The 144,179-nt window shown below is 40.7% G+C and overlaps 2 protein-coding genes across 2 annotated transcripts; both read left to right on the top strand.

Annotated features, from left to right (window-relative positions):
- Positions 1-30,647: 30,647 nt before the first annotated feature.
- Positions 30,648-65,289, top strand: LOC120518420 (E3 ubiquitin-protein ligase RBBP6-like). Its single transcript, XM_039741202.1, has 5 exons — positions 30,648-30,779; positions 36,418-36,557; positions 36,708-36,856; positions 46,159-46,262; positions 65,182-65,289. Exons 1-5 carry the CDS (start codon positions 30,648-30,650, stop codon positions 65,287-65,289), a joined length of 633 nt encoding a protein of 210 aa, XP_039597136.1.
- Positions 51,443-139,530, top strand: LOC120518418 (WD repeat-containing protein 47-like). Its single transcript, XM_039741201.1, has 12 exons — positions 51,443-51,520; positions 81,126-81,303; positions 89,354-89,437; positions 97,913-97,994; positions 99,342-100,144; positions 102,131-102,272; positions 109,895-110,052; positions 117,749-117,918; positions 125,398-125,568; positions 132,189-132,320; positions 132,827-133,045; positions 139,376-139,530. Exons 2-12 carry the CDS (start codon positions 81,146-81,148, stop codon positions 139,528-139,530), a joined length of 2,274 nt encoding a protein of 757 aa, XP_039597135.1. The 5' UTR covers positions 51,443-51,520; positions 81,126-81,145.
- Positions 139,531-144,179: the final 4,649 nt, after the last annotated feature.

The raw sequence follows: 144,179 nt of genomic DNA, 5'->3' as shown, positions 1-144,179 counted from the left end.
CAGGCTGACTCAGCTGAAAAGCAGCCAGTCTTAAAAAATCAGACTGGGCCATTGACCAATTTGTAAACTGAATGAGGCAGCGCACCATTGAAGGAGTCACTCTCTTTACAGGGCTGCAGGCTGTTGAGTTTATAAATGTGAATTTTTTGTTGTGAGTGACTCATTTGGAGAAAGGGGTTCAAATGGTGAATATCCACTTTTCCCCTCAGGTTCTGGAAGCTGCTGGGTGCTGTACATTGCCACCACACATAAACTTCCAGTCTTTGTAATGTTTAAGTGAAGTACACCTCTGGCCTTCATTCAGGCCAGCACACTTCCAACTTTATTATCAGGACGATGAAAGGCAGCTCCAGAAAACCAACAGGAGTTTGTTTAAATCAGCAGACATGCTGCCATCTTGTGGCAAGAAGTGGTAAATATTTTTGATTAACTAAATGCATAAAACTCCTCCATCCATTTTCAATCCTGTTTAATCTAAGTATGAAGAGCAAAACTACACCGAAAGAATTGAATTCTGCTAATAATTTGATAATTCTATTCAATGTAATTTTGAATGGTTTACTTTCCTACATCATCGCTTGTATTTTAAATTAACATTCTTAAACCTGCTTAATCCATCTCCTGGTTGGATCTCAGTAGCACTGAGCACCAGTTCTGGAATGACTCTCTCTCACACACACACATGTATGCTCACACCTACGCAGTGTTAATTGGGAATCATCCCTTAACACACAGTTTTTAGGATTTCAGAGGAAAACTGGAGTACTGTATACCAGCATGGGAGGAACGTGTGAACTCTACACAGACAACCACAGGGCAAATGATTTAAAGCTGGGATGCTGTAACTGTGAGGCAGCAGGACTGCTGTCGGGGCCACTGTGCCACGCTATTGCCATTATTATTATTATTTTTGTCATTATTATTATTATTTTTGTAATTATTATTATTATCACTGTCGGTGTTGGACTCCATCAACACTGCGTCTTGTCACTGCTCCCATTTGTGGTTTATATGGACAGGATATCAAGATGCAGCCAAAGATGTAAGGGTATCCAGTTGGGGAGGCTAAGAGTAGCTTTGTTGCTTTATGATGTTGTCCTCTTTGCCTCTTCTGACTGTGACCTTCAGCACACGCATGATCGATTCACTGCTGACTGTGAAGTGGCTGGGATGAGGATCTGCAATTTGAAGTCTAAGTTCAGTTATCTCTCATAAAAGAGTGGATCGCTCTCTCCAGGTGAGAATGGAACATCAGCCCTTAGTGGTCAAGTTCAAGTACCCTGTTCATAAGTGACAGGAAACGGGAATGTGAGATTGACAAGCGGACTGGAGATACGGCAGCTGTTTTGCAGGAGCTGTACAGGTTTGTGGTGATGAAGCAGAAGCTGAGCCTAAAGACGAAGCCCTAGGTTTACCAGTTGATCTACATTACTGTCCTCACCTATGTTCATAAGCTGTAGGTAATGACCAAAAGAATGAAATTGTGAGTACAAGCAGCAGAAATGAGGTTTCGTCACAGGGAGGCTGGGCTGGGATTCCATGAAAGCAGCAGAAGTTCAGCAATTCAGGAAAGCATCAGAATAGAGCTGCTGCTCCTCTGGATCAAGAAGAGCCAGTTGAGGTGATTTGGACATGTCACAAGGAAGCTTACCTCATGGCTCACCTTTGTCCTGCACCAGGCACTTCCAACTGCATGGAGACCCTGTGGTTGACCTAGTACATGCTGGAGGGATTATATGTCTCAGTTGGCTTGGGAATACCTAGGAATTCTCTTGAAAGAGCTGGAATCTATGCCTGGGAACAGAGAACCCGCTTGGTCTATTGCCACCATGAACCTCACCAAGAAAAGAGGATGGAAAGATGAGATGTGGATGAGGACATCAAGATGCAGCTGAGGATGTAAGGGTGGGAGGCTAGTTATAGCATTGTTGCTTTATACAAATGATGTCTGTCCTCTTTGCCTCATCTGACTGTGACCTTTGGTATGCACTTGAGTAATTCACTGTGTGAGTGAGTGTATAGCAGATGAAGATCAGCATCTCCAAGTCTGAGGCCATAGTTCTCTCTCAGAAAAGAGTGGAGCAAATGTCCTTGGTGGAGGGGTTCAAGTATCTTGTGATTTTGTTCAGAGGTGATTGAAGATGGGAATGTGGGATCAATAAGTGGTTTGAAACCACCAATCAGTGGTGTTAGAGTGGGAGCAAAGCCCAAAGACAACACTCTCGGTTTATTGTCCTCACCTATGGTCATGGGTTCAGGTTAATGACAGAAAGAATAAGATCATGAGCAATGTAATCCAAGTAGAGTTGCTGCATCTCTGGAACAACCAGATGAAGTTGATTAGGATGTCATAAGGATGGTGTTGGAACTACTCTGGGCACATCCTACTGGGTGAAAGACACAGGACAAGTTGAAGAGATTATAACTCTCAGATGGCTTATGAACACCTGGAAATTCTGCAGGAAGTCATGGAATGTGTTGCTCGAGACAGCAAAGTCTAGGCTGAGCTGCCCGGCCTGCTGCCCTCACAAGGAAAAGCAGTTTCAGAAGACAAGATGAGATGAGATTATTATTACTAAATACTCGTTCTGTCCATATTTGGTTCCAGCCTTGGGCTCATTAACTTTGGAATAGACTTAAGGGCCTTGCAACCCTACAACTGGACTAAGTGTGCTCAGAATATGGATGTACAGAGAACAATATCTGTTCCCTCATTTCCAGTTCAGAACTTAACCTGTTAGCAATGGACACATCACCAGGACCTGCTTAGGACAGGATGTCAGTCACCAGAAAACCAGCTGGCTTCAGAGTTAAGCTGCCAGACATACTTGTAATGTGATCTCCCCACTTTGCAAATTATGATGATAATCTTATAGATCAGGATACTACTGATCCATCAGAGGCAGAAAAGAAACTCAAAGCTTCAAAATGCTTGGACCCTGCATACCATCAATCTTTGCTGCAGTAATCAAGAAACAAAAGGGTGGTTGCTAGGTTGTATGAGATGAAGGGCTACCTGTGTAATGAGTTTTTCTGAGGAGAAAACAGAGTGATGTGCATTTTAATAATTCTTTGCATTTATATAGCGCTTTTCTCACTACTCAAAGCGCTTAGCAATTTCAGGTTAAGGGCCTTGCCCAAGGGCCCAGCAGAGCAGAGTCCCTATTGGCATTTACGGGATTCGAACTGGCAACCTTCCGAATGCCAGTGCAGGTCCCTAGCCTCAGAGCCACCACTCCGCCCAATAGAAAATAAACAGCGATTACGTTTTTAAACACATACTGCTCTTCTCTGTGGTGAACTGAATGAGAAGCATAAATATAATTCATTTTACAAGTTTGCAACAGATTGCATGCATTATGCAGCTGTGGAAAAAGCACAGGGAAACATGGGAGTATGAGCGAGGCCTTAGGCAGTGTTCGTTGTTTTCCACCTCAATACAACTTTAAAACCACCATAACAGTGACTTTCTCATTAAACAATTTTGAAATTGGCTGTCAGTCTCACAAAACTTTAATATTTCTCTGATTACTACTTATTACACATTCATGTTTAAGTATTTCAAGCATGCTGTAGTTATTTCAATACTTTTAAAAAGTATTAAATATGACCTGCTCAGTATGTCATGAAAATGTAATCTTAAGTAATTAAAATACTGATATTAACTATGTGAGGGCTGAATATTCTTTCCAAAAATCTCAGTTTTATGAAAAGCACACAAAGCAATAGTTTCACACTGAAATCAACATAAAACGTCTGTTGCTGTGTGCCGTGGCCAACAGTTCGCAGTCTCTAGCAGCTCAAGCCACTCACGGGCGGCACGACGTCTGGCAGGAATGCCACAGGGTCGGGGGTGTCAGCGGCAGTGGCGGTCACAGTCTTGTCATTGTAAGTGGAGGTCTTCCCAGGTGAACGTTGCTCCACCAGCTACATGAAAGGGTTCAGCACCCCAATGAGCTGGGAACGATGAGCTGATGTGGTACCTCCAACAAGTCAGAGTCCAATTCAATGATTATACGCAAAACATCACCCATGAAGTATTTTGCTTTATACATTCGCTTCAGTCTCTTGCCAGATATTGATGCCATTTTTGCCATTGTTTCCCCTTCGATACTCACGCAAGTGCAGGTTGACTAGGTCAAACCATTGAAGCTAACTTTCCTTCTAGCAAAGAGAGTCCAGCTTAAACATAGCGGCGAGTTTGGTCACCTTTTACAGTTGAGTACCACCGTCAACCCCTCCTTTGGACAAAAGAGTTAAAGAGGTTAGAAGCTGTAGAAAAGAAATGACACATAACTGAATCATTGGGACTAGCAATGAAAGGAGCTGGTGCAGAGTGGGCGAGAGGGGGGCTTCTCCATGGAAACATTCCAATGTCTTTAAGGATCCTGGGTTGTTTTCAACTCACAGAGATGGACAAAGTGAAAGAGATGATGTGGCCTCTGACCACAAATGAACAGACGTGATTGTGAATGTGCATGCAGTGCACAAGACTGATGAAAGCACATGGAGCCAAATGGAAGGAGCTGTGGAATATCACAGTGGCATTGCAGGCAATACCACAAGTATTTACAGTAAATGTCCTTCTATTATACCTCTGATTGTAAAGTTTCTTATATTGAACTAAAGTCCTGGAACACGTCTAGTTCTTAAAAGGCGCTTTTCCACTGCATAGTACGGCACAGCATGGTTCAGTACAGCTCACCTTGGTTCGGCTCAGTTCGGCTCGGTTTGCATTTCAACTGCAGTTTAGTACTGCTTTAGAGTGGGCGGGATTATTCACGTGTCGTTATAGTTGCGCCGCCTCTACTGCCGTGACACCGTGGAACTTTTACAACAACACGCAGACAACGACAACACTTTAGCTCGACGACGCGCAAGGATAAGCATCTAAAAAAAGCACGTCACTAGCTAACTTTTATCACTGTTGCAAAGCATAAAATGAACTTAACTGCCAGTGTAACATTAAAATGCTGATTCTGTATATTACAGATCTTCCACATTTTGCAAAAAAGTCGCCGCAACAGACCATCTGTTTGGACATTTAACCGTGCTTCAGAGTGGTGGGATGTGATTGTTCCCGGTTTTACAAACACTCAGTGGCTGGAGAACTTTCGAATGTCTGAAGAAACATTCATCTACTTATGCAACAAACTGCGTCCAGCGATGGAGAGACGGGACACAAACTTCCGCGTGTATAAAGAAAAGAATAGCCAGTGACGCAGTAATGACGATTTTCTTCGGCCAATCAGTGACCAGCAGTTTACACGTCACGTTTTGGTAACGGTTCGGCGACTTGGAACCTCGGCTGAGGTGGTACTAAAAAAAGGACCAGGTACCAGGTACTGTTCCCAGTGGAAAACCCCCCAAAAGTGAGCTGAACTGAACCGTGTCGTGCCGTACTATGCAGTGGAAAAGCGCCATAAGTGTGGTATAACTATACTGTAACTCTACACTAGAACCATCACAATTTGTTTTCAGTACTAAACCTGCCAAGTTACACCAAGTGGTATCTGAATCCTTTTGTTCTCACTGATGGCATCCTGACAACGCATCCCTACTATCCTATCCCCAAAACAACAGATTACCTAATAATGAAATACCAAAAATTTGACTGTACATAAACAATAATTTCTTGGCCATATCTTGCTTGTATAAAGTTTCTGTTATAATGTTAGCATACCTTTGCAATTGAAAAAAAATTGTTTTGTGGGTCAGACTACTGCCTGGCAAAAAAACATTTTAGTATTGATTCCTCAAAAGCAAATTAGTATTTTTCAATCGACCGGGCATATAAAAAAAATGCTGCCTTTGTGGATCTCCCACCTTCTTCAGACATAGAGTAATTACAGATGTTTTTTGGGCTGGATGGATGGCTCCCGAAATTCATAACAAGACTGGCTAATCAGGAAGGGGGTCTCAAGGCAGTGGACGGTGAATTGACTTATGAGCAATGTTCCCTCTAAGGAGTAGCATATAGTGAGCAAAAAACATTGTTTATGAGCGACATTTTGTTTAAGCCAAAAATTTATGAGCACCAATTTTCGCGATAAGTCTGAGCGATGCCGTCGGAATGAGCGATCGTGCGGGAAGTATGAGCGACGCTCAGAATTCGTGTGAGTGATCGCTCATGCGCTCAGCTTAGAGGGCACATTGCTTATGAGGTTTTCATATCAGTTACTGTCCACTTCCAATGAACCTTTTTACTTTTTCTGTGGAATGGTTTTAAAATTTACAATTATTCTAACAATTTTCCATGGTTTATTTTAATGTAAGCATCAGTGAACTGGCAGGTCAGGTGAGTACAAAGCACATCAGCAGTCAACACAATTCTTGGTGAATTCTTTGAGCAGCTCCCACTCACAAAAGGGTGGCACTTTACAACAGTTTTTCTTTCATTTTATTACATTCACATCTTCTAACCAAGCACTGCATTGTTCTAGCAGCAGTAGGAAGGAGCCAGGTGGATGCTGTGGTGCGACCAGACTTCCCATTTGATGCTGCATTGTCAACCGTCATGTGGAATTTTGCGAGGCTGCCATATCATGTCCATAACAAATTGCTTTATGCTGCCCTTCTTACCCATACAATGTGAAAACAAAATATGACCATTGATTGCAGCCAAGTGTAGCAGGATGTAAAACACAGTGATATGCCACCTGTGGCTCTCATCTTTCACTGTGTAGAGCCTTCCTGTCTGCTCGAGCACATTCACACCTACATGTACAAGTGATAAAAAATAGAAATTAGTTTTTGTTCTTACCACCACCAAAGTGAACTGTTTAGGTAAAAATAAGAAATATAGCAAGTAGCGAACTACTTACCTTGATGTGATTGTAGTTAGTCACTGTGTCCGACTTCTTTTTTCAAGCTGATGGTGGCACGCTACTTGTTAACTTATTCCTAATGGTTGTGTGAAGTTTGCCCTTAACAAGTTTCCAACTCTGTCCCTGAGGTCTTAATGAACTAATTTTAAAATAACAGTCTCGATCCACTGTACTCATTCCCTTCAGTCATGTCTTCCCTTAATCTTCTTTTGATTAACTCTTTTAGGGCAGATGTCAAGTTTTGTCGACAGGAGGGGTTGAGGGCGCATGACGACTAAAGTCGACATCCAGGGATAGAGGGTGATAATCAGCTGTTAATGGCGACAAATCTCACTGTCACGTCATAGGCATTCCCTCTGTGCTTGGAGGAATGCTAGACTCGTTGACTCGACAATTAATCCTTGTGTGTGCGTGAGTTGCGAAATGTAAACAATAGCAAGATGGCATTGACATGTGACAAGGGAGTGAAGCGAGTGCAGTGAAGAAAACACTCGGCAGACAATGTTTTGCACATTATCGCGGAGTCAGACTCCGATTTTTCAGAATCGGATTTTATTGACAGTGATCAGGAGATCGAGCAAAAGAGTGAGAAGCCGGCATCCGCTGATCAAACACCATTTAAGAAATCAAACATTTTTAAGTAATGTTAGTTTTTGGAAAAATATTCAGCCCTGGGAGATAAGAAACAAACAAAAAAAATAAACTGAAAAGTTTCAACTCTTTTAATCTTTCCTTATCACTCATCCCCTGTAGCACTGGGATCAGTCTAGTCGCTCTTCTGTGGACCTTTTCTAGCTCTGCTACGTCCTTTTTGTAGCCTGGAGACCAAAACTATACACAGGACTCCAGATGAGGCCTCACCAGTGTGTTATAGAGGTTGAGCAGAACCTCCTGTGACTTGTACTCCACACATCGTGCTATATAACCTGACATTCTGTTAGCCATCTTAATGGCTTCTGAACACTGACTGGAAGTTGATAGAGCAAAGTTCACTACGACTCCTAAATCCTTCTCATAAGGTGTTCTTTTGATTTTCAGACCTCCCATTGTGTTTTCATACCTAACATTTTCACTTCCTACATGTCATACTTTACATTTAGTATGTCGGAGTTGGCTGGGGTGGCGACCCGGCCGGGACACCTAGAAAGACCAGAGGAGGGCTTACACCTTTCCCAGACCATGTGGGGGCGACCACCCTAGTTCCTTTGGGGGCCACGGGTACAGAGCTTTGAAGCTCCACCCAGTAGGGGCCCATGGTCACCGCCAGGCCTTTGGAGCCCTGGACCTCAGCACTTTCGCCACACGCTGGGGGGAAGAAGAGAGGGGACACCCGGGATGCAGCCGGCACTTCCTCCACACGGGGGCATGTCCGTGGAAGATTTCCGGAACCCACCTGGAGCACATCCGGATGCTCCCTTCAGACAATGGCGAGAGTTGGGAGCGGAGTGGACTGAGCTGGAGAGGAGAGAAGGAGGCGGTCTGAAGCAAGGCATTGTTGTGGCCAGGATCTTGGGGACTTGTGGGATTTGTGGTGCACTTGTGACTGTAAATAGCTGTAAATAAACGTGTGGTGGGTAAAATGAACGTGTCTGCCTGTCTGTGTCCAGGCCAGTCTCCACAAGTGTTGTCAAATTTCATGTGCCACAAATCTGCCCTAAAATGCATACTGTATAAGTCCCTCTGTAATGATTCAACGGATTCCAGATTACAGGATTCCAGTTTCTAGTGTAAAGTAATAGTAACTTTATTTATATTGGCCAGGAAAAATGAAAGATCACTAAACAACCAGGAGAGGAAGACTTATCAAGAAAGGCGCATGCAATAGACTAGTCAAGAGATCAGAGCAGGTGGTTAGAAGGCAAGAAACTGCAAGTCAAACAAAAAATAAAAGTAAAAAATAATTTCAAATAAAAATCACGAAATCACTAGTAAATCACTAACTACATCTGAGTTTTTTTATTTGTTTTTACCTAAAACGTTCAATTGTCTGCACCTCATGACTTCACATTTGAGTTGATGTCTGGTCTAAATTCAAATCCAGATTTATTTATAAAGCACATTTGAAACAAACAATGACTGATCAAAGCGGCATACAAAGTAAAACGCAAGATTAAAAATTAATATGAACAATAAACCACAATAGAAACATCACAATATACAAAACTAGACTAATTCCCATCTCAGGACAAACAGAATAAGAAAATAGATTATGTTAAACCCCCAAAGTCCAGAGTAAGAAGGTGGGATTTTAGGCAGGAATTAATTAAACTTGGAACAGTGGAAGCAACTCTGACATCACAGTTTTGTGGGGCAGCCACTTAAAATGGTTGATCACCACTCTGAATGTGGCTAAAGCACAGTACCCACAGAAGAGGATGAGGAGAAGATCCGAACACGTGTCCTGGTACCAGCCTCCATAAAGGTAAAAAGAGTTTTCTCCTATTATTAGAGTAATCAAACAATTCCATTTCTTCAGTAACACTACCATCTTAGATGTAATGCAGCTCCACAGGTGGTCCTTTTGAAATCCGGCAAAAGTCAGAGAAATATAAGTCCTTAGGCTTCGACCAGCAAACATTCTCAGAAACCATTCCTTGGTTCTAGCGATGAATGCCACGTTCTTCATTCTGCTTTCATTCTACTTCTTCAAGGCTCAGTGGTTTTCGGGGTTGGCTTTCAGGCCAGTAGTTGAAGACCATTCTTCAGCAATAAACCTGAGACCCACCTTGGAATAGTGAAGAGACAGCATACACATGACACCTACGTGTCACCGCCCCCTCACCTCTGCTTTTTCTTAACGGTTTCCACAGCAGGACATCCATAGTGAAGGATACACAACCTTTCATTTATTTTTCAGCATTGGAGTAATTTTCACCTTTTTGATTCTATTTTGCAAGCATACATCAATTTCTGAATGGAGTTAGTCATAATTGGCTGACCAGCTTCATGAACTAGGCTTTGGAATCAAGAAATAAGGCGGCACTTATTTTTAAATATGACCGGGTGTGGGACTTGTAGATAGTGTCGGTAGACCCAGAGCTCTTTGCCTCTCCTCTTCTTTTCTTTTCTTTTGCTGTGCTGTTGTGTGATACATTTACATTTTTAATATATTTCTCACAATTCAAATGATACTTTTAAAACATTCTCAGTTTCCATTGGCTGCCACGTGCCAAACATTCTTCCCCACAGAGCAGCATGAGATGGTTCATCCGACCGGGATTAATCAGCCATGGGTGGAGTTAACCGTCCAAATCAGACTGCTAGATGGTTAATGGTGTAGATGTAGGTTTTTCTCTATAGAGATGTCTTCCTCCATTCTTCTTATTTCTGCTGGTTTTTAGAATTTTATAAAATTGTGCAGCCTTTGAGTACTTGATTGCTGTTCATTCTGTTTTAGTTGTATAAACTTAATAGGTTTGCAACTTTGACTGGAAAATTCCTTGCCTGTTTTCATCCTTCACTTCAGTTGTCTTGGTGTAAGACTGCGCACTTTGTGCCCTTTTAATGCCATGTCTGCTGTGCATTACAAATTTGCCTCTTCTCTTGTCCACTCAACTGTCACCTTTACTGGGCTGGGCATCTCTGTCGCTGACTTGAAGGAAGAGATCATGAAGAAGCAGGGACTAACATCAGCTCACAGTGTCCTGGTTATCATCAACGCAGAAACCAATGAAGGTTTGTCTTTGAAAATGAGGTGGTAGTGGTAGTAATAGCAGTAGTGTTGCCATGTGTAGATGTTGTAAATGAGTGTGAGCTCATGAAGCCAAGATCAGATTACTTCATTGAAGTAAGTAGGCCTAATACTTGGGATTAATAAAGTATCTATCTATCTATCTATCTATTTATCTATCTATCTATCTATCTATCTATCTATCTATCTATCTATCTATCTATCTATCTATCTATCTATTTATCTATCTATCTATCTATCTATCTATCTATCTACAGTATCTATCAGTGACTCAGGCAGTCCAGCTCTAGACCTCTCACTCGCATTCTTGATAGTCTCATATCTGTGATCTGACATATAACCTACACCAACATCATTGTGCCTGATTTTAGGAGTATCCATTTTTAATCGTAAGCCTCTCTTCACAGAAAGTGTCCAAGACCTAACTCATCCTATAAGTACATGGTCATCCACTGTCACACGACCTTTTAACGCTTGTCACTGGGTCACTCCCATCTCTTCTGATGTGCCTAATCTATATAAATAAAATCATAATACCTTCTTTCAGGCTTTTGATTTGAATTTGTCAGCCTCGTTTGATGTTATTAAATCAGTGTTGGATTCTAAAGCCCTAATTTCAACCTTCAAATCACATTTTGTCTGATTGTTTGTCTGTTGCTTTTTTTACCAAAATGGCTGAACCGATTTTCATGAAATTCTGCATGTAGGGTTGCTGTTGGTCTAACTTAAAATAAAGGCTATATGGCATTATCAGAAACACTCATTGGTTCAAAACAGCTAAGTTGAACGAAATGAAAGTTTGCACGTACTGTATAATAAAGCTGAACCAGCTTAAAATTAGGGGCTACATCGGACAGGATAGTAGTAGGGAACCAATGCATCATTCTACAATTGCTGAGATGAAGTTTATTAAATTTTGCATGCATATTGCTGTTGAGAAAAGATACAATCTAGACCTGAAGGCCTTTCAAAAGTTCCATTGAGAAATGTGGGATATAAGGGGGGAGAGGGGATTTCAAAGCCAAAACTGCATTATCACGCCAACACGGTTCAACCAATGTAATGAATTTGGTCCCACTTGCAGTGATGGCTCAATTCCGCATCAGAATTAGAACTTTATTAATCCTGAGGGAAATTATTTGTGTTACAACTGTGCAAATAGGCAAAGGCACAAGTGACACTGAGCAAGTATAACAAAAATAAACATCTAAAATAAAAGTAGAATATAAATATCAAAATAAAGTACAATAAATCCTCATTCACTATGCTTTACAGGTACAAGGTGAGTGAAATACAAAAAATACTATGCATATGAGAATCTTACAAAATTCCCAGTGTACTAAACAATAATAGCAAAAATATTCATGTAAGAAGAACAGATAAGTTATTATTCATAATGAAGGCTAAGAGCATGGAAGCTAAAGTTTGATCCCGAATGGTGGAAGTTTTGCTAAGGACAAGTCTAATCCCTGTTTCAGTGGTATCAGCAACAGGATGCTGTTCACCAAGGATGGCAAACCTAAGAGTGGTTAGCAGTGATTAACAGTCCGTAGTGGAGCTGTGAGTGCCAAAGCTGTGCTTCATTCTTGACTATCCATTTAGCAAGCATCTGGACACGTCGGCGTGTTTCAGTACATATTCAAGACTAGCTGTCCCCTGTGGCTCCGTCCGTGTAGTAGCGAAACAGGACAAACTTTAAAAATCAATTAAAAAAAAAGTTGTATCGAGAAGAATTTATATTGATAGCTTTCATATCCAAGGGCCTATACTGCTATACAATATGTTTGGTTTTGTCAACAGGGGAGAGAATGTAGCTGTAATCTCTTTGCCAAAAATGTAAAAGGTTAGCAAGGTATCTCTGGCCAAGTGGAAGGTAGGTACGCTCGAACGTCAAACGTTGTCACTGTATATAATCGTGTTCGGCTCTGACGGGAGAGCGTCCCCCACATATGGAGAAAAGCATGAGGCCATGATATCTCTGGCAACCTTCTAAAACACATGTAGCTGTGATCTCCCTGGCAAAAACGTCAAACGTTACTCTAACAATCTCTAGATGATAATGTCTAAAGAACAAACAGGTATTGCTAGCTAAGTGGAGGCAAGGTACACTCCAACACATGGCGAGAGATACAGCAACTTGAATGGAAGCTGGCATGTGAGGGAGGATGGTGCCACCCGGCTCCCTACTTCTGAGGTCCTGCCTCCCCCTCCCCTCAGCCCGTAGTCTGTCTCTCAGATTTGCACGAATAAATCGCTGCCACAACCGAACTATAATACTTAGCACAATGAGAGAAGTCACACAATCAACCGGAATCTTCAAACAAATTATAGAAATAATCCTGATGTAAATCCGTTAAGTAGTTCTCTCATGAAAAGTGGACAGACAGACAGATAGACGTTGGATTATATATATATATACTAGGCTGAACCGCCTTTTAAGGCGACCGACTTTTAAGTTGACCACTTCTTAAGGCAATTCAATATGTAGATCAATTTGATATTTTATACAAACTCATTAATTTGGTTATATTGCATTTGAGCGGTATTACTTTAATACTCGTAGTTTCTGTTATTTTTGTGATGAAATTTAAACTTTTTTTCTATATTGAGGTCGCCCTTTTGAACCCCCCTGATATTTATTACGCGGTGAGGCATTTGTACTCCATCAACATTAATTATTTCCAGAGACATAATTTTGTCTATTTTTCCAGCGCATCCGCACAAAAGCAAGGGAACGATGGGAGCACCAGAACTCTGCTCACATCATGTCGCTTCGTACCACAAGCTGCAAGTAGTAAGTCTGTGATAAGCGGAATACCGCTACGCTTTCCACTCACGGGACGGAAGGACAATCTCGACCGCTTTTATATAGAAGGATATATACTGTATATATATATATATATATAGAGAGAGAGAAAGATGAATGGTTGCTCTTTGAGAATCACCAAGTAACTTCTAGCTATCTTGTACTCTTGACTATCAGGAAAGTGAAAATGGGCGTAGATCGAGATGGACTGAAATTCATGACCCAGAAAGCAGGCATTCATTTATACTATAGTATATCTGAAGCTTCTGCATTCCCTTTTTATTAACTCAAGGTTGAAACACCAATATAGCAAAATTTTGCGTTTGTATTTATGTTTAAGATTGTAACTTAATATTTTTATAGAAAAAAAATAGCGCAATACATTTTTCCATGACATTTCCCAAAGTTACTCGCCTACTTAATTAAAAAAAAGTCTTTTTCCCTTTAAGAATACACAGATGATGCTACTCAGATTCCGAGAAATTCCTCAGTGATTGTGCGGATTCCAGGGTCAGGATTCAAAGGAGCTCACAACACACATGTCAAGTAAGCAGAGAGTTTTTCCTACTTTAGGAAGTCCCTTTAGAAGGAAGCAGGGTGATGGACATTCTAATCTTCACTACATAGGGGGTCCGCTCTCTACCATCAGCTTTCTTTTGAAGGCTCAAAGTGAGTCGCCATGAACCCCTGATGGAGTCAAATGCTCGTGTCGTGTGACTCTTTGAACTAAGAAGTTCATTGATCTGAGGAAGTTGCCCAGTTGCTTCTGGTTCAGTGTCCTCTTTATCTACATGGCCGAGTAATTTTTTTAACATTTTTGTTTGTCCTTTTAGTATAGTATCAACAGCAAATATTTGTTTTCTAAAAAATAAAAATTAAGAAATAACAAAAGAGGGAAATATTTGGAATTCTGCTGCCATCTTTTTGATTGCCTTTATGGGGGTGTTATCAGAATCCATGAGGGTTGCCTAGAAAGTTTTGTAATCTTTCTTTGTAATTTATTCTAAGAGTTGGTCCGGTTTAAACACACTTTTTGGATAACGACATGCATTTGCTACACACCTCTTATTCCATTTAATTTGCGTCAATGTCAGGTGTCTTGCATCGGGGATGAACACCATGTATCCCCTTCTTGTCCCAGTCTGAATCCTGTACTTGAAAACATCTCTTCACTTCCTCAGGGACCACTTGGTTTTTCTTTGAACCCTTAGTTCTTGAAGCCTTATGCCTCAAAATGTTTTTGTTAATAGCAGTATCTCCACGTTCATTTTTCAACCACCTGTGAATGCTTGTTGTTTCCTTTATTGTCATAAGAAATGATGCAGCAGCCCATTGTTGAAAACATACACCACTTGGAGCCCCACTGTATATTTACTCAGAAATGAATTAAACTGCCGCACAGCAGTAGTAAGCAGGTCATTTCAAATTAACCCCAGACTTGCCCTGCTCATCCTGACTGAAGTATAGGAGGCATTGCAAAATCTTCTGGTCAACCCTTGGACTTTACCCGACTGAAGTCATTCCCCATTATGGTGATCGCGAAAGTGCTAATCACAAAGTAGAACAATTTAAATTAGGGCATTGCCCATTGCAGTGGATGGGCTTTGGCAAAATATTTAGCCATTTGGCACATATTCTAAAAGAACAGCTGATAGCGTTAACAATGATGCCACTTACAAGCTTTGTGGTTTGTACTATAGCTTCCAAGGATATTATCCAGAAATATTAAGAAACCTTTTCTTTATTTATTCTAGGGATTGTGCAGAACTTTCAAGAGGAACAAACAAAGTGGTATGTGGAGACAAAGCTGTGATGCAAATTTTCTGATAGAAGTTATAAAATATTATAATATGACATATAGACAGGTCCTTTTTGAGCTTTGCTGTAGACTGCCACCTTTGTGGCATCCTCAAGACCACCTCAAGCACTTCCTTTTCCCAACTTCCATATGTCCCTCTCTCTCTCTCTCTCTCTGTACCCTGGCATCTCTCAACAGTTGACCCCTCACCAAAAGTCACCTCTCAACTCCACATACTTTGGCCATGAGGTGGTTTTAAACTCCTTTCTGGAGTCAATTCCAACCAAGCCCAGAATCACATCCAGGTCAGAGGTTGCCCAACTCACGCATACCTGGTTAGAACTCCCTCTCATACCTCCTATTTTCTTGTTGACTTTAAAGGGCAGGATTTCTAAAGCAGTACCCACCCTGCCTGCATTGCTAGAAGAACACTATGGTCCAATGCAATATTACATTTTAGTGGATGGGAGGTGGTACCACCACTGGTGTACTGCCCCTCTGACCTCATTTTATCTTTTGAGCTGTCTACTCTGTAGCACACTGGCTGAGCATTGCACATTTCTGCCAAAGCTTCTCATGCTGGTACCACAGCCTTTACTTCTGCAGAGTGCAGTACACATACAGGCCATACCACTCCCTGGTGGCCAATGTGCTTTCACACCGGCGTACACAGGACGACTCCTGCTGCAAGTGTGGCACACTCTCCCTCTGAAAGGTTCATTGCGGGTCTTCATCCTAGCTTGTGTTATCCTGAAGATGTTCTTTCTCAAATTAGTGGCTAAAGCACCAAATACCATGAGGCCATGAAGGGGACATTCTCTCTATGGCGTGAGGGCCTGCCCAAGGCCAAAAATGCCATGTTCTGGTGGGGCAAGTGTATCCATTTAAAGGTTCCATTTTAAGGGGTGTTCCCTGCAGCTGGATGGTATTGCTGACTAACCGATCACACATTTTGATGACTTCTACTTGTATCCAATTTCTTTCCTCTCCGCTCCAAGCAATTTTTTTGATTAAACAACCATAACCATACTTCTTCTTTATTTATCACTAGGGGGCTCTGCCCCCTGCTCACTTCACTCACCTACCCCCGTGTTTGGTTTACCAGATATACAATTTAAAGAGATTGTTGTTTTCATGGGAATTGTTACGTATGCATTATTTTCACTTTTACTTTTGTAAAAACAATACTTGTCCTTTATTTCCAGCCCTGTGCGTGGTTACATTTGTTTCTCGCAAGACGTATAATGCTGCTTGCGTTGTGAAGGGGAGCAGCTGAACGCGCGCTAAGGAGATGCCGTCAGATCATCTGCTGTCTTTCTGCTGCTGGCGAGCTGAATGTTCTGCTTGTCGCATGTCGTTGTTTTAAGAGCTGGGAGCACATGATGCGTGTCTGCCAAATGCAATCCAACATCTGCTAGGTTAGATGTCTGTGGACTTGTTTTAAATGATGGCTCACTGCCTTGTCTCGCGTGATGTTGTAAAAACAATCCTTGTCCTTTATTTTCATGGTTAAATCTCTTTCTCGCAGGACGTATAACGCTGCTTGTGTTGTGAAGGGGGGGCAGCTGCTGTTGCGCTGCCCATTGATCATTTTAAAGACTGTACAGCCACTGTCCTTTTTGCCACTTCATGTCTCGGCTGCTCGCATTGTGAAGATGGGGGGTTAGGGTGGCTGAACGCATGCAAGGAGAAGTGGTCGGATCATCTGCTGTGTGCTGCGTGTTTTGCTTGTCATTTGTCATTGTTTTAAGAGCTGGGAGCAAGTTAAAGTGTCTTTCGCGGGACTTCAAATTGTTTTCTGAGAAGATCACGTCTCGTCTCCCTAGTCTGCCTCCCCAAGAATTTTTTTTTATAATAGAGAGATAAGTACTAATTCCCATGGGATTATTGTGAGTCCTGAACACAGGGAGACATTTGGACCCCTAAAACAAATTTTCGAATTTTACCCTTTAGTTCAATTTGTAGCCTTTAACTGTGTGGTAGGAAGGACACACCTGCAATCATAATGCTAGCATTTAATAAAATAGTAATACAGTATATACACTAACTCAACCACTGTGGCTCATCCTGCAGCAACTGTGAAAGGACACCCTTAACTCCTCATTGGTTTTTTGGTGCAGTAGACACCTTTGTTTGTTTGTGTAATTTCATGAGATCTCTCTTTACTTTCCATGGCATCGTTGTTATATCCCTTTTGTTGTTTGTTCCTTATCATAGTTTTGACCATCTGTGGTCTTCAGCCTTTTCCAATTGATTTATAAAGAGAAGAAATGACTCTACCTGTTAATCATCCTTTGCGGAATGAATAAGAGAGCTAGATGTGTTCAACTCCCCACATAATATGCTTGGTTTCTCTCAGAATCAGCATCATTTTGTTGTCAGTCCAGTAGCTGCCAGCTCCACCTCTGCCTCTCCTCTTTATTCTCAATTCATACTATATTTTCATTCATCAACAGTGAAAGGATCCTCATTATCTTTGACGAATGGATCTTCATTATCTTTATGTGTTGTCAATGACCAGTTTCACATAGACATAGATTATAAGCCAGAGGCCATCTGCTCTAGCAAATGGTTAATCATCTCGCCTGGGTCAATTAAAAAAAAATCAGACAATCTCTCCCCTCAAAAAGTAGTGGTCTTGATGCCTTCTCTGAAGTGCCAGCCAGCTCATTCCTGCCACCATAGAAACTCTAATAACCACAAACCTGAAAAAAATGTAAAAAGATTGAAAATATGTATGCATTTGAAATAAATAATCCAGTGTTTTAGTACTCGGCATGCTAATGTGACGTTTTTTTTTTTTGTTGCCCATTTTATTACAGGTTGATTACTCTCCCTATGGGTGTGTCGCTAAGCTGACTAAGGTATGTGTATCTTTAAGCTTTTTGCCATTTGCTTTCAGAACTCATTAGCAGTACTTAGATTTTGATGATCATCGATTACCACAATCAAAGACACCAACAGACCTTTATTTTTGATAGTAGGTGCCAAGACTTGCTGACCCTTTTGACCACATATCCAGCACTTTTCTGTAGAGATCACAATTACCAAAAAATCAGCATGGATTAGAGTGGGATTTACACCAGAATTGTAATTAATAAGTCAGCAGATCACAAAAAAGAGTGAAGGAGCTCATACCACAGTGCTAGCTATTTACAGAATTACAACCATAGCCATACTTGTTCCTTTTTATTTATCAAAAGGACTCCTGAACACCAGGAGAAGTAAATGCGATGTCAGTGAACAAATACTGGAATCTCAGGAAGAAAAATCCAAAACCCAAAGTGCAATCTCACTGTCCGATGTTTGCCTGTTTTTTTTGCCATTAATTAGTACATAAGGGTGGTACTTTTGTTTTAAATTATCCACCGATGATACTGATTACGAGCAACATATTTAACCCAGAGGTCATTGGCTTGACCTCCAGGTTGACTCACGGTCAAGAGAATCCTGATCAATCGGAACATGCAGTACCCTGAAGCGCTGCTGAAGCCAATACAAGGAAAATTATCACATGATCAGGCTGTGAAGATTTCATGGTTATGTAAGACATAACGTAATGAAATAGAAACAAAAACCTGGAAATATAAAAGCCTTACTTTCAAAGCAAGACATTTGAAATAATGACCAGGAGTATAGGGGTTTAATTCTGATGCTCCTCTTAAGTTGCCTGGAGCAGATTGCTGATTGCAGATTGCAGATTTTCTCCCTTTTGCATCCAACGATGAGCTAGAAGTTACGTGGAAGTCATAATATTAATAATAATAATTTACATTTACTGTATATAGCACTTTCCTCAATACTCAAAACAGTTCAGTGAGTGGGAAACCACATCAACCACTATTAATGTGTAGCATCCACCTGGATGATGTGATGGCAGCCATTTTTTTACCAGTACGCACACCACACATTAGCTGTTGGGTGATGAAGTGGTGAGAAAAGTAGCGAGTTAAAGATATTGGATAATTAGGGGTCAAATGCCATTTCTTGAGTGGTATGGCAGGAACCCTACTGAGAAGTGTGTCCTGAGAGTTGCTAACAAAGGAGAAAGACAAACAGCCTCTTAATCTTCTTTTGCCTAAACTAAAAAGGTTCAGCTCTTTTAATATTTCTTCATAATTCATCCCTCACAGCCCTGGAATCAGCTTAGTCGCTCTTCTCTGGACATTTTCTAGTGCTGCTATGTCCTTTTATAGCCCAAAACTGTATACTGTACTCCAGTGTGTTGTGAATCTTAAGCTTTAACTCCTGAGACTGTCACACTTCACAACACCTGACTGCTTGTGGAGTAGTTAGGCACTGAATAAGTAAACATGTAGCCTCGGTAGAAGAATTAACTTTGCACTCTTAACGCATAACACAACTTTACGTTTTCTAGGTGAGTAGCCTCTGTGATGTCAGAAAGATGTGGGTAAATAAAATTGAATCAAACATGATTTTTTGCTGGGTTGGGTTGATGAGTCTTCAGTGCACTAGAGTTGTCGGAGGTGCTGCTATTTCCCAGGGGTAGGAAGGCCAGGCAAGCTGTTAAAGCTCTGGTCAGGTGCTGGATCCTTCCTGCTGATCATCCCACAGTTTGGTTACAGAATTAAGAACAAGTAATGTGCATTTACTATCGTGAAACATCTTAGGTTAGCCTACATATTAGGTTTCATATCTAAGTCACAATTTTAACATGATGTCATTTAAGTATACTCTATCAGTTTATAGGTTACAGATCCCTTGCTTGCTAACAGTTCCATCCAATTGTTTTAAAAATGTGTATAAGGGTTCAAACTGAAAAGGCTTCCTTAGTCGCCACTTTTCAAATTCTTAATGAAGTTTCAACCCTTATTTCTCATAAATAGAGCAACCTCATTGAAAGCAGTGCATCTGAAGAGGAAAAGCTGAAAGCCATGATGCACCAGAACAATCAGATGTATGCACCTCACTTGTAAGTATTTGTTGGCAGGTAAGACTTGTTAAGTAGCTCACAAGCTGTTGGCGCACTACTGAGGAGAAAGCAAGCTGCTAGGATGGTGAGCGGTAAGGTGTGGGGAATGGCCGCTAAACTGACCTAAAGGAATTTCGTTCACTGTGATTACTGTATATTTTTCATGGACTTTTCGTTGTCATATGTTTTATATTTTGAGATTTGTCTCACAGAAAGACCACTGGCTAAGTAATTTGTTGGATAGAAAATCTGCAGCCACTGTGCCTCTCCATTCCCAGGGTTAACTACTCCTATTATACACAAGCCCAATGTGATATGCAGGAAGGATTTGTTGGATATGAATGACATTAAGACAATTATTTACTATACCAATGATAATAACCCAATGGAACAAAATGAACACTACATTTACTGTATCTAACTTCCAAATTATTGATTTATTTATTTGATATATAGACGCCTTTCAAGATACTCGAGCTCACCTTACAAAACACATTAACAACAACAGTCACAATGTAAATGAAATTTTGCAGTTACACTAAAACCAGTATTACAGTTTTTCTCGATTGGTTTGGCTCATTTCTTGAAACAGAAATTACATTCTTAAAACTATAAGATCATTTGGCCAAACAGTCTTACAGTTCTGCGCAACATTACAGCTCACTAGCAAAAGGTCATATCTTTCCCAAAACTGTTCATACATGCTTCAAAATAGATTCCTTTCCCATATAAAGAGTCAGTACCATCAAAATGTCAAAGATCTTTCTCAATTGCGTTGGCTCATTTGCATTCACTTAGTGCGTTTTTCCAAAATAACCTGGATGGTTTAGCACAACACCATGGATCACCTGCAAAAGCTCGTATCTCTCCCAAAATAGTTTACCCATGTGTCAAAACTAAATTCCTTTCCCATTTAAATAGTTAGTGCCCCCAAAATGCATCGTCCCTTTGGCATCGTGTAAGCACTGCAAGTCAAAATGCCTAGATGTTTTGTCACTATGGCAGAGGTCTAGCCAACAGAATACAATTATGTATAAAACTGAAAAAAGGATTTTACAGTAAGAGCAGCCTCCAAAGTTTGACATCAGACACACTGCACTCCTACTTCCAAGGAAATTGTAATCATTTTTATTGACACACATAAAGTAACTTCCATACATTAGAGTACATAAAAATGTATACAGTATTCTGTACATGTACGAAATATAAACACAAACAAAAAACAAGAAAAATTATATCTAGCCTACAGTAGGGCTTACAGTAAATAAAGTTTCACAACTAAGGTAACTTTCACTGGTTGTTGTCGTCACCGTCCCTCTCCTGGCCACCATCCTCATCCTCCTGGCCATCCACGCTGCTCTCTGTTTGGCCATAGATTCTCATCCACATCAGCGGATATTTTCCCTTGCGATGCAGCGAGGAAGAAACGGCGCAATGTCTCAACCATCCCCTACACTGATCCCCTGTAATGTCCTCACATGCAGCATCCATTGCATGGAGCAGGGATCTCTGGTCTTGAGCCTGATGTTCATAGACTTTCCACCTCCAAGCGGAAAAAAATTCCTCAATGGGATTAAGGAAAGGAGAGTATGGTGGTAGTAGCTCCATGAGCATCCTTGGATGGGTGGTGAACCAGGCCCTGATGAGCGCCCACGGTGGAAATTTACATTGTCCCACACGATCACATATAGTGTGGTAGGTGAGGCCCTTCGAGACCTCTCTCATTTTCTGGGACCAGATGTGTATAAAGACGGTCCAAGAAAATGAGGAGCTTTGAGTGTTATATGGGCCTAAACTGGGGATGTGTGTGGCCACACCATTCTCAGATATGGCAGCACACATTGTTAAATTGCCCCTCGCTGGCCTGGGACATCCACCGTGGCCGCTGACCAATGATGTTACGCCACGTCTGCGGCCCTTGGCCAGGTTGAAACCAGCCTCATCGACAAATACAAGGATGTGAGATGTTTCATTCCCTTCCAATGCCATTATTCTCTACAATAGAGTAAAAAATCAAATCAGTCATATAGAGGAGTCATACACAACAGAAATAGAAAATTACATGGGATTGTTCTATGTTCTCCTCCACAAGTTCAATATAGCCTGCTACTGGCCACTACTCCAGTGGTTCCAAACCTGGGGTACAGGCCTATGCAGAGGCACTGCAGGGAGTATTTGACACAAAGAGGGAGAAACACTGTTGCAGTTTTAGGCAAAATGCTGTAGTCAGATAAAGCTGGATTCTAAAGGTAAAGAGGATACTGAAAACCAAACAAATTGGGAACCACTGCTTACTGTAATGTTACTATAATAGACAACCAATAACTGACTTACATGCACATACTGGTACCGCAGCTCTTTCACTCTGTCAGAATTCCTCTCAAATGGTACCCTGTAAATCTGCTTCATGGTCATCTGATGCTTCTTCAATACCCGGTCTATTGTGGAGATGCTGATAGAGTTGACATTTTGGAATATGGCATTGTCTTGAAGGATTGCATCACGGATCTGTCTCAAAGTGAGAGCATTATTTGCAATCACCATGTTACAGATCTCTTGTTCTTGTTGTTCATTGAGAAGTTTTCTTCTGCCACCCATGTGAGGTTGTCGTCCAATCCTAGACGTAGAAGTCAAAGGACAACACTGTATGACAATTCGTAATGTATGCCGTATTTGTTACAGAATGAGTTACTGTACTGTAACATCATATTGCAACATCACATTGAGGTAATATATTACAGTACTGTAGGCCTACACACACACACACGGAATGAAGAGTTTATACATGTCTTGCTTTACAGTATGCACAGTACTGTATACTGTAATGACTCCATCATTGACTGAGTACATACCTGTTTTCCCTGCGAAAGGTTTGGATGATGGAGGAGACAGTAGAGCGAGGCACATTAGGCTGCACTCGCGCCCAGCCTCTGCCATTGTCAGGCGATGGTTAACCACATGGTCTACAATTGTGGCCCGAATCTCATCCGGGACAGCATGGTGTCTTCGTGCTCCTCGGCCTCTTCCCCCTATTCCACCACCACGCATCCTCACTCCTCCTCCTCCGCCTCTTCTTCTTCTTCTTCCTCCTCCTCCTCCTCCTCCTCTTCTTCTTCCTCGAGCAGGAGGTTGCCCTTCTTGATTTACTTGGTGAGGTACCTCCATGTTCAAATGGTACTGGCCCTAGCCAAGCTCTATATATACACGTTTGGCAGCATTCACAACAATAGACAGCACCTGTCAGGTAACTAAACAAACTGTTTGGTTGGTCATCTGAGATGTGGGAAACTCCTCCTTCGTTGGTCAAGTTCTAATTTCACCTGATTGTCAATTACTGTCATGAATTTATCAAATGTTCCAAGAAATTCATATATGGTGTTCATGGTATTATGTTCTTGACTAATTTTGACAATTGAACAGACTATTGTGCATATGATGACTTACACGATGAAATCATGCTGACATGTTTTGGAGAGAACAACCATTAGACTGAGAATCAACTAATCAGTTTAGATCAGCAAGATCTATTTATTTGGAAAATGTGCTAAATGTGGGCTTATTGTGCTAACTGCAGGCTACTTGTACTTAACCATTTGCAAAGATGCACTGAGACACTTGAGACATGTACTAAGGCATTTGCAATTTGATGAAATCAATGAGAAATGCCATTCTGTTGTGAACATTTGCAAGGTGGTTTGGAGATCTGTCCATGTTATTTTGAGAATGTCATCTCGGTTTCAAGAAATGAGCCAAACCAATCGAGAAAAACTGTAATACAACATTAGAACTAGATATATCAACTAAAATTATGCCAAACAGAATAAGCAACCTTAACTCTTTAAGGGCCGAATATTTTTTCCAAAAAGCCGAAAAGCACACACACCAATGTTTCCACACATAATTCAACATAAAATGATTGTTGCTACGTGCTGTGGCTGCTTTTGGTGTATGTTTGGCAACTCTTGTGGCAGTGGCTGCGAGGAGGGTGCCTCGATGGCAAGCAGGAATACACAGTGGGCCGGCTGCCTGGTTGTCCTCGCACAGCAGATGGGTGGTGGTGGCAGTCACAGTGTGACACAATATGGTTTGTACCTCTTGTTATCATAAGTGGTGGTCCTCCCAGGTGAACACTGCTGTAGGCGTATCATCTACACAACGTGTTCAACACCGCATTCAACTGGGGACTGATCAGCTGATGCTGGAACCCCATTTTTGTTTTCAATGTCCATCTCCTGATCACTTGCATCAAATTCCAAGTCCAAAAAGTCAGAGTCAGATCCAATGATCATATGTAAAATGTCCATGGGATATTTAGCTCTTCGCTACTCACGCAGGGAATCGAAGGTTAAATCAACAAAGCTGCTTAACTTTCCTTCTAGCAAAGAGAGTCAAACTTAAACGTAAAGGCGAGTTTTGTCGCAGTTTACAGCTGACTACTGTCCCCCAACCCGGAATTTTAACAAAAGTCGACATCAGCCCTGAAAGAGTTAAAGAGGTGTGTTTTAAGACGGGATTTAAAAATAGGAAGAGAGTCAATGTCACAAATGTCTTGTGGGAGAGTGTGCCAGCGACGAGGGGAAGCTCGATTTAAGATTAGTAGAAAGATAGAGCTGGGAGTCATCAGCATAACAGTGGAAAGGAATAGATAGATAGATAGATAGATAGATAGATAGATAGATAGATAGATAGATAGATAGATAGATAGATAGATAGAAAAGGCACTATATGATAGATAGATAGATAGATAGATAGATAGATAGATAGATAGATAGATAGATAGATAGATGGATAGATAGATGGATAGATAGATAGATACTTTATTAATCCCAAGGGGAAATTCACATAATCCAGCAGCAGTAAAGAGTAATAAAAATGCATGTAAAAGCAGACAATAACTTTGAGTAATGTAAGCATTTACTCCCCCGGGTGGAACTGAGGAGTCGCATAGTGTAGGGGAAGAACGATCTCCTCAGTCTGTCAGTGGAGCAGGACAGTGACAGCAGTCTGTTACTGAAGCTGCTCCTCTGCCTGGAGATGATCCTGTTCAGTGGATGCAGTGGATTCTTCATGATTGACAGGAGTTGCTTAATGCCCGTCGCTCTGCCACAGATGTTAAACTGTCCAGCTTCATTCCTACAATAGAGCCTGCCTTCTTAACAAGTTTGTCCAGGCGTGAGGCATCCTTCATCTTTATGCTTCCTCCCCAGCACACCACCGCGTAGAAGAGGGCACTCGCCACAACCGTCTGGTAGAACATCTGCAGCATCTTATTGCAGATGTTGAAGGACGCCAACCTTCTAAGAAAGTATAGTCGGCTCTGACCTTTCTTACACAGAGCATCAGTATTGGCAGTCCAGTCCAATTTGTCATACAGCTGCACTCCAAGGTATTTTTAGGTCTGTATCCTCTGCACACAGTCTCCTCTGATGATCACGGGGTCCATGAGGGGCCTGGTCCTCCTAAAATCCACCACCAGCTCCTTGGTCTTGCTGATGTTCAGGTGTAAGTGGTTTGAGTCGCACCATTTAACAAAGTCTTTGATTAGATTCCTGTACTCCTCCTCCTGTCCACTCCTGATGCAGCCAACAATAGCAGTGTCATCAGCGACCTTTTGCATGTGGCAGGACTCCAAGTCGTATCGGAAGTCTGATGTATATTAGCACCCTGAGGCACTTGTGCTAATCTCTGGAGATTTTAACCATGTGACGCTGGACAAAACATTACCTGCCTTCTCCCAGTATGTGGATTGTAACATCCGGGGAAATAGGACTATCGACCTACTGTATGCAAACGTTAAAGACACATACACATACTGACATTGTGGTCAGCAGCACAGGAGCGCCGCAGGAGACTGTACTTATCCGGTCCTGTTCAATCTATATACATCAGACTTCCAATACGACTCGGAGTCCTGCCACGTGCAAAAGTTCGCTGATGACACTGCTATTGTGGGCTGCATCAGGAGTGGACAGGAGGAGGAGTACAGGAATCTAATCAAAGACTTTGTTAAATGGTGCGACTCAAACCACTTACACCTGAACATCAGCAAGACCAAGGAGCTGGTGGTGGATTTTAGGAGGCCCAGGCCCCTCATGGACCCTGTGATCATCAGAGGTGACTGTGTGGAGAGGGTGCAGACCTATAAATATGTGGGAGTGCAGCTAGATGACAAATTGGACTGGACTGCCAATACTGATGCTCTATGTAAGAAAGGTCAGAGCCGACTATACTTTCTTAGAAGGTTGGCGTCCTTCAACATCTGCAATAAGATGCTGCAGATTTTCTACCAGACGGTTGTGGCGAGTGCCCTCTTCTACGCGGTGGTGTGCTGGGGAGGCAGTATAAAGATGAAAGACACATCACGCCTGTACAAACTTGTTAAGAAGGCAGGCTCTATTGTAGGAGTAAAGTTGGACAGTTTAACATCTGTGGCAGAGCGGCGGGCACTAAGCAAACTCCTGTCAATCATGAAGAATCCACTGCATCCACTGAACAGTGTCATCTCCAGGCAGAGGAGCAGCTTCAGCGACAGACTGAGGAGATCGTTCCTCCCACACACTATGCGACTCTTTAATTCCACCCGGGGGAGTAAATGATAACATTACTCAAATTTATTGTCTGCTTTTACATGCATTTTTATTACTATTTAATTAAATATTTTTTTTTTTGTATCAGTATACTGCTGCTGGATTATGTGAATTTCCCTTTGGGATTAATAAAGTATCTATCTATCTATCTATCTATCTATCTATCTATCTATCTTTCTATCTATCTATCTATCTATCTATCTATCTATCTATCTATCTATCTATCTATCTATCTATCTATCTATCTATCATATAGTGCCTTTCCTATCTATCTATCTATCTATCTATAGGCTGAACAGGACCGGAGAAAGTACAGTCCCCTGTGTTGCTGACCACAATGTCAGACCTGCAGTTCCCAAGATGCACATATTGAGGTCTGTCTGTAAGAATATCAGATTTCCTAAAGATATGACTAAGAGGCAGAAGGTGTAAATAATAAATAGAAGGGGCCTAAGACAGAACTTTTGGGAACACAACTAACAAACGATGCGACAGATTTAAACCAGGCATACAGAGTGCTAGTGACACCAATTGATTCTAATCTCTCTAGGAAGATATTGTGAGAGATTTTGTCAAATTATTCTTACTCCAGGTACTCTTTTCCATTCACTGACATGTTCCGATAACCAATCAAAACACATGATGAAATCAACTCTGAAAATCAGACCACACTTTTTTACCAAGCCAAAAACAAAACCCAGAGAGTCAAAAAATGTTGGTAAAAAGTCATAAGCCAAAGAGTATGAACATTAGATCAAATGTAATTTTATTTGTCACATACAGTTAAACACAATACAATAGGTAGTGAAATGCCTAGCTGCTGAACTGTGCATTAGAGTAAATACTCAACTATGTAAATATCAAAATGTACAATAACAGCATTATAAAATATATAATAAAATAATAATTTAATACAGGACAATTAAGAATAAGGTAGGGCAGCATGGTGGCGCAGTGGTAGCGCTGCTGCCTCGCAGTTAGGAGACCCGGGTTCGCTTCCCGGGTCCTCCCTATGGAGTTTGCATGTTCTCCCGTGTCTCGTGGGTTTCCTCCCACAGTCCAAAGACATGCAGGTTAGGTTGATTGGTGATTCTAAATTGGCCCTAGTGTGTGGGTGTGTTTGTGTGTGTCCTGCGGTGGGTTGGCACCCTGTCCAGGATTGGTTTCTGCCCTGTGCTGGCTGGGATTGGCTGGGAATGTATTCGGATTCAGCGGGTTAGAAAATGGATGGATGGAGAATAAGGTATCACTTAGCGTTAGGCACTGTCCTCATTTGGGATTCATATGGACTGTAGTCAGACCCTCTAAATGGAAGTTCAGGCAGCCATTGTGTCTTCTTGACCAGAGTACAGACAAAAGGCTGTTGTTGGAATGGCTGGTGTCTTTAATAATTTTCTTTGCCCTGGCCTGACATTTTTTGGTGTAGATGTCCTGGATATTCAAGAGTGCACATCCATCTCTGTAGAGCCTTGCATTCTTGTTGAGTGCGCTTTCCAAACCAGGCAGTAATACTTCCTGTCAGGATACTTTCAGTGGTGGATTTATAGAAATTCTTTAGTATCTGGGTGGGCAACCTTAAATCCTTGAGGCATCTGAGGTGGTCAAAACATTATTGTGCCTTCTTTCATCCAGGTGTTGTTATGCTTGGACCAGGTCAGGTCCCCTGTGATGTCCACCCGAGTGCTGTAAATTCTGAAGTGGCAGTAGTGCCTCTGCTGTTTTCTCCCAATGTCCACAATCCGTTCCTTTATCTAGCTGATATTCAAGAATAGAATGTTCTCCCCACACCAGTGTGACAAGACTCTTCACTTCATCCAAGTATGCCTGACAATTGTTAGAGATCAGACCTACCACAGCCGACCACATACCTGCAAAGGGAGCCACATTTTTGAAATGGAATTTGTAAAATTCCAGCTCCAATCAAACTTACAAATATTTAACAAAATAAAATAACTTTTTTGTGCAAAAACAAAACAGGTACCTGGAATCCTCATAGTCAGAAACCCATAATAGACAAAGCTCTAAATGAAGATGAAGAAAAATTAAAATCGAAACAGAACCATACTGGTTATATGCCTTTTGTTTTTGGAGACATGAAAATAAATAGTAGGTTATTATTTAGGGGCCATTTATCATGATTTGTTCACAAATGGAAAAAGCAAAAATCAAAAACCTTCTCCAACATAATAAATACATTAATTCAATTAATGTATTAAGCAAAAAAATAAACAAAGAATTGAATCAAAATACAAGAACTTCAAATAGTAAAATCAAGGATAAAAAGTTTATGAACTGGAAAATTTATTTAAAAGAAAATTTAAAAGAAAACAAGTACTCAAACTCAAGGTGGAACAGAAGATGGAACTTTAAGTAATTTCAGAGATGAACAGCAAACAACAAAGTGAAACTAAAAGAGAATGAAGTTCTAAGACAATAATCCAAAGTTCCAAGTTCATAATCAAAAACCAGATAATCTAAAAAGACCACAACCTTTAAGCCTAAAAAAGGAAGCTCAAAGGGAGAGCCAAAGAGCACAGTTGTCAATGCAGACTAACATGAAACTCCATGACACTCCATGAGTCTCAAGTAGGACTCTCAGGTAACTGCTGGTTTACTTAACCCAACTCCTGAGAGCTCTAATTGTCAAAGATGAAGGTAAAGGATGGGGAAACATTGAAAAAAAAAATGACATAAAGCATACCAAACATACAAATGCATCAAAAACAACAGACTGGAAAATGCTAATTCCACCCCGGCCTCATCTCAATGGGTGACACTGAGCAATTCATTTTACCTGACAAAGCTCCAATCTGAAGCACTCAAGTAGCATACATTTTTCATGTCTCTCTTGTTTTGGATGTAAAGGTCACATTAATAAGGAAAAAAGCAAAGTATCCAATTCAGTAGTTTCCATTACATGTTTACTGTAGTTAATCAACTGAATTTTACCCAAAAGTAGTTTCAGGGCAGTCCAACTCGGCCTACTTTTAGATAACGACATCAGCATATCAGGTTGATATTTTGAAAAGAGACTAATACCAAACAAAGGTGCCCATGTATAGTATAAAGCTGGATTGTTAATACATTTTTTTCCATCAGCTGTTCAGAACTTGTGAATGAGTAAGTATGAATATGAGTAAGTGTGTAGGTGTTGTATGGACTCAAAACAAGGCAGTAAAAGATTTTAAATAAAAAAAAGAATCGGAACATGAGATGTCATTGAGAACACATTCAGGGTTGAAACCTAGAAAAGTGGCCGAATTTAAAACGCTAAACAAAAATCAAAGTCTTTAAACCAGGATGATCTAAATCCAAACAAGCAGCACACATCAACATGGAAATCCTAATATTGGATACTCCAGAATAGAGTGTGCTGGTCTTTATGCTGGCGACCTGGATGATGTGACACATTGTGTACTCCCAGGTGATTATGGGAAAGATCAACGTGGCAGCAGTTGATGCGATCCATAAAAAATGGTAACATACAACAGGGTGGTCCAGATCGTCTGGATGACTTTGATTTATGCGGGGACGATTCCAGTGCCGCACGAAGACGATTCTTCATGTCATCAGTTCGTACACTTCTTGATGGTCCGGGATTTTTCGGGTGATTTTCTATGTAATAAACTTAATAAGTTATAGCGTAATGAAAATTGCATACAGTAATTAGATCTGGACCACCCTATGCTATTAGAATATGGCATCACAATAAGATGTTATCAAAACTCAACTTTGTAAATATTGTACAAGTCAAAGATGAATATGAAAAATGACATTCCTTGTGTTGTGTCAATATCCCATATTCCATTTACAACATATACTCAGACCTCATAGGGATGACAAAAAAAATAAAGGAAAGAGCACATTATGAAAGTGGGTGATGCACAAAGTTCATAAATGATATGTAAGAACGTTTTGCACACTAAGCAACTTGGTAGACCTAGAATAAGTAATGCTAAAATGTTTGCCTGTTATGAAAAACTCAACGTAGGTTCATAAGTCCAGATGTCACTGAATGCCTTCCATCTTTCCATGTGCAGTTATATTAAGAAAATTCCAGAAGTGCCACCTCAGTCGTATATCTGCTTTCGGTGTGGGAAGACGGGACACTTCAGTAAATTTTGTTCAACGACTATGGTAAGTAATGACTGTGAAGAACTCAAATCAATGACTCCTAAAGGTTTGAAAGCAAATATTTGATTAAATGGTGGACCTGAATAATGGCCCTGCGGTGAGCTGGCGCCCTGCCCGGGGTTTGTTCCTGCCTTTCACCCTGTGGTGGCTAGGATTAGCTCCAGCAGACCCCGTGACCCTGTGTTAGGATATAGCGGGTTGGATAACGACTGACTGACTGACCTGAATAATGTATTTACATTAATTTGCCTGTTTAATTTAAACTGTGGCTTAAGACAAACTCTGTGAAAAGCAGCCATCTTGCTGCTCCATCAACGTGACTCCCTCAACTTACAATTCCTAGTTTGTTGTGCTACACACCACAGTAATCTTCATCCTGTAGCCTGCTTTGTACTTACTGTGGGGAGCCCGTGTACAGTCCGCAACACAAAGTGCACGATGGGCATGATGAGCGACCAAAACACACTTGTACTAATTGTGCTAGTTTGATCAGCACATTCATAGTCTTCTAGTCAGTAAATGGCCGTGATTGCTCAGTGTCACATACCTAACAACATCACAGCAGAAGATGTGAGACTTTGCTGATGGAAAAAGAGTTATGCCTGCTATTTCTGACTTAGGAGGATGAAAAGGAGAAGGTGGAGGGTCAAACCCATTAACCAAAAGTGTTGAAGAAAGGGAGAGTAAAAGGAGAGAGTAAAATATTTTTGGGAGTGGGTTACCTACATGATGAGCAAATGTCTTCCTTGCATTTTGTAGACCTCTTGTGTCATATTCAGCAATTTGTTCAACATTCATGCAACCACATAACCAGCCTCTCCTTGAAATTCATCATTTTGGATACAAAGTGACACGTTTGCAGTGCTGCGGAGTTCAAATTTCTGTGCACAACACTTGTGACAAAAACTCCACTTGTGGCTCATGTGTCCATGTCATTTTCGCTGGGTGCCCCTCACGCCCATATGCAGGCGCGTCAAGCATAAACCAGGCTTTAGAGCCCCTGGTACAGCCTTCAGCAATGTCAAAATACATAAAGAACAAACTATCTTTTGCAATGTCTTCTCACCTACTCCTTTCATCTCCTCTGACTTTGTTTCCCTCCTATATATGTTACTCGCTCCTTCCTTTTCAGTTGCACATTTAATGAAGGCTATCCATCCATCCATTTTCCAACCCACTGAATCCAAACACAGGGTCACAGGGGTCTGTTGGAGTTAATCCCAGGCAGGGTTCCAGCCCACCACAGGACACACACAAACACACCAAGGCCAATTTAGAATCGCCAATCCGCCTAGCCTGCATGTCTTTGGGAGGAAACCCACGCAGACAAGGGGAGAACATGCAAACTCCACGCAGTGAGGACCCAGGAAGCGAACCCGTGTCTCCTAACTGCGAGGCAGCAGCGCTACCCACTGCACCACCATGCCGCCTAATGAAGGCTACACATCCAAAATTTAATCTTTTACTTTCTTTCTTTATCAGCATGGAAATAACCTTTAATTATTTTAGATTAGATCTAATTTTAAGTATTAAATAGGTTAAAAGCCCAATATTTTCAACTTTACTTTTCCCATTTTTCTAGTGAAAAACCCCAAAGACAGATTCATTCCTGTGCCCTCACTTAGTTGTTATCTTTGATGAGTATACATGTTCTTCTGATGTCTGAATTGGTTTTCCTGTAAATGTTGGTTTGGTTGATTGGCACTGTGTAACTGTATGGATGGGTATAAGTGGGTGAGCCCTGTGATGGACTGGCACCCTGACCAGTGCTCATTCCGGCATTGAGGATGTTCTGTTGTTTTTTTGGGAGGAGGTATTCACAACCAAGGCTTATTCCATTTTCATGGACTTTCACTTTACCGTATAATGTCAAAGGGAGGACAACCCTTTGCAATTTCATTTAAATGAATAATAATTAAATCCTTTAATAATTTTTTAACACTTTTTGGTGAAACAACAGCCATGACTCTAGTAAGAGGAATTTTTCATGGTTTTGCCTCTGTGGATAATGCAGTTAGACAGTAGAATATTCTTCCATTTTCACATTGACAAGGTCTACCTGGTGTTGCCCAGCATCTGGTTGGCAGTGCAACCCACGCTCACCAGTTGGTGAGCCATCATGGTGGCTCCACACACCTCACTGGGTCTACATGAATCATTAGACCACCAGAATATCAAGACATAGCAAAGATTTAGAGCACTTTGGATCATGTCTAATTTGTAGATGATGTCTTCTTGGCCTTATGTGACCTTCAACAGTTTGCAGGTGTGTATGATGCAGATGGGGTGAGTTTTTGTACTTAAAACCCTCTCCCAGAAAAAAGGGTCTCATTCCTTTTTGGTAAATTGATGAGTTCAAATGCGTTTGGGGGTCACAAATGAGCCCAGTGGTAATTGTGAAAGTGACCAGCAAATTTGTACAGTGGCATCAGTTTTAAAGATGGTGAAGCTGGAGTTAAACCTTCAGCTGAAGCTTTCAGTTTATCAGCCACTTGACATCTCTTGTCATCACCAATGATCTCAAGCTCAATGTGGTGACCAAAACAATGAAATCAAGAGTGCAAGAGGTTTAAATGGAGTTTCTGTGTGCAGTTTCTGAGCTCACCCTTCATAATCAGTTGAGAAGCTTGGCAACATAGTATGAACAAGGTGTCAAATAGCACATCTCTAAGGTTTGCTGAGGCACATGAAATTCTTCATCATGCCAAAATCATAATCATAGGAGGTGGTCAGGCTTTCTTCAAGCTTGCAATATGGACTACAGAGCCGCACAAAACATTAAGATTCACTAACTTTCTATGGTGGTGCAGAGTTCAACATTTCTGCCTTATTGTAATTCATGCACCCTGTCATTGTGAGCTTGGATTTTGCATATTTGTATCATTTCTACATGGGTCTCTGGTCGATCTCCTTTTGTTTTCCATATCTATCTATCTATCTATCTATCTATCTATCTATCTATCTATCTATCTATCTATCTATCTATCTATCTATCTATCTATATTTACTGTTGTGTCTAGGTTTCATTTCTTAATGCCTTTTTGTTTTTTTGTCATGCCAAGAGGTAGACTGACTTGAATGGAGTCTGGTGCGTGAGTGAGAAGGGCCCCCCACCACCCCCCTCTCATCCCAAAGCTTCTCTCTCAGATTTGCGCAAATATATTGGTACCGCAAAGAAACTATGATACTTAGTGCAATGAGAGAATGTTCATGAAAATGATAGAAAAAACCCCAATCTAAATCCATTAACTAGTTCTCTCGTGAAAGGCGGACAGACATACAGACAGATGTATGATTATATATTTATATATATATATTGCTCACTTTACTCGCCCCTGCTCCCATTGTGAAGGGGGGAAGGGGGCTGTATGCCCACTAGGGAGATGCGGTCGGATCAGCTGCTGTCTTGCTGCTGGTGCTACTGAGCTGTGTGTTCTGTTTGTCGCGCTGCGCATTGATCATTTAAAAGGCTGTACAGCAGCTGCCCTTTTGTCTCACTTCCTTGTTTCATGGGACGTTAAAGTGTCTTCTGAGAAGATCACATCTCATCTCCTTCCAGGCCTTCCAATATTAATATATATATATATATATATATATATATATATATACAGGGAGTGCAGAATTATTAGGCAAGTTGTATTTTTGAGGATTAATTTTAATATGGAACAAACACAGTGCTATCAGTCAATCCAAAATGTTAATAAACCTGAAACCTGAATGTTTCACAACGGAAATGTGAGTGTGAACATCATCAGGGGAATACATATGTGTGCACAATTATTAGGCAACTATTAGTGTGCAGATTTATTATGCAACTAAAGGAAAAATGAAAATTTTCCCATCTCACTTGTTTATTTTCATCTGTTATAGTGAGAATAATAAACAAACACCTCAAAATTTACAAATAAACATCTCTGACATTTCAAAAAAAATAAATCAATCAATCAATGACCAATATAGCCACCCTTCTTTCCAATAACAGTCATAAGCCTTTCCATTCATGGAGTCTGTCAGTTTCTTGATCTGTTGACGATCAGCTTTTGTGGAGCAGTGACTACAGCCTCCCAGACACTCTTCAGAGAGGTGTATTGTTTTTCTCCCCGTAAATCTAGCGTTTAAGAAGTGCCCACAAGTTCTCGATAGGGTTTAGGTCAGATGAGGAAGGGGGGCCATGTCATTATTCCTTCATCTTTAAGGCCTTTACTGGCTGGCCACACAGTGGAGAACTTCGATGCAAGTGATGGAGCATTGGCCTGCATAACAATCATGGTCTTTTCCTGTATCACTGTTTGAAGAAAGTGTCTTGAAAAACTGGCAGTAGGTTTGGGAGTTGATTTTGAGTTCATCTTCAATGCAAAAGGTCCAACTAGCTCATCTTTAAAAATACCAGCTCATACCAGTACCCCACCTCCACGTTGGAGTGGAGCTCTGTGCCCATTACTGATCCACAGGTCCATCCATCTGGTCCATCAAGAGTCACTCTCATCTCATCGGTCCATAAAACCTTTGAAAAAATCTGTCTTCAGATATTTCTTGGCCCAGTTTTGACGTTTCAACTTATGTTTCTTGTTCAGTGGTGGTTGGGTTTCAGCCCTCCTTACCTTGGCCATGTCTTTGAGCACTGAACACCTTGTACTTCTGGGCACTCCAGGTAGGTTGCAGCTCTGGAATATGAAAGTACTGGAGGATAATGGGTTCCTGGTAGCTTCACGTTTGATTCTTCTCAAATCTTTGGCAGCTAATTTGCGTCTTTTGTTCTCAACACGTTTCTTGCGACCCTGTTGACTATTTGCAACAAAATGTTTGATGGTTCTGTGATCACACACCAATATCTTAGCAATTCCAAAAGTGCTGCATCCCTCTGAAAGACTTTTTACAATTTTTGACTTTTCAGAGTCAGTTAAATCTCTTTTGGCCCATTTTGCCTGAGGAAAACTAGCTGCCTAATAATTCTGCACACCTTGATATAGGGTGTTGATCTCCTTAGGCCACACCCTCCCTCATTACACAAATACACATCACCTGACGTGCTTAAATCCAATAAGCATTCAAGTTAATACAGCTTGGAGTTGGAATATACGCATAAAAATGATGATATGGTCAAAATACTCACTTGCCTAATAATTGTGCACACAGTGTATATTGAGAGAGAGAGAGATGACCGGTTGCTCTTTGAGAATCACCAAGTTACTTCTAGCTCTCTTGTACTCTTGACTATCAGAAAATCTCTCTATCAAGAGAGATTACGTAACAAAGGTTAGTAAAAAAATTCCATCTAATCTTTCTGGTGACCGTCCCGTGGTGAATAAAAATTTAAGTCATTTCTGAGATTAAGTGTGTGTTTGCAGACATCTGACAGCTGCAGGAAAAGAATAAAGACATTAGGAATTAATTTAATTCCAAAAAGATAAGTATTCTTATTTTGTTGAAATATGCACATTATAGGTGTTATTCATTAAAAAGCAATACTGAAACAAGAAGCTGCAGCTTCATAATCCTCCTTTTGGTCTCCATGACCAGATACTTTGTCTCAATTGTAGGATGTTTTAGTTTGGTAACCCACGGCTTCTTTCTACTTTTCTATCTTTGAGACTAAACCTAATTAATCAGATTTCTAACAGTGTGTTGTTTCTCTCCAAAGGATCCAAACTTTAAATCATTTCAACGGATCAGTAAAAGCTCGGGTATCCCTACAAGCTTTATGGTCGAGGTGAACGATCCAACTATGAAAGGTGTGATGCTTAGCAACACTGGCGCCCTGGTTATCCCAGTCATTAATGCGTAAGTTGAGCTGCGTTGTATTGAACAATTCCTCTCGAAAATGGTATTTTGCCTTAGTTTATTTTTTTATCTTTGTGTCTTTAATCTGCATTTGGAATTGTTTATTTTACCATATTTTTACACATATAAAATTTGATTTTATTCATTTAGGGAGGCTTATAAAAATGCAAAGAAAGAAGAGCCTGTGTTCATAGAGAAGAAAGAGCCAGTGCCTTCTGAGCTCTTGTGTTTGATCTGTGGAGATATCATGGTGGATGCAGTGGTGATTCCCTGCTGTGGAAGTAGCTACTGTGATGACTGTGAGTTTGGTTCCAGTATAGGGTGTTATAGGATGTTTGCCATTCTTAAATATACTGTAATAGAAGATTGATAGTCATGTGAAGCAAATGCGAAGTTCTGTATACAGTATATAGAAATGAATAGACAGCATATAGCAAGATAATAGAACACATATTGTGGTTGGTGGTATTTTAAATGAAGTGTGATATGGGATAATGTGCCAATACAGTGGACCCTCGTTTATCACGGTTAATCCGTTCCAGACTCTACCGTGATAAATTAATTGTCGCGAAGTAGGATTCTTTATTTATAAATTGAATATTTTCACAGTTAGAGTATAGAAAACCTATTTATGACCTTCTAAATATGTTTTTTAACATTATTAGAGCCCTCTAGACATGAAATAACACCCTTTAGTCACCATTACACTTGTATTACGCAATATATTAGACAAAATAAGAGAAAACAAGACATATTGGACGTTACAAATATCATATTACTAGGCGCACTCGCCTTTTAAGGCGACCATCTTTTATCCTCAATTTTTGTGCGCTCCATGTGTACATCAGGCATGTAAGTGTAGGGAATGAGAACATCAAAGTGCCCATTCATAACATCTCCCGAAAACCTAAGTTTTTTTTTATCCCCTCAAGTGCCTGTCCAAAGTCGTACAATGTCAGCCCGAATCTGTACCGCTAAAGATGGAGTTTCATGCACTAAATAAGCTATAGATAGATAGATAGATGAGAATAAGCAAGCACCATCTCCCCTGATATTTACTACGCGGTGAGGCATTTGTACTCCATCAACATTAATTATTTCCAGAGACATAATTTTGTCTATTTTTCCAGCGCATTGCGCACAAAAGCAAGGGAACGATGAGAACACCAGAACTCTGCTCACATCGCGTAAACGTACCTCAAGCCGCAAGTAGTAAGTCTGTAATAAGCGGAATACCGCTACGCTTTGCACTCATGGGACGGAAGGACAATCCCGAACGCTTTTTTATAGTAGATTATTGTACTGTACATTTAATTGCACACACCACAACCACTAACCTATGAAGGCACGACCTCAGTAGGAGAGTCTTCAGAGGTGGTGCAGTATCTTCAGCAGGTGCGTTGTCTTCTTCTGCTGAAGGAGTACTAGGAGTAGGCAGTGGGTGTCTGGGTGCGCGGCTGAAAAACATCTTGATAGGCAGTTGCTGGCGCTGTCTTTTCATATGCGTGAGGAGGCTTTTGTAGGGTATTGCCATCTTTAATCATATCCAAGAGTTTCACCTTCTCCTGGATAGTAAGCATCTTCCTCCGGCGCTTAGTTTTATTGTCAGAAGGCTTAGAAAAAGCAGCACATTTAGGAGCCATCGTAGGGCTTAGATAAAAGTTCTCAGAAAGTGCATGCGTAGTGACGTAAGCGTGTATGAGAAAAAAATTGCGATAGAGTGAAGCCGCGAAAGTTGAAGCGGGATATAGCGAGGGATCACTGTACTACTGATTGATTTTTAAATTACATAAGCAACACAAATGTATTGCCCCACCCTGGACCATGGTGGTGGGACCTGTGCACCTTAGGGATGCTCAGAGGTAGAACTTCTGGAGCCTTGTTCTTCAGGTAGGGTCTCCTTTGGTGAAAAGTTTTGGACTGAAAGGTTAGACAAAGAACAGTTCAAAAAGACCCTCATGATGGAAAAAATTTTAAAAAGTGTACCATACATTGGATAGTGTTGCCGGCTCTCATTCCTGGGGGTAGCGTTCACTTGATGGTCAGGCAACCCATATAAGAAAGCCAGCTGGACACCAAAACAGCAATGTGGAGCCATCTTGTGGGCCCAGCAATGGCAAGACAAAGGGTGAGGGGCAAGTGGAATGCCAGTTTTGTGGCAAGTATATTCAGGAAAGACTTAATAGACTACAGCCTGGCAATGGAAATGCTTTGGTAAGTCATAGAAGGCACTGAATAAGCCTGGTGCTTGTATACTTGCTTAAGAGTGTTCTTAATCCTTTAATATTTTAACTGCTGGGATGAAGATTGCATCAGTACCCTCTTATGTTAATATGCAAATGCTTTGATACTAGCTTTGTTAAACCTATATGCTTTATTAGGTCTCTCTCTCTCATTAGCATAAAGATCCCACTTCTCCCAATAGCCAATCAGTATCTACAACATGCAGACAACATGGTCAAGAGGTTTAATTGTTGTTCAGTCGACACTAGAATGGGCAAAATACATGATTTGGCAAATCAAGGGAAATGGAGTGGTAGGACAGTTGATGCCAGGTGGCTTCCCTTTTGTAACTTTAAAGAAATATTATATCCAAAAAATTACACATTTTTTTTAATGTTACCCCAAGTAGTTTGTAGTGGTGGCCATGAAAAACTTTTCATCTCATGTGTTCATGGAGAAGTTAACTGTTGAATAACATGGTTCATCAATGTCTAGCTCTGCACAGTGCCTAATGATGTGACAAAAAGTCTATGAAAAAAGATTGTCGTGAAACTATTGTCACATAATTTACATGTCTGTAAATGGTCAAAAGTTCAAACTGTGTGCATGTTTTGCTAACATATTAATATAACAGTTACTTCCAGAAAAGCAAGGAAGACACCATTCCCACAATGCTGTGCATCTGAATTGAAGCACTGCCTCTCTTTCACTGGTGAAGGACCCTGGGTTTAATTTAATGCAGAGTTTTTTAGGAAGTTTGTCACTGTCCAGCATTGCTCACTTATCAACCATGTTGAGTTGGAATATTCACTTACTGTAATTTCTTGAGGGATTTCATGGTGGTGCAGTGGATAGCGCTGCTGCCTCGCAGTTAGGAGACCCGGGTTTGCTTCCCGGGTCCTCCCTGCGTGGAGTTTGCATGTTCTCCCCGTGTCTGTGTGGGTTTCCTCTGGGTGCTACGGTTTCTTCCCACAGTCCAAAGACATGCAGGTTAGGTGCATTGGCGATTCCAAATTGGCCCGTGGGTGTGTGCTTGGTGTGTGGGTGTGCGCCCTTCGGTGGGCTGGCGCCCTGCCTGGGGTTTGTTTCCTGCCTTGTGCCCTGTGTTGGCTGGGATTGGCTCCAGCAGACCCCCGTGACCCTGTAGTTAGGATATAGCGGGTTGGATAATGGATGGATGGATGTAATTTCTTGAACAAAACTTGAAACACTCTGAAATCAAAGACAAAAAGTATAGGAATGAAAAACAATGTGATATTTATAAAATTATACCAATATAAAAAAAACAGAAAATAAAACAGAAATCTCAATATATATGTAGTCTTAGAATGGCTTACTGAAAATCAGCAACATCAAGAGTAGATGTAGTCCTTGGTGGATTTTTGATTCAACAATTGTCATGTTGCACAAGTTATGATATCGGACATCCAGAAGGAAGGGTCTCTGTCTCTCTCTTTCTGATGCGCCTCCTCTCTCGGAATTCTTTTCCTATCTCACCCTTTTTTTGGTTCCTCTAATGAGACATATTTACCGTAAGTTAAAATCCCACGTGGACTCTCCAGAACATGTGACGTTACACACATATGATTGGCTAGCTCTCCTGGTCATGGGTGGCCCTGCCCAAAAGTATTTGTACAATCACTACTGACTTTTCTTTTTTACCATGAAGTTGCACTACTTGTCTGACCATTTGAACTAAAAGCAGCATAAATTTCTTGGATAACAAAACAGATGAATTAAAGCTATAAATTACTGGTACAATAAAGAAAGAATGTACAAATGTATTTAGGTCATAAATTATTAGTCCACAAGAGAGAATGCTTTTAATGTAAATTGCCTCTGTGCATTAGTTAAATTGCCTTAAGGGTCCTGTAAATTGTTTCGTAAACTAGCATTACCTTTAAAGTTTATTCTGGTTCATTTGAGCAAAATTAAAAAACACTTATATAAGCAGTCAGCAGTTTCAAAAGAATCATTTTATTCTCCAGGGCACTGAAGAAAACAAACTTCTGATTATAAAATAAAGTCATAGACTTAAGGCAGCCAGAGTTCTGGACCCTAGGCGCCTACTGGCCATCCACTCCCCTCCTGAGTATTCAACAGCTGGATGTTTGAGCTGGGCAGGGTAATAAGAAGACTGAATCTTTTCACCCTCGAATTCCAAGGCTCCTGCTATGCCTGGTGCCTTTCCCATGGGTAGAAGTAACAGCTGGTAGTATAGCAATTGGCAGTGTGTGCCACAACAGGATAGCAAGAACAGAAAGAGAATGGCCCAGGGTCAGCTAAAACAGTCAAATTATCACAGTTTTGTTCAAATGACTAACAACAGATGAGATATGAACACCTAATCAGCAGATCTAATCAGGGTAAGCAAACTAAAGTAGTGAAAGGCTGATAGCAATGGACCATATCTCTTACATAGGCCGGCAGACCATTCCATTGCATTTTAGGTAAAAGTTAGCTCTCATCCATCTACCGTTAACCCACTGGACACAATTAATTACGCACATTATAAAAGAAATGTCACTTGGAATAAAACAAAGGTGAATATGAGAGTCCTGTGCATACAAGTGAACATATTTATGATGTTTCCCAGGACAGTACATTCAGTTAAAACAAGATCAGTCCTAGTACTGAGACCAGCCATATCTCACGTCAGAGCACAGTAATGGAATACAGTAATCCCTCCTCGATCGCGGGGGTTGCGTTCCAGAACCCCCCGCGATAGGTGAAAATCCGCGAAGTAGAAACCATATGTTTGTATGATTATTTTTATATATTTTAAGCCCTTAGAAACTCTCCCACACTGTTTATAAATATTCTCCGCACAGTTATACAGTAAACTCTTGTTTATCGCGGTTAATCCGCTCCAGACAGATAAATGAATTTCCACAAAGTAGGATTCTTTATTTATAAATCTAATATTTTCGCAGTTAGAGCATAGAAAACCTGTTTACGACCTTCTAGATACGTTTTTTAACATTATTAGAGCCCTCTAGACATGAAATAACACCCTTTAGTCAAAAGTTTAAACTGTGCTCCATGACAAGACAGAGATGACAGTTCTTTCTCACAATTAAAAGAATGCAAACATATCTTCCTCTTCAAAGTGCGCGTAAGGAGCGGAGAATGTCAGAGAGAGAGTAAAGTAAACAATGAAAAATCAATAGGGCTGTTGCGCTTTTAAGTATGCACGCACCGCGATAAAGCAGCGGCAATGAAGGGATCAATGCGAAGGTAGCCTTTCAGCAGAGCGTCCCTATCTTCTAAGCAAACAGCCTCTGTGCAAAAAGCCCCTCTGCTCACATCTCCTCCGTCAAGCGCAGAGAACGTCAGAGAGAGAGACAGAGAGCGCGAGATTAAAGCAAACAATCAAAAAATCAATAAGTGAGCTTTTGGACGCACCTCGATAAAGCGGCATTTCTTAGAGGAGCGTCCGTATCCACTAGGCAAACAGCTTCTGTGCAAACAGCACCTCAGCACACACCCCCTCCGTCAGGCGCAGAGAATGTCAGAGAGGGTGAGATAGAGGCAGAGACAAGCAAACAATCGAGCACCGCGCAGGAGGCATATCTTATAGCATTGAGGAGTTTTAGTTAATATGTAATACATGCTCTGATTGGGTAGCTTCTAAGCCATCCGCCAATAGCGTCCCTTGTATGAAATCAACTGGGCAAACAAACTGAGGAAGCATGTACCATAAATTAAAAGACCCATTGTCCGCAGAAATCCGCGAATCAGCGAAAAATCCGCAATATACATTTACAAATGCTTACATATAAAATCCGCGATAGAGCAAAACCGCGAAAGTCAAAGCGCGATACAGCAAGGGATCACTGTAATGCCATCACATACTGCACATACCTAAATTGATTTCAGTAACGTAAATTGAACCAAATGAGTATGGCACATAATTTTCAAGCCTACTTAGCAGAATAATGTGGTCCATGGTGTCAAAGGTTGTGCCTGAATCTATCCATCCATCCATTTTCCAACCCACTGAATCCAAACACAGGGTCACGAGGGTCTGCTGGAGCCAATCCCAGCCAACACAGGGCACAAGGCAGGAACCAATCCTGGGCAGGGTGCCAACCCACCGCAGGACACACTCACACACACCAAGTACACACTAGGGCCAATTTAAAATTGCTAATCCACCTAACCTGCATGTCTTTGGACTGTGGGAGGAAACCGGAGCGCCCGGAGGAAACCAACGCAGACACGGGGAGAACATGCAAACTGCCTGAATCTAACAATACAATAATTACACTTTTACCAGAAGGTAGTTCCTTTTCTGTATAGTGACCAGTACAAAAGCCAGACTGAAACATCTCAAGTAACTTGTAATGCAAGACAGAAGTTGAAATGACTACTTTAACAAGTACTTTAGAAGAAATGCTACATTTGAAATAATTATTAAACATATTTGGATTTAGCATTTTAGCAATGCTTTGATAACTGACACTTTTGGTACATTAGGAACTGTAGCAGTCAATAATGGTAAGAATGAGTAAAAGTGGCTGAAAAAATATACCGGAGTAGAGTGATGATGGAAAGTCAGGTTGGACCGGAAACTTTTAGGAATGTTTCAGCACCTTGCTAAATTTAAGTCTCACACAATTCAGGGTATTCGTTTCTTTTTTCTTTTTTTGCTGGTAAAAGACATTTAACATTAATGCATGGATCATTTAAACTGGCTCTTTGTTTTGGTGATGGCTTAAGCACTGAGGCATCTCTACTCATTGCCTTTCATCAGTTTCTCTGTAGCTTTGTAATGTTTTTCATCCAGCCCTTTAGTTTAGTGTTTGATTCTATTTTTAGCTATTTTTTATTATGATTTTTGATTTGTTCTTGTGTAGCCTTCCCAAGAGCTACAAGTTAAAAGGGTCACGCCAGTGCACCCCACTTTATTGGAGAAAGGAGATCTCCTAAAAACCAAATCCCCTACTACAATTACAATCTCAAAAAATAAAAAAAAACAACCAACCAACCAACACCACAGGCTGTGCCAATTTATTGTCAATGTCAATTTATTTATATAGCACATTTAAAACAACATAGGAATGCTGTGGTCAAAGTGCTTTACAATAATAGAATAAAAAGAAAACATACAGATAACATAAATAGAAATAAAATATATGAACATAAAAAATAAATAATGTTACATAATCACAATGAGGAAACCATCAGTATTACTGAAGGTCACGGAATGCAAGTGAATAGAAATGAGTCTTTAATCTCGTTTCGAACAGTTCAATTGTAGACGACTCCTTTATGTGATGAGGTAACGAGTTCCACAGGCGAGGAGCAGCAGCAGCAAACGCTTTGTCCCCCTTAGTTTTACACTTCGTACGAGGGACAACAACAGACAACTCACCAGAAGATCTAAGCAACAGTGTTGCTAAGGCTAATCAGATATCCTACATACAATATGCAAACATTCATTTGATCTTAGATTGATCAAAACAATAAAACAAATTTAATTAGCCCAGTGGCACTGCTAAAAACAAATAATCTTATAAGATAAATAATAATGAAATAAATAAGCCACAAATAAACCCTAAATAAACTATACAATACATAAACAGTAACCAGTACTCTCTCTTAAGCCACTTTTGAGCAAACGTCAAATCTACAATAGGTTATCCAAAATTCATTTGCTCTCAAATAAAGAGCCATGGCACACCTTAATGAAGTTTATGTACATTATATATTTATCAAAAATAAATAAATAACTACCGTAAATACTCACGGATATGTTCTCCCATCAAGTGGGGACTTGATTTTACAGTGTAATTTCTAGTATTTTATAATGTCAGTCGTATAAGTCGAATGTAGAACACTCACGCGACTGGTCCAAGAGATTATGATCTGCTAATGCCCTCCTGAGAGAGTAACCACGGAGCACACTGCCATTTTTTCTATGTGGGTTTGGCAATGCACTGTTTCAGCGTGTGCTCCTAATCTCTCTCTATCTCTTTCTCTGTTGTGCCTACGTGACCACACAGTAATACCGAACTATTCCAAAGCGAAGTTTGCACTGTTTTGTGTTTTTTGTATCTCACACCCTCATACACCTTTATCTACGATGAAGCGTTCGATTAGAAGAAAATATGAAGTGGGTTTTAAATTAAAGTAGTGAAATAAATTGGTAACTGTGCTGCTGCAACAAAATTTGATGCGTCTGAGAAACTGATGCAAGATTGGAGGAGACAAGAAGATGTAAAAAAAAATTGCATTTTTGAATGGGCGTATAAGTCGGGTCTGATTTTATTATCGATTTTTCGGGTTTCAAGACCCAATTTATACTTGAGCGTATACAGTAAATAAAACATTAACTAAAAAACGAACCACCTCACACCAGTAAGTAGCAAAGGATCATTCAGACCCCCCCTGCAAGGCCCAACTGTTTCTGCACAGTGCTAACACCTGGCTTTAAATAGCTGGCACAAGCACAACTGAAATTCTCCTGGGTCCTAGTGCCCAAGGGCTACACTATGCTATAGCTATTCTTGCCAATTCAGTTTGCTGACCTGTCTCTGTCAAGTGTAGCCATTTTCTGTTTCCTGCCTTTCTCACAAATCTTAAATTCAAAAGCAAATTTGTGTCTTCAAAATCTAGGTAAAGGTTAATAGAGAATAAGATGGCCAAGACTACATGGAAGATGAAATGGAGCATAAACGAAACCAGAAGACAGTAGTTTTTTGCTCTGAAAACATTTTAAATCATTCATAACCACTCTGAAAGTCTTTGTCTTATATCCACAGCCTTGCACAGTTACCTTAAGTGTGATGGCACTTTAAGTACCAATTCTAGTAGCCATCTTCTACCAGTCTTCGTAACACTACAGGTATAATAACTGCAGCATGACATGGTGATGTGTGAAAAAAGCTAAAAAATAACAGTCCAATATAACTTGTTTTAAATACAAAATTATGTCACAACGAAAGTAAAACCTGAGAACTTTGTATACAAAAATTATAATTATAAAGAAACAAAAATTGATCAAAATCAGATTCCATATTTTGGGCATGTGCAACAGGTAGTTAGTGATCAGATAAGAAGAGCAGGTCAGGCTAACTGACTTAACTAAAACAAGCCAATGGGGTAGCAAAACTAAGCCTGACTGCAGATGGCAATGGAGTTACTAAATGTGTGCAACATGAGCAAACATACAAATTCAGTGAAGAGATCTCTTCCGTTTGTGTCAAGGGATTGCTGGTGTGAAACTAATTTTAATTTCACTTTGGAGGGCAGTCTCTGCAGGATGAGCCTTAGTTAATGGGTGCTTGTGTTTTGTTTTCTTTTTTTTTCATTAATTTTTTGAGACATGACACATTACTCCATAATTGCTCACCCCTGACTGTTTCATTTCCAGGTATTCGATCACTGCTGCTGGATTCAGACACTCACACGTGCCCAACATGCCAACAGTCAGAGGTCTCCCCAGACTCCCTGGTAGCTAAAACTCTTTTGCGGCAGGTAACATTTTGCTCCAGTTGCATGAGCGCTTTTTTAAAGGAATACTCCGCCCAAAAATTGTATTTTTACCTACTCCACGTTTCTTGTAGTGATAATAGAAAATATTTGTAATCTTATGTTTTCATGTAGAACGGAAAGAAAAAAATGTAAAATTTAATACCCATAGGAAAATTTTTATTGCTCAAAGCTTGATCTTTGATGGGTTGTGAGACTTAAAAGAGATTCTCATTTATGTTTCATTTAAGAATCGACTTTGTCACAGATGTTTCCCCTAAAATTCCTTAGGAGTAAAAATTGAGAATTTGTTTGAAAAGCCTGTTATGTTTTGTGAGCTCTGTGTCTGTTCTTGTTTTAAGTTCCTTTAAGACTTCATATCATTTACTTTTATCCAAGGTGACTTACAACATTTGAGGTATGATTGGTTCCATTTCTTTTGTTTATCTATTTGTTCTTGTGCTTACATAGTGGTGTCAGCGGTGGGATTTGAGCCCACAACTTTAGGAAATTAAAGTCCAACGTCTTAACCACTATGCCTGCTTTTTCTTCCAGGATGAGACTCACCTAATTGGAGTGCAGCAATATCAGTTAGTTCAACTAATAATAATATTCAGAAGCACGGACTACAATTTTGTATTCATAGTAAAGTGTTTCATTACCGCAAACTGTCCATGCATTTCAATGTCTATAACTGAGCACAGTGCAAATTCTTTCAGATTGTAAAAAAAATGTCAAGACACTACATGGAAAATCTGAGCCAATTGTGTGACTTTTCTGAGATGTCTGCTGAAAGAGGAGAGACCTCTTGTGAGACTGATGGGTTATTTTGTCTCAGGAGAAAAATCTGAGAAGCATCATACCAAAGATCAGATCTCCTTGTTGTCTAGGAGAAAGCAAAGAGATATTAAGGGCATCACATTTTGGATTTTTCATTCCTATTGGTAGAACCCAATGGTGACCAGTGCTGTACAATGGCAAGTGATGTGAAAACATCCATGAAAAAAACATTTTAAAAACTCATGTGACTTATATTGCATAATCCATGTATAAGTTATTCAGTTGTATGCTCAAAATATATGCATTTTGCTAAAATATTGTTGAATACATACTTTCAGAAACATCAGCCCACACCATAAACAGGAAATGCTTTCATATAATAATGCACTTCTGAATTGAAGAGTCTTGGCCAATGAATGAGGGTCATTGGTCACCACTGGCTTCTGTTGTGTGATAAACATTTTGCTTTCTGTTCTGCATGAAAACCTGAAATTAAAACTTTTTCTGAGCCATCACTACAAATGCTACATGGGGTAAGTAACATATAAAAAAATAGAATTTTAAGATAGATAGATAGATAGATAGATAGATAGATAGATAGATAGATAGATAGTGAGGAAGACCAGGCTCAGCACAGACAGGCAGACACCAATGGTTCAAACCCACAACACATTTATTTACAATGCTATTTACAAAAGTCCCGCACAAAACCCAGTGTCCCTGAACCCATCACCCTCAGTCCGAGCCACTTCAATATCCAGCCTTCCTTCGCTGCCTCCACATCTCTCCTCTGAGCTTCGTCCTCTTCCACCCGACTACAGCCATTGACTGGAGGGAGGCAGTCCTTTTTATCTTCACCCTGATGTGCTTCCTGCAGCAGTTCCTGGTGTGGCGGAAGTTCCAAATGAGCACCCGGAAGCACTCCGGGTGTCCCTGGTAATACTGTGCTGACGTCCAGGGCTTCACAGTCTTCTGGGCACCCCCTGGCAGTGGCCACGGGCCCCTATAGAGTTGAACTTCCATGCTCAATTTCTGTGGTCCCCACACAAACCAGAGCGGCTGCCCTCTCGTGATCCTGAGGAGGTATAGTCTCTCTCCCAGTCCTTCTTGGCGTCCCGGCTGGGCGCCAGCCACTCACCACGATAGATAGATAGATAGATAGATAGATAGATAGATAGATAGATAGATAGATAGATAGATAGATAGATAGATAGATAGATAGATAGATAGATAGATAGATAGATAGATAGATAGATAGATAGATAGATAGATAGATAGATAGAACTTTATTTGTTCCCAGAGGAAATTTAGCTTTTTACAGAAGGTTTTGGGTGGCCTGTCCCTTTAAGTATTTACTTGTTTCTTATAGTATTATGATCTTTTCCTGTTTTCTCATCTACATTAGTAGTAGTATTAAAATATTGTCTGATTATTCTTGTAAACTAGAATTATCATGGTGCTGACCAGATACTCTGACAAGGTAAAGATGAATATTCTCCCAGCAAGAATGACAGTTACCATCTCATCTTGGTCTGTTGATTCTTTCATTTTAAAAATGATGTTTTTATTTTTAATTGCTTAAATGTAGCTGTTTTCCTTTTAGGCTGTTTATGATTTTTTAAACAAAACTAACCATTCAAAGAAGATGATTGAGGGGCAGGGCACTCAGTATAGAGAGAAGAAGAGCAAATGCTAAATTCAGAAAATGGGTTCTCCAGGTAGCAGGCAGTCTGTACTCCCACACTTACAGTTTCTGCTTCCTCGGTCCAGATACTCTGGGTCACCAGTAGAACTGTGTTAGATGGGAAGGAGCAGTAGCTGACAAAAGAACAGTAAGCTGACACTGTATAGCATTGCTATAACAGAACTAAGAGAGACACTGAGGTCCTTGAAAAGGAGTCTGTGGCCAGCATACCCAGGTAAGACTGACAGCTGCAAGGCACCTTATGAAAAGCAAATCGCTTTCTCACATGAGTCCTGTACTCTGTTTTATGAAAAATAACATCACGTGATGGTAAAAGTATTTTGTATTTTGGTTGAACTTGGATTAGCTTATCTAAAGTGTGAACTGTAAAATATTTTGAGCTATTTTGGGAGTCCAGTGCAATGGGGATCTGTTTCTGAACACTTTAGCTCACAGAAGGAAACAAAATTAATCCTTAGCATGTCATTCTGTGGCTCCCATTCAAGTCTCAACCACGTATTGTGTATTCAGACGCCTTCACTCTCTGCACACTTTATTGTGTTGTAGATTAAATTTTAAATGGATAAATTTGCCATTTTTACCCGCTTAATAACCCATAATGACAAAGTGGAAACATTTTTTCAGAAAGGTCTGCAAATTTATTTAAAATCAAAAACTGGAGTCTCTCATTCACAGAAGCATTCAAGCCCCTAATTCAGTACTTTGTAGAAACCCGTTTGGCAGCAATTTCAGCTTCAAGTCTTACACACCTGGATTTCGGCAGTTTATCTCGTTATTCCTGGCAGATTCTCTGAAGCTCCATTAGATTAGACGGGAATCATCTGGAAACTGCCATCTTCAGGTCTCTCCACAGATGGGGGTTTTAAGTCAGGGCATTGGCTGGGCCACTGAAGCACACATAGAGTCTTGTCCTAAACCCAGTCCAGCGTTGCATTGACTGCATGCTTTGAGACATTGTCATGCTGAAAATTAAACCATCACCCAGTGTGAGGTGACATCTACTCTGGAGGAGGTTTTCTTCAAGGGCCTCTCAGTGTTTGGCTGCATTCATCCTTTCCTCAATTCTGACCAGTCTTCCTGTCCCATCCTGCTGAGAAGTGACCCATAACCATGATGCTGCCATGACCCTGCTTCACCATAGGGATGGTGTTCAATAGACATTATGCTTAGGGTTCTGCCCAAAGAGTTCCTTGTTTTTCCTCATCAGACCAAAGTCCTCTACATGCCGTTTGGATTTACTCTTTACTACAATTTACTCAAGACTGGCTGCTATCTAGTCACTGTACCATAAACACTTTATTGATGGAGCGTTACTGAGATGGATTTCCTTCCGACAGGTACACCCATCTCAGTAGAGGACCTCCAAAGATCTGGTTTCTTAGTCACCTTCTTGCCCAGGTATTCAGCTTTAGGAAGTGACCATTGGTTTCTTGGTCACCTTCTTGCCCAGTTATTCAGCTTAAGGAAGAGTCCTAGTGGTTCCAAATTAATTCCATTTTGTAATTATAGAGGCCCCTGTGCTCCTGGGAAGACTCAAAGCTTTAGAGATTATGTGATTCCCTTATCCTGATATATGCCTCACTGCAATTTAATCATGGGGGTCTACAGAGAGTTCCTTGGACATTATGGCTGTTTTTTGTCCTGTCATAAAGTGTGAATTGGGGGATTTTCAATACACAGGTGTATGTTTTTCTAGACAATGTCCACAGTCAATCCAATTTGCCGCAAGTGTACAATCGAGTTCTAGACATACCTCAAGGAGAAATAAAGAAGACAGGATGCACCGCACCACAAGTTAGAGGGCCAAAAGTAAGGATCTGAATACTTCTATGAAGGAGAGATTTCATTTTTTGATTATTATTTTTGTAAACCTTTCTGAAGACATGCTTTCAGTTTGACATTATGGGTTATCTGCAGTGGGCTAGCACCCTGCCCAGTGTTTATTTCCTGTATGGATTATGGGTTATTGAGTGTAGATTGATGGGCAAAAATGGCAAATGTATCCACTGAAAATTAATTTAAGAACACAATAAAGTGCCCAGAAAGTGAAGGGGTTCAGATATCTGAATTTGATGTATTTCAGAATTATCTTTACCCCTGTTCTTAAGACAAGTGTCAACTGAATGTTTACCCATCACAGTAATGTGTTATGATTAGGGCTGAAATGTGGGGTCCTTTCCCTGTTACTGGAGCCATTTTTGTGAACTGTTGTCATTGTCGCATCCCACGTTTCTAGGTGTGTGATCTCCAGGGCCATAACCTTGAATTAATCAACAGATGGGATAAAAGGTCAGCCTTTTGCACTTGAACCTTATCCAGTCTGCAGATACAACCTCTAAACCTTTTTGAATTCTCTTTGTGATTATTTTTCACATCGTACCTTGTTTTTATTGACTGTGTTTTTTCCCTGTTGCCTGAGTTTATTTTCATTTGTTTCAAATCTCCCAGTTTAACTCAAGAACCTAGTTATCTGTTTTCCCCACAAGTTTGGACATAATGTTGCTGGGCTCCATTCCCCCAGTGTCCATGTAGGTTTAGATAATAAATGAAACATGATGTATTAAATTAGACCCAGATTTTCTGCTATCAGCAAAGAAAGACTGTAGTCTGTTTGGATTGGTAATCTTCATCTTAACTCTTTACCGATGTACACTCTTAAACAGGATACCGAACACAGATGAGCTGTGGAGACTACCTGAAGTTTACAGTGAAAACCAGCCTAGAATGCTTGATTGAGGGAATGCAGTAGAGAGCTTGGTGCCTACAATCTACCTCCAAGGTGAGTCACAATCAGAATGTAACCAGTCAAGATGTTAGGATGTTAGATGAGTTGACCCTCTGGGCAATGGAAGAGGTATTGTGTTTTGATCCAACAGCTCCAGTTTAATGGTGTGCTGTCCTTGAAGATTTATCAGCTGCAAAATTATGCATGTTTCTTTTCAGAATAATGGTTTGTAAAAAAATCAATACTCACTGTACATTACATTTTGTAAGGAGACCTGGATTCGCTTCCCGGGTCCTCCCTGTGTGGAGTTTGTATGTTCTCCCTGTGGGTTCGCTCCGGGTGCTCCGGTTTTCTCCCACAGTCCAAAGACATGCAGGTTAGGTGCGTTGGCGATCCTAAATTGTGCTTGGTGTGTGTGTGTGTCCTGCAGTGGGCTGGCGCCCTGCGTGGGATTTGTTCCTGCCTTGCGCCCTGTGTTAGCTGGGATTGGCTCCAGCAGACCCCCATGACCCTGTGTTAGGATATAGTGAGTTGGAAAATGACTGACTGACTGAAATGATTTTGTAAATAGTCCAATCATTTGTACCTTTGAATAAAATTCAAATAAATTGGATACCCCCATGATTTAGACTTTTTAAAAGAAAGAACAAAGGAATCTTGAGGTTAACATCTATTTTTCCTAGTGCAGAAAAAGCCCATTCTGGACTGTACTAGCAGATGAGACAGGCATTGTATAAAATTTCAAAATAATAAAAATTTGCAAGGTTTATTATGTGTAATGTGTATGTATATCTAATAGTAAAGGGGAGCTTTTTCACTCTCTGCTAAAGGTTATTGTCTACTTAACTGGAAAAGGAAGAGTAGTTTCTTTGAGTCCTCTGCATTCCACGTACCGCTGACAATGTCAGAGATTAGAACTTCACTTTTTCAGAAGATGTCAGGACCGTGCATTAGTCCAATGACTACTGATCTGGTGAGCAAATGTGATTTCATAGTGGATGGCTTTAAAAGAGCCACTGAAGAAGGCGTTGAATCTTACTGTGGCATCTGACTGCTGACTCTATGATCCTCTCTCCTAAACTAACATCAACAAAGGTATCAAAGTAAAGAGTAATACAAGCATGCGTGCACTTTGTATTTGGGGGGTTAAGGTAAATACTTCTTGCTTGCACAATATCATCATAGCAAAGAAATAAATGTAAATTGGTTCAACATCAAAAGGGAGTGGTAAAAGAAGACAATCTGAATTCAAAATTTAAAAGACTCATGAGGAACAGCAAAAACTCAAATTTAATTGGTCCAGTGCCACATGGGAGTGGGGGAAGAAGAAAATCTGTTCCAAAATACAGCAGCAAAGGTAGGACAGGTGAGTAGGTGAGCACTTTTCTGGCAACAGTAGAGAAATGTGGCCACAGAAGGTGAAGCAGCAATTAATAAAATATAATTTTTAAAGAAAATGGTAATGCTTACCAAGTAGAGCTGGTGATCTCAGAAGAACCTTAAAAAGTTTCTTACAGTAGGTTGACATATTTATTGAAGCTGTTATGACAATGTATACAAGAGCCATGTTCATGTAGAGTTGTGTACAGGGTTGTCCAGATCTAATAGTGACCCGACATTTGCGTGATAGACATATGAGCGCCGACAAAATAGCTCCCATTAAAACGCGGTGTCAAAATCATGCCGACAAAATTGCGAAAGTTTCATTAAATATGAATTACTAGTTTAAAGCATATATAATGTTTATTTTAGAAGTCAATATTATGAGACACGGCACGCAGATAGTCCTTAAGATCACGCCCTGCATATGTAGGAAGAATTGCAGCAAGACGTCTTGATAGTTGAGCGTATTTACACTTGCTGGCTGCCTGACTACTGGTAATTCCGTTTTGTATACGACGCGTTATGCCAACCCTCGACTGAGTTATTTGTTCGCGGCATGCCATCAGCAACACTTTCTTGCATGTTCCACATGGTAATAGGAAACAACCGGTTGGCTCATCGATTGCGTCTCAATCGACCAACGTAATTGTCCTTCTAGTAATCATAAACACTCTGGAGATTGTCGGGTCTTCTCTCGCTCAGTTCATCGAAAGCGGACCCAACATCTTCTGGAGGAACGAAACTCAGTGCAATTAACATCTCTGAATACAGTTACAACCTAGCACATAATGTGTACATAATGCGCACGTACGCGTCCCATTCTCTTGGCCTCTCTCGCGTGCCGATTTTGTCAGTGTGCACTTGTCGAAAACCAGTTAGCGGGTTTGTCGGCGCTCATTTGTCCGTCGCGGTTTTGTCGGCGCTCATATGTGTATCATGCTTTTGTCGGTGAACCGATCTAATTATGCAGATCCACATTGTCTGCATGACTTTGATTTATGCAAGGACAATTCCAGTTCGGCGCGAAGACGATTCTTCATGCCGTCAGTTTGCACACTTCTCGATGGTCCAGGATTTTTAGGGTGATTTTCTATGTAATAAACTTAATAAGTTATAGCGTAATGAAGATTGCATAATTAGATCTGGACCACCCTATACAATCAAATAAGAACGTGGTTGTATTTTGACAGATTAAGCAACAAAGCAAAACCATGTCTAGTAGATTTTCTAGAAAAATGCACCAAACATTTCATCCTAAGCGAAGGCTAGCAAGACTGTTCCTTAACAAGTGGTTAACATTGCTGAAACATGAGCTTTCAGGAGAAGGTCTCATTCATTTCTAATTTTAAAAATGCTGAAGATGGTTTTGGGATCAAAATCAAGAAGAAAAGAAGATTCTCATGGATCATTGGTATTTACAAGCCTGAGTTGTTAATTGGACGACTCTGTGTATTTATTAAGAAACATCAGATGTAAAATAGGCTGAAGAGAACAAAATAATAGGCCCTCCTTTGACTTTTTTATTATGAGGAGAACTTTCTCATATTTATAGCAAACAGTAACTAAGTGATGCGTGACTGACATATTTAGAGAATGTGTAATGAAAGGAGAATCGTCAAGACAAGATGACCTCATATTGTCAAATGGACCCAGAAATATTCCGCTACAATTTCTGCAATTTTCCCATGGCTGTGTTGATTCTTACAGTACACTAGCACAAAATAAATGCTAAACTACATTTGATTATATGAAATGTGTATTCATTATTAGCTGTATGTCTTTAATTGTCCACCACTTATTGTGGCTTATCATCTATCCATGTATTGATGACTTCTCAATATTTTTATGAAGTCTAGATTTCCCTTATCTGTTACTTCTATTGTCCTTTTATCTGCTATTGTGTGGATTGTATATGCCCTTATTTGAATCTTTATGCTGGAGGATGTTTCAAAGTGACAGGTATTGCTGTGCAGAAGGATACACATGATTGGTGACGTTACACAACCTCAGCGTTCTCAGCCTGCAAGTCAGTTAAATGATGGGGGTAATACAGTACATGCTTTTCATGATCTAAGACATTGGAGCATCATTAAATCCCACAAACAAGTGTGCTGTAAAGTCATCCAACATTTGGGTCTGGAGCTAATTCTGATCCAGCAAAATTTGAAGTTAAATCCTTGCATCTAATCAGTTTGAGCATTCAACAGCATGCAGAGGAGCTTTAAACTGGCTTGGCTGCCATGATTCATTAGTACTAAAAATCTCCTACATTTTCTCAGAATTTATCTAGCTTTGTTAATATTTCAAAAACTTCCACGTCTACAATCACAAGTTCTGCAGGAGACACGGTCTATTTGAATTTATTTGAGTGATGACAGTGGGGGAAGCTAAGCACTGATGTCTTCCTTACTCCAATTTGTATGCTCTTGTTGGCATGGGTAAGTAAGAAGTCAGATGGAAATCATCAAGTAGGAGAAGAAAATAAAGCATCTCTCCATTCTCTCCTCGGTTTCCGATACTCTACAGATGATATCCTACCCAGAGTCAGGAAGAGTCTAAGTTTGTTGGAACATGAAAAGGAGTGGAGTGTGAGGCTCTACCTCGGAGTTCTAATCACTTTTACCAGGCAGAGAAGTTTGATCTTTGAACCCGAGGCTCATTTACCAGAACCTATGTTGTTTTAAAGGGTAAGAGAATTTTAATAATGACAACATGGCTGAAATCGTTTTTGTGTGTTCTTGGAGAAGCAAATGAAAATTGTAAGTAATTCACATATGTACAGGTTATTGTTAGGAAATGGTTGGCAAACTGTCTTAATAACTCACTTAAGAACTTACAACTATGGTTTTTGCCAGCATTATCAACATTTGCCTTTTCTGTTGTTCATTGAAGAATTTCCAGATGGGGTCTTGATGACCATTTTGACAAGTTTTATAGAATATGTAGGGACTGCAGTTTTGTTCATCTCAATTCCATTACCTTAGCTTAATATTTGTTTACCCTTTAATTAATATTAAAATGCATAAAACATTTTTAGTAAATTGATAAATGTACATGTGTTTGATTGGTCATTGTTCTGGCTCAAAGAGAGACAAAGGATTTTAAAGAAGGACTGTCAGATAAGTGAGATCAATAAATGTGATGAGTTTGTACAAACAACCGATCATCTGCCCAAAACTGTGACCAAAATTTATCAAAAATCTGCAGATTCAAAATGTATTCAATTTTGCGCTCAACAGCTCACAGAATCCTAATTTCGGATGATGCAGAAGTAGAGAGGTCAAACTTTTTACCACCGCTTAAAATGATGTCACAAGCAGTGATTAATTCAGCGCAGTGGCATCGCCTTTAACAATATAATAACGAAATCATAGCAAGATGCATGCTAGAGGGAGCTGTGTCATATTCAGTTAAGGAACACCTAATTAGAGGCATACTTCATCACAAAAAGGTTAGGAATTCATATAGAAATGTAAAGCAAAACCTCTTATTATAATATGTTTCGCACTTTTGTGCATTCTATTATATTGCAGTCTGGTTTTGTAAATAAATATTGGGTCCTAAAGTCATACACAATTCTTTCCATGGTATTTGAACTAAATCTTGATCTCTATCTTACTCTGGAGTTGTTCTATAACAGAGGCCTTGGACAGTTTAAGGACTGTCGCGCATTCTCATATTTACTAAGCAAATAATAAAACTAACAAAGAATGGGCAGGGAATAAACTAAGAACAAAAGAATGAGCAAAGGAAATTCCAAACTTAAGACGGAACTAATAAGAACAGATTAGAATCAACAAGGAAACAATACCTTCTTTAACAAACAAGGGCAAAGAACTCAGGAAAATTATTTAATTTAAAGAAAAGTAATAAGGCCCAAGTAAAATACAAAAGCACTAATCTCAATGGAGTAAAAAGGATCAGAAACATGGAAAATTGATCGTAAATTCGTAAAAGAGTCCTTAAAACAAACCAATAAAAAAATGAATCCATACAGACGTAAATCATTAAAGCTAAAAATCCTCAAAATTCCAAACACAACGAGAGGAATATTCAACAGTAATGATTCTTAAAGGCCTACTCTGAGAGAGACAGGGACCACAGCAAAAAGCTACAATCAGGCCCACAATGAAAACAAATCTAAAGTTGTACTGCCTGTGATAAACAAAATGAACAAATAAGCACAACAAAGTAATTCTTAAATCCCCTGAATACAATGAGGACTGATTGAGGTCATTTACGGTATGTTAGCTAGAATGCCTAGAGGAGGCTGGGTGGTCTCGTGGCCCGGAACTCCTGCAGATTTTATTTTTTTTTCTCCAGCCATTCTGGAGTTTTTTTTGTTTTTTTTTTGTAGTTTTTTTCTATCCTCCTTGGCCATCAGACCTAACTTTTATTCTATGTTAGTGTTCCCTAATTTTAATTATTTATTTTGTCTTTTTTCTCTTTCTTCATCATGTAAAGCACTTTGAGCTACATTGTCTGTATGAAAATGTGCTATAGAAATAAATGTTGTTGTTGTTAAATTTAATTTGGCACAGTCCAAATCACAACTACTAGTGAAAGATTTTTTTTTAACATTTTAACTTAATTTTTTAATATTTTTTAAATTATTCTTTTAATTATTAAACCACATTTTTTGTGTTGTTTGAGCAAGAGTTTTTTGTATGGTTCCCCTTTCCCTTTTCAGATGTATAGGCTTTGGTACTTTTTGGGCATGCAGGCCACAATGCCTGCATCTTCAGTTTTGTGGCCCAGGTTTTCTTAATGAGGTCTACCTGCTATTTTTCAAACCTATGAGGAGTACGGGTCTCATTTTGAGTATGAGACCTGTTGTTAAGTTCTGTGAGTCTCAGAGATCACGGCACACATAAGGCTACTCTCAAGGTCCTTCAAATAAGAGACACGTCTGCAAGCTCACTCGCTGCATGTCTTGTGTATTTTTACCTAAACCATGTGTGATTCTGTGCCTTATTTTTCAGAAATAATTCTTTAAATTTTATCATGCCTAAATGTTCCTGGCATTACCTTGAATTTTGGACATTTAGTTGTTTGTGAACTGAGACCAGTGATGGAGAGCATTGAGACACAAGTTTTTTTTACAGTGAACAAAAGACCAAAATCAAAAATCTGTAATATGTCATCCGATAAATTTTTTCCTTACTAATCAAAATATAGGTATTCACAAAAACAACAAATCCCATCTTCCTTCCTTCCTTCCTCCAAAAAGAGATCAAGAAAGAGTAAACAAAAGGAACGAGCACACAACTCACCAAGACAGCCCCTTAATAACACTTAAGGGGTTTCTTCTTCACTCATTGGCTCCCCTTGGGTATACTCCACTCCTAGGATGGTCATGGTGAAAAGAAGCTCTCTTCTGTCTTCCACCTGGTTTTATACGGCCATGGACTGTTGTGATCAATCCCCTTGCTGCTTTCATTCCCTCTAATGAGGGCTCACTCTGTGATGCCAGTCTTGCTTCACGTTCCCTCTTCAAAAACTCTACATTTCAATAACTCCACTGGCAAATAAAAGTGCATGCCTGTCCACTCTCAGACGGACTAGTCTCTCGCTTTCTCCTTCTTTTCTCCCACAACATCCACCATGCATGGCCTGCTACCCTCACCTTAATCCATATCCTCTTTACTCATCACTGGCTTCCTCCTTCCTCCTCTGCCCTGGAGGTTAAGTGTGATCCTAGAAAGGAAAAGCAAGGTGACGAGACGTGATCTTTCTAGTTCTTGAAAGACACTAAAAACACCTGCAAGACGCAAACAATATCAAGTAAGAGCACGGCCAGCAAAACACTCAGTCGTGTAAAGGCACGTAGCACACACAGATCCTGTGCCCTCAGCATATATAAAGCGTATAAGGACAATGCGTTCTAGATGAAATGTCAACAACTAAGCAAAGAAGAAAGAGCAGCGTGGAGAAAAGAGACCCAAAAGTGTTGAAGAGAAAAAAAGGCAGATAAGAGATTATAAAAGCAGTGGAATTCGAAAGGCTCAAACAAACGATGGCACGATGCACATGCAGAGAAAGGTAAAGAATATTAAAGCAGTAAAATTTGAAAGTATTGTAGCGTCCCAGCCATGTTGAAACCTTTTTTGTTTAAAGTGACTGTTAGGTCCAATTGAGGGAGGCGAGTACAGCACGGAAGACTGATAGCAGGTATTGATTGATGCGTAAGAGGGGTGAGACCTGGGGGATGAGGGGTTGGAGAGGGTGCTAGAAAGTTGTGTTTGGGGTTACTGAAGTCGGCGATTGTTCAAGTAAAACTTTTGTGAAACTTTATTACGTCAGTCGCTACAATATCAAAAAAAAGAAAGATAGTAAAGATTGCATTAGTGCAAACAAAAGGAAATTAATCATCAGTACCAGGTGTGATTGAAAAAATAGCAGGACAAGCGAGGTCAGAAATAAAAGGCAAAGAGCAGAAAACAGTTATTTTCGCCTTCACATCATTCAATGCACAAAATGTAGATTTACACAATATTGAACCATATGCTATGAGAATCTGTGGCCCCGCAACAGTTAAAGCAACGACAAGTTTAATTTCTAAGAAAACACAATTCGGTCAGGTGTATATTTATGATCACGGAGAATCGATCACAACGCGAGCAGCAGAGACACGAAGTGGCAAAAAGGAGAGCGGCTGTACAGGCTTTAAAATGATCGAAGGGCAGCACAACAGCAGAGGGCCCCCCATTCACAACGCGAGCAGCGTTATACATCCTGTGAGAAAGAGATGTAACCACGCTCGGTGCCGGAAATAAAGGACAAGGATTGTTTTTACAACGTCTCGCGAGACAAGGCAGTGAGCCATCATTTAAAACAAGTCCACGGACATCTAACTTAGCAGTTGTTGGATTGCTTTTGGCAGACACGCTTCATGTGCTCCCAGCTCTTAAAACAATGCCATGCGACAAGCAGAACAGGCAGCTTGCCAGCAGCAGAAAGACAGCAGATGATCCGACGGCATCTCCTTAGCGTGTGTTCAGCTGCCCCCTTCACAACGTGAGCAGCGTTATAACAGTAATTCTTAAATCCCCTGAATACAATGAGGACTGATTGAGGTCATTTACGGTATGTTAGCTAGAATGCCTAGAGGAGGCTGGGTGGTCTCGTGGCCCGGAACTCCTGCAGATTTTATTTTTTTTTCTCCAGCCATTCTGGAGTTTTTTTTTTTTTTAGTTTTTTTCTATCCTCCTTGGCCATCAGACCTAACTTTTATTCTATGTTAGTGTTCCCTAATTTTAATTATTTATTTTGTCTTTTTTCTCTTTCTTCATCATGTAAAGCACTTTGAGCTACATTGTCTGTATGAAAATGTGCTATAGAAATAAATGTTGTTGTTGTTAAATTTAATTTGGCACAGTCCAAATCACAACTACTAGTGAAAGATTTTTTAACATTTTAACTTAATTTTTTAATATTTTTTAAATTATTCTTTTAATTATTAAACCACATTTTTTGTGTTGTTTGAGCAAGAGTTTTTTGTATGGTTCCCCTTTCCCTTTTCAGATGTATAGGCTTTGGTACTTTTTGGGCATGCAGGCCACAATGCCTGCATCTTCAGTTTTGTGGCCCAGGTTTTCTTAATGAGGTCTACCTGCTATTTTTCAAACCTATGAGGAGTACGGGTCTCATTTTGAGTATGAGACCTGTTGTTAAGTTCTGTGAGTCTCAGAGATCACGGCACACATAAGGCTACTCTCAAGGTCCTTCAAATAAGAGACACGTCTGCAAGCTCACTCGCTGCATGTCTTGTGTATTTTTACCTAAACCATGTGTGATTCTGTGCCTTATTTTTCAGAAATAATTCTTTAAATTTTATCATGCCTAAATGTTCCTGGCATTACCTTGAATTTTGGACATTTAGTTGTTTGTGAACTGAGACCAGTGATGGAGAGCATTGAGACACAAGTTTTTTTTACAGTGAACAAAAGACCAAAATCAAAAATCTGTAATATGTCATCCGATAAATTTTTTCCTTACTAATCAAAAATATAGGTATTCACAAAAACAACAAATCCCATCTTCCTTCCTTCCTTCCTCCAAAAAGAGATCAAGAAAGAGTAAACAAAAGGAACGAGCACACAACTCACCAAGACAGCCCCTTAATAACACTTAAGGGGTTTCTTCTTCACTCATTGGCTCCCCTTGGGTATACTCCACTCCTAGGATGGTCATGGTGAAAGAAGCTCTCTTCTGTCTTCCACCTGGTTTTATACGGCCATGGACTGTTGTGATCAATCCCCTTGCTGCTTTCATTCCCTCTAATGAGGGCTCACTCTGTGATGCCAGTCTTGCTTCACGTTCCCTCTTCAAAAACTCTACATTTCAATAACTCCACTGGCAAATAAAAGTGCATGCCTGTCCACTCTCAGACGGACTAGTCTCTCTCGCTTTCTCCTTCTTTTCTCCCACAACATCCACCATGCATGGCCTGCTACCCTCACCTGAATCCATATCCTCTTTACTCATCACTGGCTTCCTCCTTCCTCCTCTGCCCTGGAGGTTAAGTGTGATCCTAGAAAGGAAAAGCAAGGTGACGAGACGTGATCTTTCTAGTTCTTGAAAGACACTAAAAACACCTGCAAGACGCAAACAATATCAAGTAAGAGCACGGCCAGCAAAACACTCAGTCGTGTAAAGGCACGTAGCACACACAGATCCTGTGCCCTCAGCATATATAAAGCGTATAAGGACAATGCGTTCTAGATGAAATGTCAACAACTAAGCAAAGAAGAAAGAGCAGCGTGGAGAAAAGAGACCCAAAAGTGTTGAAGAGAAAAAAAGGCAGATAAGAGATTATAAAAGCAGTGGAATTCGAAAGGCTCAAACAAACGATGGCACGATGCACATGCAGAGAAAGGTAAAGAATATTAAAGCAGTAAAATTTGAAAGTATTGTAGCGTCCCAGCCATGTTGAAACCTTTTTTGTTTAAAGTGACTGTTAGGTCCAATTGAGGGAGGGCGGAGTACAGCACGGAAGACTGATAGCAGGTATTGATTGATGCGGTAAGAGGGGGTAAGACCTGGGGGATGAGGGGTTGGAGAGGGTGCTAGAAAGTTGTGTTTGGGGTTACGAAGTCGGCGATTGTTCAAGTAAAACTTTTGTGAAACTTTATTACGTCAGTCGCTACAATATCAAAAAAAAGAAAGATAGTAAAGATTGCATTAGTGCAAACAAAAGGAAATTAATCATCAGTACCAGGTGTGATTGAAAAAATAGCAGGACAAGCGAGGTCAGAAATAAAAGGCAAAGAGCAGAAAACAGTTATTTTCGCCTTCACATCATTCAATGCACAAAATGTAGATTTACACAATATTGAACCATATGCTATGAGAATCTGTGGCCCCGCAACAGTTAAAGCAACGACAAGTTTAATTTCTAAGAAAACACAATTCGGTCAGGTGTATATTTATGATCACGGAGAATCGATCACAACGCGAGCAGCAGAGACACGAAGTGGCAAAAAGGAGAGCGGCTGTACAGGCTTTAAAATGATCGAAGGGCAGCACAACAGCAGAGGGCCCCCCATTCACAACGCGAGCAGCGTTATACATCCTGTGAGAAAGAGATGTAACCACGCTCGGTGCCGGAAATAAAGGACAAGGATTGTTTTTACAACGTCTCGCGAGACAAGGCAGTGAGCCATCATTTAAAACAAGTCCACGGACATCTAACTTAGCAGTTGTTGGATTGCTTTTGGCAGACACGCTTCATGTGCTCCCAGCTCTTAAAACAATGCCATGCGACAAGCAGAACAGGCAGCTTGCCAGCAGCAGAAAGACAGCAGATGATCCGACGGCATCTCCTTAGCGTGTGTTCAGCTGCCCCCTTCACAACGTGAGCAGCGTTATACCTCCTGCGAGAAAGAGATGTAACCACACCCGGGGCCGCAAATAAAGGACAAGTATTGTTTTTACAAAAGTTTTTAAAGTAAAAGTGAAAATAATGCATATGTAACAATTCCCATGAAAATAATAATCTCTTTAAATTGTATATCCGGTAAACCAAACATGGGGGTAGGTGAGTGAAGCGAGCAGGGGGTGGAGCCCCCTAGTTCTGTTTAATAAACTAAAGCTTGTGATGCAACCCATCACACGGTAGTGGAAGATCCTGCTGCAACTGGGGGCATTTTTGCTGTTAAAAAGATGCTCGATATTTTCATTTTTTTTGCGTTGTCTTGCTTAAAGCACTTTTTTAGCATTGCATTAAAGGCAGAGATTACATTTTAGGATAGGCAGAATGGGATCATGGATCTCATTTCCAAAAAAAGGGGAAGATAATGTGAACCGCTCATAGAAAGATAACACCCCCTCGGCTTTATAAATTTTAATTTATACATTTGAATTTGCATGTAATCAAGCTCAAAATAAGACCTCCACAGGACCCTGGATGACTCAACTCCTTAACAAAGACCTGATCATACTGTTAACAATGTAACGTGTGGACACCCGGTCATATAATGCGATATTTCCCACTCTTGCATTCAGTGTACAGTGTGGAAGAATAATTTTAGGATAACAGAGCATTCATCTTATAGAAATAGTGTAAAGAGTTAATAAATGTCAGAAACAAGATGAAGGTGAAGTGAACAACAAAATGTACACTGAAATTTAAGAATTGGTTTAGGAAAAATACTAAGATGGTCAAGTAAATAAAGAATGTGCCAGAAAAAAAGGTTGATGTAATATACAAAATGTACTGAGGGATGACTAAGAGATGACTAAGAAATCAGCAGATGTCCTATAAACGAGAATGGACAGTTGTTATTCACAGTAATTTCAGGGGTGGTGGTTCATCTCAAAAGGTGTAAGAAGAACTAGAATATAATATAATAGACTTTTATTTTATATAAATTATTTGGATGTAAACTAATGAACCAACCAGAGTAAATGTTCGCATTGATTGGCACTGTATGTAAATTCTGACCATTCTGACCAGGATGAAGCAGACTGCTTTTGAAGAATGCTCCCTCCAAGACATTTTGCTGTAGTGATGGGAAGTTCGGATCATTTTACCGACTCGGACCTTTGAGTCTCGTTCAGCAAAATGAACGAATTCATTTCGTTCATTTTAGCAAAATATAATTAAAATGTTACCTGTTACCTCCCTAACACATCTACTGCTTACACAAATGTTGATCACACTACAAACAAGACAAAACTATAATGCTATAAGAAACAGAAAATATTAATTAATTGTTTACCTGGGTCTTTAGTCTATGATTCGCTCACCTCGCCTCTTATCTGACAAGTTTTCGGGTTTGAGTCGTTCGTTCATCACGTGACAGCCCCATAAGCTTAACCTATGCAGTCTGAGGCGGAAAGAGAATCGATCGGTTCATTCCTCGAGTCTTTCGAGTCGTTCGTTCTTTTGTCACGTGACCACTTACCGGCTCAGTACCTCAGTCAAATACTAACGTAAAATTCCATTTATTTTATTTTGGATCATATTTAGAAATTATCATAAAATTATCAAAAATATCTGAAACGCATTTTCTTATACATAAAAAAGGTCTGTCAATTTCTGTCACTATGATTTTGTTACTGTTTCTTGAGGATCTGTGGTGTGTTATTTTATAAATAAATAATCCTGTTACAAATAAATTATTGATTAATTTGTCCTTTCATTGTCTTTGTCTATCAGTAAACAAACACTAGGCTATATAATAAAATAATCCAAGCCTACAATTACAAAGTACTTATAGTTAATAATCGTACACTATTCTATAGCAGTGTTCATTTTTACTCCAATTTTGAGTTTCCTGGTATAATAATTGTTTTTCCTATGCGAACTTAACATATTGATCTAATATTTGTATAAAAAGATTGGTCAAAAAGGACATAATGACAAAGTAAAAGCAAATAACATTTTGAATTTGAATGAATAAGGTTAGTTTAAAATATTAAGGTTATGATAACTTAAACTTCAAGTTGTAACCCAAAATGAAATAAAAACTGGAGAGTTAAAGTCATTTACTTAAAAATATAATGTGCTAGGGTCACACAAAGGTTTAACCAATGGTTCAGCTGAAGGACAACTGTCACTCAAGACTGTCACCAAGGGAACGGTGACCATTCCACACCCATCCCCCCTTGTTTTGCACTAGGTGAGGAGCAGAGAAGAGTCTAAGACAGGTTTTAACACCTCAGGAGAATGAGCACTAGAAAAAGGAGTGATGTTTGGACTCATTTTGTGGCAACTTCAGCCACTGAAGCAAAATGCAACATATGCAAAAAAAGTTTTTCAACTAAAGGAGGAAGCAGCTCTAATTTGAGGAGGCACCTTAAATCCTCACATCCAACTGTGCTCTTAGCACAAGTTAGAACAGGGAATGAAGATGATAGCCCTGCAGCAAGTGGAGCTGTTTTTACCACCAGGACTTCTTCTGCTGGACCTTCGACGGCTTTGGCTGGCACGCTGACCACATCTACAGTATTCAGTACACCAGCAGAAGACACTACCATGCAAGGAGCAGTTAGGAGGCCACAACAGCAAACTTCAATGAGCAGTTTTGCAACAAGACCAATGGATCCATTAAGACAACGAAAACTTGATGAGGCTCTGGTGAGAATGATTGCTTGTGACTTCCAGCCATTTTCTATAGTGGAGGATAAGGGCTTCAAGGAGTATTCACATCTTCTGGACCCGTCATATAGTCTACCTAGCAGAAAAACACTATCAAAAACTGTAATGCCTAGGCTGTATGAAAAGTTAAGAGGTGATATAATAGACAAAATCAAGATTGCCTCTGCTGTTTGTCTCACAACAGACTGCTGGACCTCTTTGACTACAACAAGTTACATGACTGTGACATGTCATTTCATAGAGGACTTTCAGATGACCTCCTATCTCCTGGACTGCTTTGCTTTGACAGACAGACACACTGCTGCTCACCTGGCAAGGGAGCTGACAAGGGTTACAAATGAATGGGGTGTGGGTGACAAAATAGTAGCTTGTGTCACAGACAATGCCAGCAACATTGTTTCAGCCCTGAAAGACCATCTCCACTGGGACCACATACCTTGTTTCGCCCATATGCTGAACCTGATTGTCAGAGCTGCATTGCAGGAGGTCCAAGCAATATTGCAGAAGGTCAAGACAATAGTTGAATACTTCCATAGAAGTACAGTTGCTTCAGACAAACTCAAGGATGCACAAAAACAGATGGGTCAAGAGCCATTGCGGTTAAAACAGGATGTGGCCACAAGGTGGAATTCAACATATTATATGTTGAAAAGATTTACGGAAATCAAACATCCAATCATCTCCACTCTGGCACTAACTAATGCATCTCTGCCAAACTTGTCGCCAGACGAATGGGAAATGTCCAGAGAAATTTTGGACATTATTAAGCCATTTGAGGAGGTCACCACTGAAGTGAGTGCAGAAAAGTAAGTAATACATTTTATTATTATTTATTTTAAAACCACATTTTAAACTCTGTCTCTTATGATGTATGTTCGTTTGTAACCTTATTTTTAACAGAGAAGTACAGTATATGCAGTACTGATTTTGATTTTGTTATAATTAATTTATAAACAAATTTTACTCTTCGTAGGTTTGTGACTGCCTCCAAAGTCATTTTGATGACAAGAGGTCTTCAGAAGATTGTTGTCCGATATCAAAGAAATCCCTCCAGCTTTGGCCCTGTTAAAAAGCTAGTGGATTCGCTGATGTCAGAAATGACTAGGTGGTTTGGCAAAGTGGAACACATTGAGAAGCTTGCTGATGCTACTTGCCTTGACCCAAGGTTCAAAAAGCAAGCCTTTGTCAATCTCCAGGCAGCAGAAGACACAGTAAAGAGGGTTACAGCAGCTGCAGCAGCTATTAACCCAGCTCAGAGTGAGGAGGAGGAGAATGCTTCAGACCCTAGTGCGACTGCCAGTACAGGGGCCATGTTCTGGGAGGACTTTGATGAAAGGGTAGCAAGCTTGAGGCCTTCTGCTACCACTTCTAAGATAGATGCTATGATGGAGATGCGGGCCTACCTTGCAGAGCCACTCTTACCCCGCACATCAGACCCTCTGGCCTGGTGGAGGAGATGTTCTGCTGTATACAAAACCCTTTCTGAGGTCATGAAGGCAAGACTTTGCATTGTGGCAACATCTGTGCCATCTGAAAGATTTTTTTTCGAAAACTGGGCAGATTATCTCAGACAGAAGAAACAGACTAAACAGACTAAGCCCATCCAAGGTCCGGGAGCTTGTTTTTTTGAACGCAAATATGCCTTAAAGCAAGTCCTAAAAATATAGCCACCGTGTGTTATTTATTTTAAAGCTTATTTATTTGTATTTATTTTTAAAAAGCCTAGCTTGTAGTGCAGTATATATATATTTTAATATTGTGAGTTAATTTGTTAAGGTTATTAGGCCCCGTGGCTTTATTTTATTTATTTATTTTTTTCATTTAGGCCTATTTTTATTTAAGATGTTTTTAATTCATTTGGGAATAGTTATCCTCTTTGCTATAAAGCCTTTTAGGCACAAAAGTGTTATTTATTTTAAAGGTTATTTATTTTTATTATTTTTTTTAAAGCCTAGCTTGTTGTGCAATTTTTTTGATATATATATTGTGATTTTTAAGTTAATTTGTTAAGGTTATTAGGCTCTGTAGCTTTAGTATCTTTTAATTTGTAATTATTTTTATGTAAATTGTTTTAATTCATTTGTGTATAGTTATCCTCTTTGCTATAAAGCTTTTCTCCCACAAAAATAAACAATAAAAACAATTCAAGAGTGTGTACACAGTGTCTAAAGTGTGAGTGTTTCAAAAGTATAGTTTACAAAGACAATCTGATTTAGTAAATAACTGCACAGTTAAGTAATCAAGTATAAAATTTATTTAGTTACAAGTTATTAAGTATCATTGGTAAGTACATGTGACTTTTCAGTTAAAAAAAACAACTTGTAAACATTGAAGGTAATTTATTATGGCCTAAACATATAGTAAGTGACTCAAAAAAGTTTCATAAATCATACAACAAGGTATTGTATTTTATGAAGATTAGAATCCACTGTAAAAAAACAAAAACAAAACAAGTATGTCTGATACTTGATTTGATCTCTGACCCTAGCACATTATATTTTTAAGTAAATGACTTTAACTCTCCAGTTTTTATTTCATTTTGGGTTACAAGTTGTAACTTACAACTTGACGTTTAAGTTATCATAGCCTTAATATTTTAAACTAACCTTATTCATTCAAATTCAAAATGTTATTTGCTTTTACTTTGTCATTATGTCCTTTTTGACCAATCTTTTTATACAAATATTAAATCAATATGTTAAGTCTGCATAGGAAAAACAATTATTATACCAGGAAACTCAAAATTGGAGTAAAAATGAACACTGCTATAGAATAGCGTACAATTATTAACTATAAGTACTTTGTAATTGTAGGCTTGGATTATTTTATTATATAGCCTAGTGTTTGTTTACTGATAGACAAAGACAATGAAAGGACAAATTAATCAATAATTTATTTGTAACAGGATTATTTATTTATAAAATAACACACCGCAGATCCTCAAGAAACAGTAACAAAATCATAGTGACAGAAATTGACAGACCTTTTTTATTCATAAGAAAATGCGTTTTAGATATTTTTGATAATTTTATGATAATTTCTAAATATGATCCAAAATACAATAAATGGAATTTTACGTTAGTATTTGACTGAGGTACTGAGCCGGTAAGTGGTCACGTGACAAAAGAACGAACGACTCGAGGAATGAACTAATCAATTCTGTTTCCGGCTCAGACTGAGTTGGTTAAGCTTATGGGGCTGTCATGTGATGAACGAACGACTCGAACCCAAAGACTCGAGAGATGAACTAATCAATTCTGTTTCCGGCTCAGACTGAGTTGGTTAAGCTTATGGGGCTGTCATGTGATGAACGAACGACTCGAACCCAAAGACTCGAGAGATGAACTAATCAATTCTGTTTCCGGCTCAGACTGAGTTGGTTAAGCTTATGGGGCTGTCATTTGATGAACGAACGACTCGAAAAATCCGAAGACTCGAAACAGGTGAATCAATAATTTCAATACAGAAACTATAGGAAGTTGCGCAAATGCGCATGCGCGACTGAACGAATCACTCCCACGAGATGACTCGTTCTTCCCGAGTCACATTAAAGATTCGTTCAAAATGAACGAATCGTTCAAGAATGACCCATCACTATTTTGCTGAGAAGTAATTGAAAGATACAATGACTGAATAACTGATTTGTCCTGTTAGGAGACGTTTATTTCCCTTAATAAGATATAAAATTTCTACCACAGCAGCGAATTGCTGAACCTTCAGTGGAAGTCATCCTTTTTATTCTTGGTCAATCGTTTCATCAGCTGGGGGGAGGGCTCCTTGTTGTTGTGGGCCCCGGGTCTTCTCCCAGAATGCCTTGATGGTACATCTGTCCCGGATACAATTATTTTCACTTTGCATTTGCACTCCAAGTGTCACATGCCAGTCATGTCTTCAAGACCATGAAAGGAGTTGCGGTCATGTGAACGTTGTTGTGATGGGTAGTCATGTAAGTGTATGTCCATTGGATTGTAGTGTTGCAGTGACCAACTTTACAACAGTTTGTTTAATGGAAAGTAGAATAGTCTGAATTTTGGGAAATAATCTCCATCACTGAAAAATATAAGAATCTTTTGGATTTTTGTTTTTGATAGTTTACTGACTCAAAGAGTTTTGGTTCACCTTTTGAAATGAAGACATTTTATGAGATTTTATATATTACACCTTGCATGTGTAACAATTAAGAGATTGCCTAGTGCAATGTCTGCCACTCAGAACTGTTAAATCAACCATAGTGTTGATTTATGAACAGTTTTATGCTGGCATGTCAGCCAGTTTGCTGGAGACTCCTTACACCATCCATGGATTTCCACATGCTGAGAGATAATATCTTTGTTATTATAAGGATATTGGAAGAGCCATGTGTGTTTCTGAAAGGTATCTAGATTAAAAACAAGGTTTATGTCAGAGGATAATGGGATTCCAGCTTCGGTTCTGCATGTAATTTGGTCCCAGTATGTGCAAAGAGAGTATTATGTCTGCACTATTGCACTTAATGGAGCGAGGTAGATTGAATTTATGATGGGGATACAACTGCCTCTGTCTGTCTGTGGAGAGAGTGTTGACCTTGTCGAGAGGTTTACTTACCTTGGCAGTGACATTCATGTTTCTGGTGACTCTTCCTTTGGAGTTAGTAGACGAACTGGGAGAGCATTTTGGGTCATGAGGTTGCTGGAAAAGGGTGTGTGGCACTCCTGATATCTATCAAAAAGGACAAAGGTCCAAGTCTTTAGAGTCCTGGTGCTTCCTGTTTTGCTATATGGTTGCGAGACACTGGCGCTATCCAGTGACCTGAGACGAAGACTAGACTCCTTTGGTACTGTGTCTGTACAGAAAATCCTTGAGAACCGCTAGTTTGACTTTGTGTTGAATGGGTGATTGCTCGAATGTGGTACATTATACTTGCATTGTAAGGTAGCATCAGTTACGGCACTATGGCCATGTAGTGTGGTTCCCCGAGGGTAAATCTGGCTTGCAGGATCCTCATTGTTGAGGACCTGAGTGGCTGGAACAGGTCAAGGGGACGCCGATGAAACACCTGGCTGTGGCAGATAGAGGGACATTTTCAGAGCACGTGTCTGCCTTGGTTGTTGCCAACCAGGATTCCGAGCTGTTTCGTCATCTGGTGGGTGTTGCAACATGCTATACCAGTGCATGCTCCCCAACCTGAATGGACCTGATACAACTCGACCAAGGATTCATCCTGTGTCCTCTTTTATTTATGATTATGAAGGTAAAGCTGAGTCTTTGTGGTTATCCACTTTAGGGACTACAAATGTTTGCTGTTTGTAGATGATCTTGTCCATTTGCTCTAATGACTTGCAGTCTACTCATTTCCTTCATTGTGTGCAGTGGGATCTGATATAATGGCTTTTTTTAAGAAAACAATTAGATAGATAGATAGATAGATAGATAGATAGATAGATAGATAGATAGATAGATAGATAGATAGATAGATACTTTATTAATCACAAGGGGCAATAGATAGATAGATAGATAGATAGATAGATAGATAGATAGATAGGTGGAATTCACATACTCCAGCAGCAGCATACTGATAAAAAAAACAATATTAAATTAAAGAGTGATAAAAATTAAGGTATAACAGACAATAACTTTGTATAATGTTAACGTTTACCCCCCTGGGTGGAACTGAAGAGTCACATAGTGTGGGGATCTCCTCAGTCTGTCAGTGGAGCAGGACGGTGACAGCAGTCTGTCTCTGAAGCTGCTCCTCTGTCTGAAGATGATCCTGTTCAGTGGATGCAGTGGATTCTCCATTATTGACAGGAGCCTGCTCAGCGCCCGTCGCTCTGCCACGGATGTCTGTGTCTACAATAGAGCCTGCCTTCCTCACCAGTTTGTCCAGGCGTGAGGCATCCCTCTTCTTTATGCTGCCTCCCCAGCACACCACCTCATAGAAGAGGGCACTCGCCACAACCGTCTGATAGAACATCTGCAGCATCTTATTGCAGATGTTGAAGGGTGCCAGCCTTCTAAGAAAGTATAGTCGGCACGGTCCTCTCTTGCACAGAGCATCAGTGTTGGCAGTCCAGTCCAATTTATCATCCAGCAGCACTCCCAGGTATTTATATGTCTGCACTCTCTGCGCACAGTCACCTCTGATGATCACGGGGTCCATGAGGGGCCTGGGTCTCCTAAAATCCACCACCAGCTCCTTGGTTTTGCTCATGGATTGGAGCAACAGTGGTGGTAGTGTAGACCTTGTACCAGGGGGCAGTCATGAATGATTGTGATTAGCTTGTTGTCAAGTATAAATCCATCAGGAATGAGACCCCATTTCACTACAGGGTATGTTTATTCACAAGCCTGAATATTCAATTCAGTATATTCAGTTTATTCTTTTTACATGTAGTGTGGGCATAGAATGATGTGACAAGCTTACAGGTAGCTACAAATGCAGAATTTACCAGATTTAAGTACATATAAAGATAGAGTTGTTTAGACAGTAGTTTGAAACTGATCAACATAAATGAAGTCCATTTAGAAGATGAGAAGAAATCCACATAGCCATGATAAAAAACCAAAAGATATTGTTCTGGCCAAATATGGCCAAGTGCTGTGACGGGGCAGCAGAAACTCTATATCTTTCTCAGATGTGACAGAAAAACAAGTAAAATAGATTATATTTAACCACTAAGTAGAAACTGGAGGTCCCACCCACTCGCCGGACAGCACCAGGTCTGTACAAAGCCCTGGGTGGAGGGATGGGTCACATGAATGCACAATTGGCCATGCAGATGTGGACACGGAAGCAAGCATCTTAAAAGAGTCTGACCCTTGAAGCAGTGAGAGACACACAGAGAGACCTGATAATACTTCAACATCTAAGAAGAGGAGAGCAACCTACAGCACTGCTGTGCCTTCCTCAAATGGCACAGAAAAACAAGTACAATGGATTATATTTAACCACTACCATTTGTAGAATTTCCTGGGGTTGAATGATCATGCAAATGTTATATTATAAATTATTTATTCTGTTCCACCAGGACTAATTAATTCATTTAACAATGTTTGCTGATTTTAATAATTTTAATGATGAATTTTATTTCAAATGATACATTTTCTGAACACACATACAAAGCAGATTATTTTTCTAAGAACTCCTCAACTACAAGTTGGTTCATCCCACAGAATGTGTTCTGTCTTTAAAGTACTTTTTGAGGCGCTCTTGGTTCAGAACATGACAAAGCTCTTTAGTCATCTTTGTTGCGGATCTCATCTCTTGAGTTCAGGTGGACTGTTTAGGTGAGTTACATTTATTTATTACTTGTGATGAAAACAAACTAACACACATTTACAGATACGAGCTTGTGACAGATTTAGTATAAATGCAATGTCTGCCTATTGAAAGGCTGTAGACTTCAGCATTTTAGTGAATTTGTCAAAAAGCTGAACTTTTGTACACGTGAAAGTACTGACCAGAGAAATGACTTGGATAGAGCCAAGTAGTCAGTGGCATCTTTGAATTAACTCAGGGTACCTTGGGCCAAATTGGCTGCCAGTTTAAAATTTCTTATTATTAATGCAAAAATTGCAGAAAATTAGTAGTTATTATTTTTTAGCCTATATTTTAAATTGTAGAATTTGGGGAAACAGGTAATCTATTATATAGCTTGTTGTAAGTTCAAGAATTCGATCTTCAGTGAGTGCAGGCATAGAGTTCTCAGGCGAAATGCAAGTATAAATTTACAAATTACTAAAAGCAGAATTAGTACACATAAAGACACAAATTGGTTAAAAGAAAAAGAAACTGATTAACATGTATGAACCAAATTATAGTGCAAGGTAAAGGAGAATGAAGAGTCAAACAGGCAAATGTAAGCCATGTTTAACTGAAATTATTAAAAAGTGTGTGCCATGGTGGTGTCTGCATAAAAGTCCAATGCATTTTTTTTTTGCCAATAATAGCACTGCTGCCTTGCAGCTCCAAGAGCCCGGCTCTTGCTCCTCTATTTTAGATATGGATGGATGTTGCTTTTGGAGACTAGAAGCAGCTTTCGGAATATGTTCGTTAATAACACAATCATGCATCATTGCTCATCATAAAAAAAGACAAATAGGACAGAAGTTGGCACATTCATTGGCAATCATCTAAAATGGAATCAGATATTTGGAGGTTACTGTCCTATTAAAAATGAATTTGTTTTCAAAGTGTAGCACTATGTTTAATTGACATTGTGCCCATAAAACTTCTCCCAGGAGGTGCATTTTTGACTGCTTGAATTTCATTTAGGAGGCACATGGCCACCTATTCTCTTTTGGGAGACTGGCTTCAAACCCCATTCCAAGTAAAGTCTTTTGTATGCATAAGTAATATTTCATTATTCCTAATTCTGTTTTCACTTCCCTGTATCATAAGCATCATACTTAGCTATTATTTTATTGTATTATTATCAGTAAATATTCAATTAATTATTTCAAAGATTCACAGTTCAAAAGTTCACTTCCTGTACTACATTTGGTAGAGGATTTGAGTAATAAAAACTACTTTTGGGTTCAGAAGTTTGATTTTCAGAGCAGAACTTGGGTTTTGTGGTTTTATATGATGTCTGTATCCTTGTGTTCAGCTCATTGCTTACTGTTCAGATTTTTCATTGTAGTAGCCACTTCATGACCTGCCAATTTCAGTCATTTCTTATCTGAGTCTCTCTAGGCCATTACTGGCCAATTATGATTCTTAGGCCGAGCTTTTGCTGGTGGGCCAAGGTGGTCTGTTTTCTTGACACAGGTTCCGGGCCATTTTGCCAAGGCAGGCTTGCTGCAAATTAAGACCGTTTTTGCAGGAGAACTTGTCTTGTTGGGAGAAGGCTCCAGACTTAATGTTGGTTTCTGGTTTTAAGGGAAAGACCAGTTAGGACTGGAATAGATGGTACTTCCTATAATCAGGTGGAAGTGACTTCATGTATCTGAGACCTTCTCTTGATCTTTTCTAGGGCAACAAAGGCGTTATTGACTGTGTTACATTCAAATCTATCCCTACCATATTTACCTGACCAGAGCATTCCAGGATGCTGGCCTTAGAGGCAGACTTTCAAAGTAAAAACCAGGGGCTTCATGTATAAATGGTGCGTACGCACAGAAATGTTGCGTAAGAACTTTTCCACGTTCAAATCGCGATGTATAAAACCTACACTTTGTGTAAAGCCACGCACTTTTCCACGGTATCTCATACTTTGTCGTACGCAAGTTCTCCGCTCGGTTTTGCAGACTGGCGGCACCCAGCATCAAAGCAGTGCTACTGTTCCTGTGTGGTTACTCTTTATTTTCCTGATGCGGCTTTATAAATACACAGATACTAACCGCATATTGTTTAATAGTGTAACGCATCTGATTGTAATTAACTTGTAACAATATAATGGTCCAGGGAACAGCCATAGTATTCCAAATACCATAACTGGTTTAGCATTGTTACTCTCACTGCACCTTCTTCTTCTTCTTCTTTCAGCTGCTCCCATTAGGAGTTGCCACAGCGGATCATCTTTTTCCATATTACTCTCACTGCACCACTTGGAGTATTTATATCACTGTATCTGAGTGTTAATCACAGCAGCAGCTGATCGGAAAGAGAATTATTGGTATACGGCATTATGTACACGCTACCTCAGCCATGGCAAAATGCTTCAAATCTTTCCTGTATGGACCTCGCGGTTCAGAAACCGTTACATCCCAAGAACTATAAACGCACTCAATCAATTGCTCCTTGTAGAACTGCTTGTACTTATAAGTACTTATAATACCGCACAACCTGAGCCACTTTATAAAGCGCGTATTTACATATGATGACGATATCATTTTTAAGGTGAAATGCAGCAAAATATGTTTATTATATTAAACAGATAAAACTTTAACTTTATTTAAATAATCTATATTCTTCACTGGGAGTGTCGTGAAGGATAGAATAATTAAACGTGTACTACGAAGATATTTCAATGTTCCTTAAACGTTTTGAAGAATCGACGCTCTAAGCTTACAGATGGCCTAACTTCTATTACAGAGCTGATTGTGTGGTGATTGGGTATTTGAGGAAAGAAAAGCAAGGACTGCAGTGGCGGCTACGCCAATATATACAGAATATAAAACAGAAAGTGAAAATAAAGACACAGCTAAAAACGCAGCAACAAATTTTGGCAAAAGTTAAATGCTTGTGTCATGAGCACGAGGCGGCTATACAGTGTCTGCAACGGACGTGGCCATCCACCGTGCATAAGCTACCTTACTGACATTGGCGGGCGAAGGAGCCACCGATTCTTCCTCTGCCCAGTGCCACCACAAGCCTAGAGCTGCCCATGAGGTGCTGCAATAAATTATTTCATCGAAGTGAAACATGTTTAATAACGTGCTTTAACTCATATCATCATGAAAATGACATCATGTATACATCTCAGTATTTTAGTTATTCAGAGAGCTGTAATATCACGAATGTAATGGATTCTGTGTCCAGTTGGAGGAAGAGAGCCGGTTTAAGAAGCAAGTAGTGATTCACACACATAAAGCACATACGAGTAGAAGATCAAATACAAAACAAAGCATTTAATGTGCTACTTTAATTACAATGTGATTTGAGAAACTGGTTATTTAAACGATTTTAAGATGTCGTTTATGATGTTCTGTTTTAATGACAAAATAAACTACGTGATTAAAGTGGAAATGTCGAGATTGAAGTTGACATTTCGTGCTTTTTCCCCACTGTGTGTCTTTTTTCTCTGTACCCTAATAAGCTTTCATATGACACTCAGACAGTGGGCTACAACTCGGCTTTTCACGGCGACTTTGATATGTGACTTCTTTTTTATTTCCAGCACTGTGCTGGACTGTGCACTGTGAACGTGAGCTTTCATGTTTCTCCAACACGCTATGTCACTCGATCAACTTCCTTTTGTTGATTATACCACGGTTTATTTGAACAAATAATATATTTTTCTTTTGCCTCCACTTGGTATTTGCTGAAATTCTTATATTTTCCCCCGTGCTTTTCCCATTATCTTTTCACAGAAGGCTGAGCTTAAGGGCGATTTATATTGATTTGCATATTCAAAGAGGCATAATTCTGGGAGGAGTTGGGGCATTACATAAAGCGCGTGCACGAGCGTTACTTTTCACGCTGATCGGGATTTATGTAGCGGAAGAACGTGGAAGTTGGAGTACGCACAGATTCCTGCATCTGGATTTTTCTGTGCGTAAGCACATTTCGGCTTTTGAGCTTACGCCATGTTATAGTGCGAGTTCTACGCACAGCGTTATACATGAGGCCCCTTGTCTGAAATTAGAAAATAAAGAAAAGGTTAAAATGCTCAAAAGAACTCACACATTGGATGGAAGTAGGTCCGTCTTAACACATGAGCACGCTGGGCAGTTTCCCGGGGACCCCATGCTAATCTTTGTATGTTGTGACTTGCCGAGTGGTCGTGTAAGTAGGGGATCCAGTGCACTGCTTTACCCAGGGGCCTATAATGCTGTTAAGACGGCCCTGGATGGAAGATGACTGGAAAAGTGTATTATAGTCAGTATCCTGCTATCACCTTTTCAATGTTGCTGATCACACTGGTATTTGATGTGTATTTAAGTAAATGTGATGCCCTGTACCCACTGGATACCTTGGAACAGTTTAACCATGGGGTATCAAGAAGGCATATGGAGGATAAACCAGGGTGACTAGGAGAGACACAGGCAAAAATTGTGCAAAAAACTGACTTTTCTTTATTAAACACAAGATGATGTAAATACTCAAATATCAAAAATTGAGAAATAATCACACTAGAAAGTGTTAATGAATAAATAAGGTAAAAATAGCTGTTAGCTAAATAAGCGGGCTTAATGAACTGAATGGTCTCTATGTTTGTTATATTCTTATGTAAACCTCAAATAAATGTCCACTTCACCACATTTATCCCTACTTCTCTGTGCTTGATGGGATAATTAAGAGTAAATGAACTCTCCTTGTTCAGGCCTTTCATGAGTATTGCAGTGCACCCTTCACTAACAGCAGAAGACAACCTCTGATGTCGATCTTCTTTTTCTCATACCCCCTCAGGATCCCTTCCATCAATCCCGACAGACACCTCATGCTGCTCCCCGCAATTACCAAGTGCATCCCTTTATAGTCTGTTCTATGAGCTATAACTCAGGAGGGAGCCACGACCCGACAAATGCTCATCCACAAACATGCTAACTCTGATCACCCTCTGGCAAGTAATCTTTATCTTTCTCTCTCTCTGACCCTTTTCTCTCACTGAAATGTCTTTGATACATTTTCCTTCTAACCCACACACCTCAGCACCTCTTGCCTTGATGCCTCCTTACATACTGACCACATAGCACTCCACGTCTCACACCCACTGCACCTTTGTAGCTGTGAGCCCCACCTCACCGTTTCTTCTCTCTACTGTGGTTCTTGTGGCTTTACCTTCCAACACTCATGGTAAGCCTTAAAAATCTGTAAATAGTTACGCTCACATTGAACATACAGGTAAACACCGTCACCATAGCGTAACTTAACACAAGAAAAAGCCAACGGAGGATGTGCAAGGCATTTGTTTCTCAAACTAAAAACTCTGATGTTCTTATTGATGTTCTTATCCTCTGTGTTCATCTTGGCCTTTCTGCTTCTTTTTCTATCCTGGGTAGATCTAGTTCACAGTTTGCTTTCTTCTCTCAAGACAACAGTAGACACCTTTGTATGAAATCTTCAGTTTCTTGTAAATCTGCTGCATGGAACAACCTTCATTCTGCAAAAAAGGAATAGACTGACAGATTTTTCTTGACAGGGCTTATTTTGGCCTCTGTTGAACCCAGAAATGACCTTTAGGAATGCCAGTACCTTGCAACTCTGGGAAAGACATTTTCTTGCTTTATTGAACAGAATAACACGTTTTCAGTGGTGCTAATTCAGTTAGGAAGGTTTTGTCTAATAACCAGTTAGGTTGAACACATGACAAATTAAGGATAAGCTAAGGGAGTTTTACCACTAGGATACTGAAGAAATGGCTGCTGACAAAGGGGCTTTGCTGTCATCTGTGAGAAATGAAAATAAAAATCTGTTATTTCAAGCAGTAATATTAGTAATGTCTTGGCTGTCTTCATAAATCAGTTTAATGGTATCTTGATAAAAAGTGTCAATTTCTGAATGATTCCAAACTTTGAAATACTATTAAATGTTAACTGCTCAAAAAAATTAAGGGAACAGTGAAATCACACATCGCATCTCGATGAATAAAATATTCAAGTGGAAAATCTTTACCAAGTAATACTAAGAAAGTCGTTGAGAACAAAAAGATGTAACAACGGTTAATGGGAACAAAAATCACCAACACACTGAGGGCTGGATTCAACGTCACACCAAAAATCAAAAGTCAAAAATTGAAATCTCAGGCTGATCCAACTTGTGTGAATTTCATCATGGCAACTCATAAGGTGTATGCCTCCCACGTGTATGTATGCACTCCCAACTACGTCTCTAATGAGACAGTGGATGGTGTCCTGGGGAATCTCCTCCCAGACCTGGGTCAAGGCATCAGTGAGCTCCTGGACAGTCTGTGGCACTACTTGGCACCTAATGGTTCTTAATTGGATTCAGGTCTGAGGAATGTGCAGGCCAGTCAATGGCATCAGTGCCTTCATCATCCAGGAACTGCCTACTCACTCTGGCCACATGAGGCCGGGCATTGTCCTGCACCAGCGTAAGGTTTGATAATAGCTCTGAGCTTTTCATTCCGGTACCTAACATCAGTCATGGTACAGTTGCCTAGCACATGGAGGTCTGTTATGCCTCCCCAGACCATTACTGACTGGATGATGTTGCTGGCTGCATAATAACTGACCCACCACAAAACCGGTCATGCTGGATGATGTCGCAGGCTGCATAATGTTCACCAGGGCATCTCCAGATTCTTTCACATTTGTCACATGTGCTCAGTGTGAACCAGCTCTTGTCTGTGAAGAGAACGGGGTGCCAATGGGAGAGCTGTCAATTGTGGTATTCTCTGTCACCAGTAGCCAGCTGGAGTTCATTTTGTAGGGCTCTGGCAGTGCTCCCCCATTCCTCTTTGCACAAAGGAGCAGATACTGGACCTGCTGCTGGTTTGATGCCCATCTACAGCCCTGTTCAGCTCTCCCTGTATAAAAGCCCATTTCCTGGTATCTCCTTCATGTTCTTGAGACTGTGATGGGAGAAACAGCAAACGTTCTTACAATGTGTGATGGAGAGCTAGCGGTTCAATCCGGCCAGGACGTCCCTGAAAGAGAAGAATGGAGGAAGGCAGCCTTTTCAGGGCACTGCCTGGGGACGTCAACAGTTCCCCAGATTCCCTCAGGGCATCCTGGGACATGGACTCTGTTTCCTCATCCCTGTTGGGTGCCATGGGTTCCACCAGGGGGAGCTCACAAAGAACCTGGGGACTCCTACTGTTACTACAACCCGGAAGTACTTCAGAGTTATGAGGACGGAAGCCCGCAGTACTTCCGGCTTCTTGAAGGCTAAAGAAAAATAAAGAGTCTTTATCTGACCTGGAATTGCTATTAAATCACATGGATAGAAGGACAGAAGCACTTCCGGGTCAAGGACTATTTAAAGGACTGTTCGAGTTCCAGCAAAGAGAGCCAGAGTTGGGAGGTTAGGTGACGAAGCTGCTGGGAGTGGAGGATTATTGTGATTATTATGATTATTATTAGAGAATTGTGGAGTGTGGTGTGCTTTGTGCACTGTATTTGAAGAAAATATTAAAAAATTCTTAGTGTTTTTACATGTGTGTCTTGGACGTCTGTCTGTTGGGTTTTACGGAGCAACAGTGCCCCCTAGCATCCACAGATGCCATGTTTTGATGTGCCATCCTGGAGAAGCTGGACTACCTGTGCAACCTGAATCGGCTGCAGGTACCGCCTCATGCTACCAGTAGTGACAAGGACACTAACAAAATGCAAAACTAGAGAAGAAACAGAAAGGAAGGCTAAGGAGAGAGCAATTATCTGCGACCACTGCCTGCAGGACCATTCCCTTTCTCGGGGGCGTCTTGCTGTTGCTTTTCCAGTGCACTTGTTGTCACTTTCATTTGCACCAAAGCAGGTGAAGTTGAGTCACAATCGCTTGTGCTTCTTAACTAACTGGACAGATTGATATCCCTGAAGCTTCACTGAGTTGGTGTTTGACTGTGACGAGTAAGTGTTCCCTTAATTTATATTAATTTCTATATATATAGGGATGATCATGACTATCTAGAATATTCTGTATAATGTGTCACTCAAAAAACTTCATCACCGTTGGACTTGTAATTAAGTCTGCAATGTGCATAATATTTTACACAAAATATACAAAACTAATTGATTTAATGGCAGGGTAGAATTAATCTCCAAAAACATGCTGCCTCTGCAAGGTGTGTGCAAGAAGGCATGGGAAGACAGCTGATGTGCAGGTGTGATAGGATGGTGAGCTGAAGGAAACAATGACACTTGTAGTCTTGCATGGAGGAGTGGTTGGAACCTCCAAGTCAAGAAAGGGTGTCAGCAAGAATATGTCATATTGATTCTGTGCTAAAAGCACCAGTATTTTAAGATGAGGGCAGGTCTAAGGTATGGCTTTTCTTCACCTAACATAACTTACAGCTCACAAATTCATTCAAAGCAGTTGGATGTCACTTGTGCCTTTATGTCCTTTCACAGTTTGCTTTACAGCTGACACCATGACAGCAGAAGAAATGTTAAACATTAAAGAGGAGGACATTATCAAGCTGATTCTGGACTTTCTCAACTTAAGAAGGCTTCATAACAGTATGCTTGCCCTGGAGAAAGAGACTGGCGTCATCAATGGCTTGTATTCTGATGATGTACTTTTCTTGAGGTAGGTGACTTATTTTCAGGACTTAGTATTGTAATTTATCAGCTCAGTAGTATAGTTTATTTACTACTTCAATTTTGATTTGCATTTTTAAGGAACACTTTGAGATTAGTAGCTGGAAAACGAAATAAATGAATCCTAAATTGCCTGCTATTGATGAGCAATCTTATTTACAAAAAATATGATTTGTATTTCTGTACCTCTTGAACTTCTGTTAAAAAAATCTGAAGTGTCACATACTGTATTTTTAAATTTAAACATGTATTACTGTTGTGCTTTGCATGATTTGCATGATTTTTATTTTGTCTGGGAACATGTTTTCCTTGTATTATTTCATTGGCAACTTTGGCTATTAATCAGTATCAATAAATTGGTCTCCGGCAGCATGATGGCTGCACAGTTTCAATGGCCGGAGATCAGTTCTCTCTGGCCCTGTGTACTTCCCATAACCCAAAAATATGCCAGTATGGATTAGAGTGTGTTGTGTGAGTGTGTGAGTGTGAACTGACACTCTTCTCAGAGCTGTTCATTGCCCAGCAGCCAATGCTGCTTACATAAACAGTCTCTGGATTGGAATAGTGTATGGACAGAGTGTCACTAAATGGAATTTTCTTTAAATGATGTCTCAACCTTTTGCCTTATAGACATTAATTTACTGTATGTGGAGAGATGCATTCCTTGCTTGTCAAAAGTTATCATGAAAAATATGTTTCCTAACAAAATAAGAAATATAAAATGTGGACTTGTTGTACTGTAGGTGAGGAATTTCATTCCAAACTGTAATATACTGCATTTTATCTTGTTTTTGAATTTGTACCCTAATTTTGTTGATGAAGTCTTATGATGGGGTGGCGTGATTGTTGTACTGTAGGTGAGGAATTTCATTCCAAACTGTAATATACTGCATTTTATCTTGTTTTTGAATTTGTACCCTAATTTTGTTGATGAAGTCTTATGATGGGGTGGCGTGACGTTAAAAAAAAAAAAAAAAGACAGACTGGCTGATTACCTGACAGTAAAACTAAATAAAAAAGACAAAGATGTTTTTTAAAAATTGCTAAAACCACAGTATTTGTAGACCTATACAAGACGTCCATTGAAGGTGAAGGTTAGGTGTAGCACTTCAGTGTGACTGCTCTGTTTATAGCTTGAAATATTTCATACAAGCGCTGTACCTGCAGAATGACCTGGTCAGGACTCTTGTCACCTTTTCTTCTCTTGGTGTCTCACTACTCCTTGTGATCCTCCATTAACAGCTCAAAACCATCCAGTACACACTGCTGCTGGTGGCTCCTTTTTATGCTATGTTTATACCAATTTAACTATTCCAAAAAAAGGAAACAGGTATACATCTTGCACATCATATACCCAAATCCAACTAAAGGGCCATGTTAATGCCGATTTCTTGGAGCTTGATCATATTCTTTGTGAATCAAAGCCTCCCGGTGGCAGTAAAATTTAAATCTTTTTCAGTTGAGGTTTCCGTCTATTAACAATCTATAATAATAGCATTCTCAAATTTGCTTAATTCAAGTTCATAGTTGTGAGGCCTAGAGAATAATGAACTGAGAGAATCTGTCGGCTAGATAGAAATGAGTGGTCGCCACAGACCCTGTTTCCTTCATACTCCTAGCAGTGCATTTGTTGGTATCCGTTACTGTCCTATAACTGTAAGTTAGCATGGTATTTATGGCATTTCTGTGAAGTCAAGTGATATGAAGACCTCAGTTCAAGTCTCATTCACCTTTTTCCACAATCAGTGAGAAATATACTGGGAAATAAACTAAAGAAATTGAGTTAGCACTTTTAATTTATCTTTTCACGAGTACAGACTTGAACAGATCAGTTTCCCTACTTGGACCTTGCCAATAATTACAGGCTTATTTTCTCAAGAGGAGTTTAAACATTTTTGGTTAATAACTCTGGTAAGAACAGGACAATTGCTGTTCATAAAACCCATCCATCCATTTTCTAACCCGCTGAATCCGATCACAGGGGTCTGCTGGAGCCAATCCCAGCCAGCACAGGGCACAAGGCAGGAACCAAACCCTGGGCAGGGTGCCAACCCACCGCAGGACACACACAAACACACCAGGGCCAATTTATAATCGCCAGTCCACCTAACCTGCATGTCTTTGGATTGTGAGAGGAAACCCACGCAGACACGGGGAGAACATGCAAACTCCACGCAGGAAGGACCCAAGAAGCGAACCCAGGTCTCCTAACTGTGAGGCAGCAGCATTACCACTGTGCCACCGTGCCGCCCTGTTCATAAAACATCATGATTATTTCTTCCATCCATCCATTTTCCAACCCGCTGAATCCGAATACAGGGTCACGGGGGTCTGCTGGAGCCAATCCCAGCCAACACAGGGCACAAGGCAGGAACCAATCCTGGGCAGGGTGCCAACCCACCACAGGATACACACAAACACACCCACACACCAAGCACACACTAGGGCCAATTTAGAATCGCCAATCCACCTAACCTGCATGTCTTCGGATTGTGGGAGGAAACCGGAGCGCCCGGAGGAAACCCACACAGACACGGGGTGATTATTTCTTGGGATAACATTTTTCTGGAATGGCATGTTAATGCAATGAAACTACTCATAATGAAAGCTCAAACATTCTGTTCTGTAAATGTTTGTATTTCCCCTCCCTTTAGCAACAGTTGAACGATCTTTGTGTCCAACTGGGGGCGCTTGCTACTGGGAATGTGTTCTTTCTAGAAGTGAAGCTCATAAGTTGAGCCTGTATATATACCTCTTCAGTAAAAGATGTCTGAGTTCCCCTTGATCAGCAATAGCAAATTTCGCATTCTGGATGTCAGTTAAATCATCCCCAATAGCGACCTCTGTCTTGGGGTCCACTGCAGCCGTGACCAGGAATTTGTGACGGTCATGCACTCCTTTAAAAGATTAATATGCAAAATCTGTACAGGTTTCCACCACCCGCGAATTCTGACTTTATAATTCAGTGGAGACGTACGCTCTTCTATCACTGTGGGCCCTTGCCATTAGGTGGATTGGACAGGATCAACACCAGCACATGATCCCCCTTCTTAAACTCAGAGTTTACTCATCTTGTCATAATTACGTTTTTGTGCCTCCTGCTCGTGCTGCTGATGTTCCACCGCAATAGAAGACAATCTGGCAATCTGCTCTTGCAGCACAACAACTCGGCCGACAAACCTCCCCCAAGGGGTTATCTCGTGAGTCCCCGTCCATTCTTCCAGAAAAATGTCCAACATCCTGCGTGGTTGCCTGCCAAATAAAAGTCAAAAGGGCTCATCCCAATGGACACTTGCAAGGCTTCCAGGACAGCAAACTGGAGGAAAGGTACAACTGTATCCAAGGAAGTTGGATTGTCATGGGCTACCTGCCGAATCATCTCTTTCAGGGTTTTATTAAATCGTTCAGTCAGGCCATTCACCTGCAGATGATAAACCATGAAGTGTAACTGCTTAATTCCGAAACTTTGGCATAGCTGCTTCATGATGCGAAACAGAAAGGGTGTGCCCTGATTAGTGAGAATCTTGCGAGAGATATCAATATGTGTGAACATATCCGAAAGTGCTTTTGCAGTAGTTCAGGTGTCCGCCCGTGGCAGCACTGCTACTTCTGGGTATCTTGTGGCATAATCAATTAACATAAGCATATGCTGAACGCCACTTTTACACCTGGGAAGCGGGCCAACAATATCTAATCCCACCCTCTCAAAGGGCACATCTAAAATAGGCATTGGTACAAGGGGTGCTCTGGCGGGTCTGTGAGTAGAAACTATTTCACAGTCAGGACAGGCCTTAAAAAATTGCTCTACATCCCAGCCCATATTCACCCAATAAAAGTTTTTCGAAATGCATTCCCTTGTCTTTTCCGCACCGAGGTGACTCCCCAAAATGTGACTGTGATCAGTGGTTATGCTCACTTGATAATACCAACTGCTTGATACATCCATCACCCATGCAATCAGAAATCACCCAATACAGAAAACCATCCTTAAACAAAAAATGTGGTGTTTTAAAATGTGGGTCCTCTCTCTCCTGATAGTAAGAGTCATTTGTGATGTGGGCTTGTCTTAATGCAAATTCCTCTTTCCACCATGGGGGTAGGCACTGTGCAGATGGCCAAGACCCGTGGGAAGAGGGCATTCCTTTTTCCTATTACGAGTGGCTAGGGTGAGATGTCTGATATGATAGTCTGAACCTTAAAGTTCTTCCCTTTATAAACTGCTCAAAAAAATTAAAGGAACACTTTGAAAACACATCAGATCTCAATGGGAAAAAGAAATCCTCCTGGATATCTATACTGATATAGACTGGGTAATGTGTTAGGAACGAAAGGATGCCACATCGCTTGATGGAAATGAAAATGATCAACCTACAGAGCCCTGAATTCAAAGACGCCCCAAAAATCAGAGTGAAAAAATTATGTGGCAGGCTAGTCCATTTTGCCAATATTTAATTGCAGCAACTCAAAATTGTACGCAGCACTTTGTATGGCCCCTGTGTTCTTGTATACATGCCTGACAACATCGGTGCATGCTTCTAATGAGATGACAGATGGTGTTGTGGGGGATCTCCTCCCAGATCTGGACCAGGGCATCACTGAGCTCCTGGACAGTCTGAGGTGCAACCTGGTGGCATTGGATGGACCAAAACATAATGTCCCAGAGGTGTTCTATTGGATTTAGGTCAGGAAAGTGTGGTGGCCAGTCAATGGTATCAATTCCTTCATCCTCCAGGAACTGCCTGCATACTCTCACCACATGAGGCTAGGAATTGTCGTGCACCAGGAGCCACTGTACCAGCATAGGGTCTGACAATGAGTCCAAGGATTTCATCCTGATACCTAATGGCAGCCAAGGTGCCTTTGTCAAGCCTGTAGTGGTCTGTGTGACCCTCCATGGATATGCCTCCCCAGACAATCATTAACCCACCACCAAACTGCTCATGCTGAATGATGTTACAGGCAGCATAATGTTCTCCATGGCTTCTCCAGACCCTTTCACTTCTGTCACGTGCTCAGGGTGAACCTGCTCTCATCTGTAAAAGCACAGGGCACCAGTGGTGCATCTGCCAATTCTGGTATTCTATGGCGAATGCCAATCGAGCTGCATGCTGCTGGGCAGTGAGCTCAGGGCCCATTAGAGGACATGGGGCCCTTGGGTCACCCTCATGAAGTCTTTCTGGTTGTTTGGTCAAAGACATTCACACCAGTGGCCTGCTGGAGGTCATTTTGTAAGGCTCTGGCAGTGCTCATCCTGTTCCTCCTTGCCCAATGGAGCAGATACTGGTCCTGCTGATGGGTTATGGACCTTCTATGGCCCTCTCCAGCTCTCCTAGAGTAACTGCTTGTCTCCTAGAATCTCCTCCATGCCCTTGAGACTGTGCAGGGAGACACAGCAAACCTTCTGGCAATGACACGTATTGATGTGCCATCCTGGAGAAGTTGGACTACCTGTGCAACCTCTGTAGGGTCCAGGTATCACCTCATGCTACCAGTAGTGACACTGACTGTAGCCAAATGCAAAACTAGTGAAGAAACAGTCAGAAAAGATGAGGAGGGAAAAATGTCAGTGGCCTCCACCTGTTAAACCATTCCTGTTTTGGGGGTCATCTCATTGTTGCCCCTCTAGTGCATCTGTCGTTAATTTCATTAACACCACAGCAGCTGAAACTGATTAACAACCCCCTCTGCTGCTTAACTGACCAGATTAATATCCCATAAGTTTCATTGACTTTATGCTATACTCTGATTAAAAAGTGTTCCTTTAATTCTTTTGAGCAGTATATTTCGGAGAGAGTAATATTGTCTTGTATGTTTTAACGTCCCCATGGACGGAAGCAGATGTTTACTTTTTCTGTGGTCTTACAATGGATCTACCGGAGCAAGTGCCAAGAATTCCTGTCCAGCTAGCATAATAGAGACCCTAAAATTGTCCTCTTTTAACATGTTGGGGGAAACTTGCAAGCCACATACCTGGGCCAGACCGATAGCCATAGTTTGTGCAGGTGGGAGGCGACACTTCCGGGCCAGATGTCCCAGTTGATTATAGCAAAAGCAATTGTGTTTAGTCCGCACTATGGTGTTCATACTCTGATGTCTTTTATCCATGGTGCAGCCTACCCTGAAGGTCTGTGCTGGCAGGATCGAAATTGGGATCAAGCCTGTGTAACCATGGACACACTAGGAGCTGTTTTGGAAAAGAGGATGGTGGTAAAATTAGATGCCATCATGAAAAATCCCCTCCTTCTTCTCCAGGAGGTGCTCTTTTGGAGCACTTTTAGCTGCAGTCTCATTCCACCACTGTTTGCTAAAAGGCACCTTTGGGGGTCTTTTGTGCCCACTGCTTTCAGCAAATGCAGTGCTTTCATCATGTGTTTTGATTGATTGATTAAGCGATCGATCAATCGATTGATTGATTCATTCATTCATTCATTCATGGAGTGATTGGCTATATTATCTCTTCATTCATTCATTCATGGAGTGATTGGCTGTATTATCTGTGCTCTGAGTCTGTATCCTTGTTTTTTATGTTTCTGCTGAATTATGAGACTTGATTATTTAGTGGCTTCTCTGTTCCAGCACTGCAGCATATGTTATCCCAGGAAGACTACTTGTATCACACCCTCTGGTCTTAACTTGAAAAATGAGGATCAATACCCCAGTTGAACAGTCCAGACACAGAACCCAAGATACCCTTACAATATTCTTGCCTTCATCATTTTAAGTCAATGCTCATCCACCTCTCCAGAGGCTTACCACTGCCTTGATTTCATTTGCTACGTTCAACTCAGGTACAGAAATGGGCCTTGTTTCGTCAGTTCTTCAATGATTGTACAGAAGAATAATGTCCAGCTATAGGCAGTGTACACGGTATTTCCAACTTGCACAGACTTCAAGTACTGACATCCTACACAAGTTTTGGATCCTTTTCTTACAGGAAACTATAATTTTGTATTATTGTGAAGTTTATGAGACTTGCTGGGAATGTTTGTTAGGTTCACTTACTCTTGTCCTTGAAGACACAGAGGTATACACACACATACACATAACGATTCTATCCAGACAAAGTCTTGAGTGATGCCAATTGCCAGTCACTCTGTAATATTCTGCATAAGATTCATGATATAGGAATTCACTATCGTCATCTCTAACAAACATGCGGGTGTCATTGTGACACACAGAAAAGCACAACTCTTTTGGTTATATAGTATGTTACTTACTAACCAAACTAAGTTCTTGCTTTTATCACAGTTGTTCTAACTATTGTGAAGTGAACCCAATAGGCTTGATAATAATAATAATAATTATTATTATATTACATTATTTATTTAAATAGTTAATTAATATTAATAATATTACTAGCCTAGGAATAAGAGCAGAATTAAGCTCACACTTGGTACCCATTTAGTATTTCAAGCACTCTAGATAAAAGACGAAGTATAAAAAATATAAAAGCAATGTGGCATTTATTAATGTACAACAATAGCAAATAGAAGAAAATATAATAGAAAATAAAATATATAGCAAAGTGTGGATATAAACAGTCCTAGGAAAGTTTACTGAAAATCAGAAATATCAAGGATCAAGTATGTCCTGGTCAACATTTGGTTTAACGATCTGCGTTGTTCACAGTTACATTTTTTGACATCCAAATCAGCTGGTCTCATGTCTCTTGATTTGATGTTGCCCTTTTCTTCCTCTTCTTTTCTCCTCATCTTCTTTGGTCCATCAGATGAGCCATATTCAAGTTAAAATGCACACGTGAGGTTTCGGGACATGTGACTTTGCACACATTTGATTGGCCATCCTGTCCTAATGAATGACTCTGATCAAACTGTTTGATCTTTTAAGTACCTCTGCACTCCTTCCTTTTCTAAGTTGTAAACTAATTGGACAGTTACTAGCCCAATGGCCAGGTTCTGTGGAATGTATTTTATTTCCTTATTTTTGTCCTGTTCAGTCTAGGTACTAGAATATGTATTTGTGAATTAAGTTTGTTACGACAATTAAGTTTCTAAGGCAAATCTTTCTTATTCCTGCAGACAGCTATTTCTTGATGGCGAATGGGATGAGGTTCTCCGGTTTATCCAGCCCCTGGAGTGTATTGATAAGTTTGACTCAAACCGGTAATGTTCTTTAATTACAAGATTCAAAGCCTTATTTTCTATATGTATTTATATAATATATAAAATACACTCATCGGCCACTTTATTAGGTACACCTTGCTATTACCAGGTTGGACCCTCTTTTGCTTTCAGAACAGCCGTAATTCTTCACGGCATGGATTCAACAAGGTGCTGGAAACATTGCTCAGGGATTTTGGTCCATACTGACATAACAGCATCACACACTTGCTGTAGATTTGTCAGCTGCACGTCCATGCTGCGTATCTCCTGTTCCACCATATCCCAATGGTGCTCTATTGGATTGAGGTCTGGTGACTGTGGAGGCCATTTTAGTAGAGAGAACACATTGTCATGTTCAAGAAACCTGATTGAGATGATCTGAGCTTTGTGACATGGTGTGTTATTCTGCTGGAGATGGGTGTACTGCGGTCATAAAGGGATAAACATGATGAGCAACAATACTCAGGTAGGCTGTGGCATTTAAATGATGCTCAATTGGTACTAAGGGGCAAAGTGTGCCAAGAAATGTATAGACCATTACACCACCAACATGAACCCTTGATGCAAGGCAGGATGGATCCATGCTTTTATGTTGTTGTTCTGACCTACCATCCAAATGTTGCAGCAGATAGAGTTTCATCTGACCAGGCAACAATTTTCCAATCTTCTGTTGTCTAATTTTGGTGAGCCCGTGTGAATGTACCTCAGTTGCCTGTTCTTAGCTGACAGAAGTGGCACCTGGTGTTGTCTTCTGCTGCTGTAGCCCATGTACTTCAAAGTCCAACGTGTTGCACATTCAGAGATGCACTTCTGTGTACCTCGGTTGTAATGAGTGGTTATTTGAGTTACTGTTGCCTTTCTATCAGCTCAAAACAGTCTGGCCATCCTCCTCTGACCTCTGGCATCATCAAGGCATCTATCGCTCAGCCAACTGCCAATCACTGCATATTTTTCCCTTTTGGACCATTCCCTGTAAACCCTAGAGAGATGGTTGTGTGTGAAAATCCCAGTAGATCAGCAGTTTCTGAAATACTCAACCCCAGCCTGTCTGGCACTAACAACCCTGCCACATTCAAAGTCTCTTAAATTATCTTTATTTTCCATTCTGATGCCCGGTTTGAACTTCAGTAGGTTGTCCTGATAATGTCTACATGCCTAAATGCATTGAGTTGCTGTCATGTGATTGGTTAATTATCCATCCATCCATCCATCCTCTTCTGCTTATCCGAGGTCGGGTCGCGGGGGCAGCAGCTTAAGCAGAGAGGCCCAGACTTCCCTCTCCCGGCCACTTCTTCCAGCTCTTCGGGAGAATCCCAAAGGCGTTCCCAGGCCAGCCGGAGACATAGTCCCTCCAGCGTGTCCTGGGTCTTCCCGGGGCCTCCTCCCGGTTGGGCGTGCCGGAACACCTCACCAGGGAGGCGTCCAGGAGGCATCCTGATCAGATGCCCGAGCCACCTCATCTGACAACTCTAAATGCGGAGGAGCAGCGGCTCTACTCTGAGCACCTCCCGGATGACTGAGCTTCACACCCTATCTTTAAGGGAAAGCCCAGACACCCTGCGGAGGAAACTCATTTCAGCCGCTTGTATTCGCGATCTCGTTCTTTCGGTCACTACCCATAGCTCATGACCATAGGTGAGGGTAGGAGCGTAGATCGACTGGTAAATTGAGAGCTTTGCCTTACGGCTCAGCTCCTTTTTCACCACGACAGACCGATGCAGAGCCCGCATCACTGCGGATGCTGCCCCGATCCGCCTGTCGATCTCACGCTCCATTCTTCCCTCACTCGTGAACAAGACCCCGAGATACTTGAACTCCTCCACTTGGGGCAGGATCTCTCCCCCAACCCTGAGAGGGCACTCCACCCTTTTCCGGCTGAGGACCATGCTCTCGGATTTGGAGGTGCTGATTCTCATCCCAGCCGCTTCACACTCAGCTGCGAACCGATCCAGAGAGCTGAAGATCACGGCCTGATGAAGCAAACAGGACAACATCATCTGCAAAAGCAGTGACCCAATCCTGAGTCCACCAAACCGGACCCCTTCAACACCCTGGCTGCGCCTAGAAATTCTGTCCATAAAAGTTATGAACAGAATCGGTGACAAAGGGCAGCCCTGGCGGAGTCCAACTCTCACTGGAAGCGGGCTCGACTTACTGCGGCAATGCGGACCAAGCTCTGACACGGTTGTACAGAGACCGAACAGCTCTTATCAGGGGTCCGGTACCCCATACTGAGCACCCCCACAGGATTCCCGAGGGACGGTCGAATGCCTTTTCCAAGTCCACAAAACACATGTAGACCGGTCGGGCAAACTCCCATGCACCCTCCAGGACTCTGCTAAGGGTGAAGAGCTGGTCCACTGTTCCGCGACCAGGGCGAAAACCACACTGTTCCTCCTGAATCCGAGGTTCACTATCCGACGGACCCTCCTCTCCAGAACCCCGAATAGACTTTTCCAGGGAGGCTGAGGAGTGTGATCCCTCTATAGTTGGAACACACCCTCTGGTCCCCCTTTTTAAAGAGGGGGACCACCACCCCGGTCTGCCAATCCAGAGGCACTGTCCCGATGTCCATGCGATGTTGCAGAGGCGTGTCAACCAAGACAGTCCTACAACATCCAGAGCCTTAAGGAACTCGGGCGATCTCATCCACCCCGGGCCCTGCCACCAAGGAGTTTTTGACCACCTCGGTGACTTCAGTCCCAGAGATGGGAGAGCCCACCTCAGAGTCCCCAGGCTCTGCTTCCTCGTGGAAGGCATGTTAGTGGGATTGAGGAGGTCTTGAAGTACTCCTCCCACCGACCCACAACGTCCGAGTGAGGTCAGCAGCGCACCATCCCCACCATATACGGTGTTGACACTGCACTGCTTCCCCTCCTGAGGCGCGGACGGTGGACCAGAATCTCCTCGAAGCCGTCCAAAGTCGTTCTCCATGGCCTCTCCAAACTCCTCCCATGCCCGAGTTTTGCCTCAGCAACAACCGCCGCGTTCGCTTGGCCTGCGGTACCTATCAGCTGCCTCCAGAGACCCACAGGACAAAAAGTCCTATAGGACTCCTTCTTCAGCTTGACGGCATCCCTCACGCGGTGTCCACCAGCGGGTTGGGGATATGCCCGCCACGACAGGCACCGACCACCTTGCGGCCACAGCTCCGGTCAGCCGCCTCAACAATAGAGGCACGGAACATGGCCCATTCGGACTCAATGTCCCCACCTCCCTCGGGGCGTGGTTGAAGTTCTGCGGAGGTGGGAGTTGAAGCTACTTCTGACAGGGGACTCTGCCAGCCGTTCCCAGCAGACCCTCACAACACGTTTGGGCCTACCAGGTCTGACCGGCATCTTCCCCACCATCGAAGCCAACTCACCACCAGGTGGTGATCAGTTGACAGCTCCGCCCCTCTCTTCACCCGAGTGTCCAAGACATATGGCGCAAGTCCGGCGACACGACCACAAAGTCGATCATCGACCTGAGGCCTAGGGTGTCCTGGTGCCAAGTGCACATATGAACACCCTTATGCTTGAACATGGTGTTCGTTATGGACAATCCGTGGCGAGCACAGAAGTCCAATAACAAAACACCGCTCGGGTTCAGATCGGGGGGGCCATTCCTCCCAATCACGCCCTTCCAGGTCTCACTGTCATTGCCCACGTGAGCATTGAAGTCTCCCAGCAAAACGAGGGAATCCCAGAAGGTATGCCCTCTAGCAACCCCTCAGAGACTCCAAAAGGGTGGATACTCCAAACTGCTGTTGGCGCATATGCACAAACAACAGTCAGGACCCTTCCCCCCACCTGAAGGCGGAGGGAGGCCACCCTCTTGTCCACCGGGGTAAACCCCAATGCACAGGCTCCAAGTCGGGGGGCAATAAGTATGCCCACACCTGCTCAGCGCCTCTCACCGGGGGCAACTCCAGAGTGGTAGAGAGTCCAGCCCCTCTAAAGGAGATTGGTTCCAGAGTCCAAGCTGTGCGTCGAGGTGAGTCCGACTATATCTAGCGGAACCTCTCGACCTCGCGCACTAGCTCAGGCTCCTTCCCTTCAGAGAGGTGACATTCCGTCCCAAGAGCCAGTTTCTGTAGCCGAGGATCAGACCGCCAAGGTCCCGCCTGCCACCACCCAACTCACACTGCACCCAACCTCCTTGGCCCCTCCCATAGGTGGTGAGCCCATGGAGAGGAGAGTCCACGTTACCTCTTCGGGCTGTGCCTGGCCGAGCCCCATGGGTGCAGGCCCGGCCACCAGGCCTGCCATCGAGCCCCACCTCCAGGCCTGGCTCCAGAGGGGGGCCCCGGTGACCCGCGTCCGGGCAAGGGAAAACGTTGTCCAAAGTTTTTATTCTTCATTGGAGGTTTGTTGAACCACTCTTTGTCTCATCCCTCACCTAGGACCAGTTTGCCTTGGGTGGCCCTACCAGGGGCATAAAGCCCCGGACAACATAGCTCCTAGGATCATTGGGACACGCAAACCACTCTACCACGATAACGTGACGGTTCGAGGAGGAGGATTGGTTAATTAGGTATTTGCATTAGCAAGCTATTGAATAGGTGTAACTAATAAAGTGGCCGGGCAGCGTATAATACATATATACTATCAGTCAAATGTATTAGAATAACTTTTTTCCAGTTTTTCATCAGATTTAATCAGTTGAAATGCAATGAATGACCTAAAATGGCAAGCAATAACTTGCCAGTGAGCTAAATTTAAAGTTTAGGTTAGCAAAAACTAACAAAAATGGAAATATCAGAATATTACCAATGGGCCTTCTTCAGGGAACAACTAATAAGTTACAACCTACAAATGTTCAGCAGCAACTGAAGTAAATTGAGCCAAGCAAGCAAATGCCTCACAGCACAATCGCTTCAAGCACAGCTTAACAGTGGTCGAAAAAAGCAACTCTCAGTTTGGTACTGAGAAAAGGAGACTTTGTGCTGCAGGCTTGACAGGGCGAGTGGCAGTAAGAAAGCCATTCCTTAAAGGACAAAATAGGGCCTTAAAATACCAGCTGTGGACTACTGCAGACTGGACAAAGTCTCCTCTTCACAGTACAAACTGAGACTTGCTTTTTTTGACTACTGTTAAAGCTGTGCTTGAAGCGGTTGTGCTGTTACCCTGAGAAAGTTGTCTTTTGATTGGGTTGTGACTTTGGGTCTGCCAGATCTCTTCCTATCAGAGTTTCTTTCTGTTTCCAATTGCCTTTGGATTGTGTAGGACACCACTTTCGATTTTTTTTTCTCTAAATGAAAGGCCTGCACTTCTAAGGGTAATAATGTTCTGTCTCATTTCATTTGTTAATTGCCGTTTTCTTGCCAATATCTTCCAATTCTTTGCTTTAAGGCTTCATTTACTTTATTTGCTACAGAACATCTGTAGGTTTAAACTATAAGTTGTTCCCTGAAATAGGTCCATTGGTAATATTCTGATATTCCTTTAAGTTTATGCTAACTTAAACTTTATATTTAAACCCCCATCGGTTTACTGCTGACCTTTTTACCATTTTAGGTCATTCATTGCATTTTAATTGATTAAATTTAAAGAAAAAGTGGAAAAACTGAGGTGTTGTAAAACTTTTGATTGATCTATATCTATATATCTATCCATATATCTATCTATTTATCTCTTATATATATTTCTCTTCTGGTTCATCCTGCTTCCTCTTCAAACCCGGTCTCCCCGCACGCTCGATTCCTATTCGTCCTCTTCCAAACCCTTCCCCACGCTGCCTGTGGCCTCCCATATACCCCCACACCACTTTTCTCGATTCCTATTCCTCCTTCAGACTACTGCGTTCCCAACTCCTCTCTCATGACCCGATTGGTGTCACGTCACCGCACTATAGACTGCGTGACCTTTTACTTCGGCCATGTGTGAGCCTGGGAGACTTTTCTGTAGCCTGCTACAGGAAGGTACTCTCTCAACCATTAGCATTGGTTTCGCTCCTTGCTATTTTCGTTATACTCAATGTTTACCACAACCACAAGACCAAGTTACTCAACTTTATGGTGATATTAATTTCTCAACTCTGACTCCCCAAGAACTTGCTGCAAGAGCAATACTGAGCATCACAAATGACGATTCACTACATATTAACAACAAAGTTCTTGATCTTATGCAGGGTGAAAAAGTGACCTTCAAGAGTGTAGATACAGTGGTCAGTGACAATCCTAATGATCAACTAATGTAACCACAAGAGTTTTTACACATCCTCACACCAACTGGCATGCCTCCCCATATCCTTCATCTGAAGGTGGGAGCCATAGTTATGCTCCTCTGTAATATTATGCCATCAAAAGGTCTTTGCAACGGAACAAGACTCATCGTTACCCAAATACATACAAATATTATTGAGTGCAAACTGATCGCTATCCAAAATTCTGAAACAATCTTCATTCCCAGAATCTCTCTCCTTCCTTCCAACACCAATCTCCCTTTTAAATTTGAACGCACACAATTCCCACTCAGACTTGCCTTCTCCATGACTATCAACAAGTTCCAAGGACAAAACTTTGCAAAGATTTGCATTAATCTACAACAACCAGTCTTTAGCTACGGCCAGTTGTACGTGGCTTTTTCTAGGATTAGATCTTTCGACTCATTATCTGTCGTCTTCAGCAAAACACCTATTTACAACTGCGTCTTTCAAGAAGTATTTCTTTCTTCTTGATTTCTGAATTCCTTTCTCAACGTTTTCCGTTCCTATTCTTTCACCGCTGTATGCTAAGGTGGGCTTCGGCTAGTATGTATATATATTGTCGCAAAAATCAGACATAAGAGTCATAAAAAGGTTTGGGGCAGCCACCCGTATGTTGGTATCCTGGCTGCAAATTTGCAAAATGTATAACAGCACTGATGTGCACAAAACCGAGTCCAAAACAGAACTGAGGGAACAGGGGAAAGGTGGAAGCTTTTAAAAGGGGAAGACAGGAAGTGAGGTCAAAGGGGTTGGGCTGATAGGGGTCTTCAGCCATAGGCTCGAGCTCGGACATGACATCACAGGGGCCGGAGCTGGAAAGACTTCTTCCATAGGCTCAGACCCGGAAGTGACATCAACATGGCTAGGTGGAATCTCCCGTGAATGGTCAGCAGGAAAGGGAGAAAAAGAGTCAGTGCACTCTGCCACATCCCAGTCTGATTCGGAATTGCCCTTATTCAAGCCCTTTAGCTGCCTCCCATGCACATGTGTGTGACAAAATATATATATTGTAACAGATGGCCAGGACGCCCCTTCACCACATCTGCCAGGAGGACAAGGGTGGGAAGCCCAGTATTGCCCCCTGGATGCTAGATGGCAACCTCCCTGGATTGCAGCGGTGCCTCGGACTCCCCCAGGGCTTCATGGGGGTTGGAGTTCTGTGCAGCTCTGTGCGGTTCTGCAGGCACCGCCGGGGGTGCTGCAAAAGGAGCGGCTGGCCCCTTTTGGGTACTGGGTTCGCCTTACCCGGAAGTGCAGACAGATGTCGGCAATCAACTACCTGGAGCACCTCCGGGTACCCAATAAAATGAGCCAGCGACCACCACTCAGTGGCCAGAGTCGGGTGGAGGAGGACAAAGTTGCCTGGGAGGAGTGGTGGTGCCAGAGAGAGAGAGAAGAGTGCTTTGTGATACTTGGTGTGCTTTATTTGGGACTGTGTATTGCCTTTGGGACATGGGGAAGAAGATGTGCACCCACAGGGGAAGAGAATCTGTGTCGGGTCGGGCGTTATACAGCGCAATTCTTACTATCTATATATATATACATATATCTATATATATATATATATATATATCTATATATATATATATATATATATATATATATATATATATATATATATATATATATATATATATATATAGTGAGGTAAGCGGCTGGGGGTGGTACCCGGCTGGGACGCCCAGAAGGACCGGAAGACGGACTACGCCTCCTCTGGACCACGAGAGGGCAGCCGCCCTAGTTGGTATGGGGACCACGGGAACAGAGCTTGGAAGCTCAGCCCTACAGGGGCCCATGCTTACCGCGCCCGGATGCCTGAAGAGCCCTGGCCCTCAGCACTTCAGCCACACCCGGAAGTGCGGTAGGGAAGACGACCAGGGACACCCGGAGTGCTTCCGGGTGCGCAGCCAGTACTTCCGCCACACCAGGAAGGGACGGCGGAAGCTCATCGGAAGACACCTGGAGTACATCCGGGTGAATATAAAAGGGGCCACCTGTCTCCATTCGATGGCTGGAGTTGGGTGGACCAGAGGAGAAAGGCATTGTTTGAAAGGCCTGGACTTTGGGATGAAAGTGGGTTGTGTGTGTTTCACTTGTGTGTAAATATTGTAAATAAAGCGTGTGTGGTGACTTGAAATGATGTCTACCTGTCTGTGTCCAGACTGTACCCCCACAATATACTGTATATATATACTTTCTCATTAAAAATACAATTTTTTCATTGTAACATTAAGTTCCTGAGATCATCATGTGATACATATATAAATGCTGTTTGTTTGATTTTAGGTTCAAATACATAATCCTGAAACAAAGGTTTCTTGAAGCTCTCTGTGTTAACGTCATATCTGCAGATGATGAACGACAACACGTGAGTGTCTCTTTCAGATCTGTCATGTTTGGAATCCCAGAATTACTGTTGCATTTTTCCTAATTCACAAGGTTTCTTTCTCCTTATTTGAGCATACTCTCTTTTTGCAGTACACATCACAAACGTATTGTTTTGTTTGTGTTTTAGAATTGTTTTTTTTTTTATTTCACATTTTCTTTAACTGAACATTGCAGACTTGTGTGTGCATTAGCAGCCCATAAATACTTCTGGGTACTCACCTACAGTTTACTAGCATTGCATGTTAACAGCTACTTTGTGCTAACATTTGGGAGAATGTATGCATGAAATAAAGTAAAAAGTCATTAAACACCTGCTAGTTGACAATAAAAGCTCACAGATCAATGGGAACAGCTTTTACAGAATAGTCATTATGCATTACAACAGAAAAAGTTTTTGAGCAATCAAAACTAAAAAGTAAGCATTCAAAATTGCATTAAACTATCCAACCATTGTGAAATAATAAAGGCAAAAAGTTAAAAATAATAAGTAAATATAAACCTTTACACATATTAAATCAACAAAATAATATATCTCTCTATTGTAATAAAAAGATCCTAGGACTAGACATGGCTTTTTCAGATACTTTCACATCCCGCAAGACAAGACTTTGTGCCAAGAAATGTAACCATGCCATGAAATAAAAGACATAGAGTAGATGACAAAGTAGAACATCGTAAAGGATTCAAAAATGTTGCTGCGATACACATGCAGAGCAGGCTAGAGATAATTGAAGTACGAAAATTTGAGAGTCCCAAAAAATGATAGTAAAGATTGTGTTAGCGCAAACAAACAGAAATTATTACTCGGTGAAATAAAAGAACAGCGAAAAGAGATTGAATATATTGTTCGGAGTCAGAGACTTGTAGATCATCTAATTCGTGTTGCCATCAGGGAAAAGTAATGTTTCGTCCCAGTGAAGAGGCGTATCTGCGAGAATTAAAAGATTTGTTGTTTGGTGAAAGTGAAATTCACATACACAACCGGCAGAGACATGAAGTGGCTGGCGCATAGCACAGGCTTGCGGGTTGGCGAGCAACATGAAAATAACAATTTAAATTGAACAAAGACAACAATAAAACAAATACCCGTAACTTTAACCAGATACAGAAAGCCAAGAATGTACAAATATGTAATGATCTCTATGTCACTATCTTTTGGAGGTCACTATCTTTTGGAGGTAAATGCCCATATGCAGAGGCACAGAGAGTATTTACTTTACATCTTTCATGTTTGGTATTTGTATTTTGAGCCTTCCCCTATTGAATTCTATTCAAATACAAAGGACTTATTTTTGTTTTCAAATTAGATTTCTTTTGTTTTTTATAGCTTGAGTATAAAATGCAAGGAGCTGTCAAGTGCCTTCATGCCCTGGAGAAGCACTGCCCTTCTAAAGAGGACTATAGGAGACTCTGCTTGCTACTGACTTTGCCTCATCTGACCAGCCATGCTGAGTACAAGAACTGGAATCCCAGCACAGCAAGAGTGCTCTGCTTCGAAGAGGCCTATGCTATGGTCTCAAAGTTCATACCAGCTGATGGAAAGCTGAGCAGAGCTGGTTTCAAGGCAAGCAACAACCGTCTGTTCGAGCTGATTATTAAAGGGATGCTTTATGAATGTTGTGTTGAGTTTTGTCAGAGCAAAGCATCAGGAGAAGACATTACAAAGTGTGACATATTGATGGATACTGACATACTTTGTGGGAATGGCACAGATGATATGGATTTAAGTTTGATGTCCTGGCTGCAGAGCTTGCCAACTGCTGTGTTTTGCTATGCATTTGAGCAAAAGGTGCTTGACATTCATGTGGACAAGCTGGTGAAGCCCACAAATGCTGCAAATGCAGAACAGTCGTCTTCCTTTGTGAAGAGATATTCTCCCTACCCATCACCACGGTTGAGACGACCCCTGTCTGCTGATGCTTATGTGTCCCGCTCTCTGAATCCTAATCTGGATGGCCTTTCTTTTGGGTTATCTCTTCATGACAAAGGCACCATGGACCAACATGGAAAGTTATTTGAAAAGACACAGTCCTTTGCAAACCTGAAGTACCCTGTATCTCAAAGTCTGACTAGAGGTTTCTTGATGGAGAATATAGACTCTCAGAATGTTGGTGAAGACTCCTTACAGAGGTTTGTGAAAGTATTTTAGATTTTTTTATATAATATACTGGCTGTCATCGATCAGCTGTTCAATGTAAAACCCAGGCTTTATGGTGAAATGGTAATATTTCAGTGGCAAACATACAAGTAGCAGACCATTGAAACGGCTCATAGTGATCATCCCTAGGAGTTGTATGTTACAAATCTGCATGCACAATTACTGCATAAATCCAGAGCTTCTTAGGTATGTATTACTTAACAAATGTTATTGGAAACATCTAGGTGGCTTGCATATGGATTTTGTGGCCTCAGTTGTTTTGATGGTTAAGGACCTCAATTGCTAGAAAGCCTGCAGTAGCAGATGAGATGTTGATTAGCAATGTTGAAAGTTCTGATTATTTTTGATAGTTTATTAATGATAGTGATTAATGCACCTCTTCAGTGTTTCATGGAAGGTAAGAACAGAACACTTCCATTGGCAGTGAAAGTATGGATTACTTCAGTTGGATCTCATGAAAGTACTTATTTCACCTTTCAGCAATATTCCCATTTAAGGTCAGTATCTCTCCACTAGAGAGCCTGAAAAATATTTTTCTAGACATGGCTAAATCCATTTAAAAATCATTCTTACTGACCACACCAAACTCTCATTCAGTTCCAAATGGATGACTCCTCCTTAATTTGACAGCTTCTTTTAACATTGGTGTTCAACAAACATGTTCTGCCTTTGCTTGTTGCCAACCAAGCTTCAACCACAGCTGTTTGCAGGCATCAAATAATCTTGAGGTCTGGAACAAGATCTGTTCATACACTTTGCACCAAGTATTCTCTAAAAAAACAAAGGAAGCTTGTTAGATCAACAGCTGACCTCAAGCCAAAGAAAGGTGTCCAGTAGATGTTTTTGAGACTTCACTTTTGGGTTAGGCAGAACCTTCACCTGTCTCTTCTCAGCAGCGCCCTCCAGTGGCACCTAAACACTCCCAAAAAGGCTGCCCAAAGGAACCACAGCTCCCATGTGTGAAAATGGAAGCTACACTAGAGACATACTGCCACTTGCAGACCAGAGGAACATATGGCCTCAGGATGGCAGTCTTCCTCTGTGTTTCCATTATACCTACCTCTCAAATGGAAAAGGAAACCTAGGATGATCATTCATCTGTGTCTTCCTTCCATTATGGCCTTCCAGCTGAGTAAGGGTGCATCATCTCTGCCAGTTGGGATTCAGTCTATTTATGTCTTTCAGCAAAATATACAGTATAATATAGAGATATCCATCCATCCATTATCCAACACATTGTATCCTAACTACAGGGTCATGGGGGTCTGCTGGAGCCAATCCCAGCTAACACAGGACACACCCAGACACCAAGCACACACTAAGGACAATTTAGAATCGCCAATGCACCTAACCTGCATATCTTTGGGCTGTGGGAGGAAATCTAAGCACCCAAAGGAAACCCACGCAGACACGGGGAGAACATGCAAACTCCACACAAGGAAGACCAGGGAAGCGTACCTGGGTCTCCTAACTGCGAGGCAGCAGCGCTACCCACTGCGCCATCGTGCCGCCCATATACTGCCTATTCAATCTAAAATCTGAGCGAATTTAGAAAGATGAGTTTGCAAAAGGCAAAAGCTCAAATTGAAATGCACTGTCAGTCCTTCAATAGCCTTGAATAAGACAGGCGCTCTATTTAGGTGGTGCAGGTCTATTGACAAGTATCCAAACTGGCAGAAACAGTGGCATGACAATAAATGCCAATCTGTCGCCTTTTACTTTTTTAGTATTATCAGAACACAAACTGATGTAAGAGTAATAACTTTGGATTTCTTCTCACTTTTTTAAAAGTTGGGTACTAGTGTTGGGCCATTGAATCAGTTCATTATTCTTTTACTGTATCTTTTGAATCGTGTGACATAAGTTATCATTAATTTGTGATATTTATTTTTACATATATTACAAATGGCATACTGTATATATGACTATAATTCATTGCCCACTATTCTTTCCTGTAGGAACTGCAGTTCCGACCGGCGACTACTACGTACCAACAGTCATGAATCCTTGAGTCTCAGTTCATCTTCTGGCTCAAAGTCATCTAGCATTGGCTCTCCTCCTGGATCAAGCCGAGGACTAAGAAATGCAGGGAACAATCAGGTATCTGCACTTTCAGAGTTCTGTATACAGGGTTTGTGGCACTCATTACTGCTTGAGGCAAAGGATTCAAGTCAGCTTTGTGCTGCATTCTGTTTTTACTTCATTTCATTTGAAAATTGTAACACTTAACAAAATGAAAATTTAATGTGTTAAATCTGGTAAAACAAACCCACACTGAATTATAAAGGACCATTTTCACAGCTTAACCTGTGTAACTTTGTAAAATGGGAGCGAGCATCATGTACGTTTGGAGAATACTCAGATTCTACTGAGGATTCTCGGGTTCAACTCGGCCTCCTGGACCAGTGAAGCAGCAGCGCTAACTGTGGCGTCCAGAAGTTATTTAAGGTTGGATGCGTAAGATAAGTATGGGAATTAGGCTGACATATTTAGGTAAAGGAGACAGTGTACAGTTTGACCATTTTATGTGTCAGAGAAATTATGAGCAGGCCAAAGCGTTACAATTTTAAATGGTTGTGTTTTTATTATATTTCTAGCCCAAAAAGCATCTAATAATAAAATTCTAATGCAGGAGAGGAACTTCAGAATGTTTCTAAAATGCGTTAGGCAAGTGTCATTAAATACAGCTGCTGTGCGATCAGTTGTAACTTTTTCAGGATGTTTCTTTTCTTTAAAGTTCAAAACTTTTTCCCAAATTGCAAACATTTCCTTTATCTCACTATATGAGGTAACCTCCTCCGCTTCTGCCTCCTCCACGATACTGATCTCCTGCAGAACCTCCGTATGTTGCCGCATCTGTAGTTCCGTCAACTCCTCCGTCGTCAGTTCCTCAGAATGTGTGGCGACAAGCTCTTTGATGGCTCGTATTTCGAATTTTGGATCGTACCTCAAGGCAAAAAATCGACCTAGTGACAGCTCGTATCTCAATAAACTCGTACGTTGGGGCACTCTTATCTCAAGGTACTACTGTATCATATAATTCTTCACACTTAATCAAATCAGAACATACAGTTACCCCTAAATTTGATAGATAGATAGATAGATAGATAGATAGATAGATAGATAGATAGATAGATAGATAGATAGATAGAATCATGACATTGAAAAATGAAGTCCACAATACGAATACGCATTGCATTTTATTGCGTTTAATATGCTGAATTTATTTTTGGCACGCATATTTTTCCATACTCTCATTTTCTCTAAAAATCTAAAGGCATGCTTTTAGATTTATTGGAACTCTAAATTCAACAGACATTAATGTGTGCATCTGTCTGATGTACTGGAATGTAGATGGTGATTGCTTTCCTCCTATGGTAAGCTGTGACCCCAAAGTGGAAACAGAAAACAGATGAATGAATGGATGGGCTTCTGTTTTGTATTACTAAACCTGAACTATTAATCCAATATGGTGATCCTGCTATATATTATACTAATACTTTTTAGACCTCTGGAGAAACAACACTACTTGGTAGCTTATTCCATGTATCTGTGGTTCTCAATATGAAGTAAAACTTCCTAATGTTTGTGTGAAACTCACCCTTAACAAGTTTTCAACTGTGTCTCCATGTTCTTGATGAACTCATTTTCAAATAACATTTTTAATCCAATGGATAATTTAAACACTTCAATCAGGTCTTCTCTTGATCTTCTTTTGCTTAAATTGAAGAGGCTCAGCTCTCCTAATCTTTCCTCATATCCTCCTTCAATCAGCCTAGTCGCTCATCTCTGGACCTTTTCTAGTGCTGCTTTTTGTACCCTGGAGACCAAAACTGCACACAGTACACCGGATGAGGACTCACCTATGTGTTGTAATGATTGAGCATACGCTCCTTTCACTTGTATATCAGGGCGCTATATAACCTGTTATTCTGTTAGCCTACTTAGTGGCTTCTGAACTTTGTGTGGCAATTGATAGTATCGAGTCCACTATGACTCCTAAATCCTTCTCATAAGGTGTACTCTCAATTTTCCGACTGCCCATTGTGTATTCAAACCTAATATTTTTACTTCCTATGTGTAATACTTTACATTTACTTACATTAAATTTCATCTGTCACAAATATGCCCAAGTCCTTTTGTAATGATTCAACAGATTCCAGATTATTTGCCAATCCACCCAGTTTGGTATCATCTGCAAACTTGACCAGCTTGTTACTTGTACTCCTATCCAACTAATTGTAGTTGCATTAATTTGTGATGTTCTTATTCATAAAATTTCATTTTTAAAACATGAAGAAAATATATTTCAAAGAGTTTGAGGTACTTTTTGTGCTCGTTTTTTCACTTTCCTTTCTCATAATTTATTCACCTTCCATATGTCTTGATTAATCAAAACCATCAAATCTCATGGTGCAAATGTACAAATCTTGTCCTTGTATAGCATTTTCATGATGTGTGAAAAGACTATATAAGTAAAGAGGTTACATTTACATACATGGTAGTACAATATACTAATTCAAAACCAATTTTATGCACTTCAGTTTTATTATTAGCTCAGACTCATTAACATGGATGGGGCACCACCTGATTTCAAAGAGTGACTATCCTATAAAATACTTGAAATTCACAGTTGCAGAAAACATTAGCTTTATTTATATCATAGACTACTCCTTCGGATCAAATTACTGTGGATTCAGAGCATACTCAGACCCCTCACCTCCTGCACACATTATTGCATTGCAGATTTAAATTTAAATGAATAAATTTGCCATTTTTTCCCATGAATCAACACTTGATAATGCACAATGACAAATGCTGATCATAGATGATTTGAATACCATGTATGATAAAGGCGCTATATAGGCGTCGACCCGACACAGACTGACAACAGAGGTATGTGTAACATAAACAAAAAGAGCTTTTATTTTTCTTCACCTGTAGGGCACGTCTTCCCCGTACAGGCACAACACAGTCCCAAAAACACCACCAAAGAAAAACACCCAAAAACCACTCTTTTGTCCTCCACTCCTCCCAGGGCAGCTGTGTCCTCTTCCTCCGACTCTGGCGCCCTGAGTAGTGGCTGCAGGCTCCCTTTATAGCGCACCTGGAAGTCCCACAGGTGGTAACTAACCTAAATTAGACTGCACTTCTGGGTGTGGCTTCGTTGCCGACCCACACAGGCTGAGGAAGCCTTGCAGCTCCCCCTCGTGGTGGCCACGGAGCCCAATCAGGATGAGCTCTGGTGTTCCATGATACTTCCGATGAAACCCAGGTGGGCTGCCACCAAGTGTTCCGGGGGACGTAGAGTGAATCCCATGGCTACTCCCCTGGATCCAGTGTTGAAGGGACGTCCTGGCCGGACATGGGTCCTGGCCGTCCGCCACACATGGTTGGAGCAGATAATATTGGCTGGTAAAGAGCGTGGATAACAATCGTGTGATCGGTGGTACCCTCTTTCTATACAAGAACATACACAAGCTTACTTGCAAGAGACCCAGTGATCTCACTATCAACTAGAATGACCACATCCTCATCAGGTCTTTCGGGATGTGTAACTCTGTCATGGCATTGATGTCTACAGTGGTCATTATCCTATTACTACAATTATTACACAGAAGCTACGTAAAGTACAGTAGAAGAAAAGATGCAAAAAACATCTCCAAATCTCCTAAGACGACAGAGAGTTTGTAACAGAACTGTTGGTGCACTAGTAGAAATTGTCACAGGTCCCAATATCAACACTAAGAGGGAGTCAATAAACAACATCTTTGTAGACACGACCACAAGTGGTGTAGGCTACAGAAAGAAAAGTAGTACACAAAGGTTATTATCTGGAACATGGCAGAAAATCAAAGAAAACAAAAGTCTGAAAGCCAGGTTGTTGAGAACCAAATAACCAAGGGTCGAAAACCAGTTACAATTAGCCTATAAGGACAAAGACAGGAGAGATAAAAAATAGAACCAGTGGGATAAGAGGACTTTTGGCAACAAAATAGCACATGAGCCCGAACTTGCTGCTGAGAAGGACAAAGTTTAACTTGTTCGTTTATAAAATCACTTCAAAATTTCCTGGTAACGACACCTGGTTATCTACCCCAATAAAGGAAGAATTGGTCACAATCTTAAAACAGATTGTGAGCAGGTCGTGAGGAGGTGGCACTGTGGGCACACTACATCCATGAAGTACTTAATCGACCAGAACCAGAGGGCCTTGCCAATCCACCACCTGCTGACATCCTCTTAAATTTTAACACTAGTTCCCCAACAGAGGCTGAAGTTAGGCATGCTATCAAAGCATTAAAGTATGGTAAAGCTGTCAGCATTGATATCATAAATTCCAAGATGTTAAAGGCTGATCTTAACATTTCAACTATGTTTCTTGACGTCTTGGACAAGAACATTATCCCTGAGGATTAGACCAATGGATTGATTTTGAAGTTTCCAATGAAAGGCAAGTATCTCTAAGTTTGTTACAACTGGCAAGGCGTCACACTTCTCTTAACAACACCTAAAATATTTTGCTGAGCTCTCCTGAGCAGAACTGACACAGCTATAAAGACCAAGATGAGACAAGAACAAGCAGGATTTAGAAAAGACCTTTGCTGTAATGAACTTCTCATTGACTTCCAGAAAGCATTTGACAGCCTGCATCATAACACTCTATAGAAGACCCTAAAGTTATATGGGGTTCCTCCAAAACTGATTGCCGTAATAGGGCTGTTTTATGAAAATTTAAACAGAGTGGTTCCTGGTTGAGATGGGCAAAATGACAAGACTATGTTATTTCCTCATCTTCCTAGTCGTGATCCTCTGGATCATGAAAAACATCATAGCGCCTTTGCCACATTCCAGTCTATCTGGAGGTAAAAGTGATACAGAATAAGACCGACTGTAACACAGCAATGTGAAGTCTGTTAAGCTGAACTGTGCACAATGCTGGAGGGTAACTCATAATGACATAAGATCTCTCATTGTCTTCCAAAATTGATATCTGAAAAGGTTCTGTAGGATATTCTGGCCTGAAAAGATTTCAAATGTTGAGCTCTGCAAGGAGACAAAATGCCCGAGTGTAGCACTTGAGATCAAACATTGTGTTAAGAACAGATGAATAGCGTATACCCAAAGTGTTTCTCTGATAGTGTAGAATCATCCATCCATCCATTATTCAACCCGCTATATATATATATACATACACACTCACCTAAAGGATTATTAGGAACACCATACTAATATGGTGTTTGATCCCCTTTCACCTTCAGAACTGCCTTAATTCTACGTGGTATTGATTCAAAAAGGTGCTAAAAGCATTCTTTAGAAATGTTGGCCCATATTGATAGGATAGCATCTTGCAGTTGATGGAGATTTGTGGGATGCACATCCAGGGCACGAAGCTCCCATTTCACCACATCCCAAAGATGCTCTATTGGGTTGAGATCTGGTGACTGTGGGGGCCATTTTAGTACAGTGAACTCATTGTCATGTTCAAGAAACCAATTTGAAATGATTCGAGCTTTGTGACATGGTGCATTATCCTGCTGGAAACAGCCATCAGAGGATGGGTACATGGTGGTCATGAAGGGATGGACATGGTCAGAAACAATGCTCAGGTAGCACGTGGCATTTAAACCATGCCCAATTGGCACTAAGGGGCCTAAAGTGTGCCAAGAAAACATCCCCCACACCATTACACCACCACCACCAGCCTGCACAGTGGTAACAAGGCATGATGGATCCATGTTCTCATTCTGTTTACGCCAAATTCTGACTCTACCATTTGAATGTCTCAACAGAAATCAAGACTCATCAGACCAGGCAAAATTTTTCCAGTCTTCAACTGTCCAATTGTGGTGAGCTCGTGCAAATTTCTATATCCTAACTACAGGGTCACGGGGGTCTGCTGGAGCTAATCCCAGCCAACACAGGGCGCAAGACAGGAAACAAACCCCGGGCAGGGTGCCTGCCCACCACCGTAGGGTGAGCACACACACACCCCAAGCACACACTAGGGACAATTTAGAATCGCCAGTGCACCTAACCGGCATGTCTTTGGACTGTGGGAGGAAACAGGAGTACCCGAAGAAAACCTACGCAGATACGGAGAGAACATGCAAACTCCACACGGGTCTCCTAACTGCGAGGCAGCAGCGCTATCCACTGTGCCACCATGCCGCCCTAATGTACAAAGTAGAATCAGCCAAATCATTACAGACAGACTTGGGCTTATTTATGGCAGATGAAGTTAAATGTTAGTAAATATATAGTATTAAATGTAAGAGGTAAAAATGTTATATTTGAATACAACAGGAGGTTTGAAACATGATGGACACCAACTGCAAAGAGGAAACAAGGACAGTCAAAAACAACATGGCGGTAGACAATAACATCTGAGCAAAAGGAGATGAGGTCCAACATGTGGCCAAAGACTGGATCAGAAGGAAACAAGTTTTCTCAGCCTTGTGTCCAAGTTGGGACAAAAAGGACCAGAAATTATCTGCAAGCCTTCTGGAAAGTCACATAGACTCCTTCTAGCAGTCCCAAGTGTCCTTGCATCCCTAAGACCTAATATTTATTTAATGGAACATGATCCCTCAGTGGTTTTGGCCAGACTTGTTTTGTGTACCCAAACACAATGCTACACCATTCGAATGGTTCAACCGTGTGCTGCCTGAGGGTTTTAAGGAGGAATTCTGTGAGGGTCTTTTGCCTGGAACCCATAACTACATGCTGCTTGGAAAGCTAAGCATCCCCAGTTCATCTTGGACTACACACCCATTAGACTGTTACTCACTTTTTACTGTACTACCCTGGACATACTGGCTTTGTGTCTGCTCAACTTGAATTGCAGGTTCTTTCATTATGTGGACATTGACTTTAACTGTTTCATTCCCAGTTGCTGTACCTTTCCTACCCTACTAACCCTGGAACCTACTTGCCAGTCTGGAGCCCCCTTACTTTTTAATTCTACTAACTTTTAACTGTATATATACATTTGTAATGCATTTTTAAATAAATCATTAGTCTTGTAAGAGCCATTTTCCTAGTTCTATAAAATGTATGAATATTTACTAGATGATAATGCATAAAATAAGGGAGGTTCCTAAAACCCCCGTAAATAGAATTGAGTTGGTATTTTCCTGTCATCTCTTAACAGTTTCTGAGTAAACAATGTTCTTTAGTGTTTTGCCTTACCTTGTGTAAGGTATAGAGGCATACGGTTTTTTAACCGTGTCCTTGAAAGAATTCTTTTTATGCTCGCGTTCGTGCTTATGCACGGTGAGCTTGGCGCATATCTAAGTGCCAACGGCCTAAGGGTCTTTTGAGTGTGAAGTAACTCGTAAATTAAAAGATCTAAGTTTTGAACCGTATGTTTAAAGCATACAGAAGAAGAAATAAATAACCTTTAAGTACAGAAGTAACCAAAGCTTCATAAGAAATACTAAGTTTATAGAAGATACATTTTTCCCTTTTTTGCCTTTATTCTTTGTGTGTAACTATTTTTCTTTTTATTCTTGTATGGATTATTTGCCTTTAACTTTCACTAAATATTTTTAAAAACGAACTTTTGGACTGAGAGATTTCTTTGACACGCGTCTTACCCGTGCCTGACTTCACCTTACGCAAAGCGGCTACAAGTCTCAATAATTAATCTACCATAACTGAGCAAATTGTGATTGAGAAACTTGCATCTTACTGCCATCTCTTTGAATTTGCTTTCTTAGAGTGAAAAACCAAAGAGTCAGTTTATCACCATAAATGTTCTTGAAGACACTCAAGTTGTTCGTGCTGTTGCCTTTCACCCTAGTGGTACTCTGTATGCTGTTGGATCCAATTCTAAATCTCTGTGTGTCTGTGCTTATCCTGAAGTTTCAAATCCAAGGTATGGAGCATTTTTCTTTTACATTTTTTATCGGTATTCAGTTTGAGCAAGGACTCTTACAAGAGTACAAAAAAGGTCAACCCATATTGTTAAGTAACATCCAGGCTACTAACAGTTAAGACATAAAGTATGAAATATAGAACGTGCAACAAAGCATGCTAAAGAGGACCTCTGTACTCTACAGATAGGGTTCATGAGCCCTGTCCATTGTTCCAGGAAGAAACTAGAGCCTGGAAGTAAGAAGACATAACTTTGATTGCTGATATAGAAGAGAATGTGAAGTATACTGAGGACTGAAGGAAAAATCTGTATTTAGGTGAAGAGCAGAATGTTAGTGTGTTTGTAAAACTTTAGAGAATTGGAACAATTTAGACAAGAACAGGCCATTCAGACAAAGGTTTTCACCTACTTTCTTCAAAATAACATCAACTTGAGTTTTGAAGGTCCCCAAAGTACTACACTCTACCAGGTTATTTATTCTATTTATCTCTGTTTCTCTATGTAAAGAAAAACTTTCTAATGCTAGTGTGAAATTTCACCTTAACCTGTTTCCTTCTGTATTCCTTGTGTTCTTGAAGAGCCTATTTTAAAGTAACCGCTAAATCCACTGTACTTATCCCCTTCAAAATTTTAAATAATTCCATTATGTCACCTCTAAATTTTCTTGGGTTAAACTCCTTCAGTCTCCTTATAGTTCATACCTCGCATCCCCAGAACCAACCTACTTGTCGTTCTTTGGATTTTTTCTAACCTATCTACTGTGTTTCATTTTGTAATAAGGGGACCAAAACTGTACAGAGAACTGCAGAAATGAGGGCCTCATGAGTGCCTTATGTTGCTTAATCATAACCGTAATTGGCTTGTACTCCTTTTATCATGTATAAAGCAAGACACAGACAAATATGGAGACTTGGGGCTCCTGGAGGCAAACCCCATATAATATAAACAAAACAAAAAGAAGATGTTATGCAGATGCAAGTCTCTGGAGTACACTGTTTCAAAATGGCAGAGCTTCCAGAATTAAGGTCTCCTGGTAGGAAGAGACGGGTCCAAGCAAACAGACACTGGATGTGACATCAGAGGTGTTAAGTTGTCAAACATTTGGTCTGAAGACAGAGGAAGAGAATAGAATAGGTGCCTTCTTTTGTTACGGTGGGACATTACTATTATCTAAGCCTTTAAGCTGCCCCCATGTGCACAACTGTGACACATGTGATAAACCCTAACATCTTGTTAGCCTTCTTTGTCACCAATGCCCACTATGTTTCCTTCTCATAAACTTACTTTCAAGTTTCAAAGCTCCTATTTTATTCAAATATAACATTTGACTACATTTAACTCTTTGACTGCTGAATATTTTTTCCAAAAAACACAGTTTTCTGAAAAGCACCCAAAGCAAGGGTCTCACACATAAATCAACCCAAACTATCAGTTGCTAGGTGCTGTGGCCACCAGTTCACAGTGTCTTGTGGCTCAGGACACTCACTTGACTCACTGCCATGACAGCTGGCAGGAATGCGTGGCAGGACGGCTGCCAGACAGTCTTCACATGATGGCGGTGGGGACGGCAGCAGCAGCTGCAGTCACACCACAACGCAATCTAGTTTGTCCCTCATGTCATTATGAGTGGCGGTCTTCATCTACACAAATTGTGTTTGGCTCCACGATTAGCTGGAGATTGATCAACGGATTCTGGTACCTCACTTTCACTTTTGATCTCAATCTCCAGATCACTTGCAACAGTTCAGAGTCCAGTTCAGCGATAATATACAAAACGTCATCCTCGGAGTAGTTTGCTTTGTGCGTTCGCTTTGATCACTTGCCAGATGTCGATGCCATTTTTGTCGTTTGCTCTTCACTGCTCCTGCAAGCGCAGGGAATCTCAGTCAAACCAATGAAGCTAACTTTTCTTCTAGCAAAGAGAGCTGAACTTAAACATAATGGCAGGTTTTGTCACCATTTGCAGTTGCTTACTATTCTCAACCTCTCTCTGCCGACAAAAGTCGGCATCCGCCCTGAAAGAGTTAATACTTTACGTCTAATAACATTTAATTTCATCTGCCATACATATGTCCCAGTCAGTTTGTATTGCTATGCCTAGTTCTAAGTTAGCTGCCATTCTACCAAGTTTTGCAGGCTTGACCAGCTTGTCATTTTTATTATGAAAATCATTTATGTTGAGTAATTTCATCAGTATCATGTTTACCCGAAGAAAAACATAACCAAAAATGTTGAAATTTTTTCAACAAGAAAAATACGTGTAAATAACAGAAACATATAAATACTAAAACATCAACATACAATAAATACAATAGGAAAGGTATGTTGAGTGTTGTATTGCTGCTGTATTTATTGTGTGATATGTATTGAACCAATCACCAACGCACAGCTCGATGTCACAATCAGGACAGTAGGCTTGTGTTTCATTGCATCTTTTTATTATTATATTTTTTTCTGTTAAGCCTCTCGACAAGGTCGATACTCTTTCCGCAGACAGACACACTGGTCATTAAAGGCTCTTTATCCAGGACACTCGCAAGCCCAGACACTCAAACTCCTCGCCCAGTCTCTTGAGAGCCCCAATCAGAGCCTAAATTGACTCTACGAAGATCACATTATCATCAGCAAAGTCAAGATCAGCGAATCTTTCTCCAGATGCCCTCACTCATACAGGGTCAGTTTAAAGTCGCAAATTAACCATAAGCTCTGCGTTCTTGGAGGGTTATAGGCTATGGTTATAAGTTATAGAAAATTCAATGAAAAATACTCAGAAACTCAAGAAGAGCATGCAAGTTCCATAGAGTCATTTGAAGCTGTGAGGTATGAACTTATTGTTGTCTACACTGAAGCTAACAGGACAATAAACTGTTTTCTTTAATGAAGAATGTCCATTTTGTCCTTTCGGATTAGATCACTTCTATTAGTATCCTTTCAGAAAATGTCTAGATGATAATAGGAAAATTATCTGATATTATGTTTAAGTTAGATTGAAAATGAATTTTAATGTGGTTCCTTATTTTTTAGCTGTCACAGTGTCTTGTTACCATTTTGAACCGATTTCATTGGCAGCCATTTAGGTGATTAGTCCAAAATTGTAGCAGAAGCTATTTAAAGTGGTGACATGGCATCCTCATGGCATCCAAGATTTTGGATTCCTGAAAAGATAACTTTCCAGTGTTAGGAGTTCATTTCTTCATGCATTTTAGGGCTAAAGGCTTTTTGCTTATCCTGTGTTGGTGTTGAGGTTGGTTTCTGCTTGTTGTTTTGGTTTGATTTTGACTTGTTCTTTGACCCTTGCTTTGTCTCTTGACTTTGTGATTAGCCTTCCTGTTCTCCTGGTCCTGTTTGACCATTTCCTTCTGCATTTTTCTGAGTCTTTTAGCAAGCCTACTCTTAAGTTAATCATAAAGTTTGGATGATTTCTTAATGCAAGCTGCACATTTTATATATCTTACCACCACAGTGTCACACCAAATGTCACGTTAACCCATCAAGTGAAAAGCAGAGATGGACAATATTACCTAGGTGATAGAACTTGGCTTTAGTTAATGAGTTGTATACAACTTGAGGTGTTCATCTATCCCGTGCAAAAAAAGAACTAAATTCATTTCATTGATTTTAGAGCAGGTTTCATCAAAAAGATTTGATCTGACAAATTTCTTGCAGAGCAAAAGCTCCAGGAAACCGCCTCACTAGATATCCCCCTTGCACATAAAGCCCCTTACACTTAGACAGGTGCACTCCCTCCTTTGACCCTGGACACTCTCCTCCATTCCCCTAATCATTCACATAACACACACGTTAGATCAATCCAAATCTGTTAAATTTATGTCTGCGGGACATGGGTCTCTGGATGTAAGGGATCATCAAGCATATGTTGCACTACATTCATTCTGGTCTTATTATCGTTCAAAACAGTCATGCTTGATCGTTTAATTTGCAAGCTTTTCTTAGGAAAATCCACACTGGTTATACCTGATCACATAACTTTTACTAAGTAACATTCTGAACCCTGAGTGGTGGTGGTGATATTTCACTTGAAACTAAGCTGTAGCAACAACTCAAATGAAACTTTCAGTCCTAACAAACGGTGCTGTAACAACAAATATTAAATATTGGTTTCATAAACTTCTGATTCTTTAATTGATATTTCTTTATGCTATTAATAAGTCCTGCTCAAAGAAATATGATTGTGAATTTCATCTTCCCTAACATTTTAATCTATTGGAAGAACAGGTAACAGTTAATGACCCATGGAAGGACCGATTATTAGCTCTTTTCTGATGGGAACCCAGGTTAACTCCTGCTGTCACACAACAAAGGAGCTGAACCTCCATGGGGACTCGCCATCTTTGTGAACTCTCCTAGCTGTGCTGGCCATCTTCTTATTCTTTTCCAGTTCAACCCACTGTGCCATTTACAGTGCTCCAGCACACATGGCTTCACCCCTGCAGATTCCCACCTGTATGAGTCCTCACAGTCATTACCATATTTAAAAATGTTAATGCAAAATGAACGCACTATACATATATATCCAGAAGTATCATGGCATGAAGATAAATTCACTGACTAAACAAAAACAATACAGACTCAAAATGAAAATAAAATCATAATTAAGCACTAATACAAGACACACTAAGAAATTACCACAAAAGATTCCTCCAAAACAACAAAAGCTGCTGTTTTTATTCCTTCCCTCAGCATTGACATGGAATGTAGTCGGAGTGAACTACACAAATAAGCAGTTGTGCTGCACTGGACTCGCACGGCTCAAGTTAAACACGTGAAAGGTTCAAAAATCCTTTGACCAGAACTGAGAGGGTGAAACAGTTGAGCTCATCAGTTGATGCTCCCTTTGACACCCCTGGCTTTGAGGTCTGTGAATTGACAATCCCAGTTCTAGAGTACCTCCGTTCACATATATTACTGTCATTAATAATATTATTGTCATGATACCAACCTTGAGGAAAGACTCCTATGACCTATTGGTGCTAAATGTGTAACATCATCTAAACTAGTGTGTATAAAAAACACTCCAGACTTGTTGTTTTAGTACCTTGTGCAAGTGCATATATTTTACTCTAGGAAATATTTGATACATATTTGTTTAATATTATGATCTTCTGCTAAGTAAAAAGGAAAAGAAATCTAAAACTGCAAACTTTCCCACAAGTTTTATTTGAGGCTGTGCATTTTTGCATAAAAGGTAACCATTATAAAATCACTTATAGTGACTGGTACTTACTGCAGGAAAGTTTTACCAAACAAGTGAGGATGTTGGAATTAGAAATTCAGTTCAATTTATTATTGTGTTGCGCTTTTCACTGAGTGCAGGTGCAGAGTGCTGTGACAAGCCTTAGAAATGTCAGAGAATAATGAAATGCATCATAGCTAGTAATTTTATGTTTTGTCCCACACCTGCATGAAAAGCTACCTCCCTTGGTAACATTTCAAAAACATGTGACGATTGACCACATGGCATGCTATTTTAGCCTCTACAGCCATTTCTTAGATTGTCATGCATTGAATCTCTCTGAATGGGAGCAGTTAGTCAGCGGTAACACGGGGTGTTCAGTGATGGCTGTATTTGCATCTTTTAGATGTTTTACCATCGTGCACGCATGCAGGCATCTCCATATGCACATTGAAGTTGGCACATAAATGACAGCCAAGGAAATTTCTTACTTCATAAGAAATGTAATAAACAGATGTTGTTGACGGGTAGAGGACAAGTTGATCGGATAAAACTTTTTTTTGGGATAATCGTAATGGCCAAATATTTGTTCATTCACTCATAGGCAGACATCAAGCAAAGATAAAGAACTGGATGATAATGACATAAGTTTATTTATTAAGATGCAGTAATCTAGTTAGAGGTTTTTGTCTTTTTACTCAACATAGACTCAGTTCTATCGTGACAGAAAAAAGGATACAATAGATATGTATCTACTTATCTATGTTATATAGTCCCTTGCATATCTATCTGTCTACATATTAATCATATTCCTCTTTTCACATGTATCTAATATACAGTCATATTAGAAAGTTTGGGAACCCCTCTTAATTCTTTGGATGTTTGTTTATCATTGGCTGAGCTTTCAAAGTAGCAACTTCCTTTTAATATCTGACATGCGTTATGGAATTTATTGGATTAACAGAAAATGTGCAATATGCATCATAACAAAATTAGACAGGTGCATAAATTAGGACACCCCAACAGAGATATGACATCAATACTTAGCTGAGCCTCCTTTTGCAAATCTAACAGCCTCTAGACGCTGTCCTCCTATAGCCTTTGATGAGTGTCTGGATTCTGAATGGAGGTATTTCTGACCATTCTTCCATACAAAATCTCTCCAGTTCAGTTCAATTTGATGGCTGCCGACCATGAACAGCCTGCTTCAAATCTTCCCATAGATTTTTGATGATACTCAAGTCAGGGGACTGTGACGGCCATTCCAGAACATTGTACTTCTCCCTCTGCATGAATGCCTTGCAGATTTCGAACTGTGTTTTGGGTCATTGTCTTGTTGGAATATCCAAACCCTGTGTAACTTCAACTTTGTGACTGATGCTTGAACATTATCCTGAATAATTTGTTGATATTGGGTTGAATTCATCTGACCCTCGACTTTAACAATGGCCCCAGTCCCTGAACTAGCCACACAGCCCCACAGCATGATGGAACCTCCACCAAATTTGACAGGAGGTAGCAGGTGTTTTATTTGGAATGCGGTGTTCTTCTTCCGCCATGCAAAAAGCTTTTTGTTCTGACCAAATAACTCAATTTTTGTCTCATCAGCCCAAAGCACTTTGTTCCAAAATGAATATGGCTTGTCTAAATGAGCATTTACATATAACAAGCGACTCTGTTTGTGGCGTGACTGCAGAAAGGGCTTCTTTCTCAACACCCTGCCATACAGATGTTCTTTGTGCAAATATCGCTGAATTGTAGAACGATGTACAGATACACCATCTAGAGCAAGATGTTCTTGCAGGTCTTTGACGGTGATCTGTGGGTTGTCTGTAACCATTCTCACAATCCTGCGCATATGCCACTCCTGTATTTTTCTTGGCCTGCCAGACCTGCTGGGTTTACCAGCAACTGTGCCTGTGGCCTTCCATTTCCTGATTCCATTCCTTACAGTTGAAACTGACAGTTTAAATCTCTGAGATAACTTTTTATAGCCTTCCCCTAAACAATAAGACTGAACAATCTTTGTTTTCTGATCTCTTGAGAGTTGTTTTAAGGATCCCATGCTGTCACTCTTCAGAGGAGAGTCAAAGGGAAGAACAACTTGCAATTGACCACCTTAAATACCTTTTCTCATGATTGGACACACCTGTCTATGAAGCTTAAGGCTTAACGAGCTAATCCAACCAATTTGGTGTTGCCAGTAATCAGTATTGAGCAGTGACAGGCATTCAAATCAGCAAAATTACAAGGGGACCTACATTTGTGCACAGCCAGTTTTTCACATTTGATTTAATTTCATACAACTAAATACTGCTTCACTAAAAATGGGAAAACACCCCAGTACTCAGATGTTCCTAGGAAATGAAAGACATACCACTGTTATCTTTTTTGTTGAAAGGAGAGAAAATTAATATGCAGGTCCAAACTTTTTCATATGACTGTATAGTGTTTTTATCACTATCTATGTATTCATTTTTTACTGATGTTATTTTCTTGCAGCAAATACAGCTCACCAAAGAAGCCTGTGGTGCGCTTCAAATTAAACAAACATCACAAAGGTTCGATATATTGTGTTGCTTGGAGTCATTGTGGAAAGCTGCTAGCCACAGGTTCAAATGACAAATATGTGAAAGTGTTGCCTTTCAACTCACAACTATGCTGTGCAACAGGTGAGACTACCGTATTTAAATTAAATTTGGACTCAAAAGAGTAAGTTTAATGTCACTGTGCTCTGTACAAAAAAATCTTTTATAAATCCATTCACATGTACAGGAAAGGCCAAAGGGGGCTCTCAGCATTTAGAGGTGCTTAGCCAAGCGTAGGACCAGCTTGAGGAATGTGTAGTCAGCCTAAAGACAGGTGTATGCTATTTTGTCCTCTGTTGGAAGTGAGCATGGGATCTTCTTTCCTTGTTTGGAAATGGACTATTTGCCGACATGGGGGGCCTGCACGTGGAGGAACCAGTATAAAAGACTTGGACAGCAGCCAAACACTTCGAAGCCGCGGGCGAATGGGTGATGTCATCTGTCCTGAAAAGCCTTCCAGTGCAGCGATGAAAATTGGCACACAAGATCCCACCTTGGTATTGTCTTGCTGTTATGGCTTCCTCATCTGTAATGCCACGTAAATCGTCAGTAAAGAAAGCTGTTATTTTCTCTTATGTGATTTTTACCGCCGTATCACTTTGGGAGAAGTATCACCTTTTAATATCATATCTATATAGTTTTCGGTTACGTAAAACGCTGCAATTACAAAAGAACTGATTCCAACTAGGGAGCTATTGCCCCTGAAACGAAACAATGCTACTTTAACATCTAATTTTATTCTTATTTTGATCATATTCTTAATCAATTCAGTTATGTTTTATATGGCAGAGTTGGTTGGCACGTGAGCTGGTAAAGAAATAGAAGGATGAAAATGTTTAGTTTAATAAAGCTGAACTTTGCATTAAATGTACATAGTATGAGAACAGAGTTTATGTCAGGAGCTTGCCTTGTCCCTTGTTTGTGTCGTTAGAAAACAGGATGCCCTTCAAACGAATTGTCTTTGTCACGACTCTCCTCAGATTGTGGCACACTGCGGATCAGCCCTAGTCCATTTATCCTTGGCTGTAAGGTATCTACACTGCACACTTTGTCATCATTCTGACTTTTTACATGGTATATTAATGAATGCTTGTTTTATAGAAACATGGCTACATATGAGTAAATTATAAAAGTGTTTGTAGTCATTTGATAATAATCAAGAAAGTTTCAAATAACATTACATCTTTGAGGATAACAAAATGCGTTATTTCCTGTAAGTTTCTAAATTTATATTGAAATCTTTTTCTATATCACATACCTTTATTGTATGCATTTATGGATGACACATAGAATTCTTAAAATAAGAATTTTTATGGTTCTGCCTTTGTCCAGAAACGGTTTCATAAGCTTTATGAACCTAGTCTTGCAAAGTCTTTCTCCCATGGGACGACTGGGATCTTTTCCTAAATAAGGAGTAGCATTGCACGTGTACTTTATTAGGAAAGTAGTACTTATTTACAGTTGCGTAGGGTGTAAGAGGAGCTTCCACCTGCAGGTAAAGTCACTTCAGTACACATGTACTTTGCGAGCATACCCGTGTCGATCAAACACAGGAAGCTCTGCAGTCTACTTTTGACTTTACACTGTAGGAAGATAAGTAAATAAATCAAGGTAAACAAGATTCAATCTGGTTTTTATATAAGTAACATATACATGTTTTTTATATAAAAACCATCACAAAACATAATCACAAACAGAACTTTGCATGACACCATGGCAAGCTCTGTAATCCCTGCTTTCTCTTTGAAGGACATGTGTGGGGCAGACTGATTGGCAGGATGATGCCTGAGCTATTGCTGCATCCAAACGGTGCCAACTTTCGCCTTTGCACCTGGGGCAGCTGCATTGTTCTTATATGTGAGTGGACGTTTCTTGTGGGGAGAGCTTCTGTTCTTTCTCCAATGTAGAACCGTCATACTCATCTGAGTTGTTCACCTCTGTTATAGCACGTCTTGATTTGAAAACAAGCAGTGACATATTAGGTTGAGCCTGAACATAAACTTGACTAAGAGAATAAAACTGAATAAAAAAACGCTAACTTTTACAAGTACCATAAATTTACTGCAGACTCAAATCAAATGTATGTTTTTATTTTATAACAGTCAGAATAAGAGCAGCTTACTACTCAAAACGGAGGTGCCCGGGCTTGAACTGGGAATGCCCTGATTACGAGTCAGCAGTTCATGCCACTGCACCACCCAAGCAGTCGTGACAATGTTGTGTCAATGTTGTACCCTAACCTGAGCTCTTTTTCTACAGTTGTGTTCTTGAATAAAATCACACTTGTTTTGTTATACTTGTACTTTTTGTGAAAGTGTTTATTTAATATTTGTACTTCACACATTATACACTTCATGTCTACATTTTGTCAATTATTACTAAAATGTGAAAAACGTTTTTTTTTAGTTATGTGTTCAACAATTCCTGCCTCTCATTTCATCCTACAATTTACACAGATTATGTTAGATATGGAGCACACATGAAATGTATGTATTCCAAATAACAATATATTATTTACACTCCACAATTCGAAGCACCACATACAGACTTTAGCTCTGAGAATCTTCTCTGCAACTTGAGGTGTGTCGTTGGGAGGAGGAGATGAGATAGCAGGCTGCTTGTGCTGATCAACACATTTACAAAACAAAAGATGCCGATGGAACGATGCAAAGAAATTTAAGGTGGGCCGGGATTATGAGTTTTTTCGTAGGCTTCAGGGATTGTAGTGTTAATAAGTAAGGACCAGTTTCGATTGCAAAGAGATTGGATTGGCCAAATTTTTCACTACAACTATACAAAGGAAATTAGAGGTATGGGAACCTTAATACATAAAGCAATCTCATTTGTAACATCAGACATCGTATCTGATCCTGAAGGGTGATATGTTATTGTGATGAGTGATTTATTCACATGTAAAGTAATTTTGATAAATATCAATGCAGCTAATGTGGATTATGGAGATTTTATTTAAAATGTATTTGCATCTATTGCCAATATGAACATTCATAAAATTATAATAGCTGGAGACTTTAATTGTGTTTTAAATTTAAACCCATTGATTATTTTTTTGAGACAAGCGCATCCTCAAATATCTCTGCAGGAATACTCTGGGATACTCTGAAGGCTTTTTTAAGAGGACAAATTCATATCTTTTCCATAAAAATAAGTTGGAGATCAAGAAGGCATCAGAGTTAATCAGCAAAATTACCAGAATAGACCAAGAATGTGACAGGTCACAAAATGAGACACTTTATAGGCAAAGACAGGTTCTCCAATCAGAATTTAACTTCTTGACAACAAAGTAAATGGAACAGCACATCTTTAAATCATGACAGCATTACTATGAACACAGAGAGAAGGCTAATAATAATAAGATCTTAGCTCAACAAATCCACAAGCAGGAAGTTTGCACTACAATAACAGATGGAGATAAAATAATTAAGCTTAAAAATATAATGCACACATTTAGAGGGTACTATAAGTCTTTATATTCAGCTCAGTTTAAAGTAGTCACAACGCAATCTAATGAGGTTTTTGATGCATTACAGATACCACGGCTAGATACTCTTAGTGCAGAGGAATTGGACGAACCTCTGAAACTCCCAGAAATACTGGATGCTGTAAACTCACTTCAAAGGGGGAAAGCAGTAAGCCCTGATGGCTACCCAGTGGAATTCTATAAAAAATGTTCAAATAAGGTAGCTCCACTACTATTACCAACATTTATTGAAACTAGAGACAACAAAACCTCTAAATGTTTGCTAAACAATAATTATTGTCTTTCCAAATAAAAATAAGGAAATATTACAATGTTATCGTACAGACCAATTTCACTTCTGAAAAGTGATGTTAATGTACTCTACAGAGTTCTAGCTATAAGGATTCTGAAAGTACTTCCTCCTGTAATATCACAAGATTAAGCTGGATTTATCAAAGGCAAATATTTAGTTTCTAACCTTCAGCATCTGATTAAAGTAATATACTCACCCATAAAATCTAACACACCAGAGATCTTATTATGTTTGGATGCAGTAAAAACATTTGACATGATTGAATGGGACTACTTATTTACCACATTGCACAGATTTGGTTTGGGCCCAAATATATGTACACGAATAAAGCTAATTTATACCAGTCCAGATTCTTTGTCTGTATTAACAGCATAATCTCATGGTAGATAGATAGATAGAGATAGATAACTCGACAAGGATGCACCCTATCACCATTGCTTCATGCAATTGCCATTAAGTCATTGGCCTTTCACTTTTAAGAATACATTACAGATAAAGGGGATTATCAGAGAAGGACTAGAACAGAAAATATCACTATATTCAGATGATATGGTACTGTATATAACAGACCCACAAACATCCTTACCAGTAGTCCTTAATGCACTAGTAGAATTTCAAAAGAGATCTAGACTCAAAATCAATTTGAATAAAAGTTTTCTTTTTCCAGTGAACTCTCCAGCACACAATACTAGACTGGACATATCTATCCAATTATTTTATCAGAACAGTTTCATTTTCTAGGGGTAAACATCACATGTAAACATAAAGATCTTTCTCAACAAAACTGCTATCAGCATGGAAAAAAACAAATTTAGGATGTGAAAAGATGGTCTACCCTCCATCTTACAGTAGCAGGAAGAATCAACACTCTCAAAATGAACATCCTTCCCAAGCTTCTTTTATCTGTATCAGAGCATCCCTAAATACACAATAAACCAATAAAAGCCGACGCCCACCATAGCAAACGGTGGTGTAAGAATAGGAATGGAAAACGGCAAGAAAGGGATTCAGAAATCAAGAAGAAAGAAATACTTCTTTCTTCTTATTTCTTTTTGGTTCTTATTTCAGAATTATTGTGAAGAGTAAACAGGATGTGGGCATGAGGAAGGCCACGCTTCTGAAATTCGATTACGTAAATATAAGAGAACAACCCCAAAAAGATGTTGTTGTAAGAATGTCTCTAAGTAATTCCTGCACCTTAATCCAAAAGACTCATACTACAATATCAGGTCTGTGCTCCGGTCTTTGGGTATCTGACAGTGCATGTAGAATTTCTGGCCAAGCAGGATTACATGTGAAAGTGATAAATAAATCAGGTTTCCGAATTTACGTATTATGGCCATGGCATCCTGATAGTTTTGTTGCATGTATCTTGGACTTCCTGGAAATGTGGACAGTAATATGATCAATTTGCTTATATGTTCGTTGTTATTTTCAGCCTTTGCTTGCAAGTGCGTCTGATAGTCCTTTGTATTGTTCAACGCGCAGATCTTGTTGATGTAATCTGAGATACTTGACATGCGCGCTCTGTTTTAACATACGTGTCTATGACGTACTGTTGTAATAGTTGGCCGCTGGAGTGCAAAATACTAAATGTATTCCTCGTTGATAATCTGTACGCTTAAAATTGCCATTGAGTAAGCCTGATTCGGTTGGCGGTTCTTTTATCGGGAACATGTTCTAAATGTTTGTGCCAGCCAATGTCTCTGCAAGGGAATAAAAGTGGGTAAACCATAGGATCGCAATTCATATTGAGTATGGAAATCTGTTTACAGGAGTTGCCTCTGGGATAGATGCAAATGTCCCTTTCAGCAGGAGGTTCGCCATCTTCTCCGCCGAAAATCGCTGCAACATCGTTGTGACATGTCAGTGCATTGTACTGTCGTAAATCCTGCCAAGGGTTTTCCTTGAAAACCATTCATACGAATGCTGTTGGATTGGACTGAGCGATTTTATGCATATGTTTGTATGATTTAGCGAAGGGGTTGATGGTTCTGAGCATGTAATCTGGCTGGAGAAGTACATTTTCGCTGTATGCAGAGTTTGCTTTATCTTGTAAGTGTATACTTCAGTAGCTTGCACTGTGTCAAAAACATACAGCTGTCCATATCCTGGAAATTTGTTGATAAATTTGCCCGTGTATTTTAAATCAGTATGGTCCGTGGCCAGTAGGTTGAGTTATCTGTGCACCCTTGGAAGCAAATGCTAATCAAGAAATGCCATATCGGCTGTGTGTGGGTGGGGCCATTTTTGAGGGGAAGCAGGATGAACCAGAAGAGAAATATATATAAGAGATTTATTTGAAATTCAAGACATTCAATCATTGAAAAGGCAAGTCAACAAAGACCTAAAGCAGAAGGTGGCATAGCACTACCTAACTTTCAGTTTAAAACTAGGTGGTAAATATACAAGCTATCAAGATCTGGACATTGACGTAAATTGATAAATAAACACAAGCCTCGTCAGCAATAGAAATAGATTGTTGCTGTACTTCTTTATATACCCTGATTTTTGCCCCCAGTAAATATAAATTATTGTCAATAAACCAATAATCCAATTGTCCATCAATCACTCAGAATATGGAACCAATGCAGAAAGCACATTAAGGTAGAGAAGCTTTTACCTTTTGCACCTTTACATGATAATCACCTTTTTCTACCTACTCAAGGCTACATCATATTTAATCTTTGCAAAATGTCCAGGGTTAAAACACTTAGGGATTTGTACACAGGTAATGTCTTTCCATCTTATGAACAATTACACTTCAAATTTAACTTACCATCAACATAATTTTTCCACTACTTTCAAACCAGAAACTTTGCTAAAATTAATATGCCCGATTTTCCCCACCTACCACCCATTTGTATTTCAAAAGAAATATTGATCAGTCTTGAAGACTCAGCTTCTCAATAATATACAAAAACATACTAAAGTCTTTTCTCTTTCAAAAATCCATCGGTATGGTGGGGGAAAGGATCTTGCGCTTAATATCCCAGAAAAGGAGTGGAAGGCAACCATGCATAGAATATATTCCAGTTCCACATGCACAAAGCATTCAATCAATCAGCTTAAAATCTTTCATCGATCACATTTATCTCTTTTAAAATTGTCCACACTGTATCCAGGCCAAGATTCAAACTGAGAATGTTGCAATCTAGCTCTATCCTCACTAGACAACATATTTTGGAAGGGCACCAAAACATCATTTTAGACAAGAATCTTTCAATGCCTATCTGACAGCCTTGGTGTCACAATCACTCCTAACACATTAACAGGTAACATTAACCCAGATGTGTAGATGGAAAAATTGAGTATAATTGCTGACATCACACTACTAGCACGTGGACTCGTCCTGCTTGACTCGAAGAATCCCAGCCCACCTCTTATAAGTCAGTGGATAACTGATGTTCTGTACAATTTGAAATTGGAACAAAAATCTAATTCTCGCTTCAAGGATCTGTTCAAAACTTTTTAAAAATATGGCAAGATACAATAACATTTTAGAATAAACATATCTGGGTAAAGGATATTGGTTCTCCTCAATTTCTCTTGCGTGAGGGTTGAATGCTGGTTTGTCAAGTTCGACTTGATTGTATGTAATGTTATCTTCTTCAGATTGTATTTAATGTTATCTTCTTCAAATAAAATTAAAACAAAATGTTTTATGTACTTTGGTTAATTCAGTAATATCAAGGAATGCTGGAAATGAACATGATTACATGGCTAAGCAATAATGCCACACTCATGCTTTTTCTATCCATTAATTCCTCAGGCCCAAACCTTGAATTCAGCATGCACACTGGCACTATTCGGGACCTGGCCTTCATGCAGGGACCAGACAGTGGCAAGCCCATTTTAATAAGTGCTGGTGCAGGAGACTGTAACATCTACACCACAGACTGTCAGAGAGGCAAGGGCCTACATGCCCTCAGTGGACACACAGGTATGCAAATGCTTTGTTATTTCCTTCAACTTTACTTTTTCTCCTAAATTTTTAGAATTTTAATATGTGTATTTAGTTATTTTTTACATTTATATAACTGTTTTCTTGGTACTTTTCTCACCACTGATTGTTTACATCCCACCTGCATGATGCAATGGCAGCCATTCTTGTGCCAGTAGCCTCACCATGCATTAGCTATTAGGTGGTGAAGGGGTGAGATTTAGCCAATTAGATGCAGGGGATGATTAGGGGATAAGAATGGAAATCTATATATGACCATGGATATATGACCACAGAGAGTCAGAACTTCAGTTTACCCTGTCAATTGGTGGCAAGTACTTGCAATTTTCCTCTCTGCCAGCACCAGGAAGTTGGCCTTTTGGTTGATCTGTTTGACAGTTTGAGTGTCATGACATTCCAGTCTCTTGAATCTCGTTTACATTGTCCTAGTTTATCCTTTTTTCTTTTAATTGCAACTCCGATCAATGTTCAGGGTATGTGGCATCTCTTTACCTTCACATCCATTCTTTCCTTTGTTTTGCTCCCTTTCTTCCTTGAAGAAGCCTGTCTCCACTCTCGATTCTTTATTTTGTAGGCCTGCTTACAAAACTCATCCTTTAATCTCACAGTTGTCCTCTGATCTTGCTCCACTGGTGGTTCCTCTCTCTTGGCAAAATATTTTTAAGAATGTCAAATTTTGTTCCAGAAACTCAAATTCACCCAACTTGAAATAATTAACAGACTTCGCCCTACTCTTCGTAAATGTTTCCTTGTGGGTGTTTCTCCTGATCCACTTTGTCATTTGTGTTCCCTTGGTTTATCTGGCACTTTCATCCATATGCTCTGGTATTTCCCTCCTGTTCACTCTTTTTGGTTACAGAAGACTACGTCTTTGAGACCTTTCACAGTTTTGTCACTGCTTTGTCATATTTGGCACTTATAGTGGCTAAACCACTTCTTGACTATCAATGGAAATCTCCAAGCTTCTTTCTTATGACAATTGGTGATGTTCCTTTTTTAATCTATTTAATATTTTGGAACTGTGTACTTCTTGGAGTGTCGGTGCATCCTTAGAATGAAATGGTCTGCCTCAATTACTTTATTGTTAGATGTCCATTGGCATCACAGGTACAGGTTTATTTGGCTGTGTGTAGGGTGTTATTGTTACTTATTTTCCTGTTCTTTACCTATACATTTTGTTGAGTGCTCTGCTCTGTTTTGGTGGTATGGGAGGGTTGGTTTTGTGGGGGGTACTTGGGGTGGTTTGGGGTATATAGGTTTTTCTTTCTCCAACTGACCTTCTTTATGTGTGTGTTGAATTCCTCTTCACTAAAATAAAGAGAGAAAGAACACTGAACCAAATAAAAGTTTAAATTCAATCAAGCCTCACGCACCAGATCACTCACTGCACTCTGATGAGAAAATTAATTTTGTTCAATTTACTTGTGAAATGTCACTATTTATAGCTTTATCTGGAAATGTTTGTATTAACATAGAAGCAGGCACAGACAGGACATGCCAGGAGGTTTGGAGCCTTGGCCTAACCCTAACCCTTGTGTGTAGTGTGCTGAAGTCTAGTGCATCAGCAGCAGCAGATTAATAACACACTGGCTTTAGAAGACCATTCGGAAAATATCTAGAATACATTCTAGCAGAAACTCTCTATATCCCCCTAAATCTGCATTAGATAGACTGCGTTAGAAAATTGACAAGGTGGCTGACATATTGTTGGCCTATCTTATACAGTACTTACTGACAACAGTACGAATTAAGCACATACATTGAAAACAAATCTAAATAAGGGATGCTTTGTTCTATCTGCATGTGAGAATGCTCACTTCTGCGGACATACTGTATCTAAGTCATTTGGCACACTTAAAACATTTCTTGTCATTCCAGCAGTACTGCTTGTAGTAATCAGAACACAGTGTGTATCTTGAATAAAGTTTTATGGGCATGATGTTCTCACATACACAGGGCTAATTTAGGGGTGTCAGCAACTTGATGTCCTGTCCTGGACTGTTTCGCACCGAATGCTGCCAAGATAAGCCTACTCACCCATAGCATTCTAAACCAGCAAATACGTCAAGCCAGAGATTAAACCTGGATGTGTTTCAAAATATCTGAAGTGAATACAAATAAAGTGATACATTATATACTTGCCCACACCCCAGAATTGGATTCAACACTTTGTTAATATATGCATGTAAGATCATTTACACACAGAGTTCTGTTTCTTTTCGATGGGACTCCACACTCTTGATGAATCTCTTTGCATTTGTTCATAAAAGAGAAAAATCACACATGTTGTAAGGAAGCAATACCTCTGCAAAAAAAAACAAAAAAAAAAACCTATGCATTTTGTTCCAGAATATTGTTAAATAAATTGTTCTGGAACATTGGAGCAGTGCACTAATTGACACAGGATTGAGCTTTGAACTAATAAAAACGACTCCTGTTCCCCTCTTTTATTGGTCAAGAGTCCTGTCTTCATTTCAAAAGTTCATTTTCATATTGCAGGGTTTGTCTGCGGTGGGCTGGCACCTTGCCCGGGGTTTGTTTCCTGCCTTGCGCCCTGTGTTGGCTGGGATTGGGTCCAGCAGACCCCCGTGACCCTGTAGTTAGGATATAGCGGGTTGGATAATGGATGGATGGACGTTTGAATGATACTGAAATTCATCCATTTTTTTGCAAGGCGACAACCATTAGAGTGATGGGGGAAAAATGGCAAAGGTATCTATTTAAAGTTAAACGTACAACACAATAAAGGGCTGAAAAAAAGTGCAAAGGATCTGAATTGCATACCAATCCTATATGCCTCGTTTATATTATATATTTACTAGACCTGACAGATGATTTCCATTTTTATTTGGCTGGTTTTCCATCTTTCATATTTTCCTTTCATTCAAGATTTATTTATTTACATTCAATACTATCACTCTCTTTGGTGAAATAAAATCTCAGTGAATGTTTAGTTTAGTTTACTTTTATTGTCCACTAGTGCAAATTGGCTTTGGTCATGTCAGCGTGCAACATACAAGAGCACGCAAAAAAAAATACAAATTAATGACATACTTTATTTATATACAAAAAAACCAACAAAAGTTAACTTATTTTAACAAATTTGAATTTGGGTCTGTTTAGATGTTTTATTATCATTTGTATAAAACTACTTCTACTTCTATTTGTTTTAAATTTTGGCTACAAGTATCCCCTTCTAGAAAGTAAATTTTGGGAACAATTATTTAAGTAGTGCATCTGATCCTTTACAGTCTTATCCAGTTTTTCTTTCTTCTTTACTTGTACAATTCTTGCAGCCCTAATTTCAATTGTCCACAGAGAGCAGACCCCAACTGGGTTATTTTCCTCAGTTTATTTTTATTGGCTACAGACATTCCCCTGAAACAGTTGTAGGACAAATTGGACATTGCCCATTCTGCTAGACTTTAGTGGCACATCAGGCCTGTTGTGAAAGCAGATTTAGCAGACTCCCAGCTCCGCCTTTTCCACTTACATTTCAAACTAACTCCAGCTTGTACTAGGATCTGCCTGGACTTCATCTGGTACTAAAGGTCTCAATCAGTGTTGGACTTTCCAGAGACTCTGTGAGGACATCTTGAGTTAGAAGGTGTGAAATGGACATGAGAGAACAAAGACCTATAATTCTAGGAATGACAATGCGATGGACAGAGTAATGCACCTGTGAGAAGACCCTGATTGTGTAACTGGTTGGGACTTTAATCCCATCATGAGAGGCTCCACCTTTCTTCATAAACTAGTTATGCTCATCCCATCTGAGTATATTCTCTGGACACACTCACTGATCTTTCAAAAGGAAACTGTGCTCTCACACTCTCCAAAATGGCAATTCTTTGAAACCTGTTCTGAAACTAAAGAGCCAATGAGCCGTCCCTTTCCCTCTCTGTTTGAGGAGCTGAAACTGAGAATCCAGTCTGCCAAGCTAAAGCTTTGAGCCCAATGTACTGCGAAGCAGGTGTCACTTCCAGAAGGAAACTTCAGCATCTAAGCTCTTGTGCCAGAAAGAGTAATGGTTTTCTTTATGAAGTTAAAGATGATTCAGCAAAGGTCCTAACTGAGGAAAGCACTGCACACCGCAAGCAAAGGGTAATGCACCAAACAGAAATTGTGCACTCCAACCCAAGAAGTATCCTCCACTTGAATCCAGAGCAGTAACAAAGCAACAGCTCAACACAACATCGGACATCATCTATAAAGGCTTGGTATTGTAAAACTATTTGTCTGTGACAAGATAAGTAAGAATTCTAAACAGTACAACAACAACATTTATTTACATAGCACATTTTCATACAAACAGTAGCTCAAAGTGCTTTACATAACAAAGAATAGAAAAATAAAAGACACAATAAGAAAACAAAATAAATCAACATTAATTAACATCGAATAAGAGTAAGGTCCAATGGCCAGGGGGGACAGAAAAAACAAAAAACTCAGGCGGCTGGAGAAAAAATAAAATCTGCAGGGATTCCAGACCATGAGACCACCCAGTCCCCTCTGGGCATTCTACCTAACATAAATGAAACAGTCCTCTTTGGATTTAGGGTTCTCACGGAAGGGCTTGATGATGGTGGTCACGTAGACTTCTGCCTTTTAATCCATCCATCATTGCTGGAGCATCATGAAGCTTTGAGTGGGTGGTGGTGGCCGCGCCACCACCACAAAGAAACCGGAAAAAGAAACAGAAGAGAGAGTAGGGGTCAGTATGGAGTAAGCTAACAGACAACCTCTCTGTGTTATATGTTTGTCTGTCTAGTCTGTCTGCATCCTGTTTTATAGGTAAACAAATACAGCATATGCAGTTATCTTATTTCTATAATCTTTGGGTTGATCAATTAATGGTATTATTGGTCGTGTGCTTCAGTTACCTTGATAAAAGTCTAAAGACTGGAGACTTGCTTCCTACAACAGAGAAAGGTAAGGTAAGTAAAGTAGGAGCTGAAGGCAAGACTGATGACTGATTAACTAAATTTCTCATCTCTCCCACATTATTACGACTGTCCCTGGGTGGTCAAGATAAAATTTATTTTCCTTTCCTAAACAGGCCAGGAAAGAAAATGTCTGTATATTCTCAATATTTCTTATATAGTAGTTCTATAGGTTGCTAGTTCAAATGATCATTTTCTTCAGCCATCTTAATAAACAGCATTTTTGTAGATGTATTGTGTGTCTTCATTAAAATTCAAGCCTTTATACAATAAGCTCCTAACTTTCTCAACATGTTCTCCTTTTAGGACTAGTGGCTGCACTGGTTCAGGGTTTTTCCTAAAAGTCTTGTGCAGCTCTTTAGTCTTCCTCACAATTAGTTGGGGGGTCTGCTCCTGGAACCACCTCTACATCCTCTTGGCCTCTTTCTCAAATCGTGCCACATTGTTAGAGGTGCTAATGAAAGCTTGTTTCACCTACAAACTTGATGGCTAAACAACTCTTTTCAGATCCTGCCAAACTGTATAGACGGAGAAGAGTATAGGGAGAGTAACTGTGGCTTGTGGAGCACCCATCAGTGTGTAAAGGACTATAGAAATTGTTAACCTTAACAAACTGTTCCCTGTTAAGGAGAAAGCCATACTCCATAGGGTAAGATGGTCCACCTGGAGCTTCAGAAATTTCCTGCAAAGGATATCAGGCTTCATGCAGTTAACAGAATGAAAAGTTAATGAACAAAGGAGTGGGGTTTCTCAAAATGTGTATAACTGGTATGAGGGACAGCCATGACCACTGCATATATGCAAAATGCATTGGTTCCAAAGAGGAACCAACCTATAAAGTAAGGTGAGTAAGAACCACAAACTCCAGTCATTTTGCAAAGAGTCTTGTAAGGACCACTAGACGATTTTGGAATTGGCTGAATTTTAGGGAGTGATTGGGAAGCTGACACAAGATCCAGAGAGCTTTTCACAACACTTTTTTAAGGATCCTTCTGCTGATTAGATCACTTCCTGGAACTTTGTATGGCTTTGCCTTCCTCAGGACCTTTGTCACCTTCCCTTCAGCGAAAGGAACGTGGCTACTGCTTCGTGGGAGTTAAGTCATAATCAGTTGTTGGACTTGGATCATAAGACCAGTAGTAGTATTTATTCGGTTCATTTACAGATTTGGTTTATCTGGTGTATTTAGCTCTGGTTTCTGCTGATTCTTATTGCTTCCTGTTAAAACAGACATCCCAAGCCAGGTGTCAGAAATCTTCCAATTGGAAAAACAATCTAATAGTAATTTTTAGCTGCTGCTATCAGTTTTTTAAGCATTATTTTGAAATTGTGTGCATTTGCTTATCTGTTCCTACTTTATGCTGTTTGTTAATTGTGCCTTTATTTATTATGTAGACCAGTTTATCATTTACATAACACCTAATTGCATATGTCTGTACTGCCCAGTTGCAGCTGAACAGAACCCTTTCCACAAAGTGATTCATTCTTGCTCTTATTGCTGGCATGGTAGGCTCCTGCCCATCGACAACCCAACCTGGAATTTGGTGGTTATAGGAAATGAGGGAAGTCATTTATTTGCATTCTGCTGGTTTTGTATTTGCATGGGACCAAGTTATAAATTATACAACAATAAAATCTCAACTTATCTTTTTCCAGGACATATTTTATCTCTCTACTCATGGGATGGGTGGATGATTGTGTCTGGCTCACAAGACAAGACAGTCCGATTCTGGGATCTGAGAGTGCCAAGCTGTGTCCGAGTGTTAGGGACGGCTTTCAATGGATCAGGTGCTGCTTCTGTCAAAATAAAAAGACACATTAGGAAAACGCTTATAATTTATTGACTATTCTCGAGCTGGGGTCTATGATGTTCTTAGCCCAGTGCTTTACAGAAACTCTGATGGCTACAGAACTAAGATGGTTTTCTAATGTATGACAATATTTACAGTATATAAGCTTTGTGCATTCTCGTATCAATTAAAAAATATATAAACCAGTTACTATACACAACTACTCAAATATATTTACTGTAAATATTTAAAATTGCGTTTTTGTTTTTACAGGTTGAATATGTTTTATTACCTATGTGCTAGTGTTGTCATATCACTTTCTGTATTTCCCAGTATTGATACTACTCTCGAAAAAGATTTATTGTAATTATTTAGCACATCTGGCAACTATACTCCTCCAGAGACAGTGGCTATTAACTTTTTAAAGTATTTTTTTAAGATGAAATACGTTTGCAGTGAAGTTTTCAAACATGACTTTTGTGTTATTTTTAAAAATTTTTACAGGCAGTGCAATTGCCGCTGTTGCCGTTGATCCAGCTGGCCGCCTTTTGGCTACTGGTCAGGAAGATAGTAGCTGCATGCTGTATGACATCAGAGGAGGGAGAATGATGCAGACCTACTGTCCTCATAAGAGCGACGTTCGCTCGGTTCGCTTCTCACCTTGTGCCCACTATTTGTTAACAGGCTCCTATGATACAAAAGTAATGATCACAGACCTGCAAGGTAAGGCCCTGAATATTCTTTTGAGTGTGTAAAGGAGTGATAGAAACACAGGGTGAGAGAACATGTGGACATGCGGCACATCATTTTTGACAGAACTGTATGCTTTACAGAGCGTTGGTTATAAGCATTGAAAAATTAGGGGTGGCCATCTGTTATAAGCAGTGACTAACTGCGTACTGGTGGCCAATTTCGTCTTCTGCTGGCTTCTTTTTTTGTCACATTACATGACTTCCTGTCAGAGGGAATGTCAAGCTTGACGACTGTGGTTGCTGATCTTGACATCCGAGGACGTTGGATTACATGACTAGAAATAGGGGATGACAAAATTAGATAACTTCAGCATAGTTTTCCAAAATATTGTGAACTCGCTGCTTTTTCTGATGGCCAACAATGTGCTGCCTGACTCCTGGTGCTCTACGAATGCTTTCCAGCTGCAGTGAGTTCAGCCGCAATCGCTGGCTTTTTATTTTCTTTTTGCATGTTGTTATGGCACATAAAAATACAAGACAGCAGATACATGAGCCTCTCTTCTGTTTCCGAGGTGCAAAACTTACACACTTCTTATTCTTTGTAGCTGCATTATATGCATCGTACTTAATAAGGCTGAGTGCTCATTGGTTGTCAGCTGTCACATGCACACAAACAGAGCCCGCCACTAAGGCTATGACAGGTTTGATTCTGTCAGGGTGGGTCGCAGACTACATTACTAACAGTCATGAGAATGTGTTGCAGCTACCCCCAAACTCAACAAGATTATGTAAATGACGTCTATAACTGAAAACTTGTGTCCTTATGCTGTGTTCTGTTACTAGGTACATGGCGGTCATTATGCTATCCTTTTACGAGATGACCTCCATTTGCCCACAGACCTGGGTTTGTGTAAGTGGGCCCTGTCATTGACTGGTACTCTCCAGGGCCAGTTCCTGCCTTGGGGCAGAGGCTGCTAGAATAGACTTTTGTCCCTGTTGACTCGACTTTGGATTAAGCAAATTTACAAACAAAAGCAGACAGGAGCCGGTTCATTGTAAATGTTACCAACCCTATCAATGACTTACTCTAGGAGGACATTGGCACTAGTTTAGCTTCATGACTGTTGGTCATTCTTTACATTCAGTTGTCCTGATCCCCTTCTTAGTGTGAATGTAAGATTTTCTTTTGCCGCCATTAATTGCATTCTTTTACTGTTTTATTCAGTAATTCAGCTCCTAACACAGGTGGTGAGATGATTTTCAGTAAATTAATTATAATTTACAATATTTGTGTTCAAGTGACCTTTCTTTAAGTTCCTGGCATTCCTGATGAACAAATTATGTTCTGAGAAAAAATGATTAATTGAAAAAGGTTGATTTATTTATTCAGGAGCTGCACATCATCAAGAGCTTAATGTCTGCTTTGTTCAGTTATTGGCAAATTGTAGATTTCACATTTTTCACATCTGTAGATAGTTAGCACACGTAAAATGACATTGCCATCCTAGTCTTAAATCAGCTCATTTTTCAGCCACTTCTAAATTCTTTCATTGAAAAGAGACCCTTGATAATCCGCAATAATAATTGTCGATCTCATGAGCAATTCTTTTTGAGTTTTAAAAACTTTCAGACCAATGAGGATTTAAGTTTCTTTCCAGTTTATGATATCCTGGTGCATCTGCATGGAGAATTAAGAGGTGAATTAGTGGACACTGATCTGACTCCCATCTCACCCTATACAAAAGGCACCCATGATGTGTGATGATGCGGGTTCGGCTCCATGCTCCCATCTGCTGTTCGGGAGCCCTTGAACCCAACACCGGCGGTAATGTTACCGATGAGCTAGACAGTGAGGCAACAACATAGCAAGAAGATGATGTACAAATGTACAAAGGTGCTTTTATTTAAAAACAATCAAACAAAGGAGTGTTCAAATAAATAGTGCAGTGATTCAAAGTTCAAATGAATAAATAATCCGTAAAAGAAATGTGGAGGTTTAAAAATAATTACAGAAACAATCCTTTAAAACCGAAGTTAAAACATTGCTGGAAGCAGTCCTTTAAAACAATGACAAGCCCAGTGCTTCTTTTACACTAGCGTCTCACCTGCTTCTCCCGTTTGGGCCCTGCAGCAGGTGAGACGCTCTCTCTGCAGCTGACCTTCTTTCATTCGCACACTGGTCTGGAGGCCTCCCGATCCTGGCTTCGGACATCCCAGGCCCAAGACTTGGTTTTCACCCAATGGCCAGGACGCACACGCTGGGGAATCCACCACCAAAGCCTCCTGACTGCCAGTTGCCCTTCACTAGTCACTCCCGCTACTCAATCACTCAGCGGGAGCGACCACTACAATAACTCCCGGGTGTCGGCCTAACACCCAGACATCTGTACAGCTGCCTGCGAGCATTCTCTCGCACCGGCTCTCTTTCTCTCTCGCGTCCTGCTTCACCCATCTCCAGCCACCTCCGTATTTTCATCTTCTTTCTCTTTCTTTTTCTGCCCTTTTTCTTTTCTTTCTTTTTCTACCCTGTGCTCTCCAAAAGCCGGGACTCTCATCACACTACCACATGATGTTAAATGGAAAAACCAGTGGCACATGTAACATCTTTTTTATGTCTCCCTTATTTAAGTGTTAGGGTGCCCGCCTCTATTATTCAATGCTGATATGACTCGGAGTGCCTGGCACAAGCTGAAAACCACACCGGATATCTGTTAATGTCTGCTTGAAAACTACACTAGACATCTGTTGTAGTTCTTGTAACTAAGGATGGTAATTTGTTCCTGATAATAGCTATTCTTAAAGTGTTAACTTGAATTTGGTCATGTTTTTATGCAGCATAATGTGGTTGGGTGCAGAAATGACAGCTTTTGAAACAGCAAGGAAATTTTGGAGTACCCACCAGGCAATCCTTTTTATTGTTGTGAACGCTGGCCCCGGCACAGACAGACGGACAACATTTTTTCTCCACACACTGTTTATTATACACTATTTACAAAGTCTTTGCTCACGTGCACCCCCAGTGCCTTCTCGCACCGAATTCCCCAAAGTCCAGGCCCACAGTCTTTTGTGCCTTCCTGGCCGCCTCCAGTCCTTCCTCTTGCTCAGTCCGCTTCCTCCCGACTTCCACCATCCACTGGAGGGAGGCGGCCCCTTATATAATGCCCCCGGATGAGCCCCAGGTGTTTCCGGCATCTGTTCCTTGGCCACGCCTACTCGTGGCGGAAGTGTCGGCTGCCTTCCTGGCAGCTCTCCGGGCGCCACACAAAGTCTTCCCCCCGGCACTTCCTGGTGTGGCGGAAGTGCCGGGCTCCCGGGATAATTAGGCACTGGGGCGCCGCCTGCCGGTGGCCACGGGTCCCTGCAGGGCTGGGCTTCCATGCCCTGTACCCGAGGCCCTCTGCCTAACCAGGACGGACGCCCCCTCTCTGTCTGGAGGAGGCACTCGCCCTCCTCTTGTCCTCCAAGGCGTCCCGGCCGGGCTCCAGCCCCAGCCGCGGACCGTACGGGATAAACCGGCATCGGAGCGCCGCCTGGCGGTGACCACGGGCCCCTACAGGGCTGGGCTTCCATGCCCTTGACCCGTGGTCCCCAACAGAACCAGGACAGACGCCCCCTCGCGGTGTGGAGGAGGCACAAGCCCTCCTCACGTCCTCCAAAGCGTCCGGCGGGCTCCAGCTCCAGCCGGCGACTGCATGGGATAAACCTGCATCGGGGCGCCGCCTGGCGGTAACCACGGGCCCCTACAGGGTAGGGCTTCCATGCCCTCGACCCGTGGCTCCCAACAAAACCAGGACGGACGCCCCCTCGCGGTGTGGAGGAGGCACAAGCCCTCCTCTCGTCCTCCTGGGCGTCCCGGCCGGGCACCACATTGTTTATGGACAACTAAAAAAAAACAAAAACAAAAGAAGTGATGCTGTTTGGCATGTGTCCCTTATGCAGGAATCCAGGAAAACAAAGAGTAGCGGGATTGCAGTTTCTGCTAGTAGAGCTCAGTCCAGCGGGTTGCTGTAGCCAGTAATTATGCCTATTCTGGGTCACCTGGGGTTTAATGGTGGCTGGACCGGAAGAGGCGGGGTCAAATGCCTTCACCAGATGGCTTCTTGGCATTGTTGGGAAAGAAGGAGGTAACGTTAGCGACAGGACCCCCCTGTCGTCTTGGTGGGTTACTGCATGCCTTGACTGAGCCCTCAAGCAGGTCCTCTGACGTGCATGCGTGAAAATAAATTACATAATAAATATTTTTAATAATTTACTAGGGGGCTTTGCCCCCCCGACTCGCTTTGTTCGCCAACCCCCCAGCCTGTACTACATGCCAGCCACTTCACATCTCTGCCACTCACGTATGTGGATTTCACTTTCACCAAACAAGAAATCTTTTCATTTTCGCAGATACGTCTCTTCATTGGGAAGACACACTTACTTTTTACGAATTAGATGATCCACAAGTCTCCTGCTTAAAGTTTAAATCTAAACAATATTTGATCTCTTTTCGCTGTTCAGTTATTTCACTGAGTAATAATTTCCTCTTGTTTGCACTAATGCAATCTTTACTATCATTGTTTTCAGACTTTCAAATTTTCCTCCTTCCATTATCTCTAATCTGCTCTGCTTGTGTATCGTGCCAACATTTTTGAACCTTTTTACAACGTTCTACTTTGTCATCTACTCTTTGTCATCTATTTCCGGCCCCAGGCGTGGTTAAATCTCATGGCACAAAGTCTCGTCTCACGGGACTTGAAAGCATCTGTCTGAAAAAGTCATGTCTCGTCCCAGGATTTTTTTATATAATAGATGTTATTAAAATTAATTATTCTTGACTTTAAAATGCTGGAATGTTCATTCTGGATATAAAATTGTACTATAAAACACACCTTATGGATATACACAAATGAAAAAGAAAACCTGGACAGATTTATGTCCAGTGAAATTATTAAATGTATAATATAAAAGTGCGGCACGGTGGCACAGTGGTAGCGCTGCTGCCTCGCAGTTAGGAGACCCGGGTTAAACTCTTGGGTCCTCCCTGCGTGGAGTTTGCATGTTCTCCCCGTGTCTGCGTGGGTTTCCTCCCACAGTCCAAAGACATGCAGGTTAGGTGGATTGCCGATTCTAAATTGTCCCTAGTATGTGCTTTTGGTGTGTGTGTCCTGCCCTGGATTGGTTCCTGCCTTGCACCCTGTGTTGGCTGGGATTGGGTCCAGCAGACCCCTGTGACCCTGTGTTCGGATTCAACAGGGTGGAAAATGGATGGATGGATAATATAAAAGTTATAACTATACAAGTTTAGCTAATAGTGATGTGCCAGTTGGCTTTTTTCTACTCGTACTTGCCTGCTGTTATGAAAAATGAACCCACACCCGCCCAACCTGAAATGAAATGAGAACAGTACTGACCTGAACACAACCCAAATCCGATTTGAACCCCCCTCTATTAGTAAAGGCACCAAACAACATTTGAACATTACTTAGATTAAAATTCACTAAAATATCAGCGACAATCCAAGTGAGACTAATTCAGCCTAAAATTCCTGTCCTAATGGGCCTGTCTTTACTACACAGTTCATGAAATGGAAAGCAATGGGAAAAATGGCTATGGTGCTCCTTTACATGAGACTTTTTGACTTAAATAAATTAAACAAGACTTTATTTATACCGTCCTTTCTCTTTCATTTTAGCATCGATGTGGCACATTTCGTTTGTGTTGTGGCAGCACTCTGTAAAAAGGAAACTGAGTTCACTCTACTAGTAATTCAGTTGATTGTGTTGATGTTGATGAACTTTATTGGGCGTGCTGGGTTAATTGGAAACACTAAATGGTTTCTGCGCATGTGTGAGTGGGTGTTGTGATCTGTTGGCTCCTGCCTTACGTCTGTCACCAGTCGGATTAGCTTCATTAGCAAATGGATGAAAACTTCATTTAGCTTTTCTCTCATTTACAGTTGTTACTGTTTCAGCCTTAATTATACTTGCATGTAAGTCAGCTCGATTATTCAGTCCCTCTTCTTGTTTGGTTTGAGTTTCAAACACTGATGACGTTTTTTGCTTAGCCTGCTTTGCTTGGTCTCTGTTTTGGACTAGGATGTCATCCTTTCTTCAGTCAGAAGCAGCTTATTGACCTTTTTTGCATGAATATATTTTATGTTCTCTGGCAGTCTCATAGTGGCTTTTGTTACACCTTTATTATGTCTTGCTAATGCCTCGCCCTAATTAAAAAGATAGGCATGTTGTTCACTGAGTAGAAGATGAAGGCCCAGCACAAGTTGCCGATGTGATGCATAGCTGACGAGACACCTTCAGGATCAACTCTACGACTCCTCGGTTCTTGGGCTGTTTTCTCAGTTGCTTTTTTTCTGTTTCCATAGGGGACCTCACCAAACGACTTCCTATCACACTTGTGGGAGAACACAAGAATAAAGTGATACAATGCAGATGGCACCCTCAGGATCTGTCCTTCTTGTCTTCATCAGCCGACCGGACTGTGATGCTATGGATGCACCGGGCAGGATGTTTTAAATGAAACAAAGGATTTGTTCTATGTTGTTCTATGTTCTTATCTCATCATATACAGTGTTTGTATTACTTTGCTGTGCTTAGCATACCACGAATGTTGGGCTTCCTGTTCATGGGCTTTGTCAGTCAGAAATAAATCAGAAGTGAGATCTAAATGCTGTCTGTTGTTCTTTCATTGTTTCCCATTATTTTGATTCTGTTTGCACAAACACCTTCCTGTATTTTGTTAAAATCATTCCAGTCTTGGCTAGGAAAAGGAATCTGGCTCTTTTACTTATTTGTTGCAAGGTGAACGAAAAGGCCATAAATAGTATAGAAGAGGTAGAATTTTAAAATATAGTGCAGCATGACAGCATGCTACTGCTGTCTCTCCATAATTGGAATAATGTCTAAAAATCTTAAGATGTCAAAATTTTACATTTATTTTCATTATAAACTAACAAGAAGGGGATACAAGAAAATGAAAACCCTGTCTGATTTTTCAGTTAGGGCAGAGGTGTCAAATTCAAAGCCTGTAGGTCAGTTTCTGGCACTTCAAATGTTTTTAATGCAGCCTGCGTTATCAATATTTGAAACACATTACAATGCATACGGCCTGTGGTCATATTAGTTTTCTCAAAGACCACCTTTAGTAGGTCTTTCATATATAGATTCTGACTATAACTGATATTTACACTTGACATTCAAATGCCTTTCTAGTAGTACACCACACGCCACAGCCATTAACTAATCTGTAGTTTGAGTGCTTATGAAGACACAAGAAGAAAAAACATTTATTTCAATAGCACATTTTCATACAAAATAATGTAGCTCAAAGTGCTTTACATGATGAAGAAGGAGAAAAAAGACAAAATAAATAATTAAAATTAGGGAACACTAATTAACATAGAGTAAAAGTAAAGTCCGATGGCCAGGGAGGACAGAAAAAAAGGGCTGGAGAAAAAAAAGAAAATCTACAGGTGTTCTGAGGCCACGAGACCACCCAGCCCCTCTAGGCATTCTACCTAACATGTCCTCATGGTATTGAGGGTTTTCATGGAAGAACTTGATGATGACGGTGATGGTGTGGTCTATGGCCGGGTTGGGGCCAATACCCCCAGGCCGCCAGATGGAGCTCACCCTGCAGCATGGAGGTGCCCCGGATACCAGCAGGGAATCATGGACGATGGTATTTTCCCCCTACAGCCCTGCTGGATACCACAGGGGCCAACACAGGATGCTGCAGGGAGGCCCAGAGAGTCATATTTGCCCTCCGCCCTGGAAGTACACCCGAGTCATATTGACAAGAGAAATGACATACTTCTGGGGTGAAGAAGACGACTTTTAATCTGACCCGAAAGTGATAGGAGATGGATTGGAAACACTTCCGGGTCAGGGACTATAAAGGATTGTGGGAAAGCCCCAGATGTCGAGCTGAGCTGGGTGGAAGGTAATGAGTATTGTGGAGAGGAGGGTGCTTTGTGCACTGTTGTTTATTAATAAAGTCAACTTTTGGACTTTTATCTGGTGTCTGACGTGGATTGTATTGTCCGAGGGATCAAGGGAGCAATAGCGCCCCCTATCTGTCACAACGGTCATGTGGACTTCTGGCCTTTAATCCATCAATGTAGGGACATCATGGTGCTTTGATTAGGTAGTGGTGGTGCAGATCACCACCACAGAAAACCGGAAAAAGCACAGAAGAGAAAGTAGGGGTTAGTACAGATTTTAGAGCCACCATGAATAGTAATGATAGTTAATTGAATATACAGAGCATCGGGATTACACTAAAATGAAGCTATGAGAAAGCCATGGTAAAGTAATGTGTTTTTAGCAGTGTTTTAAAGTGCTCCACTGTATTAGCCTGGCGAATTTCTATCAGTCAGCTATTCCAGATTTTAGGTACATAACAGCAGAAGGCCGCCTCACCACTTCTTTTCAGTTTAGCTCTTGGAATTCTAAGTAGACACCCATTTGAAGATCTGAGGATACGATTTGGAGTGTGAGGTGTAAAACATTCTGAAATATAAGATGGAGTGAGATTATTTAAGGCTTTGTAAACCATAAACAGTATTTTAAAGTCAATTCTAAATGGCACAGGTAACCAATGTAGTGACATCAGAACTGGTGTGACGTGCTCAGATTTTCTTTTCCGAGTTAAGATTCTAGCAGCTGCATTCTGCACTCATTGCAATCGATTGATGTCTTTTTTGGGTAGTCCTGAGAGGAGTGCGTTACAGAAATCTAGTCGACTGAAAAAAAAAAACAAAAGTGTGAACTACTATGTAATTTCTCAGCATCTTGCAAAAAATGAACTGAAAGTGAGAAGCTACATTGTCATAGATAAACTTTACTGTTTTAACAAGATGCAAAAGATGTGACTGTCAGTGCTGGCTACCAGGGCCGTCTTAACACAAAGGCATGCTGGGCACTTTCTCAGGGGCTCCATGCTAATCTATAGGGTGGTCCAGATCAGATTTTCATTACGCTATAACTTACTGAGTTTATTACATAGAAAATCACCCGAAAAATCACGGTCCATCGAGAAGTGTGCGAACTGGCAACATGAAGAATCATCTTTGCACCGAGCTGGAATCGTGCCCGCATAAATCAAAGTCATCCAGACGTCGAGCTGAGCTGGGTGGAAGGTATTAGATCTGGACCACCCTGTATGTATATATATGTAACTGACATTTTTTATCGTAACAAAGATTTATACAGGAAAATAATGACTATTAACAAGGTTGCCCAAACTTTTGCATCCCACTGTATGTTGTGGCTTGCTGAGTGGTTGTGTAGGTAGGGGCATCAGTGCACTCATTTGCCTGGGGGCCTATAATGCTGCTAAGACAACCCTGCTGGCTACTGGTCCTTACCTGACTGCTGCCGCCTCCCTACATAATTCTTGTCTCTTGATTATTATATTTGGATAGAAAATGCATTTGCATTCGTGTTAAACATGATTGCAGTCTGTTTTAACAAGGTGAGGTGCCTATCAATTATGATGCACGGAATAATGTCGTCTTACACTGAGGTACTTTGCTTTAGCAACAAATTGTCGCCTGTATCTGGAGTGCCACAAACTGTCGACATTATTAGCTGACCGGGGTCACCCTTCACAGGTGGTCTCCCAAGTCCCAAAGTGCACATTCTTTAGCTGAATGTGCTTCTTTCATTACTTTTTCCAGGTGCAAGTTTATAGTTTTATCTTTGTTTTACTAATGTGTCTTTTATAGCATGAGTGTCCTTTATCTTCTCTTCTACCTTTATTTCATCATTTTGGTTGGTGTAGATTTTGGATAGATACAGTATATAATTTTTTTTCTTTCTGTTTCATCCTTTATTTTTTAAGCACCAGTGGGCTGCCATTAGGAGTGTTTTTAGGATCACATACACTACTGGTTAAAAGTTTTAGGAAATCTCATATTTAATGGAAACACGCACAATTTAAAGTCTTAATGTACCATGAAAGCAAGGCATAGAACAAATAATGGCAAAAAAATAAGTCAAGGAATCATTAAGTTTCCTTACCTCCTAAACAAACCGGATAATGACTTTATTGTGGTATCCCCACAAATAGCTAAGTTTTATACTATTCCAGTGGGCTATTATTTTAGCCTCGAGAAAGTGACAGCCAAGATGAATGAAGTGGTGGTGAAAGAACCCAAAGCTATCACTCCGATACCGGAAAACACCATGAGATTCCGCTACAGTGCTCTGGAGCAAAGATTCTACGTCATAAGCACCATGAAGGATGAAACTCTGCATGTCAAGGGACAGTTGGGGAGGATTCTAGGCGCTCATTCGGACATGACCCTAGGCCTGGTGAATGAAGCTCCTTACCCTGCGGATATCAAATCTGGGTTTTATACCTTGTACGTCTACAGCGACATTGTGTCTCACCAAAGAGTAGGAGACAGCTACGTCCCTCTCGTGAGATGTGTACATATTGAGGATGAGATGAATAAGATTACCACAATCACCTACGACAAGTCGCACTATGCTACTGTCAGCAAGAGTCAATTTGATACTTTGACCATTGAAATAAAGACAGATCATTGGTCTCGTCCGATGTGAGAGATGGACGTCTGAAGTGGAGCTACGCTAGCAGTGGTGCTATTTTTCATATTATTTGCTTATTATTCTGAGATATCCTGTATTTATTCAACCCGAGAGGGACCGCTACAGTATATGTAAACACATATAAACATGGCCAACAAGAAGGGGGTCCGAAAGAATCGAAGACTAAAGCTACATCCAAGCTGCGATCAGCAAGCCCTAGTTCGAGATACGGCCTCTCAGAGACAGACCTGGATCAGATGGGCGAAAGTACAGACTCCTCGGGACCACGGTCCACTACATCGTCGCCGGCTGAGAGCGAAAAGGGGAGCGAAGGTGCGATCGTGAGTGCAGATGTGGATAGCTCGCCGATTGGAGAGGATTACCTGAAACTGGAAAAGACCGGGAGGTCCGCGGCTTCAGTTACGCAATTACGCGGGACTGGAGCAGTGGGGACACCGGCTTCAGCAGAGTCTGCTGCTTCATCTACGGTACAAGAAGGCACATTTGAGCTATCTGAACTGAAAGTGTTGCTCGCTGAGCTCAGGCAAGATATAAAGAAAAGCGAGAAGGCTAATGAGAAAGCAACGGCAAAGGCACATGAGAGACTGAAACAGG

The sequence above is a fragment of the Polypterus senegalus genome, chromosome 18 (assembly GCF_016835505.1).
Source record: "Polypterus senegalus isolate Bchr_013 chromosome 18, ASM1683550v1, whole genome shotgun sequence".
Classification (NCBI taxonomy): domain Eukaryota; kingdom Metazoa; phylum Chordata; class Cladistia; order Polypteriformes; family Polypteridae; genus Polypterus; species Polypterus senegalus.
Note: the sequence above shows the minus strand (reverse complement) of the source record. Positions and strands in the feature narration are given on the sequence as shown.

Coding starts and splice junctions, on each gene's coding strand:
- LOC120518420 (XM_039741202.1), top strand. CDS start 30,648: ATGTCACTGAATGCCTTCCATCTTTCCATGTGCAGTTATATTAAGAAA. Junction 30,780..36,417: donor AATTTTGTTCAACGACTATG/GTAAGTAATGAC, acceptor TTCTCTCCAAAG/GATCCAAACTTTAAATCATT. Junction 36,558..36,707: donor GTTATCCCAGTCATTAATGC/GTAAGTTGAGCT, acceptor TTATTCATTTAG/GGAGGCTTATAAAAATGCAA.
- LOC120518418 (XM_039741201.1), top strand. CDS start 81,146: ATGACAGCAGAAGAAATGTTAAACATTAAAGAGGAGGACATTATCAAG. Junction 132,321..132,826: donor GACGGCTTTCAATGGATCAG/GTGCTGCTTCTG, acceptor AAATTTTTACAG/GCAGTGCAATTGCCGCTGTT. Junction 133,046..139,375: donor AATGATCACAGACCTGCAAG/GTAAGGCCCTGA, acceptor CTGTTTCCATAG/GGGACCTCACCAAACGACTT.